We start from the raw sequence: 143,374 nt of genomic DNA on the forward strand, positions 1-143,374 counted from the left end.
CACAGAAAAGAGGAGAATGAGCCTGGCTCAGACAGCCTGCCGTGGATGGTGAGAGAATCCATGCTGATGACGGACTGTAACAGCGACTGTTTCCAATGACTGGCTTCCTCCTTGGCTTTAAAAAACATTTCTCACCCTTTGAGGGAGATATTAATGTCCGTTGTACAGATGAGGAAACTAAGGTTGAGATAAAACAGGTAGTTTGCCCAGAGCCACATGGAGGATCTCACCAGCTGGGGAGGCTGGGACTTCCTGTGCCTGAGGAGACTCCTTTCAATTTGATCTCTGGAGAGAAACCTTAGGGGGTGTTGAGGGCTGGGGACATGGTGGGGAGGAGAGAGGACATGTTCAGTTCCTGCCCGACAGCTCTCATTATCTGTCCCACTTATTGCTCCTTGCTGATTCTGAACAGCATGTACCAGGTCTTAATGCTACAATCACCTGCCTATTTGAGGAGAAAATTGGACTAAAATGGCCTGGAGCTTTCAGCCTACAGTTCAGGAGAAAGGCGGGTGATGAGCAGCACATGGAGCAGGGAGGAAGAGAACAGCTTCCAAATCAAAGGGTGTCAGCAAGGTCCGAGAGCAGCCATCAGTCCCAGGTAGATGCCGGAGGGGAGAAGAAAATGCCAGAGTCAAGGGACCTGGCCTAGACTTCTCCCCTGCAAGATGCAGGCTCCTAAACCCCTCCCCCAACAAGACATGGTACAAAACTCACCCAGAACCACCGGGGCCCCAGAGATATTCCCCTGAGACAAAGCTGTTGATCAGGCCAGGTAAGGGCCAATGGCATGAAGTGGCCTTTCCAGATGTTGGAGGGCGGCTTGCCCTGTACTCCCTACGCCGAGTTCTGGACCCCCTTGGGAGACATCTCTAATTACACAGTCCCCCGTCCCACAGAGATTGTGCTGTGTCCCACCAGTTCAAGTGTTGGCTGAGAGTTACTGGCAAGAAGGACAAGAAGGTCAGGACCCACACCCTGGGGACTACCCTCCTTGAAGGGGAGGGGCGAGGCTTACCCAGGGAGGCAGTGGCAGTGGGTAGGATCAAGGAGGCTGAGGGGCGTGGTCATAGGTGTCCAGTGCTACAGAGACAGAGTAAGGTGAGGCATGAGGCTAGCAGGCCCAGTGACCAGGAGGTCATGGGGACTCTGAGTCCTCCTGGGGGCTGCTGATGGAAAAGCCCAAGTCTCAGAAGCCAAGTCAGGTCTGCTATTGTCAGCACCCCTTGGGTAGGCTGGGGTCTCCAAGCTGTCCTGGAAAGAATGTGGGGCTGCATTACTCCGGGACCCCAAAGTCCCATCTTGTGCTCATGGATGGGGAAGCTGACTCACAGCAGCTCTACCCTCTCCCAGCGCATTTGCCCTGGGTCTTGGCCATCTGCCCTCCTACCTGCTTTTCTCTCTTCCTCCCACCTACAGGGCCAGAGGACTAGACCACCACAGGCCTGAGTGTATCCTCATTCCTGCCCCCTCCCAGGACCTAGAACTTTCTCTTTCCAGGAGTACAGGAGTACTCAGACTGAACTTGAATTTTATGCTGCAGCTCAGACCTTTGATTTCATGGATCGCTTATGACTGGGCTTCGGGGCTTAGACTTTTAATAGGAGGCTGAGGCTGAGACTAGACTTTGAAGTGACAAAGTCCACCAGCAAGTTGGCTATAGGAGCACTGGCTGGGGGAGCATGAATGGCTCTGTGTTGCCCTCCCCATCACAGTGGTCAAAAATCAGTGCTCACAGCTATGGCAAAGGTTGAGGGAGGGAGCCTGCACTCTTGGTAGTGGGGAGCTGATGGCACAGCCTCCTTGAGGCACATGTAGGGGCCACCTGGTGATCTGGGCAGTGACTGGGTCATCCTTGCAGCCACTGGACCTGGAACATCCAGTCCCACTGGTGGACAGGCACTTATCTGGACCATCTGCGTGTTCACCTATGTCTGATGTGATCTCCTTCAGCAGCCTATGCTTGCCTGCAGCACGGAGGCCCTGCAGACGTGGGCTGAGGAGGGGTGAGGGAGGACCCTTGAAATCTATGGCTCCTGTATTCGTCCCTTCTCACACTGCTGTAAAGAAATATGGGGACTAACAATAGTGATGCCATTTTTCTACATTGGTGACTGTGTTTTCTACCTTGGTGATGGTGTTCCCAGAAACAAAGCAAGTGTCAACCTTGCCCATACTTTTAATAGAGCGTAACAACCCTAACCACAGCAGAGCCTGATGGCCCTTACCACCACATCCTTCTCCAGTCCCCTGGAGAAGGTTCCTACCTGCCAGCACTTCCCCAACCCCTCTCCTATAGAAATTTATTATAAAAACCTCAGTTTGTAAGCAATCAGGGTCTCAGCCAGATTCCTGACTGGGACCCCTCACAGGCTTATTCCTGTAAATAAACCTGTTTGGCCATCGAGTTGCCTTCTCTCTCTCTTCCTTCATATTTTCCTAACAAGAACTACCTGAGACTGGGTAATTTATGAAGAAAAGAGGTTTAGTTGACTCACAGTTCCGCAGGTTTAATAGGAAGCATGGCTGGGAGGCCTCAGGAAATTTACAATCATGGCAAAAGGCAGAGGGGAAGCAAGCACCTTCTTCACATGGTGGTAGGAGAGAGAGAGAGCAAAGGGGGAAGTGCCACACACTTTCAAACCATGAGATCTCATGAGAACTCACTCACTATCACAAGAACAGCCATGGGAGAAATGGGAGAAATCCAGCCCCATGGATTTGGGAGAAATCCAACCCCATGATCCAATCACCTCCCACCAAGCCCCTCCTCCAATTCGACATGAGATTTGGGCAGGGACACAAATTCAAACCATATCAGCTCCCTAGACCGATGCCCAAGTCTTGGGTCTTGGGGACAGAGAGTGAGCTCCTACCTGGAGAGGAAAGGATCCTGGCTTCCACTTTAGCAACCTCCACCACGTGTGAACCCCTGAACTATAGCCCCCTCCCCAAGGGATGCCCATATCTCAGCCCTGTGCTCAAACGTCCTTCCAAGATCAGGAATGCCAGGCTATGACCAGAGCTGAGGCTTGCTGTGGGTAGGCAAGCTGGCAACAAGAAGAAAAGCAGAGGGGCTTAAACATGGAAAGGTCTTTAAAGAAAGTCTTGTCCAGTGTGGTTTCTCAAACATTTTTAGCAGCTCAAAGGACTGGGCATCTTAGAAGCTCAAATGACTAAAACAGATGAAAGTAGTCAGTCTGATTGCAGTGTGGGTGGAAGGCCTGGGCCCACTTATTGACCCTGCTCTTCCTGCCCACCGGTATCCGCCACTAAGTGTCCTTGATGAACTCCTAGGGCTCCAGGTAGTAGAGTTTGAAAAACTGTCCCTCGACTTCATTCCCTCTGCATTCTCTATTTGGCCTGCCTGTTTTATGGATAGGCACACTGAGACTTAAGAAAGAAGGAGTTACTTACACAAGGTTGTTTGTGGCACAGCCAGGGACACAAACCCAAGTTCTTACATCCCAGCCTGATTCCTCCCAGCTGCCTGATAGAACTCCATCTTCCTGCCTGCTGATTGTATCCCAACAGCTCTGTTTTAAAGACTAATTTTATTGTCCTAATTATGCATTTCAATATTCTAAACCACCTTACATTTGCTCTGGAAGCAGGAAGAGTAAACATCATAAATGCACATGTAAAATCATTATGCTCCCTTTTCGTTTGACTCTGGTATCTGCTCCCTTGTGGGAGGAAATGAAGGAGGCTGAATTTGGCCCCCGCCCTTGACAAGCTCATGGTCAGGATGGGAGTTTGGAGAGAGAGGGTGGTGGACTCTGGGGCTACCCTCAGGAGCTGCAGGCAGCATGGAGAGGGGATCTCACACCCTGCCACAACGGTGTGGGGGCATTCTGTGTAGCTGCAGAGTAAAGGCAGATAGCCCACATTTTCTGTGTCACACAGCCTGAATGCTATTAAGAAGATAGACTGCCATGTAATAGCTATGAGCTTCAGCAAGTTTGCTAATCTCTCTGTGCCTCAGTTTCCTCTTCTGCAATTTATCATGTGTCAATTTATGCAAAACACTTAGCCCTGTATGCAACATATGGTAAAAGCTCAGAACAGTTAGCTAATAATAATGAGTGTCCACCCTGGAGGGGAGCTGTGGTGTGCGGGATCTCCCAGGAGCAGCCCTCTTTGTCTGAAGCTTGGTCACCGGAACTCTGGTTGAAGGTTGAATGAGGTGGCCTATTGCAGAGGAAAGAGCCCTGGCTCGGAAACAAGCGACTTGGAACACTGATCCTCACTCTGCCACTGAGGACCTTGGGCAGGTCTGTATCTTCTCGGAGCCTCAGTTTTTGCATCTGTAAGGTGGCTAACATTACAGCAAATACACAGCATTGTTGCTCTGAGTGTTAGATTAGATAAGTGTGTAAAATGCTTATCATTTTACCTGGCAGGATGGAGGCATGTTGGAGTTAGGGAATGTTAGTTTCCCTCCCTGAGAGGACAGGCAGGAGGGCCCTGGATAAAGTGTCATGACAAGGGTCCTCCTTAGAAACTGGGGAGAAGATGGAGGTGACAGCCCCAGCAGCTAACACAGGTGGAAGCCGTGAGAGAGGCCAGGCTGGGAGAGAGCAAACTTTCACTTTCACTCACTTAGCATGTTTCCAGGACACTGACCATTTCTGGCCCTAGGCTGGATCCAGGGACTGACAGGTGAGACCACAGCAGCCCAGGCTGCCATCTCCTCAAATGAATACCATGCCAGCTAGAGGTGCAAAGGCTCACTGGAGGCAGGAGGACCCCTTCAGCTAGGGAGGGTTGGGGTTTTGTTTTTGGACTAGGGTCTTAGGGGCAACTAAGATAGAAGAAATGTAGGTATCCCAGGTGGAGGGAACCCGTGGGGAAGCACGGAGACAGGAAATAGTGAAGGGTATGAAGATCCAAGTCATGATTATTTTTTTCCCCAAAGGGAGACAAGCTGGATCTATAGCTGCACTGCATCCCAATGGCCTGCCCAGGCTTCCCCATTCCACCGGAACATTCTTCCTGGAGGAGTCCACAAGTCTTCTAGCCTAGAGCCATCTCCAAAATCCCTACAAAGCAACAAACGGTGTGACCCACAGTCTCATTCTGAAATAGACGGAAGCTCTAGGGCCACACAGGGGAATATTGACTGAAATTTCACAGTGGGCGCTGGGAGGGTCAGGGGACCCTGCAGAGAGCCTGGGCAGGGTCAGCCCAGGCCCAGAAGGCTTCTCAGAGGAGGAGATGCTGGTGGAGGCCTGCCTGTGTCCCTATCAGGAGAAAGCAATGTCAAGAACAGCAAGGTCACTCACTCACTTCCTATTGTAGATCAGAGCTGGGAGTTTTCCTCAGATTACTTCTCACTAAGAAGACAGCCCTCTTCTCAGGCGCCGCTGCTGACATGTTTTGTTTTCCCCAGATGGGGATAATCAGCCTGTTTGGGAGTCAGGCTGACAGCTCAGGCAGCAGGCGGGGGCTGGGGGCGGGAGGCTCTGGGCTGCAGGCAGCTCGGAGCTCTCAGGGAGCAGACGCTGCCCTGCCTGCGTGACAAGCTCCAGCAGGTGGGGGGATTTCCGTTTGCGCCACGGAGGAGCGGGCTGTAGAGTGATTTAGCTCAGTTATGTGAACCTTGAGAGGCTGCCCGACTCCTCTCCCCGTTTAATTTATGTTTGAGTGCCAGAGCTGAAGAGCTTCAAGCCATCCCCTGCTATACCGGAAGGGGCCCATCACGATCCTGGCTAGGAGCTTTGCCGGGTATTTCCAGACATTCCACAAAAGGTGGGGACAGGGCTGGCTGTGCTCTCTCCCTCCCCTTCTCTGGGAAGACTCCCACAGCTTCCCCATCCCTTCCTGATGGCCCCACCCCACCGGCTCCCAGCCCCAGGAGTCTCAGCCTCACCTTCCAACCCTTGCGCAGGCCCAGGTCTGGGCTCTTCACTGACTCATGTTTTGGAGGAAGTGGTTGAGTCACCCACCAGCCTCGGGGCTGTCTGAAGGCAGGTCATAGGTGCTCTGAGGGCCGGACCCCAGGGCCTTCGGCTGCTCAGCATTTCTAGGCACTGGGCTGGAAGGTTCGGATCCCAGACATAGCAGGGCTGAGGAACGGCTATGTTAGAATCACCTTGAGCAGAACAGCTGTGCCCACCTGAGGATCGTGGGTCTTCTTTTGTGGGTGAGTCTCTGGAGGTCTGAAGAGGCCTGACACCTGCAGACAGGTTGCAGTGGGCCCTTCTCTGTTCTCTTTCTCCCCCAGTCCCGCTTCAAGGAAGGAAGACCAGGCCAGAGACAGCCTTCCTGAGAGACTTGCACCTTCCCCTCACCCAGCACACCCTGATTTTCTCCCATGTGGAATGAAGCTGGTGGACTTCCCATCTCCATGGCCCAGCCAGCTCTCGGTTCTCTGGTTATGGGTCCTGCCTCCCAATCTCAGCACTTCTTTTCTGACTTCCCACTGGGCCTAACACAGAGCCCAGCCTCTGCCTCTCAGTGCTTGCCCACTTATATCCTATGCTTCCAGAGCTGGAAGCCTTCCTCAGACTCTGGGCCTACACAAGGCAGCTACTCCCAAGGGCAAGGGTTAATGGAGGTCTTTGATAGAGTCTGAGGCCTTTCCAGAGGGAAATTTAGCTCCCAGAGGGGCCCAGGTGGGGGCCTGAGAGACCTGGCCACAGAGACCTATGTGCCCCTCTGACCATGTTCTTGGCTACAGCCTCGTGAGGCCATCAGCGCCCCGTGCGGGAGGAAGGGCCCGGGCTCTGTCCTCAGCTCCTGGCCACACACCTTCAGTGGCAATGAATCTGCCCCTCACCCCCTGCACCTCAGTTTCTGCATCCACCCCACAGCATCCATGGCACCACAGCAGTGTGTACATGCGGCTGTGGCCCCTGGGAGAGGCACCTCTGGGACCACCGGCCATCTGGCCCTCGGTAGCCGTGTGGCGCAGATTTCCTCCTCCGTGGTCTCCCGGGCAACGCAGAGCTGCCTGCCAAGCCTGCTGCCGGGCCTGGCTCCCGCGCAGATCTTTAGTGCCACACAGAGATGGCTGATGGCAGGAGCCAGGGTGAGGCCCAGCCTCCCCAGCTGTCACAGGGAGCAAATCAGACAAAGGCTGAGTTGGGAGGGGTGGGGCGCCGGAGCCCGGGGGCCTGGGAAAGTAGCTAAGAGGCCCCAGCTGCCCCCTCCCATCTCATCCTCCCAACACTGCCCTCTCAGTGACCCCTGCTTCCTAGAACACTCTCTTTGGAGTTTCTCAGCTGTGGGCCTCAGTTTCCCCATCTATCAAATGGGAGGGGCCAGGTCTCTGACCCTCCAGACAAATGGTCTAAGACAAGAACCCAGCCTGGATGACAGAGGCCTGAGGAATGGACAGGCTTTCATGGCTAATGGCCTTCAGACAGACGCCCACACTGCCACTGAAGGACTTTGAAGGGTGGATGTCTCAAGGGCATTTATTAGCTGATGTCTCCAGGGCCATTTGCTCCAAACCACCCGCTGCTGCTCACTCCATGCCACTGGTGAGGACTCTTCTCCCAGGATGGCTTTGCCCTTGTAGTTTTTTCTGCTGCTCCCAGGACTTGCAGGCTCTGGAGGCTGGGCAGTTCTGTTTTAGATCACAGCCACTCCTGCATTGACGACACCATTCCACCCTTGTCCTGAGTGAGGCAGAAGCTGGAGCTGACCCTGGGACATGGGGTTGAAGGCAGGATGTGCAGAGAGTAAAGAGTCCTACAGACTGCTGCTTCTGTATGTGAGTAGCTGGGCAGGGAGAGCGGCACCCACGGACCAAGGGTAAGGGAAGGAGGTGCTGTCCTACCTACAGCATACCCTCAGGTAAAGAGCAGAGATCCAGGCATTCCCCCATCCAGGTTGGGTCCCACAAATGACCAAGAGGCTTTCAGAACCAGCAGGCACAACTGCTGCAGTGGGGGGCTCCCTTGGGAGGGGGCAACTGGCACCATCAGGCAGCCAGATAGACAAGGATGCTGTCGGCCCTCAGGGCCCCTTTCGTGAATTAGAATAAAAGACGCCCTCTCTAGGCAGTCCTGGCCCTGCAGTGCATGAATTTCAGTCCCTCACACCTCCCTAGGGTGCCATTGAATGGAGCAGAACCTCAATTGCTGTATGTAGCAGTCTGCCAAGCAGAATTGGAGAGGCAGCAACTCTTTGACCAAACACTGGAAAATCAAGGGAGATTCCTGACATGGTTGCATGGGGGAGGGTTTGTTGACCGTGAGCCTAGACCCAGAGGCCAGTACAGAAAGGGCATAGGTTCCTTTAACAAATATTAATTGAGAACACCTATCCAGTGCCTGGCACTCTTTCAGATGCTGGGAAGGGAGTGATATCAAGATAGACAAGGTCCCTGTGGTCCTGGAACTTGTGTCTTAGAGGAAAGAGTCAGACAATAGTAACCTAGAAAAATTATCAGACAGCATGCAAAGACTCAACCACAGGATGGATGGTGGGTGAAAAGTGATGTTAGATTTGGGGTTGGGAGGTAGGTATCTGGTAAGACTCACTGAGCTTTAAGCTGAGACTAGAGTGATATGAAGCAATCAGCAACGTAAGCATCAAGGGGAGAAGTGGGGCAAGTCAAGGGACCAGGTTGGAGAAGATTGTACTGAAGGAAAGAACTTGGCCTTGTCCGGGAACTGAACAAGGAGGCTTGGGAGGAGTAGGGGATGCAGAGGAGAGAAGAGGGGATGCATTCTGGAGGCAGGGGCTGGATCTTGGGACTCAGTCACCCACTGTGAGGGGTCTGGACTTTTTCCTCAGTGCAATGAGAAGCCATTCGAGGAACTGACCCAGAAGAGACTCTAGAACAATGACTCTCAACCGGGTGTTGTCCCCACAACCCCCAGGGATTTTTAGCAATGTCAGCAGAGTGTGAGGATAGGAGTGCTACTGGCAGCTGGTGCGTAGAGGCCAGGGATGCTGCTAAACATCCTGTGATGCACAGGGCAGACAGCTCTCCACTCCCAACAAAGAATTATCTGGCCCTAAATGTCAATAATACTGAGGTTGAGAAACTGCTCAAGATGTTGGAGTCCCCCCGGGTCCTTGCTCTTTCAGAATAACTCAGGGTCAGGGCTGGGCGTGGTGGCTCATGCCTGTAATCCCAGCACTTTGGGAGGCCGAGGCAGGTGGATCACGAGGTCAGGAGATCGAGACCATCCTGGCTAAAAAATAGTAGACCTCGTCTCTACTAAAAAAAAATACAAAAAATTAGCCGGGCGTGGTGGCAGGTGCCTGTAGTCCCAGCTACTCAGGAGGCGGAGCTTGCAGTGAGCAAGTTCACGTTACTGCACTCCAGCCTGGCAACAGAGTGAGACTCTGTCTCAAAAAAAAAAAAAAGAAGAAGAAGAGGAAGAAAAAAAGAATAACCCAGGGTCACTGTACTCTAGCCTGTGGCTCTTTCTATATACATTCTGGGTTCAGATTTTGTCTCCACTGCTTGTCCAAAATGTCAGCGGTGCAGAGGTTGAGAAACTACTGTACAGGAAGAAGGGAAGCATCGCAACTACTTAGACCTGTGCTGAATGCAGTAGCCACTGGCCACATGTGACTTTTGAATACCTGAAATGACCGGGCATGGTGGCTCACACCTGTAATCTCAGCACTTTGGGAGGCTGAGGTGGGTGGATCATTTGAGGTCAGGAGTTTGAGACCAGCCTGGCCAACATGGTGAAACCCCATCTCTATTAAAAATAAAAGTTAGCCGGGAATGGTAGTGTGTGCCTGTAATCCTAGCTACTCGGGAGGTTGAGGCAGGAGAATTGCTTGAACCCCGGAGGTGGAGGTTGCAGTGAGCCGAGATCTTGCCACTGTACTCCAGGCTGGGCAACAGAACAAGACTTCGTCTCAAAAAACAAAACAAAACAAAAACCTGAAATGTGGCTAGTCCAACTGAAGTTCTGTGAGTATAAAATATCAGATTTCAGACTCAGCACAATACAAAGAATACAATATCTCACTTGTATTTTTATATGGATTACATTTTTAAATGATAAAATTGTGTATATGTTGGGTTAAATAAAATATATCATTAAAATTAATTCCACTTATTTTTTTTTAATAATGTGGCTACTGGAACTTTTAACACTCCATATATAATTCCCATTTATGGACCACAAACTATATTTCTGTTGCCCAGCATTGAGTTGACTAGCAATAATACTCATTGTACCGGTTCCTGTGTCCTAGCACTCTTCTGTTTTATGTACCTCACTTAGTTTTCACAACAATCTCATAAGGGAGTTATTGTTACTATTTTTCAGCTTATATATGAGGGGACTATGGCCCTGAGAGGTTAAGTAACATGCCCAAGGCCACACAGGGAGTAAACATAGAGCTGGTTCCAGGGTCTGGATGTCCGGAGGATGGTGGCTTGGCTATGATGAAAATGGTGGTGACAGAGTGATAGAGTTTGGATGTTCGTTTCCTCCAAATCTCATGTTGAAATGTGATCCTCAGTGTTGGAGGTGGGGCCTAGTGGGAGGTGTTTGGGTCATGGGGGCAGATCCCACGTGAACGACTCCATGGCCTCCCCATGGTAATGAGTGGATTCTGGCTGTTAGTTCACTTGGGAGCTGGCTGTTTCAAGGCACCTGGCACTTCCTCTTCTCTTTCTTGCTCCCTCCCGCGCCATGTGACACACCTGCTCCCCCTTCCCCTTCCACCATGATAGGACGCTTCCTGAGGCCTCACCAGAAGCAGGTGCTGATGCCATGCTTCTTGTACAGCCTGCAGAACTATAAGCCAAATAAACCTCTTTTCTTTAGAAATTACCCAGCGTCAGATATTCCTTAGCAATATAAAATGGACTAACACATGGAGAGAGGGGAGATGGTTCAGCGTTCCCAGGGACTCCTCAGGACTCACTCATGGAGTGGGCGTGGTGATGTGTAAGGGAAGGGATGAAAGCAAGAACACTCAGTAGGGCTTTGCTGTGAACAGCGAGGTGGGGGGTGATGCCTTTTGCTGAGATGGGGAAGCTGGGGGTGGTACGGCCTTGGAAGAAGAGCTCCAGAGTTCTGTGTTTGTCCTGCTAAGTTTGAGACGACTATAGACATATAAGAAAGCAGCTGGATTTGCAGAGGGACACCAGGGGTGGAGAAAGACATTTGGGGGTCAGACTTAGTACATTGATAGAATTTAAAGCCATGAGGGGCAATGCGATCACCTAGAGAAATTGTAGATGTTGGAGAGAAGGTTGCTAGGATAGAGCCTGAAGCATACCAGCAGTTAGAGGGTGAGCCATGGAGAAGGATCAATGCAGGAGGCTGGGAGAGAGATTCCAGTGAGGCAAAAGGAAGACTAGGCAGGAGAAGAAGTATCTCAAGTGGGAGGGTGTGGTCAGTTTCCAGGCTCGCTCACATTTTGCCTGTCAGCCTCTGGCTGGCTGGAGCAAGCAAGATAGCAGCAGGGCTCATTGACCCAAGGTAGGGCATCTGGGTAGCTGGGCTCATTTCCAGGCCCAAGCCCTCCAGGGTGGCCAGCTTCATGCTGAGCTCCTGCAGCTAGGCATTTCTGGTTCCTGAAAAGACATGGAGGAGCAGGAGAGTGTCAAGTGGCCCCAGCTGAGGCAGGAGGAAAGCCCTGAGGTGTGGGCAGGGTGGCCCAGGTCACTCGTTTGAAGCAGGTAACCCTACCTGCTTCAAAGTGACTTCTGTACTTAAGATAAATATCCTTTAAAGATAAACATATCCTTCTTTTGGGTGAAGACAAAAGACACAGGGAAGGTCTAGGGAGAATCATGCCCACAATGGGTGGATGTGGGACTCCCTCCCCTGATCTCTCTTAAACATGTCAACCCTATCTTCTCTAGACTACTCTTTCTTTCTTAGGCCATAAGAGAAGTTTCTCCTCCTTGAAAAGCACATTCAGCTCTGGGCTCTGACAGAGTTTGGGGTTCAGGACATGAGGGGAAAGGTGGGTAGAAACTCTGATCTGAGCTTTCTGTGTCATGACCCTGGCACTAGAAGTTTCCATTTGGCCCCCATCCCTCGCTCCAGCTGTCTCTCAGCTGATTCACAAGGTCTCTGTCTCCAGGAATCTGTTCTCTGCAGCACGTGTTTCTGGTTTGACATCTGCTCACTGCCACCTGGATCCTGGCACCACTCGACCTGGCTTTTGTCCTCAGTCTGCCCACTCTTGGCTGCCTTGGGCACCCCCCACCTCTAGCGCAGGCCTGGTTTTGTCTCTTCCACCGCCTCCTTGATCTGCCATTCCAGCTTACCAGCCTCTGCTCGTTCCCTGTCACTAATTTCCCCATCAGCAGCTTCCCTTCAACCGCACTGCCCGCAGAACCAAGTGCTTTGTCAATGAAAAAGCCCTCTGGGGGCAAACACAGGAAATTAAAGACTCTGCACACAGTAAGAAAATCCATTCTCTTTCATGGATTTCTGCAGTCCAATTGCTTCTACTTCTGCTGAGTGGCTGGGATCTTCTGGTCACTCACACCCATGGGGGCTGGCCAGGGAGGGTGATGTTAACAAGGAGGGCCTCTGTCTGAGATTCCATCATCCACAGTTCATGTCTTTGGGGCGTGGAGACTGCCTCCTGCATCACTAGGGTATGTGTGGCAGGAGAGTGTCTTCGGATCACTGTTAGAGGCAAACACCTAGAGTGGATGTGTTGTTGGCTGAGAAAGAGCGTGTCCTGCTGGAGGGGAGGCACACAAGTCCAACCTAGCTTTGTGGTTCTGAGAGGAACGTGCTAAGGGAACGACCTTCTACAGGGTGAAGGCGGAACCACCCATCATGTTCTCTACTCCCAGCAAGTTAGTACTTTTCACCCCCTTGTCTAAAAAATAAACGGGCTTAGATCAGGTGGTGTTTAAGGTCCCTTCCAGGTATAATTTATTCAGCAAATATGGATGAAGCTCTATACATGTGCCAGAACTTTCAGGAGCCTCAACTAATTGTGCCCAGGGCCCCAAATCAAACAGGCAGAAGCTGCCTCTCTCTTACCTCCCAGGGCCAACCCCTGTGAAGAGGCCAGGCTCAGGCTGCAGCCCGGAGAACAAGCTCATTGACCTCGATGTTTGAAAGCCTTTGAACCACAAAGGGGCCTCAGGGACACTCAGATCAGGCTGGCATCTTCTCTGAGAACTCCAAGACCCCATCAAGGAGCACTTCAACACCATGACCAGGCTCTGAACACAGAGGAGGAAGCTTGGTCATCAAGAAGGCAGGTCAGGTGCTGGGAGAGGAAGTCAGGCAACTCCCTTAATGGAGGTTGCAGAGCACAGGGAAACACAACCTCAGATTGAGATGCTTCCCCCTCCCCCTGACCCCGAAGAAGGAAAGAGCAGGGCCTGGGCAGAGGGGACATGGAAGACTCCTTCAAGTTACTTAGGACCTGCCAGCATGTCCCAGTGGAGGGACTGGGAGCTGAGGTTGCAGCCAGCCCTGGGAGAATCCTCCAACTCAGGGATCTGGGTGGTGCCACAGTCCAGACATTGGGAGAGCAATTCCTACAGGGCAGGATAGGCAATCCTGGTCCCAGAGGCACAGCAACAGGGGAAGATGTAGGGACTGGAGAACCAGTAGGCATCAGGGTAGGGGCTCAGCAGCCAATTATCCAAGTCTGCCTGGACACGGGATCCAGGAGCCCACCCATTCATCCATACATGTACCCACCTGCCTTAGTCATTTGTGCTGCTGTAACAAAATACTTGAGGCTGGGTCATTTCCAAATAATGAAAATTTATTCCTCACAGTTCTGGAGGCTGAAAGTCCAAGAGTAAGGCACCGGAAGTTTCCGGGTCTGGTGAAGGCTGGCTCTCTGCTTCTAAGATGATACCTTGCTGCTGCGTCCCCCTGAGGTGGAAGGCAGAGGGCAAAAAGGACTAGGGCACCCCCTTCAGCCTCTTTTATGAGGGAACTAATCCCATTCAAGAGGGCTCCACCCTCATGACTTAATCACCTCCTAAAGATCCCAACTCTTAGTACTATCACATTGGCGATTAAGTTTCAACAAATGAATTCTGGGGGACGCATTCAGACCACAGTACCGCCCATCCAGGAAACGTTTTCTTCTAGGTTTTCCTTTCCTCCCCATTCCCACAGTGCTCCTGCCCAGTGGGTGCCTCCCACACCCACCCACTGTGGGCATGATTCTTTCTAGACCTTCCCTGTGTCAGACAGGTCCTCCTAGCCCTGTGTCTGCCCTTTCACATCCTATCCTAGCAGCCTAGGTGGATAACCATTTTCTCACACTTGTGGATGGTCACCCCAGCTCTGTCTCCCACAGTCCTCTCCCCTACAAGCCACAAAGCTGCTGGACACCTCACTGTTACAGAGCATTGACAGTCTTCTGGGGCTACCCTTGGGCCACACTGAAGGTTTGCTTGATTAAATTTAAATGAAGAAAAGGAACCAATATATAGTGAGCATCTAATCGAGGACAGATATTTTGCAAGTTCACTCACAGCCCTCTGAATTTGGTATAACCCTGTTAACAACAAAAAGAGCTAGTATTTACTATTGACTACTACTATATTCTAGGCATTAAGCTGAGTAATTTGAGATGAAGAAACAGGCTCAGAAAGGATAAGCAATGAGTAACTTTCCCAGTGGCACATAATCAGAGAGTGGCAACGCTGACATTCAAAACCGGGTCTGGCTGACCCTTTGGAAAATCCTTATGGTGGGCCTCCCTGCATCCTCCCTTTCCCACTGACCCTAGCCCTGTAAACCACATTCTCCTCCTGACCTAAATGCTATGGGCTTTTTCCCTTCTGGGCTTTCACTTGCGTCTGGCACATTCTTCTGTAAGCTCCCTAAGAGCACTAGGGACTTTATAGGTTCCCTTCATCTCTCTGTCTCTCTCTTGCTCTTCTGTCCACTCTCATCCAAAAGACAGTAGAGGTAGGCCCAATGAAAGGTACTTCATAAATTCTTATTGTTTCATTAATGACTTTGATGCTCACAACAAAACCTACCTTCTTGGTAGTGTTGAGCATAGCTATTCCCTTTTACAGATGAGCAAGTTGAGGCCTAGAAAAACAAACAAACAAAAAACTGGCTGGTCATATAATAAGTAAGTGGTAGATGTCCCTGAGTGCTCATCTGTGTGTTTGCCGTGCAGCCTGGCCTGGCACTTGAAGACAGGGTCATCAGCTGCAGTGACAGACATTTGTGGTCTTGCCCTGGGCAGGGGCTCCTTCCCAGGAGGGAGAGGGGAGCCCACTCCCTGTCAGCCTGTGGCCAGGTCAGCTGTGAAGACCAGAGCAGCTTCCTAGTGGCCAAGAGGCAGCCCTGGGAGGGAGGGAGGAGACAGACCAGTGATGTCACTGCAAGGCCCTGTCTGAGAGGACTACTGTGCTTCCTATCTGGCTTTCCTTGCCACAGTCCATATGGGTGCTGTGCTGGGGATGGCTGGACAGTTGCTACGTGTCACCCGCTCTTTCTCACATCCCAGCAGGGCCCAGAAGATGTAAGAGGCACTGCAATCGACAGGACCTGAAGATTGATTCATTTCTCACTCTATCCTTCCTCCCTGGGCCATCTCATCCACTCCCATGGTTTCAATTGCCATCCATACCGGTGGTTCTCAGCCCTGGCTGCACACTACAATCACCCGGGGAGCTTTTAAAAACATGCCCATGCCAGGCCTGCTTCCCAGACCTGATAAACTCAGAATCTCTGGGTTGGGACCCAGGTGTCAGGATTTACCAAGTTCTCCTCTGCAGTCAAGGTTGAGAACTGCAGATTAATTCACCCTCTGATTACACTTTCTTCCAACTTCCATCTCTCTTCTGAGTGCCCTGCCTGCTCCTTTGATGTTTCTCCCTGTGTTCCCCTCAAGGTACCTCAAACTTACTTGCCCAAGTCAAGTTCATAATCTTTACCACCACTGCCTCCCTCCATCTCAAAGTCTGTTTCTCCAACCAGGGCTCCCTGTGTCAATGAACATGACCACCATCCATCCAGTGGTATAAGACAGGGACCTTAGGGCCAGCCAGCCTTCCCTCTCTTTTCCATCATCTTCATGTGTAATCCACCACTCTGTGAATATTTGATTCAGCAGCTGTAGCAGAGAGACCCAAAATAGCAGTGCCCAAACAAAATAGAAATTGCTTTCTTCCTCACATAAAAATGTGAGTAGGCAATTCAGGGCTGGTATGCCAGTTCCGTAATCACGGGTTTGGGCAATGGTGGGTTGGGTGGCGGGGAGGGGGGGTGGGGGGGGGCAGGACTCCTGCTAAATCACGTGGCTTTGCTCTCCTTACAAAGCAGCTTCCTCCTCTTTGCCCAAGATTGTTGCCCTAGTTCCCACCATTGCATCACCATTCCAGCCAGTGGGGAGGGAAAAGGGAAAGGGGAGGCCATACCCCTCCCTTCAGGGGCACAAACTGGATGTTGTTCCTATCACTCCTGCTCACACCCCACTGCCCTGAATTTAGTCACACCTCACACCTGGCTGCAAGAGAATCTGGGAACTGTAGTCCTGCTGTCTTTATCTCCTAAGGTGGTCTCCAGATCCTCCATCTCTCTCTACCTCTCCCACCATTCCATTAGTCCAAATCACATCTTTTGCCTCATCTACTGCAACAAGCTTCCTTATTGATTTCCCTGCATCCTTCAACCCGATCTTTCCCCTGCATCCTGGGTGACATTTTTAAAATGCAAATGAGGCTTTGTCATGTGTTCAGCAGCTTCCCACTGGTCTGAGGTAAAACCCCAGGCCTTGATGGGCCCCCAAGGTCTGACCTGGCCCTCCGGCCTCAAATCCAACCTCTCTCCCTTGCTGTCTGTCCTCCAGTCATGCTGGTCTGAGTCCAGTGGGTTGAGTGCTTGGTGCCTCCCTCTCTACTCACAGTTTTGCTCTTGTTTCTTACTCTGCTGCAGTATCCTCACCCCCTCTGTCCCCACCCAGCGCTCAGCTCCCTTCATTTGTTCTTCAGATCTAAGATAAACTGACTATTTCTTTGGGAGGCCTCCCTGACCGCTGGGTGAGCTCAGGCTGTCTTGTTACATAGGTTTATGGCACCCTATTCTTTATTTCAATATCACAGGTTGTTTTACATTATTTGTGCAATTATTGTTCCAGTTCTGTGTACTGCATCTGACTATAAGCTTCAGGAGGGCAGGGACCACTGCCACCTCAGTGGTTGGCACTGTGCCTGGCCCACAGGAAATCTGTGCCAAATGCTCGTTGCTCAGGTGAATCATGAGAGCTGGGGAAGTGTGAAGAATGACTCCCAGATTTCCAATTTATCCAGGAGATGAATGTGGTATCATCTGTGGAGGTGGGACATGGCGGGGAGGGCGCAGATCCTGTGTCCGGTGTTGGAAAGACTGGGCTGGACATGTCTGTGAAGCCACTGGGGTCAATAGGCTGCTGGATGTATGGCTCTGGACCTCTGGAGAGAAGTCCTATTTCAACCAACTGACATTGGATTCTTGATCTGGACCCAGGTTATAAAGGGTCAAGTCGGCTAAGAGGGCAGCCATTCAGAAGGTCTTGGCATGGTCCAACATTAGATGGAAGGATCTGGAAACTGGGAGCTACTCTAATTCTCCTTACCGAATTCTAATCTTGAAAGGTCCGTTCTGAGCCCTTCAGATGGTCACGGAAGCCAAGGTTCTGAGTAGCAAGCACAGCGAGCACAGGAGGGCTGGGTCTGTGCTCCCCTCCTGTGTAACATTGCACACTTCCCACCACAAGTTCAAATCCATGAGCAGTCTAGCTCAGCAAACACTCATGGAATGTCCACTGAATGCCAGGCCAGTGGGATGGGTGATGATGGCTGTGGTAGTGGCAGAGTAGTGGCAGTAGTAATAGCTATTGCTTAGAAGGTAGACTCACACCAAACACTATCCTAGGCATTATAACATTTAAATACACTTAATCTTCACAGCAACCCTATGTGCCATTATTCTTCACATTTTACAGCTGGGAAAACTGAGGCAATAAAAAATTAAAAACAAGATCACAGTTAGTGAGTGGCAAGAAATGAAAAGAAAGACTATAGTCCCTTTGCTTGAAAAAGTTTAGAGGTGGCCAGGCATGGTGGCTCACGCCTGTAATCCCAGCACTTTGGGAGACTGAGGCGGGTGGATCACGAGGTCAGGAGATCAAGACCATCCTGGCTAACATGGTGAAATCCCATCTCTACTAAAAATACAAAAAATTAGCCTGGTGTGATGGCTGGCACCTGTAGTCCCAGCTACTTGGGAGGCTGAGGCAGGAGAATCGCATGAACCCAGGAGGCAGAGCTTACAGTGAGCTGAGATTGTGCCATTGTACTCCAGCCTGGGTGACAGAGCAAGACTCCATCTCAAAAAAAAAAAAGGTTTTTAGAGGAATGGGGGCTATTTCCTTGGATTCTCTATAAATAATGAGGATAAATATTGTCACTCCCATTGGACAGACAGGGAAACTGAGGTCCATAAAGGGTTTCTGGTAAATGTAACATTTAGCTGCATGAATTCTCACTTCTTTTCTTTTGTCCTTCCCATCTTGTACACATTAAGATTAATCAAGCTTTCCCTGAAAGAGACTAAACTAATTTTAAGGAGACAGGTAGCTGATGGCCTGGCTGCAAGTCAGTGAACGGTAATGGAGAACCACTTCCAAGGATGACTTTCAGCATTCTGATGGAATTCACAGAGCTCGGCAGTTTAAAAGGTCCTTTACAGAACTTGACCCCGTGAGATAGACAGCATCATCCCTGAGTCACGAATGGAAAAATGGAGAGTCTAAGAAGTTAAGTGACTTACCGGGATCCTAAGGCTGGCTGGTAGGTTGTGGAAGGGACATATATGTGAACACCAGCCTAGAGCTGTCTGTCTGACACTCCCGCTTATTGCTTCTGTCTGTATCAGCAACTCCATATCTAGGCGTCCAGATTTGTTCCCACCTAGATCTTGCATTTTCCTGCTGGCACATTTTCCTTTTTCCTCACCCCACCTAGTGTCCGTTCTTTAGTGCTCTGACTGTGCTAAATTTTAATTGCTGTATGGATGAATCTGAATTTGTGCTAAAATGTTAATGGCCAGCAATGGCTCAAGGTATTTATTCTCCAGAGGTTTTCGCTATTTTTCTTCTTTTTTAAAAAAGTGATTAAAAACAATAACAAAAATTCTTCTTATGGGTCCTGCCCTTGGAGTTTTCAAAAATGGTTCCCATTCATTTATCTTATTTTCTTCTCAGATCCAGCCCTGTCCTTTTCTGTCAGCCTTTCACCATCTGTCCTCTGTTTCATTAGGTTCCCAACTGATCTCCCTACCTCCAGTACATCCTCCACCCTGCAGCCAAGCGATCCTGCTTAACATTCCTTGCCCTAAGCTCTTCCCTGGCTTTGCATCCTCCAAGAATAAATTCAATCTCTTGGCCTGGCATTCATGGCCATAACCTGGTCTTGCTCACCTTCTAACTGCTTTTCTTACCACGCTTCTTCTGGCACCTTATCCTCCAAACTGTCCATTGTTCTTCCTACACCTCACTCTGGGATGTGTGTCTGTGCAGTCAGCTGCCCATCCCTGAGTCACCCAATTTCAGGGGAAACTTTCCAAGATCTCCAAAGAATCTTTCAAGCTCCTTTTACTTGATTGAGGTGACAGGAAGATTCTCTTCCTACCTGCCTTGCTTGGATGTCCCCAACAAATGTATCTTCAGAGGTTTTCACTTTCTAAAGTCCTCACTTTCTATTACCTGCAGGTAGGGGTGGGGGTGGGGGATAACATTGTTTAAACAGATTTGAGGCCACTCTCTTTGCAAGTCTTTCATAGATAATATCTCAAGATAGTTTTCTAAGGGGTAAAGGGTGGGCAATGCTGAAAATGTGTGAGGGTGTTTTCAATGTCACAGTAACTGGGCAATGACACTACCATTTAGAACCAAAGTCAAGATGAAAGGTCTAGAATGCTAATCATGTAGGATGCTAAATGGTTTTTGTGGCAAAGAGCAGCCTACCAATAAAGAAGAAGTGTACTGATGAACACATCTACAGTGCTGCCCTCCTTGAGAAGTGAACATGGGATCAGGTGGCAGAAGTATCAGAAAGGAGCAGGTGATTGGAGCTCTGAGAGAGACCATCCATCCTTCCCAGACAGAACTCCCTTGAACTTCTGGGAGTGAGCAGTTGTGTCAGACTGAGTGTCTAAGGGGGAAGCCGCCAGCTCTGCTGTGCAGCCATATTGATGGGAAGAAGATAACTCCTTCCACCTTGGAGATGCTAAAAGGAGAAACAGGGAACACACAGACTCAGATTTGTTATTTGGATTGTTACAAAATTCCTCCTAAAAATTTCCCGACTCATGAAGAAAAACAATGAGAGTAAAGAAAAGTTGAAAGACCCACGTGAGTATGTGGCTACTGCTGGGTTTAGGAACATTCATCTATAGCTCCGTCTCCATTTGTTAACATCATCAAAGTTTGCATCTCCACCTCCAACACCACCAGGGCCACCTCCCTCCAGGATCACTCACCCACCACCACAATCAGCATCTCCTCCAACATTGCTGATTCCATCCCCAAGACACTGTTCCCTGTGTCTTGACTCTGGGTCAAATAAACTGCCTGGTCCACCAATCTCCTTCTAGATACTCTTTCCCATATTGGGAAGAGCTCAGGGTTTGGAGTGGAACTGTTCCTGGAGCAGAAGACTCTCCTCCATCAGGAAGGGGATGAGTCAGCTTGCTGTGGGCTTTAACAGGGACTGCAGCTCAAGTCTTTGCAGCTGTAGGTTTCCATAAGCCAGCATGTTTAGCGGGCTCCATTTGACCATTTTAAGGAAGTCCACTGGTCTTTTGAACTTTTTAAGATGAATCCTGTTTTCCGCTATCTGTGGGCTCATCTAAGTGTCATTTTTCAAGGAATCTGTAGTTGGGATCAGGGTTCTGCCCTGAGTTAGGGTTACAGGTCAGTCTGTGGCCAGAGCAGGAGCTTGTTCTGAGGCTGGGATTAGAGGCCAAACTGGGATGGAGTCAGGATTGAGTGTCTGACCTGGGCGGAAGCTCTGGCTGGGGTTGAGTTAGTTCTTTGGGTAGAACTAGTGTCAAGGTCGTTAGTTGAACTTCTGTTGTATATCCAAAATTTCTTACAAAGTATCCCCATTTTATCCTGGGTCAATCTATTTCCTTGAGGGATTCCTCCATCCTCCAGCCCCCCTTGTCCCCACCCTACTTTTAGCCCTAAGTTTGCCAGGGCTCAAGGCACAGTCACACTCCTGCTCTGGGGTAGGGACTTCAGAACAAGGTGGAGAAACTTCTGAATCCAAAGCCCTCTGCTGCCTAAGCCCACAATTGGAGGAGGGGAGGGCATAGCCAAGGCCTGATGCCTGCCAGCCCTGGCAGCTGGATGAGCAGCTGTAATGGGATTAGGCCTGGCTATGCCCGCCTCTCTGCGTGCTGTCCCGAAGCCCTCCCTCTCTTCCTCCCCCAGCATTCTGATCAGGATTCAGCCCTCGGCTCTACCTACCCCAGCCAGGCCAGCCCCATTGTCCTCTCCTTCCCTGGTGCCGGTGCCTAGCAACACTCACAGGGGAGCTCTTTTCCCACCGCTATCCTGGCCCCTCACCCTGCCCCTCGGCTCTGAGCACACACAAGCACCACTTGCCTTTTTATCACCGCAAAAAAAGCCAGTGAAAGGAAGCCAGCTGGTTTCACCAGATTCTCCCAATGATCCAATTCCAAGCCTCTCTTCTGAAATTCTGGGCTTCCTTTCCAAGATTCCTGGGTCCTACTACCAGCAATTCTCAGATTACATTTGAAGATTGTAGAGTTTCATCCTGGAATTCTCAAGTCCTGTCGTCCATTCTAGGACTCCATGAATTCTAGAATTCCAGGACTTTGTGATGTGGGTTTGTGACCTGGGTCTCAGACCATTTACTTGTATTCTGGAATTGAGTTATTGTATTTCAGGGGAGTCTGTCATTCCAGAAATGCAGTCTATGGCCATGAATCATGGTGAGAGGGATTAAGAGATGATGGGGACATGGGAGATGCACTTTTATTCTCTTTAAATTGCAGTTTCTGAGAGTGAAGAGAAGAATGAACCTGCTATCTGGAGAAAGGGAAGGTGGGATTCATTCACCAACTCAACAAACACGAGTAGCTGCTCTAAGCACCTCTAAACACAGGGAACAGAGCACTGAGCAAAGAAAGACCCTGCCCTCAAGCAGCTCACATTCACTTAGGGGAGGCAGATCTGAAACAAATAGACAGACACTATGCAACATGTCAGATCTACGAAGAAAAAGAGCAAACAATGAATAATTGATACTATATTGTACTTATTCTGTGCTAGGCACTGTTCTAAATGCTTTACATGTATTCACTTATTTAAATATTATATTAACATTAAAAGGTAGATGAGATGGTTCAATCCCACTGAATAGATGAAGGAACTGAAGCACAGTAGGTTAAGTAACTTGTCCAAATGGCAAAGCCAGGATTTGAACCCAATAATCTAGCTTCAAAATCTGTGTCCTAAAGCAGGGTTGAGGGGTGGAGAGTGATGGAGGGTGTAGCTTACACAGGGCAGGTAAGGACCTTCAAACAGAGACTTAAAGAAGGTGAGGGGGTGATCTATATGGATATCTGGGGAAGGGAGGCAGGACAGACATGTTCCTCAGGGATTGAGCCAGGTTTCTTCTTCCAATAAGGCGGAGCAGTGTTCTCTGTGCTGGGGGGCTAAGTTTTCCAGGGGGACCTGGTGGGAGGGGCAGGCTCAGAGAGATGCTTATTGCTGTGGGCGTACCAAGACCCCTTTGCCGGCTGCAGTCAGATTCCTGTGTGTCCTCTCCTCCCTGGCCACTGCGGATAGATCCCCTCCTTAACAGATAAGTGTCCTCAGAACACAAAAGAAAGAGCTGGAAGAGACAATCCCTCATGACAGGACTAATCAGGCTGGCTAATTATGAGTAATTAGAAACACCTCTTCCCCTGTGGGTGGCCCTGTCCCAGTGTGAAACAGACTGAGGACTTAATTCCCCTCCGAAGGAAGTGGGGCTGGGCAGAGGCACGGGAGGGAGGATGCATCCAGGCGCCCCCGGCCCTCGCTGTATGCCTGGCCTCCTAACCCTGCACTCAGTCTGTCCTGCTGGCAGACACAGACTATGGCACATAGAAAAGGGATCATCTGAGACATTGGGGTGGAGCCGAGAGAGGGAGAGAGCGAGCAGCATCTTTGGATGAGTTGTTTCACCTCTCCAAGACTTGGTTTCTTTATCTGTAAACCTGGGATAATCATAATTCCTAATCACAGCTTTACAACAATCCAGGGAGACAAGCTAGCAAGATAGCATGGGACCTTAGTAAATTGTAGTGCCTATCACTGTTTTGTTTTGTCATCTGTTGCTTTGGATGACTTAAAACAGTTCTTTCCCTTCTCTGTGCCTCAGTTTCCCCATCAAGGTACTATGGAGGCAGGGGTTGGTTACTCACTTGTTCAATCAATACATATTTCCTGAGCACTGACTTTACGCCCAGCACTGGAGGTGGAATAAGACTGACATGGGCTCTCGCATTCCAGGGAGCTTCTCAGGGAGCTTGGTCAATGGGTTGACCCCAGCTGTCACGTTCCAGGCTAGAAGGTGGGGGGACTGTAGTAGACTGGCTTCTAAGGTCCCCAAGGTTCCTGCCCCCTAAAATACAAGCCCGTACAAGTCCTTCCTCTTGACTGTGGGCCCTATAGATAAGATGGGGTTTTGATCTCCTGATCAGGCCAGTTATGTGGCAGAGGGGAACGGATTCTGCAGATGTTACTAAAAGCTCTAATGAGTTGTCTTCAAGTTTATCCAAAGAGAGATGATCCTGAGAGGACCTGAGCTAATTACATTAGCCCATTAGAAGAGGGCCTAGAGAATGCTTTTACACTGTTGGTGGGAGTGTAACTTAGTTCAACCATTGTGAAAGAGAGTGTGGCGATTCCTCAAGGATCTAGAACTAGAAATACCATTTGACCCAGCAATCCCATTGGTGGGTATATACTCAAATGATTATAAATCATGCTACTGTAAAGACACATGCACATGTATGTTTATTGCGGCACTATTCACAATAGCAAAGACTTGGAACCAACTCAGATGTTCATCAATGATAGACTGGATTAAGAAAATGTAGCACATATACACCATAGAATACTATGCAGCCATACAAAAGGATGAGTTCATGTCCTTTGCAGGGACATGGATGAAGCTGGAAACCATCATTCTAAGCAAACTATCACAAGGACAGAAAACCAAACACCGCCATGTTCTCACTCGTAGGTAAGAGTTGAACAATGAGAACACATGGACACAGGGCAGGGAGATTCACACACTGGGGCTTGTCGGGGGGTGGGGGGCTAGGGGAGGGATAGCGTTAGGAGAAATACCTAATGTAAATGACGAGTTGATGGGTGCAGCAAACCAACGCGGCACATGTAAACCTATGTAACAAACCTGCACATTGTGCACATGTACCCTAGAACTTAAAGTATAATAATAATAATAAAAAAAAAGAAGAAGAGGGCCTAGAAATCCAGGATGGAGAAACAGTGGAGTCTCTCTCCCTTGGCCTTGACAAACCACACTGCTATGAGTGGAGAGAACCACGAGGTGGCAAATGGTGGGAACCCTCTAGAAGCTCAGGGCCTCAGTCCTACAACCACAAGGAAGAGAATTCTGCTAACAACCTTGGGAGGGGACCCCACATCCTCAGATGAGACTCCAGGCCTGGCTCACTTTGACTGTAGCATTATAAGACTTTGAGCAGCGGACCCTGACCCATGGGAATGGTGGGATAAACAACGTGCGCTTGTTTAAGCCACTGTTTCCTGCAACTTGTTATAGGACCCTTGATTGTATGCAAGGCCTTGGGCCAGCCCCATCCTGCCAGCTCACACTAACCTTCCCAGCCCCTGATTGAGGGCTAGAGCCCTGGGTGCCTCAATGAATTTCTCGCAGGCAGTCCTCCCATCACCTGTAGCAAAAGATTGTTTCATCAACTGCCAACCTGTTCCCAAAGTTGCTCATCAAAGATTGTTCTATTTGCCCTACTTTTAATATAATTATCAGCATTAGTTGCATGACACCAAGTCAGGGCTCAGCCTGTCACAGGCCCCATATTATCCTGAGCTGCTTTTCTGGGAAAGGCTGTATCCTTGCCTCATGCAGGCTGCTTTCTCCCACACAAATTATCTGTAATTTCCACACCTCCATGCTTGCCATGGCCCTGCGTTAAAGCCAGGACTTGTGTGGGGCTGGAGCACACTGTTATTTTCAAAGCAGTCAAGCCAGGCTCCAGGAAGCTATAGGAACATCAGGTGGGACCTAGATTGACTGCAGCACCTGCAAAGGGGGACAGGCAGAGTGGGTACAGGTGTTCACTCCAAGAGTAGCCAGACCCAGACCACTGAGGACAGCAAATGTGCAGAGGGCAGGGCATGTGCAATGTGGCTCCTGAACACACATGATATGGCCTATTTGTAAGATACTCATGAAGGTCCCTTCTGCAGTCAAAGAATACTATGCACAAATGCCAGGGTGTGCAGAAGATGGAGGAGAGGATAGGGGTAGAGATAAGAAAAGGAAGTCCTGTGGATAGAGATTTGGAAGTGAGAATGGAAATATTTCATTCTCCTTCAACCAGGGGCCCTGGAGGGTACTCAGCTCCCATGTGTAAACAGCTGTGTCTCCAGGAGGAGACTACAGTAGGTGAATGGAAAGTGTCACTCACTGTCTGACAAGAATTGCCTGACAGTGATGAAGCTATGCCTCTGTAGACAGGCCTGCTGCCTGAGAGTCTGCAGGAGAGGGAATATCTCTATCTTGGTAGAAAAGATGTGCTTTCCTATTCCAGATCTGTGGATGGCGTGTGTGTGTGTGTGCGTGCGCACACGCCTGCGCATCTGAGTGCATGCACATACTTGGACTGTATGTGAATGCACCTCTGGGCATACATATTAAATGGAAATGCACATGTGTATGTGTGCACAGTATACTCAGGTGTAGCAATAAGTATGTATATTTGAGCATATGCTCATCTGGGGGTAAGGGTGCATTTGGATATTTATGTACACAAAGGACAGAGACTCAGGGCACTTGACTCTTCACATATGCCTCTTGCTATTGCCCCAGGCTTCAAGAAATTACTTCTTCCACCCGTCCCACCCCCAACACACCCACACTTTCCAACTCCCTAGAGGCATGTCTTCCCTTCTAAGGTCACGATTCTGGGGATAGAGCACAGGACTAAAAGCCCAGAGACCTGGTGTGTTGGCCGAGCTCTGCCACTAGTTAGCCCCATAACAGAACAAACCATTTCTGTTTCCTGAGCCTCATTTTCTTCATCTGTGAAAGGGGGTGCTAAATGGTCAAGTCGGCACTTAGCATTTAGGGCCCAAGTCTTTTGTCCCTTGGCCCCACCTGCCCCCACTCCCAACAGCACTTTTCCCCTTGCTCGTCCTCACCCATTGCTGTGTCCTGTGGTGGGTGGCGGACGGAGAGGACTCAGGCCTAATCTCTAAGGAGCTCCCAGGCATCTCTGAACATGGGTATCCCCTTGACTCCTCCTTGACTCCAGGCTTTTTGTGAGGCAGCTTCAAGGATTTCTAGAGCTCTTGGAACACAGTTTGAAAATCATGGATCTAAGCAACCTAACCTTCATTCCCTTGGTTTCTCAGAGGATTCCAAGAGTCCTGGGGACCAGGGTCCATGGGGTGACTGAAAAGGCTCTAGATGGCATGGGTTCATCTGATGAGGATGCTACCTCCTGGCTCCTCTATGAGACATCAGGGGAAAGGAGTGCACCTGGCCTTCTGGGCTGCTTCTGGGGTGGGGGGCCTCCCAGGGGAACTCAACCCTGCCACTGGAATGTCTCCGCAGCCTGTGTGTTCAGGGACAAAGGGCCTTAGCGGGGCAATGGGCATGGCTTACCCAGCTTTGGGGGGCTAAGCTTTCCAAAGCCTCTCTGTTGCTTGCTCTGTTCTGTTGCTGATGCTTCCAGGCCTTCTAGGGAGCACTCCCTGAGGCACCTGGGGCTCCTCAGTGTTTCTCTGGCCATCTGACCCCATTGCAGATGTAGCAGACCAGACAGCATTCTCAATGGAGCTTTCCCAGAGACAGAAACACTATTTCACAGTCTGGCATTCAAGGCTCACAGCATTCCCCAAACAGGGATTAAATGGGCCAATGCACAAAAAGCAGTTGCTTCCCAGCCTTTCCATACCCTGGTGCCTGTGGAAAATGAAAACATTTATATGTCTCCTGAGGAAAGTGGAAAAGGCTGCTTATGGCTGCCCAGCAGGCTGAGGGACCAGCATCTCAGCACACTTCTAACCTGTTCTGGACATATGAGCATGCTATCTTGGGATGCTTGCCCGCAAAGCATTAGCAGAGGGCTGACGACAGGGGTTCCTAACTAACCGTGGCTGCACATTAGCATCCCCTGGGGAGTTATAAAAAATTCTTTTGCCCAGGCCTCACCATGGACCAATTGTCTAATTATCTTGGGTGGTGAGGCTTGGGTGTAGGTACTTTTTAAAAGCTCCCCGGGGGAAGTCTGTAGCGCCCGGAAGGTTGACAAGCATTGGCGCAAGACATGGTGAGCATTTGGTCGATGCCAGCTGTCTACAATAAAGCACCTGTGTCCTTGTGTGTGCTGTTCTTGTCTGAGCAGCGTAAAAGCTGGAGTGGGGTGGGGTGGAGTGGGTGGGCTGGGGTGGGGGCCCTGTAGTTAGGGAGGAAACTGCTGCTCAGGAGAGATGAATGCTGGGTAGGGTGGCCTGGCATCCATCTCCCTCAGCCATGTCTCAGAAAATTGAATTAAAACCCATATTTTTCAGCTGCTGCCCGCCTGGCTGGCTGGCTGGCTTGTGGAAGGGAGTGAGGCAGTGAGCACCTCAAGGCAGGGAAAAGCTGGTGAGGGGGCCCCCAGCCTCCCTCCCTAGGAAAGAGAAGGTAGCCCAAGGGGTCCTCTGAGAGAAGACTTCCCAGGGGTGGTCCCTTGGCCTCAGGTCTTCCCAAAGCCAGGCAGGTAGGGGTAGGGTGGGAGTGGTAGGCTGGCTGGCTTACAAGGTCAGGGCTGGATCTTGAGGTGAAGTTGATTTTTTTTGGGTGATTGGGTGGAGAGGCAGAGAAAAGGAGCCTGTCCCTGGGGAGGCCTAATCTCGGGGAACAGAATTGGCATAGCTCCTCTTCCAAGGTTATTTGGAGAGACTACAGTGGATGCCTGAGACAGGTGGAGAGCAGTGCAGGACGTGAAAGCCTGAGTGGCTTCCAGAATTAAGGGGGTGGAAAGAGCTCACAAGGTAGAACAACACTAAGTTGGGCAGCAGGATAAGATTTCTGATAAGAAAGTTGCCTGTGTGTCCTTGGGCTAGTCTTGTTGCCCCTCTGGGCTAAGGCACCCCACGCATAGAGAAGGAGACTAGACAACCCTCCTGGATCCCATCTCTAATGTGTATTCTATGCCTCACCCAGGCTGATGCTACTCGGGGGGCTGGAATTAGAATTGAAGTCTACGAGGGCTGCTAGCCTACATGGCATCTTTAAGAGCTTTAGAGAGGTGCTGCCTCCAGGGGGATCCACTAGAAAACAGTGCCCCTTTTGGGTAGATGGGGGCATGCCTGGTTTGGTGGGCAGTAGGTAGAGTAGGATCTGGATTTCCAGCCCCACTGGCCCCTTCCAGGGGATCTGGAACCCACAGTGGAAACTGAAGAACCGAGAGTATGGAAAGGGAATAAATCTGGAACTGAATGCTGAACTTCAGAGTAGGGGGGCCTCTATCTGGAAGTCTGGGCATCCACATTCCCAGGATGGGCTGGTCTGCCATAGACGACCTTGATCTCCACCCTTCCTCTCACTCCCAGGCCCTCTACGTCCTGCATTCTAAGTCCCTCTTGACTCTGAGACTCCTGGCAGCCTCCTTTCCCTCACACTTAGTTTCACAGTTTACAGAAAGCTTTTACACATAGCATCTCATTTGATCTTCACAACACCAGAGTTGGAGGCAGATGAAGAAATCAGCTCTCAGGGGTTAGGGCAACAAGCTAAAAAGGGGTTAGCCAGGATTAGAGGGAGGTCCTGTCTGTGTCTGATTTTAGCACAGCACCTGGCCCTTTTCTTTCCGTTATTTCTTCTCTCCATTCTCTTCATTCTTTCTTGATACAGATAAGACTGATATTCTCCTCCATCAGGAAGCTTTCCTGGACTGAAAGGAATATGAGACAATCAGACTACCAGTGTGTTGTGTCAATGGGGGTCAGTGGCCAGTGGCCATTGGTCAGTAAAGAGAAACATGGACCTAGGAACCTCCACGTGTCTTTCTGGGACCTCAGATTGCTTCTTTCAAGTTTCCATATGAATTCCTCTCCACCCACAGGTCCTTTCCTCTTTGGTAGACTGGGGACCCCAAAGGAAGGCTCAGGGTTCTCCCTCCTCCTTCCCCCTCCTTGAGGCCTCCTCGACAAGGTGGCCATACCTAGAACTTGGGCCCAAAGGGAAGCTGAATGAGAATTTACTCGAATGGGCAAGAATAGAGCTTGGCTGCAGAACTGAGATGCTCTAAGAGACTGATGCCTGAGGCAGGGACCAAAAACTGAGGGCAGAGGCAGGCAGGAGCAGCTGTGGGATGGGGGCTGGGGTGGGGTGGGCAGAGGGTGAGAACTTGCCTGGGAATGGGTAGCTAACTACTCTCAGCTAAGGTTTGGCTTCACTGCCAACCCTCTAGGCCACTTTTGTCTGTGTAGTTCTCCTTATTAAGCCATTTCTACTAGGAGGAGTTTGGACAGGACTGTAATAACAGTAGCAATAGTAATTTATTCAGCATCGGCGAATCAATGATACCAGGGAGAAACTACTGTGGAGTGAGTGCACCATTTTTATTTACTGCTGCTGTGAAGAGTCCTGGCAGCCAGTCCTACTGTTCCCTTGTGCAGATGAAGAAGCTGAAGCTCAGAGAGGCTGAGCCACTTACCCAAACTCACAGAGCTGTGGTACAGCTGGGACTGGAGCCAGGCAGTCTGATATTTTAAGTTGTCTCTGTCCTGTAAGCACCACCATGCCCTTTCTGGTCGTTCTCCCGCGGGGGTAGGGGGGAGGGTCACATTTGAGTACATCGCGACAGGCACCCCAAAACTAGCCGACCCTCCCAGACCTGGGCGGTAGGGGCAAAGAAGAGCCCAAGGAGGGTCTGAGACTTGCCTGGTAAGGAAGTCTTCTTGGAGGAGGGGGAAGACAGGCTCTGATACACAGGAAATCTTGAGGACCTAGGGAGAAGAAAGAAGGCTTTCTAGTCCTGGCTGTGATGGAGGGAGTGGAAAGAGGGTGGTAAGCCCAGGAGGCCCAGAGATAGAGGAGACGGGGATGACAGGCTGCTGAGGCCTCCACCTCAGCGCCCCCGACTCCCGCCACTGGGATTTCCCGCCGCAGCTCCTGCTCAGGTCTGTGCTGCTGGTGGGGTGAGGTTAAGCAGCACCGCGCCCCCACCGCGCCCCCCACCCGGCCCCTTATCGCGCGCCCCACCGCGCCCCGCACCGCACAACCCTCGGCCTAACCCCGCCCCCGGGCGCTCATTGGCGTGCAGCACCCCCTCCCCAGACTGCGAAGTGTGCAGCGGGAGGCGGTGGTCTGTCGCCTCCCTCCAGCGCCCGGCCTGGCTTCGCGGCGGAGGCGGCGCCTCTCCTGCAGGACTGAGCTGAGCTGGGCTGCCGTGCCGCGCCGCGCGGGGCGGGCGAAGTGGGGCGCTGCGCTCGGCCCCGGGCGGGGACTAACGGCGGCTGCGGCGGCTCCGGGCGAGCGTGGTCCCCGCTTGCGCACACGCACACGCCGCCGCGCAGGGACATACGGACCCCGGCCGCCCGCGGCCACACAGGTGCGGAGACCCGGCTCGGCGCGCTCTCCTCGGCGCACACGCTCCCCATCCCCGCGCCGCGCGGGCCGCGGACTCGCAGGCTGCGCGTCCTTTGCGGAGTCTGCCGCTGCCCCACGGACAGGCCCCGCAGTGAGCAGGTAAGGGTCGCCCTGCCGCGGCTGCCCCTCCATGCCTCAGCTGTCTTCCCCTGGCTCCAGAACCTTCGCCCAGCCGGGACCTCGGATCCCCTCCTCTGGCTTGGCGGTCTCCTCCAGCCGCGACCTCCGCCGACGGAGAGCCGGCGAGGGCAGGCGCCAGGCAAGCCTCCCAGATCCGAAATGAAGCCCCCTCCCGCCTGTGCGCCCTTCCTGCGCGTCAGGATGACACCCCCCAACCCAAGTGTCTGGCGCTGCGCTCGGGGCGGCCGATGGCCGCAGCCTGCCGGGTTAGGGGTCGGCCTAGCTATCTCGCGCCCCTCCTGATGCGGAGAAGGGAGACCAGGGGCAGGGAAGCCATGAGGCCAGAGGGACCCGGAGTGACATGCCGCCCTATCCCTAGGCGGACGGACGCACCTACGCGGATCGGCAAGGCAGGGCTAGAAAGTCCCCCGGGGCTAGGTACCGCAGTCCGCACCGGGCTTGAGGGGTGGGCAAGCAATGTGCTAGGTAGGGGTTGGGGTAGGGGCCAGTGTAGAATGCCCCTCTGTGGTGACACATTCGGGATTGTTCAAAAGAGCGTCGTCTCGGTTTCCCGTGGCGCGGAGGGGCTGGGGTTGGAGATGCTAAGGATTCGGTGGTCCCAGAAGAAACGCCCTGCGGGGTCTGTGGGGAAACGACACTGGCCTTCCCAGGCTGAAGTGGGCCCGCCCAGACCCCTGCCCCTTTAAAGGCAGAGGCTCCTGCGGCAGCTGCGGGGGGCGGAGGCCACATCCTCGGCGGGACCTTGGCAGGTTAGGGGGCTCAAAAGGAACAGGGGAACCAATGGATGCAGCTAGACCCTCAGGAGGGAACCCAGCCGGAAGCCGACTGCATTTCACGTGGAGCTGAGGAGCGGAGCCTCACCTCTGGATGGAGCTCAGCCCCCTTTTGGAAGATGCTGAGGGTGGGGAGTGGACACCTGCTAATTCTTCCGACCATTTCTGTGTTTTTGGGTGCAGGTGCGTCAGACTCCCTTTATCTTCCCTAGCCTTACAATGTCCCACAAAGCCCCCCCTGGCCCTCTCCAAAGACACAGCATTTGGCTTTTCCCATGAGCGGCCCTGGGGAGACGCTGGGGGATGGGAAGGGGCTGGGCGCAGCATGTGGGGGGCAACTTGCCCTGGGACTGAAGCTGGCCTGAGACAGACAAGCATCCTGAAGGTCAGGGTGGAAGCTTTGAGTGGCAGTAGGATTCCCAAGAAGATGGAAAACTATGTTTGAGCCTTTGGGGGCAGGGGCAGCAGGCGGCACCCGGGTTTTATCAGGAGACCCCAATTAAATGAGTTTGGTGCTGGGTACAAGTAGGACTGGTGGAGTCCCCAGTCCTAAGCTGAGTTCTGCTCCTCACTGACCTTGGGGAGGGCAGGCAGAGGCACCAGCTTGGACACAAGCCGAAATCTGAACATACAAATTGGAGATGGAACACGCTGAGCAGGCCCTGGGCCAGATTTTCCAACCAATCCATCAACAAGTGTGTGTGGGGTGACAATGGAGGCGGGCCCGGTCCTTTTCCTCTTTGGCCGTGGGTGATTCATAGGTGGTTGGGTGTCTGGAGCAAGACCCCCAAAAGTCAGTTTGCCACCATGTGTGGTGAGGGGAGGTGTCTGTGGGGAGCCTCTGAAAGGATCCCTCTCCTGCGCTGGGACTGATCTAGGCTAAGCAGTGCATTAAGTCTTGTTTTGTATAAGGTTCAGGCTGGCAGGGGATTGATTGGAGAAACACTTTGGGACCCATGCTTTTTCACATGGCCACCTCTCTCTGTTGTGCATCAGCTTTGGGACACTCCCTCAATTTGTGTCGAATAAATAAATACACACATGGGAGTTTATAGTATATGTGGCTGAGAGGCTAAGAAAGCCAAGGCCACAGGGTGGCTTTTCTCCTGGGGACAGGGCTTAGGCTGGAGCATCCCAGGTTGCCGCCCTCCCAGGGACAAGCATTTCATTGACCTGGGGCTGGCACTGATTAAGTGGAGGACATCTTGTGCTGTCTGCCACAGGGCAGAACCAAGATGTGCCAAGTGCAGAGCCGGAGTTTAGCTCGGTGCCAGGCAGGCCTTGCTTGCCTGAGACCCACCCACCATGGGGCTGACACTGGAGGTGACAATGAGTTTCCTGTCCTGGTCAAGACAGGGGCTGCCAAGTGGTTTTCCACCCTGGAAGGCCTAGAGGCCTCAGAGACCCTCAGCCTTCCCTGAGGAGAGGAATCTAAGATTCCAGGGTCTGAATGAATTGGGCTTAGTGGTCCAGCCGCCTGGCAAGATGGAGACTGGAAACGCCTCAGCTGCAACGTGTTTGCACCGAGCTCTGGATGCCGTCAGAGGCAAACGGTGACAGCCACCCCCACAGTGACACACAGAGAGGGAGTGACACACAGCTAGAAAGGCATATAGGCTTTCTATGACACCTGCCAGAGAGCTGGGGTACAATAGTGACAAGCAACATCAGAAAGACAAATGGATGTTGAGACACACCCTCTCACACAGATCTGGGCACACCCAGGGACTCAGAGATATTTGCCCAAAGAAGATCACAAAGGTCTTCGTTAGTAAAAGTCCAGCTGCATATTGAATTGAAGGGAGGAAAGTGTGTGTGTGTGTGTGTGTGTGTGTGCGCGCGCGTGCACATGTGTGCGTGTGTTGCATGAGCCTAGAACAAGGGTAGGCAACCTTTTTCTGTAAAGTGCCAGATAGCAATTATTTTACGCTTGTGTCCATATACAACTGCTTAATTCTACTGTGTAGCCTACTGCAGCCTTAGATGATATGTAAACAAGTGAGCATGGCTCTGTTCTGATAAACTTTATTTATGGACACTGAAATTTGAATTTCATACATTTTGCCTGTGTCGTGAAATATGATTCTTTTAATTCTTTCCAACCATTTAGAAATGTAAAAAGCATTCCTGGCTCACTGGCCATACAAAAATAGGCTACAGGCTGGATCTGACTGGCTGGAAGGGGTTGCCAGCTCCTGGGTTGTAAGGTTAGGAAAGAGAAATGGTCAGAGAGGTTGACAAAGGGAAGGACTTAGCGCTGATAGCTGGAGATGCCTGATGGTACCTTGGATGCTTCGCTCCATTCTACGTGGAGCTCAGAGTGCCCGTCTGTTTAATGGGTCAGGCCCAGGAGAGGCTCCCTGCCTAGCCTCAGCACCCTCCACCAGATTGGCCTCTGCTTTGCCCCTGTGATCGATTCCCCCACTCTAAAGACACCTGGAGACAGCATTCAGGACTGAAAAACTGACTGCTGTCACTTGAGCTTGCCAAACAGTTCCTGAGCCCCCTTTACCATTCACCCTTTGTGTCCAAGTCTGTGCCCATGCCCACAGGTGGGGAAGCCACACGGAAACCTGGGCATGCCCCTTTTTTCTAGACAAGACTCGAAACTCACAATGAACCCGACAAGACCTGAAACAGCTCAGAGGAGACGGGCTCCTTATCTCAGGGCTGAGGCTTCTCAGTGGAGGAGGGCAAGGTCATAAAGGGCAGGTGGCGGGTGCTGCCTGAGTGGGCTTCCTAGAGGTGGTGTTGGGGGTTTGGGTTGACCTTGGAGGATAGCTGGACCCTTATCCCAGCTCTCCACAGACTCCACGCATTGCCTTAGCTGCCCTCATCTTTTCCTCCTGATCAATGGGCACTGCAGAGGGTTGACTGAGACAAACATATGTGTGTGTGTGTGTGTGTGTGTGTGTGTGTGTGTGTGTGTGTGTATCCTTCCTAGGCACCTCTGAACTTCCCAGCCACTGATCTGACGCTTGTGGGCTTGTGCAGTGAACCAGGTCCTGCCTTGTGTTTCTTCCTTTCTCTACTGCCTCTTCCTGAAATTTCCTTCCTGCCACCTGTGGTGGGGATGGGCCAAGGAGACACTCCTGTCTGATTTTTCCGTGTCTCTGGATTCTGTCCCCCACTTTCCATCCCAACCGCCTTCCTGCTCAGCTTAGTACCCCATCACCTCTACCCTAGATCCAGAAAAGGGCCTCAGGGTACATTTCTGCCTGCACTTTCCCCCCTTGTCTTTGCTCCCCAGCCTTTGAAGGGATATTTTCTAAATGAGAAGCTGATCACTCCACTCCCTTGCTTAGAACTCTTCATTGCCCTACCCCTGTCCGGTGGAACAACCCTCCAGCTTCCACAGACTGGCACCAGCCCTCCACCCTCTCATCCACCTCACCATCTCCTGATATCTTGTTGTGCTGCTTGACACCCTGGAATCACCTTCCCAAATCCATCCAGGGGGCACTCATCCAAGTTTTCTGGGCACTCGTGTGTCTTGCCTGTGCCAGGTGCTGTGGGCACACGCACATCAGAGCTGGGCTCATGCTCGCTTAGGAGAGGCTGAAGCTTAACCAGGGTCTGCACAAAGGGAAAGGCTCTCAGTGCAGAGCTACTCCTCCCCAAGCCATACACCCTGCCTGGTAGGTGCTCAGTGAATACTGTCCACAAGCTTGTGCCTCTCTCTGGCCAGGCTTCCTGTTCCCCTTCCTCCCCTCCCTCCTCCTCTCATTCCCGCAATCCTTTCCCTTCCTACCTCCCTCTTCTCCCCACATTTATCTTCTGCCTTCTTCCTCTCCGTCCTCTTACCTGGCCCAGGGGGTACACTCCCTGACACCTCCAGGTCAGGAAAGGTCCCTGCACTATCCAGTATGGAAGAGGACTCCTCACAGGACCCTGGGAAGGACTCTGCAGCATGACCTTGGGGAAGTTTCCTGGTCTCCTAGGGCCTCAGAGCCTCACCAGTGAGATGGGATGATACTGCCAACGTTCATGGGTGCCCCAGCCTGGCCCTTCCCTGCCTTGGACCTGGTTCCCCACCCAAGCTTGTACAAAATGCAGGGCACGAGTGGGATCATCACTGGGGCCCATCTGGTGGCCTGACTCCTGCCACCTTGTCACGCCTGCCGTTGTCAGGAGGCCCCTGGCCCAGGAGTTTGTCTGTGCCCTTTATCGGCTGTGGTCTTCTTGAGAAGGAAGGAGGTTCTAGAGAGTTTCCCCTCCTTCCCTGCAGCAGCTTCAGTCCCTCCCTTTGAGGGGTGAGTGGGAGGGGCGCAGTGTTTCATCTTTCAGCCTTCTCTCCCTTGTTCCTGGCCCTAGGAGGGAGAGGAGGAAGTAGGGGCAGTCCAGCTCCTGTGTCATGAGTAAAGGGAGCATGGGGAGAGCAGGGGAGGTGAGTGATGTACTTAGCCTGGCCATCTCCTTTCTGGTATCCAGGCCTGTCCTGCCCTGTAATGGGGAGGGATGCTGAGTGGCCAGAGGATTCCATTAGGAGGTGGCACAGAGGGCCCCAGCCCCATGAGGGGCAGATGAGAGTCCCAGGGCTGTGTGGCCCAAAAAAGAGGTGGGGTAGGCTGTCCACACACGCCTGTGTGGGCTCATGTGAGGCAGAGGAACCTGTGCCTCTGTGTGGGCTGGTTGGGAAGGGCACAGGGACATCAGAGCTTCCCACTGTGGGCCTGGGCCAGACGCTGGAGTGGGGCAAGGGCCCATCTCAAGAGCAGAGTTGCCTTCAGCCAGGGGAAGCAGAAGGGCTCTGCCGGGCTTTGGACAGTACAGGGATGGCTGGAGGGTCTCTGAGTCCCCTCTGCACAGAGATGTGGAAAGTCTGCTAGCCCAGTGAGTCACCGCTCGCTCCCGTGTGCTGACTGATGACGCCATCCTCTGTGTGCAGGGGCCACCGCTGCCTGGTGCAGCAACTCAGAGGAGGACGTGGCTGCTGTAGTCAGTTTAACTCCAGGTTTGGTGGCTGGACTTACGAAGCCTGAGGAGGAAGGGGGAATGGTGTGCTATTGGGATCCCCCTGAATTCCCTTACAGACCAGGTGTCTGCCACACATCCCATTCCTGCCAGGCAAGCCTCCAGGCTCTATATTGTGTGACCTTGGAAAGTGTGTCACCTTCTCTGGCCTCAGTTTCCCCATCTGCACCTTGGGAGGTGGGCTTTAAAGTCTATTTCAGGTCTGAAATGTTGTATCTGTCACGAACTCTTCCTAAGGAGGAAACTAGATATAGATATGTAAATGGGTGTAGTGGCGGGCCTGACCAGCCCCTGGAGGTGTGTGTGTGGGTGGGTCCCTAGTAGGGTACCAGTGGACTCTGAACTGATCTTCCTTTGACCAGTAAGAGAGGGCAGTGGAAGCATAGGGATGGAGTGCACCAACTTTGGAGCCAGACTGCTTGGGTTTACTTCCCAGCTCTACCAGGGACTTGCTGTGTGATATTGGGGAAGTTGCTTACGCTCTCTGTGCGTCAGTCACCTCTGCTATAGAATGAGCTAATGCTAGTAACTATTTCAGGCAGGTTAAATGAGTTAACACATGTTTATTGCTTGGAAGAGTGTCTGGCACATACTGAGTATTTAATAAATGTTAGCCACTAGTAAATAAAATCACAGGAGGCCTGCTGTTCCCATTTTGAATGTTACACGGTGCTGTGGGGGTGGAGGTGACAGCAAGAGGGTGCAAAAAGTCTGAACACAAAGTGGTGAGATAATAATAATTAACACATGTATAGCCCTTACTGAGTGCCAGGCTATAGTATATACTCTATAGTTTATTTGTATAAATTTGCTGATGCCTCACTGTAACATCTGTGAGACAGACATTAATATTATTCCCATTTTACAGATGATAAAAAGAAGGCACAGAGAAGTTAAGCTGTTTTCCCAAGCTCCTAGGGCAAAAACTTCTGGCAAAATGGTCCGAAGTCTGTTATACTAAATGCCAGGAGGTAACTTTAATCATCCTTAAAAACTATCTGCCCCAACAGATCCTGGACCCAAGAGAGAGAGCCAGGGAATATGAGGTGACCCGTTTTCCCATCCTGAGTCACTTTTGCGACTCGGTTGAAATCCATCCTCAGGGAGGGGAGAGTTCAACCCTGGGCTGCAGTCGTGGGGCCTGGCCTGTCCCTTCAGGGTGTCACTAGAAGCTTGGGAGAGTCCGGAGGAGGAGGAGCCACTGACAGGGCTGGGGTGGCCAACAAGTGAGGGGACGCATCTCAGAGGGACACTGCAGAGAAGCACTTGATTTGGGGCAGGCGGCCTAAGTCTGTAAACTCTGAGCGTTGTTCAGCGGGGGGCAGTGCAGCATTGCAGTGGGGGCAGAAGTGCCTGAAAGGATTACCACCCAGAGAGGGGAGAGGCTGTGGGAGCTGATCCCTGAGGTCCCCAGCCGAGTCAAGTCCTGGGATCTCCCAGGTTCTCTCTCTTCTCCTCTTTGCTGGCAGGGGCGTCTGTGTCCAGTTGGGCAGTGGGTGGACTGTAATGGGTGTGGGGACCAAGAGAAGGTAACAGTGGGAATCAGGAACTCTGGGTCTAGTTCCAGAGGAGGCGCCCTAGTCACTGACCCAGCGGGGTCACTGGAGGCGCCCTGGGTCACTGGGCTGGAGGCACACCTGTCTCCTGGTAAACAGCCTGGTGATGAAGCAGAGGGCTGGGGGTGGGTCGGGGCTAGGGCCTCTGATGGAGCTTGTCTTCAGTCCACTGCAGCCATAGCTGAGGAGCTGCCTTTCCCACAGCACGGGCGAGGCCCCTGAAAGTCTGGGCATCCCTGCATGTGTGCATGCATGTACACACGTGTGTATGTGTGTGTTGTGCCTATATCTGCACCCATATCTGAATCCGAATATATCTTTTTGCCTCTCTATAGCTGAAGGCCTTTGCTGAGTGAGTGTGTGTCAGCGTGAATTGTTCTGTATATCTACAGTCTGATATGTGACATATCAACATCTGAATTGCTGTGTGCTTGCATCTGCACATATCTTCTGTGTGTGGTCCTCTATGTGTCTGCGAAGGAGTGTGTGTGTGTGTGTGTGTGTGTGTGGTGTGGTTGCCTGTCGGTCCCTGAAAGAATCTCTACCTTGTGTATCCCATCATGGGAGTTTATATTGATATCTTCAAGTGGTGGCCCTGGGGATAAATGTCTCTTTGTCTCTAGGGTTGACATGTCTTTATGATCATCTCTGTGGACCTGTTTCTGTGTGTGCGTGTGTGCGTGTGTGCGTGTGTGTGTGTGTGTGAAAGAGAGAGAAACAGAATCTGAAATCCTCAAAACACAAACTCACTGTCTGCTTGCTGCCACCCGCTCTCCCACCCCACCAGAGCTGTTCAAAATCCTGGTTTCCTCTGTGCCAGCTCCCTGGCTTCTAATAAAGGTTAAAATAGAGGCTTTATAATCCTAACTATACAAGAGCATCACCTGGAGAACTTTAAACACCACTGCTGCCTGAACCACAGCTGAGTGCTTCTGATTCATTTGGGCAGGGGTAGTTTTGGAAAGCTCAGATGACTCTAGTGGGCAGCCCAGGTTTCATACTGGGGTCAGAGGTTAGGGCTTTGCTGGGGAAGCAGTGAGTATCCGCTAGGGGGCAGCCCAGTCTTAACAGGGGTAGTGCTGCTGCCATCTCAAGGTGTTGCTGAGAGCAAGGAGCTCTGTTTTCACCTTTGTGGCCCGAGGTTGTGGAAGATGCAGGGAATCAACCCCTGATCTTGGAGGCTCTCTGCCTTGCAGGATCTCCCCAAAACACTCTGCTGGCCTAGAGAGATGGCCTCCAGCCTCTGCCGAGGGTCACTGGTGCCAGACACTCCTCCCTCGCAGCCAGGCAAGTCAGCAGGGTTGTCTCTTTGCAGGCAGAGCCTTGGGTTTCCCAGGACTGGTAGAAGTGACCAAGCCCTTTGGGGGCCACCAGTGCTAGGTCACGCCAGAGGTAGCCTGTGGCCACCAGGGGCCTGGCAAGCCCTAGGAGCTGGTACAGAGACCAAAGCCTGAGTGCCTGGTAGAGATGGTGCGTCAGGGTGCCCAGGAGTGCTGAGACCAGTGCTTCCCCAGCCTGCCCTGTCCTCCCTGACCCACAGGAAGAGGCTGGGCCAGTGTTGCCATGGTCCCCAGGCTTCTTGGAGCATCTCTTGGGGATATCTGAGGCCTCCCTCCACATCTCTGATTGAGCCCTGGTGCATAATATGGGGAGATGGGGGCTCCCTCTTTTTGAGCCTTCCTGCAGCTGGTTTTATTTCCGCTTTTTGGATGCCTGCTTATCTCCAGCTTGAGCTTGGAGAGGCCCTGTGGGAGGCAAGGAGAGAGGGAGGGGATGTGGTTAGGCAGAGAGTGAGGGACACAAAGGCCCCTGGGGTGCAGCAGCTCTGCCCGCTGAGGGGGGTGTGCAAGGACTAATGGTTGGGATGCACATGAAGGATTTGCTCGGGCCCCCCATGGCCTCCTGGGCCAGGCACCTGTGGGTTAGCAGTGCCCTGATATGGACCTACTCAATCTCTTTTATAATAATTTAATAGTAATAATAATTTTTAAATAACCATAACCATTGCACAGCTCTACTGGAGCCTATTTAGCAGTGCCTGTTGATGGATGCTTTGCTGTCCCATTTTTTATTGTTGATGCTATTTTAAAGGATGCGGTGGCGAATGTGCTTGCATGTGCTTCTTTTCGTCCAAGTGCAAATATTTATCAGATGCAGAATTGCTGTGTTGTAGGGTGTATGTCGTAATGATCAGTTTTAGAAGCAGAGTATACTATTCCCCTGGGAGCATGCTGGGCTCTTGCAGCCTCCTTTCTCGACTCCCTGTAACCTATCTGTTTGGTCCCCACCAGTGGCCCCAGTCCTTGCAGACCTGCCCCCTTGGAGCTCCTGCAGCTCTGAGGTCTGAGCACATGCTTCAGCTGTCACTGTATTTTCTGTGTCATGGTTTAAGGCTTTATCCCGAAGATGAAGTAGAGTGAGGTAGGGCAAAAAGAGGGTGTAATTGTTAGGGAACCAGGCCAGGCAGCTGGAACAAAGAGGCCCTTTAAGGGGGTAATTAGCTAGAAGGTGGTTTCCTGCTGGTGTAACAGTCTGGAGCTAGGTGGGCCTCCAGGCAGGCTGGGTGGCTGGGTTCCACAAGGTCACTTGGCGGTCCTGCCTCCTCTCGCAGCGTTGCTCCCTACCCCCCTCAGATCCTGTTCATGTCCACACTGTCAAAGTCGGGTTTGTCATTTGGGAAGGGTTAAAGAGCAAGAGCAGAGATCATGCCAGGACCTCATGCACAGAGGGTGCAGATGTGGCCACAGGCTGCCACCCACATTCTATAAGTGCTAACAACTTCATCATGTGCCCACACCTCCAGTCTAGAGATACCAGGAAATAGCATCTCTAGGTGAGCATGCATGTGCCAGCGAAAGCTTTGTCACTGTGGAGGAGGGGGAAAATGTAAAGATTTGGGGAGGCAATCCCTCTGTTGCCAAGGAGAAAGTCATTCCAGACCATGCCAGGAGACTGGTGGAGCTGAGCCAGTGTGTACCCATAGTATCCCAGCACCTAGCACAGACTGAGTGCCTAGCACATGTTTGCAAGGCAGAAGAAGAACGAGCAAGACGGATGCAGGCAGGGAGGTAGGGTTATCCTTGGAGGCTGAAAGCCGTGCTGCAGGGAGCTGGGGGAATAAGGAAGGGAGGTGGTCTCGCCCCCTGCCACTGCATTGGGCTCACAGGATTCACATCTTTCCTTCCTCTCTAGCCCAGAGCCACGTTGGGGCTGACCCACAGCTGCTGTCAGTGGGAGGCCAGTGGTGCTGGCCAAGAAGCGTCATGGCTTGTGTCGTGCAGGTTTCCCTGGCTGCTGTCCTCCTGCTGCCTATGGTAAGGGCCCAGGAATGTCTCTCTGGGAGCCCCAGGCTCACCTGAACCCCCACTCCAGAGAACCCATGTTTTATGTGTGCCCTCAGCTCAGCTATTCATCTGGCTGGTATTTCTGCCAACACCACCAGTGGGCCACCCAGTGCCTTTGTGTGAATCAGAAAAGACATGCCTTCCTCAAGACCCTGTACTGATTTGACTAGAAATGATTACAAAATTTACAAATCTTTATGACGGTAATGTGTGGCAACCTTTAGAGTTGCACAGTACACAACCTGCTCAGCTGAATGCAGGAACCCTGGTCAGGGCTGCAGAAGGCTCTTTCGATTTTCTCGTCACCAGCCCACAATGCCCTGCCAGGACAGAACTCAGGAGGCTGCCCCCTGCTCAGGTCTCTCCCTGAGCAAAGGTGGGAATGGGGAGTGGGCAGAGGAGGACTCCCAGGTATTGGTCCCACCACTCTACCTGAGAGTTCAGAATAGCAGTGGGTGAGGCTGTCCTCAGAACCCTGGGTACCAGTCCTGCCTCTGCCCTGACTCACTGTGTGGCCACAGACAAGCCCGTCCCTTTCCCTGAGAACTGCCTGCACATCTGTGAATACTAGGGATTGGACTGTGTCCCCAAACATGGCCCTTGGCAACTCAAATGCCTTGTGACTGCCTCCATACTTGCTGATACACCCCTGGGAACCATCCCTGCCCTGGGGTCTTGTGTTAAAGCGACAGCATTTGGAAGCAGCTGTCATAATAGCAGTGCATAGACTGTGAAGTTACTTGGTCCTGAACTTGAAGCCCATATCTGCTATTAACCAGCGGTGTAACTTTGGGCTGGAGTTTCTTAACCTTTCTGAGCCCAGTTTCTCCTTCTGTAAATAAGGATGGTGAGTAGTCCCCACTAAATGGCACCACCGCTCCTTAGCCTGCAGCTGCTGGGGGCACCTTCTTCCTGAGTCCCTGGAGGAAACAGACAATGAGCTTTCTCAGCCTGACTTCTCCCCTACCACTTGTTTTCTCCTTTAAACTGCAGTCGTAGCCTCGTGGCTGCTGGAGTCAGACCTCCTGGCTTTGAATCCTGGCTTTTCAGTCTACTGAGCCACATGACTTTGAGCAAGTGACTTAACATCTCTGTACTTAAGTTTCCACATCTGTAAAATGGAAAATGATAAAAATAGTACTGCATAGTACTCTCCATATCCATACACATGCACACATATGACACTCAGAATAATGCATGCACAGAGTGAAGTGCTATATGCACTTGCTAATATTGTTATAAGATGTGGAAACTGAGAGCCCAGGAGGGAGTGGGACCTGTCCAAAGCCACACATTGGGTTGGTGACTGAGAAGAGCCCTCATGGTATCTCTCAAGGTGAATGTCAGGGCCCCTGCTGGCCCTGACATCTCTTGTCACTCTCCTCTCTGCTTCTACTCCCCACTCCCTCCAGGACACTGCCCCTGGGGCTTTGGTAGGAGAGCTACTACAGGTGGCCTTCCTACCTGCTCCCACCGTACATCCTGTGTTCTCCTACAGGCCCCCGCCATGCATTCTGACTGCATCTTCAAGAAGGAGCAATCCATGTGCCTGGAGAAGATCCAGAGGGCCAATGAGCTGATGGGCTTCAATGATTCCTCTCCAGGTGAGCGGGGCAGCAGGGAGCCTGTCACATCCCCAGTGCCAGCTTTTAGAACTGTTTCCCTGTTCTCAGGCTCACTTAGCAGAGAGTGGTCAAGGGTATGGGTTTCTGGGGCCTTGAGAAAGCCGTTTGGAATACTGATGTCCTGGATCTGCTCTGGGCAATGATGCTGGGTCTGCTGTCCTCAAGGCTAGTGTGGCCTGGATGCCTCACAGCTGTTCTGGGTGACTGGACATGGCCGCCTTCTCTCCCACAGGGGCTAGGATAGCGTTGGTGCCTGGGCTGGGCAGTGGCTGTCAAGAGCTTGTTAGCAGGCAGAATGGGCTTGGTGGCAGCAGGGACACAGCTGTTGCCTGTGGCTGAGCTGTAGAGCACTTGGTCAACCCAGGGCAGGAAATGTGGGGTCCTTTCCGATCTCCTCTGCTCATTGCATCAGAAGTCAGAGAAGAAAGCAGCAGCAGGAACTGCAGTCTTGAAGACTTGGATACAATGCTTCTCCTGGGACTGCATTTGAGGAGGGTCCTGCTTCCCTGCGCTGGAGAAGCACACGTTGCAGGACATTGAGCGTTCTTAGCCTTTCCCTCTAAATGCCCATAATACCCTGATCCCAATGACAGCCACAAAATGCCTCCCAAGATTTCAAATGTCCCAAGGGAGTGACACGATCCCTGGTGAGAACCAGTGGCCCCACTGAACCCCTCTCCTCCTAACTCCCCATTGTGCAGATGGGAAGCTAAGGCTCACAGAGCAAAGGTGCCTTCGGCTCTTGGCCTCGGGGGAAGTTGGGGATTTGGGGGAGGGGGCATCACAGAGGCCTCTCCAGCCTCACTTTCGCCTCAATCGTTGGAGGACTGGCTCCATGCTGCCTAAGGGTAGGACTCTCTGCTCAGGCGGGAGGGATTCATTTTTCCTTCTGGATCCTCCTGGCTCCTCTGAGCACCATCTGTTTAAGCACTCGATTAATCCGCAGCCCAGTTAAATGGAATGTTCCCACTGGACGGAGCTCCCCGGCCAGTTGCTTCTCAGTGAACATTAACTGGTGAGGGAGCTACTCTGGGCTCTGCTGGCCTTTGCCTCCAGCTGAGCTCTTGCTCAGCCCTAACCAAGGCTGAATGGGGATTTGGAGCCCCACCAGTGAGGGAAACTGAGGCAGGGGGCCCAGAAGGGCACACAGTTGGAGGAGACTCAAAGAATACCCCAAGAATATCTGGTCCAAGTCTCTGTTTGGAGGGTGGGACTGCTGAGCCCTGAGGGCAGGGATGGTGTGGATCACATGGAGGATCAGGCTGAGGTGGGTCTGGAATCCAGGTGTCCTGCTCCCAACCCAGGGCCATTGCTCCTGCATCACATGTCTTGGATACATTTGGGGTTGAGCAATAAAAGCATCCAGGAGGGAAGAATAAGAGGCAGGGGCTGGGGTGGGATAGGGACCTCAGTGTAAGCTGTGTGCAGTTTAATTGCACACCGGCTTGTTGAACTCTGGGCTGAGAGGGCAAGACAGGCCTGTCCACAGGGATGTTGCAGCAGAGACAAGGGAGATGGATGCCAGGCTGGACATACAGCATCCCTGGAGGGGCCCGGCCAGTGCTGGGGAGCAGGTCTCACCTGCAGGTCTGCTCAGGAGAGGAAGAGATAAGTTCTCTGTGGGAAGGATTCATATATTGAAACTGGATCCTCGCTTCTCAAACCTGGCTGCACGTCAGAATCACTGGGGAACTTTCAGAAAAATGTACTCCAGCCACAATCCAAACCAATTAAATCAGAAGCCTGAGTCCGTCATAGTCACCATAGGTTTTAAAAGCTCCCCAGGCGATTCTAATGAGAAGCTGGTGTTGAGAACCCTTGAGCTAGGCCCAAGGGACAGGTAGGCATTTGAAGGCGGTGGACAATTGAGGGATAGACGAATGGGTGAACACGGTAGGCTGAGGAGTCCACAAGAGGCAGGAGCCTGGTGTTTTTGGCAGTAGTGAATAACCTCCTGTATTTGGAACTCAGAATTGGAGCAGATGGGTTGGGCTGTTGAGGGGGCATGGCTGAGGGCCCAGGGAGCAGATATTGTGTATTTCATGTCCGTCTCCACTGGAGTTGAAGGTGGGGGAAAGCAGTGACTGGCTCCCACTGAGCTGGTATCTCTGCCACTGCTCCAGGGGCTCCGCTTGTCCGCCTTCAGGGACCTTGTGAGTCAGGGCTGGTCATAGGAGGTCAGGGTGTGAAGGATTCTCCAAGAGGTGGGTGAATAGCTTTCCTTTAACCCTGTCCAGATGGGAGAGGAGGCTGCACCCTCTCACGGTCTGCCTAAAGGAGAGGGGCCCTCATCTCTCCCTACTCGTCCCCTTCCTTGAATCATGGGGTGGGGCTGAGCTAATTAAGCAGAAGCAAAGGGCAGCCATTAGGTGGGGAAGAGGAAAAGACTGAAGGCCCAGCTGGACCACCAACTCCATGGCCCTTTCCTGCTCTGGGCCTCAGGATCTTCTCTTTTAAAATGAGTGGGGTGGAGTGGATCATGTTAATAGCCAGGCCCTCTATAGACTTCCTGTGTGCCAGGCTCTGTGCCAGCACTTCATTCTACCACCGCAGCGGCTGGGGGATGGGGGTGGTTCTATTATGACCCCTATTTTATAGATAAGGGAACTGAGGCACAAAGAGGTACTTTGCTTAAGGACATAGTCCATTAAGAGGCAGAGGTGGAACTTGCCCTCAGGCAGCCTGTACCCTCAACTTCTGGGATGCACCACCTCTGAAGAGTGACGCACTCTGGGTCCCAGCACCCCCCCCCCCCCCAGCCCCAGCACCAGCCGTGGGATCTTTGAAGGGCCCTTAATACTTTAATTTTCATGTCTGAAAAATGGAGGAAAAATAATACCTACCACTTGGGATTATTGCAATTAAGTGATAAAAGCCTGTGAGAAGTGCTAAGGACAGCATATGGCATTGGCTAAGCGCTTAACTAAGACACTGTAGTTATTAGGAGCTGTCATCTTGGAGTGTTGGGAGTCTCCAGGGCTGCCACCTTCTGCTAGATCCCAGTTCTTCTGGGGAGTAGAGAGACATCTCTAGGAAGCAGGTCAGTGCCACTTGGAACAATCCTGGGAGGCTCTCTGGAAGAGCAGGGGAGAGGTTAGGGACCAGATCTGGGCTTCAGAGGGCAGACGGAGAGTACGGGAAGGTGGAGAGAGGCGTTCAGCTGGAGAAGGGTGGAAGGGGAGCAGTGAGTAAGGCGGGTGAGCACTGTAACAGCCAGCACTTCAAGGCGGGCACTGGGTTCTCTGTCTCTCTCTCTGACATGCACGCATGCGCGCGCGCACACACACACACACACACACACACGTGTGCGTGCGCACGCTCAATAACTCATTTAACCCTCAGCAACCTATGGGCTGCGTAGAGTTTTACCCCCATTTAACACATGAAGATGCTTAGACACAGAGAGGTTAGGTTGCTTGTCTCTTACCTAGTAAACCCCTCAGCTGGGAAGGTGGAGCCAAGGTGTGCATGAGGATGGTTCTGGAGTTCATGCCTTCGCCCCTGGGCTGCATTTGCTGCTCAGAAGAGGAGTGAGGAGACACCCTGGCCCTCAGCTTTCCCCTTGCCAGGGTGAAAGGTCATACAGCAGAGGCAGTTGCAGTGAGGCTGGAAAGAGGCCTTGGGAGAGAGGGGCCCTGAAATGTGCTTGAGGTCTGCCCTTTCCTTAGCTATGAAAAGGCCAACAGGTGTTTGTGTTTCTGAGACCCAGGATAGAATGAGGTCTCGGCCTCTAATGACTTGCTTGGGAAGGAGAGGGGCAGCCCAGGGTGAGGAGAGGCCCCTGGGGAAGCTGTCCTGAGAAGCAGCGTCCATCCCGCTCACTTTGGGGTTGTGGTCTGAAGAGCTTGCCCTGCAGGCTGAGGTTGGAGGACTCCCCTCAAGGGGACCTCAAGTTCAGGGAGAGTGTTGACCTTGCTGTCACTCACCAGGGAAGGCCTTACTTTTACCCCATTGCACCTTAAGAACCTCTGGCCTGCTCTTAGGGGTGCCCTGGCTGGAGCTGGGCTTCTTGGCTCCAAATTAAACACATGTGTGAAAGATGGGCCTCCACTCCTGTCATCACACCTGCAGCACTGTAGAGCCCCCAGGAGCATTTAAAGATGCTGATGTCCAGGCCCCTCTCCAGACCAAAGTCCTCAGCATTTGGGTCAGGAGGACTCCATGCAGATCTGTGTTAAAAGCCTCCAGGTGATTCTAAAGTGTATACAGGTCTGAGAACCACTGACCAGAGCGCAGCATCCACCAGGGTACTCAAGTGATCTCAGGCAGAGAGTAGCCCCTCAGGGCCCAGATAAGCCAGGCTGGGGAGCTCACTACTAGCCGAGTCAAACCTGAGTGTACCAAAGAATCGACATCTATGTGTTGTGTTATTAATCCATGCCAGCCCTCCTGCTGCATCTCTTTCCTGCACCTTCCCTGCCCGGGTGGTCCCCAAGCACACACACCATGCACGGAATGCTGGCCAAAGGTCAGCTGATGTCCTTGAAACACACTTGAAAAAGGAAACCTGACAGCTTGTTCCAATGCCTGTGAGTGTAAACTCACAACAGTGTCTTTTATAGAGTTTTAACATACTTTTATATATTTTGTGTGTCTCCCACAATCTTTTAAATCTAGTAATATGAGTCCATTGGAACAAGAGCCCTGATCTTAGTTGAATTATGTCCGTGGCACTGTGTGTGCATGGCTGGGGGACTCCAGGGGGCTCCAGGAAGGCACTTGTTTCCTTCAAGCCCCTGCTCCTCACTGGTCCTGGGACCTCCACCCCAAGGAGAACCTAGGATGGTGCTGTGCAGAGTGGCCTTCAGAATGGTAGCCAGGAGACAGAGATGCACTGAGAGGAGGCACCCATGGTAGCAGGCCGCTTAATGGGAGTGAAAAATAGAGCCCAGAGAGATGGCCATAGGGAGTGAAAGCAAGCTTGCAGCCTGCCTTGCATTGTTTGCAAAATCCTTGTCATGTTTTAAAGGTGTTTATTGAGGAGAGTAGGAGCTTTGGAGACATAGTTAGTCGTTTTGTCCCCGGTTCCAAACCCCTAAATGCTAATGGGATTTGAGCCAATACCAAGTTGCCTCTGTCATATGATGCCCACGGAGGCTGAGGCCAGAGGTGGTGGTCATTGGCCAACCACACTGGAGGCAGAGCTGGCTCTGAGATGGGACCCAGGTCTGTTATCTCAGACAGGAAGTGCCCTTTCTCCCGCAGTGCTCTCGTGACCAGAAGGGAGGGACAAAGAACACCTGTACCTGGGAATTGGCATCCCCAGGCCACACAGCACCCAGGCTCTGTTCACTCTGCAGTCTGCCTGCCCAGGATGAGACCAGCCAGCATCTCCTCTTTGCAGGGCTGCAGATTTTCATCAGCCCAGAAACCTTCCTTGCATCTAAGCAGTGTTGGTCAGTGTGGTCCTCAATGGGGGTCCCCACACTCTGGTGGAGAAGGAAGAGGAGGCCTGTGGTGGCCATAGCAGGGGCAGCAGAGAGCAGGCTTGGAGGGAGGATGGAAAGGCCTGCTCATTGCTATTCTGACCTGGTCTCAGAGGCCTGTCCAGGGCACCAAGTGCCTTGATCCAGTCCTCTCTGCCTTCACTAGAGGGGAGAGGCCAAGAGGAGGGAAGCACATCAGGGCTGGCCCAAGGCTTCCCCATCCTTAGAGCAGGAGGAGCTTCTTGTCTGGGCCTCTCAGCTGCTCTGAGACTCAACAGTCCTCAAGCCTGAGGAAAGGGTGGTGCTGCAGGGACCCTCATGTTGAGGAACTTATTCCCTGACAGAGGGTTTCACTTCTATCCAAACTTGTGTCTTCCTGAAGTCTGGTCATTCTCAAACTTGAATATCAGATCTTCTGTTAAAACAGATTGCTAGGGCCACCCCAAGAGTTTCTGACTCAGTACATCTGGATGGGGCCTGAGCATCTGCATTTCCAGCAAGTTCCCAGGTGGTGTTGCCGGTCTGCGGTCCATACCTTGAGAACCACTGACTTCCAAAGGGGATGGCAGCATCTTTAGTCCTATGCCACCCCCAGCACTCAGCTCACAGCGGGGTCCTCATTTTATGGAACAGAAACATTGGCTGTAAAGTAAATTTCGGTAAATTGAATTGTTTTTACCCTGGATTGCATGCTAAAATGGGGATCTTGTTCTAACAATACCCGGGCATCCTCAGGTGGCTTCTCAAAGGAAGGACCACGGCTTTGTCTGAGTCTCTTTGGTGCCCTGCTCTATGGAGTTTTGAACACTGTAGAACTGGACAAAATCATCACCATGACAACCCAGGATTAGCTCCTTATTTTGTTCCAGACAAAAGCTAATAGCTCGTGCGTTCTCTCTCAGTCGCCCTGCCTGAGTGGATCCCTTCCCTCCTGCTTTACACTTCACTGCCATTCCTGGGCACTTTATAATGTCTTAGGTGGGAGCAGCTCCAGAAAGTGTATGCAGCACTCCCCCACCCACCCCCGGGCCTGCATTCCTCTCCCCATGTCCCCCAGTGGGGGCCTATACACTGCATGTCCCCCAGTGGGGGCCTATACACAGATGGAGCCATGAGACTTGGAGTGTTGTCAGGAGTGGAGAGGTCTCACAGAGAACAGGATCTGTTCTGATTTTCAACCTCTGGAGGAAGAAGGGGAGGACGGAAACTTGGCCTGGGTTGCACTCGGCCATCTCCTCCCTGAAACATGTTTTCCTGGCTGCTGTGTCCCTCGCCTGTCCTGGTTTTCTTCCTCAGTCTTCTTAGCCAAGGCCTCTTCTAAATGCTGGCATTTCTGTTGGGGCCAGGCCTGTTCTCTCCTCTTTTTTTCCCTGATCTCTGTTCTCTCACTAGACAAACCATCCATGTCCGTGGCCTAAATAGCATCCCTGTGCTGCCCGCTCCCTGCCCTCTTCTCCAGTTGCTACTTCTCTAGACTCCAGACTTTTCTCCAGCTGCCTACTTCGACAGCTGTCTCCTCTTGGCTCTTAGCACCATCTCAAACTGAACATACCCCAGACTAAGCTCTTGCTTTCCAACTTGCCTAATTCCCCCAACATCTGCTTCTCACCTGGCCCTTTCCACTGTGGTAAATGATCCATTCATCCATCCATCCATCCATCCATCCTCCCACCCACCCATCCATCCACCCATCAATCCACTTGTTCATCCAGACACAGAAGCCAGAAACCCGGGTGACATCCTTGGTACCTCTCTCCCTTGTACTGTGTTAGTCAGGATGGCCTCGACTCTGCAGCAGTAACAAATCAATCTTAAAATCTGAGAGACTTAGCACAGTAACATTTCTTGCTTGCATGTATCATAGGCCAGTGTGGTCAGCAGAGGTAGGAGGCGGAGCTCGACTTCACACAGTCATTCAGGGATCCAGGTTTCTTCCATCTTGGAACACTGCTACCCTTAACATGTGGTCTTCAAGGGTGGTTCTGAGAAGGAAGAGAGGCAGGCTGTGGAAGCTTGTGAGGGATATTTTAGAGACGGGTTCCACATTTCCACCCTCTCACCATTGGCGTGCCCTCAGTCATGTGATGTGGGTGAGCACTAATAGTCTTTTGCACACTTGCCAGCTAGGTCCAGTGTGTGGCCAAGCCCTGTCAGCTCTGCTCTTGACTCTGTCCCACACAGGACTCCTCTCTAACTCTGCTGCCATCGCTCCAAATCCAGCTCTTTCATCCCACCCCTAGACTACAGCCATGTCCTAACACGCCTCCCCATATCTGCATCTCTGCTATTGGACTATATGATCTTCCCCACACAATCAAATCCAAGTGTGACTCCTTGTCTTAAAGTCTCTCTGTGGTAGGTTGAATAATGCTCCCCACCCCGCCCTGAGAGGCCCACATCATCCTAATCCCTGAAACCTGTGAATGTGTTACTTTACATAGCAAAAAGAACTTTACAGAGGGAATTAAGGATCTTGAACTGAGAATTTTATCCTGGGTTATTTGGGTGGACCCAGAATAATCACATCGGTCCTTACAAGTGAAAGATGGAGGCAGGAGAATCAGAGAAGGAGAGAGACTTGAGGATGCAAAGCTGCTGGTTTCAAAGAGGGAGGAAGGGACCATGAGCCCAGGAATGTGGGTGGCCTCTTAAATCTGGAAAAGGCAAGGAAATGGATTCTCCCCTAGAACCTCCAGATGAAAGGTAACCCTGCTGACACCTTAATTTTAGCCCAATGAGACCCATTTCAGACTTCTGACCAGGAATATAAGATGATAAGTTGTGCCATTTTAAGACAGTAAGTTTGCTTACAAACTTACAGCAGCAGTGGGGAATGAATACACCATCCAGTGGCATCTCTAAAAATTTAGATAAAAATCTAAAATTATTAATACAACTGGACTAAGAGCTCTGTGAAGGCAGACACTGGGCCCTTTCTATTCACTCTTGTATTGTTCTGCATCGTCTGACTCAGTATGTCTTGAATAAATGAGTAATTAAGAGAGAGAGGGAGAAGAAAGTGGGAAGAAAGAAAAAAGGATAAAAGGAGGAGGGGGAGGAGGGGGAGAAGAAGGAGAAAAGGCATCTTGAAATCTTCCAGTCTCAACAAAATTTAGCTTTGTTGAGACTGGAGTGTGGAACATATGGGTCTGTAGAAGCTGGACGTACTGTGTGTGAGTGGAAGGAAAATCAGTTGCTGTTTTTAGTTAGAAAAACCCAAGGCTGTCTCAGGAACCCAACTCCCATCCTCCCAAGCTCCAGGGAAAGGGGCCTGGGAGGATTCAGCTCCAATCCGCTGAGGCCAGAGCAACTTCCATTCAAAAGAGGAGAGGAGGTGGGAGCCTGCTGGGTCTTCCCATCTGTGCTGGGCTGGGAGGTGGTAACTGCAAGAGAAATGGGCACCAGGGCATTCTAGGGAGCCCCAGGGAGGCAGCTGTGAGTCTCCTGAGACCCCAGCAATGCAGGCTAGAGGGCTGAGTGGAGGCTTTCGAGCTCTCGATAGGGTCAGGGACATTGTCTTCGGGTCCTGGGGTCCTGAGGTCTCATTCTAGGTTTCCCAGCTGCCCTGGTACTATACAAATTGTCTCCAGGACTCTAGAGGGCGCCCAGGCTGGGGACATACGGGGTGCCAGGAGGGCTTTGAGAACTGTGGCAGATATATCTTGAGAGCTCCCAGGCCCCGGGCTGGGGTGGGGCACTTCAGCAGATGACCTTTAGACACCTTTAGCTGCCCCAGCTATCCTCTGGGCACCAATAGGTCCCGGGTGAATCTCTGTTCCAGATTTGAGCTCTGGTCACTCAAAGCTGGGAGTTCACAGAGACACTCAGTTGTCCGTGTGCACATAGGAAATGTGAATCATGGTGGAGGGGGCGGTGACTGGCCTGAGTCACAAGTGAGCCTGTGGCAGGAGATCAGAACTCAAGTTTTAAGGCTTCCGGTGCGCTGACGCTGAGTAGAGACCTGCCCTTTCCCCTCACTCTGCCCTCAAACGTCAATTTCACAGCTTTGTCTTTTTCTCCACTATCTGGCCCTGGTGCATAGATGGTCCCTGGCACAAGGCAGGTACTCAGTAAATAGTAGTTAAGAGAATGCATCCCCTGTTCTGCTGCCAACATGAGAACCCCCTTCTCCCCTCGTGCCACCCGCCCAACCTCTGCAGCCTTCCTTGACCTCAACCCTCATGACCCTGCTCATTCTCTCTGAAGTGGCCCTGTGACCTCGGCAGTGTCAGATGGTAGCAGCAGCTGGCTGTGCCGGGGCCTAATGTTCCCCATTAAAGGAACATCTGTTGGCTGGGGCTCCCAGGGCATGGGCCAGACGCAGCCACGCTCCACGGCCGTTCCACGGTCAACATGGGCTGCTGCAGCCAAAGATGTGCTGTTGGGTCTCTTTCAAGGACATGATGTCACAGCCAAGCACATGCTGGCTAGATGTCCACTGCTAACGGTTACACAGGAATTATCGATGACTGGCCTATTGCTATGAGACCTGATACCTGGCTCCCCTCATCTGGCCTTTAATGTCTTTGCCTTCTTGGGTTATTCTTCTCAGAGCTTTCTATGGTACCTCTGGCTCCCAAACTCTGTCTTTCATGAGCAGGATGCTATGGGCCAATGTGACTGGGTGCGAACTCCAAAATAGCCGGGTGTGAATTCCGAGAGACAGGATATTCTCCATCTAGAAGCTGTGGATACCTTCTGGTCCAAACAGCACTCAAGCGTCACGGACCCTAACAGAGACTGTGAGCTCATGGCCCCTGCTCCAAGCCCCTCCTCTTTCCAGCACCTTCCCAGGGGTCCTCTGGGCCGGTCATCGGCCCTGCCCTGGCCATCTCACCTTGCAGGTCTCTGCTTCACCTCCCTGCCTATGAAGGCCTCTCAGGGGAGTGGTTCCCAGGGACACCTAACTGGGATAATGAAATTAATGATTCTGACAGCAGTGAGGAGGCATTGAGTGAGTCTGGCTCTGTTCTGACAGCTTTGCACATATGAACTCATTAATCCTCACAGCAGCCCTGTGAGGCGGGTGCTGTCGGTCACTCGCTGTCCCTGACGTGGCACAGAAGCCTTCTCCATAGCCTTCCTTTATAATCCCTAACAGCTGCAGGCTGCTTTCCTGCAGCTTCCCTCTGCTGCCTGGCGCTCCACGCTCCTGCCTCCCCGCCATACGTCTGCCACTCTCTCCTGCTTGCATCACTACCTGTGCTTCCTCTGCCCACTCCATAAATATGGGATCTCCAGGGTTCCCTCCTCCATGCTCTTCTCACTTTACGTCCCTTCCCAAAGTGAGCTGTCTCATCCCATGGCCTCAACCACTACCCACAGGCTGGAAGGAAAAGTGAGTGGTAGGGTCGTAAGTACCACGTTAAGGATTGAGGGTGCTAAGAGCCCAGAAAGCGTGGGATTGTTGGTGGGGGGCTTGTGACATGGCCAGATACTCATTTTGAAAAGCTTGTGGTCATAGCTGTATGGGGTTTGTGTACCCGTGGTCTCAGTGAGGGGTCCTGAGCTCCTTCACTGAGTAGGGTGAAGGAATAGAGAGTGGGGCATGGATTGCACAAGGTTTCAAGGTAAAACCAGCAAGGGCTTGATCAGGAGCACTAAAGGGAAGGAGATGAAGTGGGGTGACTCCCAAGTTTCCAGCTGGGGCTGGAACAGGCAATCAGCTTTGAGTAGGAGATGCTGCACTGAGTCTTGGACTGCAGTGTTTGAATCATCTTTGGTTCTTCAAGATGGGGATGTCCAGCAGGCAACCAGCTGTGGGCTCTACCCTCTCAGAGTGGACAGCACAGAGGACTGGGAGTCGTCCACATACAATTCTGTAACATCCATGAGCAGGGTGAGCTCATCCAAGGTGGGCAGGGTGGGCAACCAAAGGCAGGGCAGCTACCAGCACCTGCATTCAGTCAGGGCTGTGGGGGGGACCCAGTAAAGGCTGAAATTGTTCCTTGGATTTGGCAGCGAAGAGGTCTCTGGTGACCTTGGTGAGAGGTGTTTCGGCATTGTGGGAGGACAGAGCCAGAGAAGCAGGGATGGAGCAGGAAAAGGTGGCGTCAGGCAGTGCAGGGAACTCTACAGAGGCTGGCAGAGCTGGAAGGAGAGGCGGGCACCGGGGGAAAGGGGTCAGAGGAGCCGCTGGGACCCCTAGACCTGAAAATCTGGTCATCAAGCTTGACAGTTTCCTCTTCCTCGCAGTTCATGTCCAAGAGGCACCAAATCTTGGGGATTCCTAAACACCTCTCAGTTGTCCTGTCCCTTCCTCTCCATCAGCCTGGAGATGCTGTGGGGGCCTCTGCAGCAGTGCCTGCCTCCACCTCTTCTGGTTCCGAGTCCTTTCACAATTCTGGCTTGGCGCGTGCAGGCTTCTGCCTGGCTGGCTTTCCCCTCTTCTCCAGCTGATGAATTTGTGTCCCCTGCTGGGCCTGCCTTGGGGGTAGGTGGGGGGAGTGGAGCAGCAGCCTTAGACCAGCCTGTTCCTGCCTTTCCCCCTAGGGTGGGTGGGGGGCCCTGCTGAGGGGGTGGGTCTGAAGTGGGACCCCTCATTGGTGGCTGAGGAGGGGCTAGGGTGGGGCGTGTGGGAGAGGCTGCTGCAGAGACCCCTGCATCTCAGCATCTCATTCCTAGGGCTCCAGCCCTGGCCTGGTGTGTCTCCCCTCCCCACAATCCTGTGAGGTTGTGCAGCTGTGAGGCTGTGGGGCTTCGGGGGTGTGGGGCAGTATGAAAACAGGTGCGGGCTCCCTCCTTCCCTACCCAGGTGCTCCTGAAGTGCCTTGTGTCTCCATTCCTGTTTGAGGGATGTTCCCGGTACAGGGCTGAGCCTTCCCTCAGACTGTAGGCCTTGCCTTCCCTCCGCTAAACCACTTCCGGCCCCCTGCAAGGGCCTGGCTTATAAGCCGTGGAGCACACCTCAGTGTATGTATGTATAAGTGTGGGTGTGTGTGTGTGTACATGTGTGATGTGTGTGTGGTGTGTGTGTGTGGTGTGTGTGGGTGTGGTGCATGTGTGCACATTCATGTGTGGTGTGTGTGTGTGTGGTGTGTGTGGGTGTGGTGCATGTGTGCACATTCATGTGTGGTGTGTGTGGTATGTGCATACATGTGTATGGTGTGTGTGATGTGTGGTGTGTGTGTGATGTGTATGTGTATGGCATGTGTGGTGTGTATGTGATGTGTGTTGTGTGATGTGTGTGTGGTGTATATGTGTGATGTGTGTGGTGCATGTGTGTGGTGTGTATAGGATGTGTGTGTGTAGTGTATGTGGTATATGTGGTGTGTATGTGATCTCTGTGGTGTGTGTAATGTGTGTGTGGTGCATGTGTGATGTGTGTGTTGTATGTGTGTGTGATGTGTGTAATGTGTGGGTGTGAATGTGGTGTGTGTGTGTGGTGTGTATGATATATGTGTGTGGTGTGTGTGATGTGTGTGGTGCATGTTCAAGTGGTTGGTGTATGTGGTGTGTGTGATGCATGTGTGATGTGTGTGTGGTCTATGTGGCATGTGTGTGGTATGTGTTGTATATGTGTGATGTGTGTTGCTGTGTGGTGTCTGTGATGTATGTGTAGTGTGTGTGTATGTGTGATGTGCACGGTGTCTGGTGTGGTGTGTGTGTGATGTGTGTTTGTTGGGGTGTGTGTGTTGTGTATGTGGCATGTAGGTTGCTGTGTGTGGTGTCTGTGGTGTGTGTGCTGTGTATGTTGGTGTGTGTGATGTGTGTGTATGGGTGTGTGTGGCTAGCCCCTCTCACCATGACTGTCTTACCCACAGGCTGTCCTGGGATGTGGGACAACATCACGTGTTGGAAGCCGGCCCACGTGGGTGAGATGGTCCTGGTCAGCTGCCCTGAGCTCTTCCGAATCTTCAACCCAGACCGAGGTGGGTTTATCCCAGTCTCTTTAGGCCACGCTGGCTTAGCCTGCTCCCCAAACTCTGCCCCAGGCAAGCACCAAGGACAGGGAGGCCACCCTATAGGCAGACAGTCCCTGCTCCCGAGCTCACATGCGGTGTGGGGGATGAAACCAGAGACACGTGCACACACGGGGACACAGGTACACTTGGGGACCGTGGTTGTGGATGACAGCAAGGCTGTGTCCTCACGTATGGGATCCATGCCGGCTGTCACTCACCCTCCAGCCCGGGCCCCTGTCTGTCAGTTGGGTATGTGGCCCCATGGCCCCCTCCCAGGTGCGTCTGTGAGGGTAACGTGAAGCGATGCTGTGGACGCCACTTAGCATAGGACTTGGCGCGTTTTGAATGTGCAGTAGTAAATGTTAGCTGAGATTATTGTCACCATCCTCCCACAGCCACAGATCCTCAGCACCCAGTGGGAGGCATGGAGAGAGACGTGCATGTAGACACCCCCCTCAGGCAGAATGAGACGCGTGGGGAAGGCAGCTGGACACGAGACACCCACATCCACATTCAGAGCCACTTAGACGCTGGCATAAGGCCCAGTGGGGCCGGCGCACACTCACGTTTGCTCAGCAGAGCATTTTCTGGGCCCTAGCTGCCCTCAGGCAGTTACATGGGCTCAAGTTGGGAGGAGCTGGGTCTTGGGCTGCCTGGGGAAAGGGTGCCACACACAGGGAACAGTGTCACAGTGCTGTCGGTGACTCGTGAACGTGGGCTTGGAGGCACGGGTGTGCGATGGTGCCTCCCTGAGAGGGAAGGCTGGGTGGGTGCAGTGTCCTGCAGACCTGGGTTCGGGGCTTATCTGTGTTTGAGGTCTCTGGGGGGCACTGAAGTGCTGTGGAGATATCCAGGGACCACCAAAATGATAGATGAGCCCACAAGGTGCGCAGAGTGGCCGAGCTCTGTGCACAGGTGGGATGTAGGGAGAGGGCAGGGGAGAGAAGGCGATGCTCTACCTACAGGCAGAAGCCCCGGTAGCCCCATCTCCCTTGCAGGGGGTGTCTGAGGGGAAGGGGTAGCTTCAGATGGCTTCTTTGGATGTGGGTCCCTTGGGCTCTTCCAGAACGGTTCCTGCCTTTCGGCTGGGACCTGTGAACTCCCCCACGGGCCTTCTACCCCATCCCTGTGAGTGTCACAGGAGGCAGGGTGGCCAACTGAAGGCACTGAGTTGGGGCTGGGCAGAGAGAGCTGGCGGGGCTGGCTCCAGCCAGGTGACTTACTGAGCCACCTCCTGGCTGTGAAGCCATGGGCGGGGGCTCCCTAGGGTATCAGAGGGGTCCGAGTTGTGTGTGGCCATGCGACCTGGCCTTAGCGTTCTTCTTTTCCAGCCTAAGGCTTAGGCTGATGTCCTTCTAGAAGAGGCAAGTTTCCAGGCTCCACTCCAGCACTGAGTCCTACCTGCTGCAGTCCCCTGTCCTCTCTGAGAGGCAAAAGGCAAATTTGCCAATTTGCTGTCAAACCTCAAATTCCAATAATTGACTCTGCCCTGCAGGGGGAGGGGCTTGCGGGAGGTGGCAGAGAAAATAGTGGCATATGTTGGGGGTCCCAGGCCCCTGTCTCTGGCTTCCACCCCAAGGTTTGTTTACATGTGCTGCACCCTGCAGCAGCAATACCTCCACCTCCAGACCACCGGGCGGCCCAGGAGGAGGGTGGCATTGAACTCTCCCATCTGAGGGCTTGGGGATTGGGTGTGACCTGAGCAGGCCAGAGTGAATTTTGAAAGAGGATACACGCAGCGGAAGCGCTGCAGTGAGAGATACAGTGGGACTGGAGGGCTGTCAGGCGTGGTGGCAGCCAGTGAGTGATTCAGCCTGATTTCCAATTCATTCCTGTAGAGGCCAACTTAATCACTTCCTCCATTCATGTATTTCTTTCATTCTGTCATTTCTTTAAAGTTTGTTTATTGAACGTCTACTCTGGGTCAGATTCCATGCCAGACTCCTTCTTCTTAACAACAAAAGGCAAAAATGAATCAATAGTAAAATAAGGTTTTCTTAAGATACACTTTACTCCACACTCCCTCCTTCCTCTGGCAGTGACACAATGAAGGTGTTATTTACACCTGATTCTTAATGGTTCATTAAGGCAGGGCCTTTTAGCACCTCTATTCACAAAGCTTGATTGGTGAGACTTGCCTTGAATACTTGGCAGGGAGAGAATGGGATTCCTCTGTTTCTTCTCGGTTCCCAGGTAGCCTGTTGTGATGACTGTGGCTGTGTAGGATATTGGAGAGATTGGACATGTGGGAGCACTAATCTCCCTCCTCTTCTCAAATGCTTCAACTCGTTTCTGTTCTGAAGATCTCCAATGTCCCCAGCTTATAGTCCTCATGCCTTCTGGGTCCCCCAGAGCCCTCTTTAATGTTTGGGGTTGGGAAGGAGGAGGAAGTGATCAGCAAGACCCAAGGAGAGCAGCCCCTGATTTTCCTTACCCCGTTGCTCACCTCTGACTTTTCTCTCTCTCTTTCTCTCTGTTTCAGTCTGGGAGACCGAAACCATTGGTAAGAGGAACCTTGGTGAGGACAGACCGCTGTCTTTCTGTCCATCCAGCAGGAACCCAGCCTCAGGAGATCTCAGGCTCTGGCTGCTGGGATTGGGGTGGGGGTGGAATAAGAGGCTCACTGGGGATCAGGTTCTTTCCTCTTTCCTCCCTTCCCTCTCCCCAACCTTGGCCATTCTGGAAGTGGGAGGAGGAGAGGGGCACAGGAAGATGCACAACACAGGCACGACCTCAGGTCCATCACAGGCTTGTTTGGGAGGATGATACTCACCAATGGAGGGGCTAAGAAACAAGCTCACACATGAGTGCAGGTGCATATATGTGCATATGCACAGACCTGAACATGTGCATCAGTCCATGCAGATACTGACATCCCTGACAGCTAAGAAGCCGGAATGCACAGTGAGCAACAGAACAGAAGAGTGAATGATGCAGCATGCAGGCAGAATAGTGAAGAAGTCAGGGGAGGCTTCCAGGAAGAGGTGGCATGTCAGCTGGACCTTGGGAAAGGAGTTTTGAGAAGGGGGGGTGGGGTAGAAATGGGGTCTCATTTCAAGCAGGGGTTTTGGCATAAGAAAAGGGTGGAAATGGGAATAAAGAGTAGGAAGAGAGGAAAAACTGTCTGAAAATGAAGTCTTCCAGATTCCCTTTGATGAAGAGCAGTTTTGGAGGCTGAGGTGGAGGATTGAGCACCAAAAAGGAAACCCCAAGCCCTGGACCCATTTTGCTGTTTTTTGCCCATTGTTTGAAAAGGCCCAACCATCCCTTTTCATTTTCTCCCATTCCTCTCCATTCTGGAGGCCCTCCCATCCTCCTGGCAGTACCCATTGCCATTACCTGTGGTGGTGGAGAACTGAGTCCTGGAACATCCTGAACATCACAGAAATGCAAAGACAGGGAGAGTGGTGTTAGAAGGTGCAGTGTGTGAGGAAGGTGCGCGGCTGCTGTGTGTGATGTTGCCTCTTGGCGAGGACCCCACCCCCTACTTCCTGTAGACCAGGGGTAGCCTGAGCCTTCCGGGGCGGAGAGTAAACAGTAGCTAACTGTAAGCCAGGCATTTGGATACATGCCTATGTCTGTATTTTTCAGGAGAGTCTGATTTTGGTGACAGTAACTCCTTAGATCTCTCAGGTAAGGGGTTAGGCTGGGTTTGACCGTGGACTGGCTGGAGGGAAGGGCATCTGCTGATGTGTGAGCTTTGAGAACCCCATCCCAGGCTGGGCTCTGCTCCTCTGTGGCTGTGTGATCTTTGGCAGGTGACTTTTTTCTCTGATAAAGGTACAGATTATCTTCATGGAAAAGCACACAGGCAGAACATCATGTGTAGAATTTCAGGGGAGACACGGATGTCTTAGAGTCTCTTTGTGGACTTCAAATAAAGAACTCTGGGATTAGGCCGGGCGCAGTGGCTCAAGCCTGTAATCCCAGCACTTTGGGAGGCCGAGGCGGGCGGATCACAAGGTCAGGAGATCGAGACCACAGTGAAACCCCGTCTCTACTAAAAATACAAAAAATTAGCCGGGCGCGGTGGCGGGCGCCTGTAGTCCCAGCTACTCAGGAGGCTGAGGCAGGAGAATGGCGGGAACCCGGGAGGCGGAGCTTGCAGTGAGCCGAGATCGCGCCACTGCACTCCAGCCTGGGCAACAGCGTGAGACTCCGTCTAAAAAAAAAAAAAAAAAAAGAACTCTGGGATTGACTGTTTCTGAACTCCAACATGTAGAACAGTGGCTCTCAAACTTTAACCGTGCATCACAGTTACCTCGTGCGCTTGTTAAACACAGGTTCCTGGCAGTCTGTAATTCATTCCGCCTGGGGTGGGGCCTGAGAATGTGCTTGTCTCGCCAGTCTTCCAGGTGATGCTGATGGGCTGATCCCGGGACGGGCACCCCTTTGGGAAAGCTGCCTGAAAGTTTTGTGTTCCTGTGCAGTTACTGGGGCAAATCAGCCTAGTGAAGTAGGCACAATCACTGCGGGGTTTTGACAATCTCAAGAGCACTCCATCTTCCGGAGATTTCTATCAGAACAATACAGTGGCAAATTCACAGAACAGTTCTGAACAAAAGGGTTTATGTTTCTCTGAGCCCACACTGTGTTATAAAAAGGAAAAAATTGAAAGAAGGAAAATAAAAGAAAGGAAACCGCTTTTCCTTCTAGAACACTTTTTTTTTTTTTTAATTGTTTTTCAAAGCAGCTTCCCTTTCCTCTTCCCACCATCCTGATGTGAGCAAAGCAGAGAGGAAATGAGGCCCCAGGAGGGGAAGGAACTTGGCCACAGTGGTGATTTCCCTGGGACATTCAGACTTTCTGAAAGAAGTGTTCAGAGGGACTTAAAAGGAGGTTGCCTGAGACAGATTTGCTGGAAGAAGGGACAGTTTGGCATCAGCTGTGGGACAGAAGTGAGCTCCTTTGCTCTCCTTGGGCTTGCCAAACTTCCCCCTTAGCCTGTGCCGTAGAACTCAGAGCTGGAGAAGGGCTGGGCCCAGTCTCCCTGTTGTGGGCAGAACTCTCCTTTCTGGCAGAATTACCCACATCCCAGGAAGTTCATTTCTGACTTTCTTGGCTAAAGAGAACTGGCCTTAGATCTTCTAATGCAGGAAGCGAGGGACACAGATTGGAAAACTGGAAGGATCTGCTCTCTTGGCCTCTGCCTCCCACAGGGGCTGACCTGCTGCCCTCCTTGCCTCCTTCCTGAGCTCCCTGGAGGTGGCGTTGGCTGCAGAGGGGAGGTTTCTGTTCAACAATATGGGTACTGGAGCTCCTTTTCTGCAGGTGTCTCTTGTTTTATACAATGTCCTGGTCTTTGAATGCTGTAAGGGGAAGAGCCAACCACACGTGTCCCGATAGACCAGATACTTCCAGTGTCAGGCTGGGTCACACTCAGGTGCTGGGCTGGAGAAAAAGGGAGCTGCTTGCTCAGCCCCCTGCCCTGGACATGAGTGGCCCACCATTATAAACCATTGGGTGAGGGGAGAATGAAAAAGCAACCTTGAAAGACTGGCACAGCCCCGGGCAGGGCAAAACCCAGCCTGGACTCTACTGTGCAGCCAGCACATGATTCATTTAATGGCCATGACTGATCCCACCCTCTTGAGTGTCCCACTGAATGGCCTTAAAGTCAACCAAAATAGAATTAAAGTACATTAGTGACAGGAAACAGCCCTCCCAAACTCTGAAAGACAACACTTTAAAAGAAACCCAGATATATATCTTCATAAGATCCGGCCGTGTGTTAGTGGAAATCTGGACCTTGTTAATGAAGCAAGCGCTGTGTCCCCTTGATGCGAGATGTTGCAGCTGCTGTGAGGCTCAGAGCACCAAGGGGAAGCATCACATCAAACTGTGTTCCCAAGGTGTGCCAAGGACCCCACCCACACCCTGCAGTCACCAGAGGGGATTCCTGAAAGTGCCCAGATCTCCTGACGGAGAATCCCTAAGGGCAGGCCTGGAATCTGTATTTGTAATCAGTCTCCTAGGTGGTTTTGCACACTGACGTTTGAGAAGTGCTGATCCAGGGCCCAGGGGAGGACTCAGGCCCATCCCTGATGAGCATTTGGAAATGTTCCAGAGGGGAGGGATGCAGGGATGCTGAAGTCGGCTGGTGCAGTCTCCCCATCTTTGGTTGAGATGAGCTTGCTCCTTGTCTCTCCATCTCTCTGATCAGCAATCACTGATTTCTGAAACCTTTCCCCATGCTTCCCAGTTGGTCTTAGGGGTTTCCAGGAATTCCCACTGAACACGTCATTTTTGCATTAGAATTTCAGGGCCCTCTTAATCATTTCTGGGCCTCGCTGAGTTTTCTTTTTGCTGCAGACATGGGAGTGGTGAGCCGGAACTGCACGGAGGATGGCTGGTCGGAGCCCTTCCCTCATTACTTTGATGCCTGTGGGTTTGATGAATATGAATCTGAGACTGGGGACCAGGTGAGTGTCTGCACCCTGCTCCTCAGAGGTGATGAGGGTGGGGCTGAGGAAACTTAGGTCAGTAGGCAGCATTCATGAGCACCTGCCGGGGCTGAGAAGCAGCTGGGATGCTGCCTACTCCTCCCCACCTACACCTGGCTGCTCTTCCAGGATACTGGAATTAATGCCACTGGGTTAATGCCAGGCCCAGCAGGGGGCTTCCTGGACCTTTGTGCAGGCCAAGGCTGCGGTCTCTTCTGATTGGACAGCGCTCTTGCCTTCAACAGCATGTGCTGAGCATCTGCAGAATGCTGACACTGTGCAAAGGGGAGTAAGAGGCTTGGCCAGGGATAGGAGGTGGTGGAGATGACATCAGCAGAAGAGAGGAAGGAGGAGCTAGGCCTGGAGGTGGGCAGGCCCTGGCCTGGGAGACTGCGTGCAGGCCCGAGGCAGGCTGGCTGTGGGCAGGTCTCACATGAAGTCTTGCCTGTCCTGTGATCTCCTTCAGAATTATTACTACCTGTCAGTGAAGGCCCTCTACACGGTTGGCTACAGCACTTCCCTCGTCACCCTCACCACTGCCATGGTCATCCTGTGTCGCTTCCGGTGAGACCCTCAGCAACATTCAAGCAAGCACCAGAACTGGCCAGGGCCTCAGAGGCCTTGGCCCATCTCTCCCCTCCCACTTGATGTCAGCCCTAGAAGACCCCTTGGAAGGCATTTCCCCGACCCCAAGGATAACAGATGGGAAACTTCACCCCAGAGAGGGCAACTGACTTGTACAGGGCTATGCAGCCAGGCAGAGCCCGGGCAGGAAATCTGCATTACTTGCTTTTGTTTTCCTGGTCTAGATAGTCAGAGGCCACAGGAGGGAGAAGTCTGGCCATGTGGGGTGGTGGATCTGGGTTACAGGGGCCTGAAAGTCAGTGAGGATTTAGAGGTTGGCAGAAGGGTGGCCTGGGTGGGAGACCTGCTGAGATAAAGCCACAGAGTTGGCCCACCACAGATGCCCACATAGAGGGTGGGTGTGAAATGCTGTGGGGTCCAAGGCTTCTTTCTCCCCTGGCCCACTCATGTAGGAAGCTACACTGCACACGCAACTTCATCCACATGAACCTGTTTGTGTCGTTCATGCTGAGGGCGATCTCTGTCTTCATCAAAGACTGGATTCTGTATGCGGAGCAGGACAGCAACCACTGCTTCATCTCCACAGTGAGTGAGCCGAGCAGGCCCATTAGGGCTCTGCCTGGAAGGCCCTGCACCATCCCCTTGGTTCCCTAGGATGCACATTACCTGCCTGACATCCTGCAGGTCAAGTGTGTTCCTGCAGGTGAAGGCATTGCCCTACCACCCCTGGTTTATGTGAAAACTCATGAATTAAGTTACTAGTAGGTGATGAGCCAATGTACGACATCACTTGCAGCCAAAATGTTTCCTGTCTCTTACCCTGCGTGTTTCATTTGGCAAGGCAGTGGAGGAAGGTCAGCTGGGAACACCAAATCCCACTTGACTGACGAGGAAACTGATGCTGGTCATTTAACTAGCCTGGGATGGAGCCCAGGTGCTGATTGGCCAGGGGTCTTTAGAGACACCTCCCCAGGTCTCATACCTCTGGAGGAGGTAGCATGCAGAGAAGCTGGTCTTTGAGGAGGTAAGTTAGGAAGAAGAGTGTAAAGTCCAGGGCCTTGACCAGAGGACATGCTTGGGGAGCCTCTATGAGTAGAGAGTTCTGGAAGCCAGGAATATGTATCGCCCCACCAGAAAGGTGTCCAAATCCTCATTATACCAAGGAGCCTCCTGCAGGGTCCTCTGGCTGATTCTCTCCTTCCTCCCCTCCTCTGTGGGAGAGAGGGTAGGAGCAGGAAAGTGAAGGAGGATGAGCTAGTCATGAGGAAGCTCTGTGTCTGCCACCTGTTTTTGTCCTGTGTGTGCAGTTTTGCCTCCATGAACAGCTTTGACTCAGAATCATGGGATGCTGCAATTTTCAACTCTTTGATCCAGGAATATTGACTCTCTTAGATCCTTGGGATGTTTGAGCCTGAGCATGCCAGAGCCAAAGGGCCCTAGGATTCTCCCCTGCTCCTGTTCCTGTTGGGCTCACACCCCTCACCCTGGTGCTTCTCCTTGCAGGTGGAATGTAAGGCCATCATGGTTTTCTTCCACTACTGTGTTGTGTCCAACTACTTCTGGTTGTTCATCGAGGGCCTGTACCTCTTCACTCTGCTGGTGGAGACCTTCTTCCCTGAAAGGAGATACTTCTACTGGTACACCATTATTGGCTGGGGTAGGTTCCTGGCTGTGGCTTGGACAGGCTCAGGTCCTGTGGTCAGGTGTGTCCAGGTGTGTCTTTGGTTCCACCTTCAGGAAGTGTCAGGTGAGGAGGAGGCACTGCCCTGCCCGAGTCTAATGGCCTAGGCTCTTTCTTGGACTCTTTCTCGTTCTTCTTGCCTGTGGACAGCCCACTGTCTCAGGGTGGAGTTATGCCCAGGAGTCCTCTGAGAGACAAGACAGCCCTTGGTCTGAGGGAGATGTAGACGCTTAGGAGGCCTGGGTGTGAGGAACAGTTAGAATTCCCAGGAATTCCAAGTGTCATGGGGGAATGATAGCCTCTGGGAGCCCCAGGTCTGCAGTGGACATTGGCCATATTGGTTTTCCTGTTCTCATGGACCTCTTTTTCTTGTTCTCCCAGGGACCCCAACTGTGTGTGTGACGGTGTGGGCTACGCTGAGACTCTACTTTGATGACACAGGGTTAGTACACGCTCAGGAGTTAGGGCCACAGCACAGAGTAGATTCTTACAGATGGGTTCTCAGTAGCTGCCCTGACTTCACATGAACTGCCCCCAACACACCATTCAATGCCAGGCCCAGACTAAAGCCCAGCACTGGGCACCACCTGAGCCCTGGCCCCATGCAGGTGACCCACCCAGCTGCGTCTCAACCAGCAACCCAGCAAGAGAATGTGCTAGGTCTCTGAGCCCTTGTCTACTTCTGCACTCAGCTGAGTGCCTGTTTTCCTTTTAGGGAGGGGAGGAAGCATGTTGAGGGGGAGGTCACATCCTAAGAGCTGTAGGTCTTATGGGGAAAAATGGTCCTTTCCTAGGAGCTCACTGGTGATCCTGACTTTTGGGCTTCATGCCCTGCCTTGATAGGTGAGCGGAGGGAAAGATAGAGGCTCAGAAGCAGGGGATTTTCAGAGCCAGGACCAGGCTGGAGTCTGCAGCCCGTTGGAGAGCTCTTCTTCTAGCCAGAGCTCTCTTCTCCTCAGAGAGCTGCAGTGGTGAAAGTGTTGGGCGCCCAGCTAGATGGGGCAGTGTCCTGCAGGCTTCTATGCTGCCGACTCACGGACGCAATCTTGCTTCTCTCTGTCCATCTTTCAGCTGCTGGGATATGAATGACAGCACAGCTCTGTGGTGGGTGATCAAAGGCCCTGTGGTTGGCTCTATCATGGTGAGTGTCCTTAGGATGAAGAGGAAGGGAAGAGACAGGGTCTTGGGCAGAAAGGCATGTAAGGAAGAGAAATGAAAGAGTCCCCACACAACCCTGACTTCCTATTCCGTCATGGCTGCATGATAATCTGTAACAGGGATGCACAAACTCTTTAGCTATTCCCCTAGCACTGGAGATTTAGATTATCCCATTTTTTCCTTATTACAAAAGATAGAAATAGTTTTGTGCATAATTTTGAGCATGTAGAAATATTTCTTTAGAATAAATCCTTAGAAGTGGAATTGCTGGGTTGAAAGGGGTACACGTTTAAAATTTCAGATCCCAAATTGCTTTGCAAAAACCCTTTAATAATTTATGCCTCCTGAGGAAGAGTGGCTCACTTCCCCATTTCATTGTCTACACTTATAATATCAATCATTTAATTTTTTGCACAGGTTTATGGAGGATTGCTGGCTTCTAATTTTAATGTACATTTCTCCATCTCGCTAGGGTGACTGAGCATTTGTTTCCAAACATTAATTGGCAATTTGTTGTTATTGTGGATATTCCTGTTTATTTCTCTTGTTCAGTTTTCTATCAGATTTTATTAGTTACAGTTTAAAGGATAGTTAACACTTCCTATGTTGTATATGTTGTAAGTATATTGCGATTTCTGCGTAGCATTTATATAGTCAAATGGTCAAGATTTCTCTTAGTTAATTCCAAGCCTTATTTCTGGTTGATAGAGGCCTTTCCCAACCCAAGATATAAAAGTGTTATTCTTGTTTCGTAACACTTTTGTGGATGTAAAACAAAGTCTACACTTTTTGTGGGCTATTACATGTGCATCTTCAATCCAGCTGAAATTTTATTGTTTTGTCTGGTCTGAAATGATATTCAGTTTTATCTAATTTTATTTTTTCAATGGATGGACATCCTACCCTCTCAATCCTTTTTATTGAATCCTTTTTCCATTATGTTGAAATGTCATTTTATTATAAACACTCAATATACTGGTCTTTGGTTCCAGACTTTCTATTCTAGGTTACTAATCTATTTGTCCATTCCCATGGCAGATGCACCATTATGCTAGTTACTGTAACCTTGTAGCATGTTCTGGTATGCAGATTATCCCTTCATTATTCTTTTGTTTTCTTCAAATTTTCCTTGCACGTTTACTCTTTCTGGTGTACTTTTGAATATCCTTGTCGAGTTGCACCAAACAAGTGTAATTAAGATTTGTGTAGGAATTGCATTGCATTTACAGACTAATTTGGAAGAGAATTTATTTTCTTAAAAGACTGAGTCATCCTCTCCAAGAATGTGGCATGATTCTCCAAGTATTCAGTCTTTCTTACAGAGTCATTTTGGTTAAGCTTTTTAGTTTTCTTCCCTGTTCTTGCTATGTTTACCTCTAAGGTGTTTTCCAGTTTGGGCTTTAAGTGGGTCTGGGAATCATTCTTTCATTGTATTTTCTAATAGACTATTGCTAGTGTACAGGAAAGCTATTGTTTTTTATGTATTGTGTCTTTTCTTAGTTATGCTTCTGAACTCTCTTACTGGTTTTTATACCTTTTCAGGTGGTTCTCCTGGATTTTCTAGGTAGAAAATTATATAATTGTCAAATGAAAATAGATTTTGCTCTTTCTTTCCAGTGTTTACATCTTTTAGCCCTTGTTTTTGTAGGGATGGTGTTCGCTCTAGTTTTGGCAGTTACCCCTCATTGAATTGGGAAGTTTTTCTTGTTGGCTTCAGTGTTTCTTTGTTGTTGTTGTTTTGTTTTTTGTTTTTTTAAAATCAGGAATGGGTGACAAATTGTATCAAATGTGTTTTGGAGGCATTCATTCAAGTAATCATTTATTTAGTGATGGATATTTATAGTATTCCAGTTTTCCTTTGTTATGAACAGTGCCACAATGAACATATTTGTGCCTATCTTGAGCATATGTGAATATGTCTTTAGAATAAATCTCAAGAGTCTAATTTCTGGGATGAAGAGTATGTACATTTAACATTTTCATGCAGATCAGATTGCTCTCAATGAGCAAGGTACAAGAGCGCTCATTTCCCATGTCTTTGCTGAATTACACTTGCTGGTCTTATGGGGGATAATGGAAGCTCGTTGTTTTAGTCTGTTATTGTAACAAATATTAGATTTTTGGGGGTGGGTTTTTGGGGTAAAACCTTTATTAACATGATCTGTTTATTCTTTTACTGTATTGCTAAATTTTGTTTTTTAATACTTTGTTTAAAGTTTTTGGCATTGTTCATAAAATTCTGCGGTCTTAGGTACACATGTGTGTATCTGTGTGTTTTCTCTCCTCATTCTGTTTTCGTAGCAAAATTTTGTTAGCCTCATAGGTAATCCTGAAGGTTTTGTTTTGTTTTGTTTTGTTTTGTTTTTTAATTTGCCTTGAAACAATTAAGCAGTATGTAAATTACATCTTTCTTAATGTTATTCTGGAACTGGTCTATAAAATTATCTAGACCTGGTACCTTTTAATGCATACACCTTTAACTACTTTTTAATTTCTTCTGAGGTTATTGTTCTACTTAGATTTTCTATTTCTTCTTAAGTTGATTCTGTTAATATTTGTTTCCTCATTTTGTTCACTTTTCTCTCATCATTTAAAACATTGTGTGTTTATTGTCTTGCCATCTTTCTCATTCCTAAATTTGTTTAATTATATTTTTTCCTTTTTCATTGACTAACACATACAGTTAGCAGTATTACTAAGTACCAGGTATTGATTTTTTTTCGTTTTTTAAAAAATAATTTCAACTTTTATTTTAGATCCAGGGAATACACGTGCAGGTTTGTTACATAGGTATATCACATGATGTTGAAGTTACAGGTACAGTTGATCCCATCACCGAGGTAGTCAGCATAGTACCCAATAGTTAGTTTTTAGACCCTTGCCCCCCATCCTCCCTTGCTGTCTAGTAGTTCCCAGTGTCCATTGTTGCTGTCTTTATGTCCATGAGTACCCAATGTTTAGCTCCCACTTCTAAGTGAGAACATGTGGTATTTGGTTTTCTGTTTCTGTGTTAATTCACTTAGGATAATGGCCTCCAGCTGCATCTATGTTGCTGTAAAGGATGTGTCTACATTCTTTTTATGGCTATGTAGTAGTCCATGGTATATATGTGCCACATTTTCTTTATCCGGTCCACTGTTGATGGGCACCTAGGTGGATCCCATGTCTTTGCTATCGTGAATAGTGTTGTGATGAACAAACCAATGCATGTGTCTTTTTTGTAGAATGATATATTTTCCTTTGGGCATATAGTCAGTAATGGGATTGCTGGGTCTAATGATGGTTTTAAGTTCTTTGAGAAATCTCCAAACTGCTTTCCATGATGGCTGAATTAATTTACATTCCCACCAACAGTGTTTCCATACTCCCTTTTCTCTGCCTCCTCCCCAGCATCTGTTGTCTTTTGACTTTTTAGTAATAGCCATTCTGACTGATGTGAGATGGAGTCTCACTGTGGTTTTGATTCTCATTTCTCTGATGATTAGTGATGTCGAGCATTTTTTCATATATTTGCTGGCTGCTTGTACATCTTCTTTTAAGAAGTATCTGTTTATATCTTTTTCCACTTTTTAATAAAAGTATTTGTCTTTTGCTTGTTGAATTGAGTTCCTCATAGATGCTGGATATTAGACCTTTGTTGGATGCATAGTTTGCAAATATATTCTCCCATTCTGTAGGTTGTGTGTTTGCTCTGTTGACAATTTCTTTTGCTATGAAGTTCTTTAGTTTAATCAGGTCCCACTTGTCAATTTTTGGTTTTGTTGCAATTGCTTTTGAGGAGAAAGCTATAAATTATTTCCCAAGGCCTATGTCCAGAATGGTGGTTCCTAGGTTTTCTTCTAGGACTTTTATAGTTTGAGGTCTTACCTTTAAGTCTTTAATTCATCTTTAGTTAAATTTTGAATATGGTGTAAGGAAGGGGTCCAGTTTCACTCTTCTGCATATGGTGAACCAGCAATCCCAGCATCACTTACTGAACAGGGAATCCTTTCCCCATTGCTTATTTTTGTAAACTTCAGACACTGATCAAACTGGGCATGTAGCAGAGAACAAGATTGACAGAATCCTGCCCTCATGGAACAGGCTTTGTCATTAAATTTATCTGTAAAAACCAACAAACAAGATAAAAGCAAAAATAAAACTTTATTTTTGTTGATCAGTTCTCTTATTTTTTCTTATTTCTTTCTGATAATTTTTTATAATTATTAATTTCTTTCTTATATAAGTTACATTTGTGGTAATCTTTCTAGCTTTTGATTTGAATGCTTAAGTGTTTTCCAGTATTTATTATTTTTTTAATCAGTTAGTTTTTGGCTCTTCATTTTCTTCTCCAAGGGCTGCTTTGGCTACACCCAAAGGATATTGTGTAGTCCTGTGTAGACCTGTCATTGTGCCTTGTTTCTGTTTCTTTGCTCCCTTTCCTCCTCCTCTGTGACTGTTCACATAGCTTCCTACTTTGTTGAGGAAGCTTTTGTCCCCAGTCTTTATCTGAAGACAATGCTACTATTGCCACTCCCAGGCAGCCCTTTAATTAGCAATGCTTATGGCTGTCCATTCTGGTTCCCCATATTTGATGACTCTGAACTTGGAATTTCTCTAAAGAACAACTCTTACTTCTGCAATAGCCTTACTTTATCTCTTTTGGGCTGTAGTTTTCCCATCACCCTGATCCTGTTTTCTCTTTCTCTTTTAGAAATGGTTTACTTTTCTGACTTACTCATGATGTCCTTTCCTATTTCCCGTACTTCTATGGAATTCTTTTTCTTCTATCTCTTCCTTCATTTCAATGATACTGTGGGAGGCTGGAGAGAGAAATGCGAGTTATCATGCCGCCATCTTGGATTAAAAGTGTAGATGGGATCTTGACTAGGTGGGGGAGGGTCCTGCTGGAGGAATAATAGCCTATGCTGAGGCAGAGGTATAGAAAGTCTTTGCCAAGAATCATGTTCATTTGCTTTTTTTTTTTTTTTTTTTTTTTTTTGCTCCTCAGGTTAACTTTGTGCTTTTTATTGGCATTATCGTCATCCTTGTGCAGAAACTTCAGTCTCCAGACATGGGAGGCAATGAGTCCAGCATCTACTTGTAAGTACCATTGTGTGGATGCCACAGCCATTGCTGACAGCCGCGCGGGCCCTGCATTCAGGTCACAGGCAGAAGAAGGCCTGTGCTTTGCTGATAGGGTGACCTAGCATCGGCATTTGCAGATCTTCTTCTGATTAAACAGCCTTTAATATAGTTGCCCTTCCAGCATTAAGCAAACCCAGGAGCTCCTCAGCTGCATGACCATGATATGGATGGGCAGGAAGAGAGAGAGAGGGAGAGGGAGAGAGAGAGAGAGAGAGAGAGCGAGCGAGCGAGAGAGAGAGAGTGCCTGACAGAGAGACTGACTAGGAGTCAAGATGGAAAACACCAGATTTCTTAAGGGAGGTAGGTTCTTGGTTGGTTAGAAGTTGAATTTCCTTTGGGGTTCCTGGTTCTATGGGAAGGTCATGAATACCTTTGATACACTGTTGCCTGATATTCCCACCCCCAGCCCAGACTGTGGAAGTTGCCCAGTTCCCACTAGGGAGTCAGGTGGACACATTTTCACTGGTCTGGGTGTTGGAATGGGGGTACTTTCTTTCCTCCACTGGCCCTCAGGGCAGCTCTACCTCTGCATGTGGTCTTATTTCTTCAACTCCTTCCTTTCCGATGAACATCTGATTGTTTGGGGATTCTTGGGTTAGAGGGCAGCCTCTTACCATAGAGCGTAGGGCTTTCTCCACTTCATGGCCACTTGATTTGCAAGAAGTATTTCTGCAGTCATGTCCCTAACAGCCTATCTTTGCCTGCCCTCTCCCACTTCTCTATGCCCTGTCTCATTCTGAAATCAGACAGAGCACCTTCTACCTCCCATCTCTGGCCTTGTGAATGGGAGCATGACCAGCTGGGTGTGTGGGGTATGAGGACATTTCTGATGCTGGGGAGGAAGGTTGGTAGTCCCCTGTGGTTGGCTGGCGGGGGGTGGATGGGCACACTCTGGTTCTGAGGGCAGTCCCTGGGGTCCGTCTGCTGGTAAGGCAAAAGCCCTATGTGTGGCTTCCTCTGCTCCTTCAGAAGAAAGCAAGTGAGGAGGAGCTGAGGTATCTTCACTAGGTGCGTCACTGGGTGCATGGTACTGCCTTCATCAGAGACTTGGGTCACAACCTTGATGGCTGCCCTGTGGGACAGATGACAAGTGGGGCAGTGAGAGATCCCAGTACAGGGCTCCCCTAGGGCCCCCTTCCTCAGTCATTCTCCTAGGGGGAAGAAGCAGGAACTGCTCAGGGACCAAATCCCAGATCCTTCCCTAAGGCTCCTTGAGGCTTCCTTAAGGAGGTGGAGCTTGCTCTTGGTCTGTCAATTTGTTCAGCCTGGGGACCTCCCCATGTGAAACCCTTTCTCAGGGGTAGGGGATTAGCACAGGGCCTGAGGTGTCCAGCCAGGTTTTTTCTGCCTATGCAATGATTACGTCACATTGGAAAAAGTGCTTTTTTTTTTTTTTTTTTCCTATCCTTTTACTGTTTTTATTTTCATGGTTTGCTAGTTTTTTACCAATTCTTGCTTATATGTATATATTATGTAGAGGAAAATTATTCATCAATATAAATCATAAAGTCTTAGAGGCCCTGCACTGTGGGGTGGGAGGCCAGCCCTCTGCTACTACAAAACCTGCCCTAGATACATCATTCCTGCCTTCATCTCAAGGATTCGCAAAATAGGGCCCCGCTGCTCGCCTCATCTCCTGTCTAGTGTTGGACACTGCCCTTGTGTCTGGCCTCAGTTTCTCCTGCTTGGGTGTGGATCTGGTCACACACTAACAGTTGTCTCCCATATTTGAAGCTGGCAGGGAGCTAAGTCAACCTCATCTCTCGTTTGAGCTCTAGTGGTCTTGATTTCCTCCCCTTCCTGGTAGGATTTGTTCTTCTACTGAGGGCCCCCAGCCTCTTCTCTGTGGGGTCCTCTCAGCTTTCCATACTAAATAGGATACCCTACTGAACCCTGAACACACTTTGCCAGTTCAGACATTCTGCTTTGGGCAGCAAGAATCCCCAGGGCCTGGTGGGAAAGAAGTGTGAGCCAAGGTTTCAGGTTCTCCACACACAGGAGCCTTGAGTTTTGTTAGGTCTTCCTAATGCATAGATAAGGGCTACTTGTAATTAGCACATGGTTTATACATTTAAGTACTCTATTAATCTGGGACATTTAAAGATCCAGCTAGTTGGTTTGCTTCTGGCATTAAAAACAAATCGCTTTGCAATCTCAGCAAATCCTTTTTTTTTTTTTTTTTTTTTTTTTTTTTTTTTTTTTTTAGAGAAAGCCAAACCTCTGCTAGTCTTGAGTGCCCATGATTAAAAACTCAGATGGATGAAGTCTGTGAGCCAAGTGGGAGTGCCCACAGAGGACAGGGGATCAGCTTGATCCCATTCTGTCCAGCAGCATGTTTGAGTGACAGGGGCAAGGAGACCCTGTCGGCCAATGTGAGTAGTAATCCAATTGACCACACTGCTAAGAGCTGTAGGTCACTTGGAAATACTCACGACCACATCCATGCACATTTAACACCCGCAAACATCCAGCGAATCTGGTGGAATAGGTAAGCCACTGTCAAATAGAATCACCATGTTACAGCTGAGGGAACTAGTTATCAGTGAAGTGACATGAATCTAGGAGGAAGGAGGATGCCATGGCTATGGTTCGGGCAGGCCTTTCACCCCAAGCTTGACAGCACCATCATCCCTGTCCTCAAGGAATGCACAGATGAAAAGATAGCATTAAACAAGTGTACAAAATTAGGCTTCCTGGAAGAAGAGGCCCCTGGTGGGTTCTAGCCTGTGTGAAAGCCCCCTCAGCCCAGAGTGCTTGGCAGAGCTGGCTTGGAGCTGGGAGGTGTCTGCACTGGGAGGAGGGGAGAATGCCAGACTCAGGGGAGGTGAGAGGGCAGGGATTGAGGGGAGAGGGAGATTCCAGGGCTGTGCCGGAGTCCCCTGGGGTACCAGAGTTATGTGTGGGGCCGCAAAGCCCCTTCAGATCTGCCCACAACAGCTCTCCGGTTTTTTCCTCTTGTTTCCAGAACAAATTTAAGCCCGCGAGTCCCCAAGAAAGCCCAAGAGGACCCCCTGCCTGTGTCCTCAGACCAGCATTCACTCCCTTTCCTGTAGGTTGGTTCCAGCTGCTCAGGTGATAAGGGTTTGTCCTCCATAGACCAAGACGGTGTTCCTGACCCAGCCTCAGAAGCACCTGTTGGGGTCTGGGACCTCTGCAGGGGGACGGTGGCACTGAGCCACTCATCCTCTCTGACTGATGCTCCTGGTAGGATGAGTGCCAGGACTTGGGAAGTGGGCATCAGGGGCTGGGTCAGGGCTCAGCATGTGCTCAGGGTCAACTTGGTCTGGGGCAGGGGTGAGGGGGGTTAGGGCTTAGCCCTCAACGGGGGTTGGCACTCAGCCTCAGGTAGGTCAGGGTTAGCTGGAGTTGACCTCTGTGAGCAGGTAACTGGTTCAGAAAGGGGAGAGGTGAGGCTTCCAGGGTAGACATTAACTGTTCGGGGAGAGCCTCCGCCCCCTGCCTTGAAGTGAGCGGCTTAATTCCAGGGGCCTCCTCCCTGGAAGACAAGCATTGGAAGCTGCAGCTTAGGTGGAGGAGGGAAAACCCATCTGTACTCCTATGGGGTCTCTTTGGCCCCACTGGGGAGGATGCACACATCTCTGGAGATGGCTGTGCCGGGGCCAGGCATAAGTGCAGCCAGGCAGCTTTCAGTCTAGGGGCTTCCTCCATAGCCAGAGCCTTCCAGCTCACACAGCCTCCATCTTCCACTTCCATAGCACCTCCTCCCCTGCCGAGGAGCACCCGATCCTCAAAGTTCATGTTAGGGGCCGGCAGCAGGGAATTGTTACCCTCATGTTGCAGACAGAGAAACTGAGGTCCAGAGAAGGAAAATGGCATCACCTAAGATGACCCAGCAGTCAGTGGCTGAGCAAAATCCTGAGCTAGGGTGCCCAGACTTCCCAACCGGGACCCCTCTGGGCTGGCCGGGAGTGTGGAGGGGTGGCTCGTCCTTGTGGTTGGGGAGGAGGTGGTGGTGGGTAGGAAGTTCCCAGGATCTGTGAGCTGTGCTGCTAGTGGGGTGCCAGTGTGGTAGGTAGTACTTCTGGGACTGGGCAGGGCTCTGGGGGTGGCATAGCATCTTAGTATCAGGAGAGACCCTATGGAGTGTGTTCAGCTTAGTCCACCACATTCTGTGGACCGCCAAGTGGCCAGCACCACATTGATCCCTAGGACTGCAGACGTGAAGAAGAAAGGGATGCTGCCTGCAAAGGGCTCCCTGCAGGTGTCTCTGTCTAGCGTTTCTCTGGGTGTTTCCCAGGGCTGTAGCCCAGCCAGCCTTGCACACAACAGCTGCGGAAGCATTTCTGGAGTTTGGCCCTCATAGAAACTGTGTGCTGGATCCCTGGCTGACAGATGTGAGTGCCGAGACATGGAAATGGCTGTGACCTTCCTGCGGACACACAGTGAAGCTGTGGCGGAGCCAGTCCTGGAGGCCAAGGCTCTCTGACTGGCAGACGTGGGGGTGGGTCCTGCACCTGTGATAGGGTCTCCCACTTTCTGAGTCAGGCTGCTCTGTTCTCCAGACAGCCCCACCCAACACCCTTGCCTGAGCTTTTAGTCTCTTTTGGATCCAACTCAGAGTTTATCGCGTCAGCCAGTCTAGGTTCATCTCTTCTTCCTGACTTAATTTATTTTCCCTTTTCCCTACCTGTGACTTTTCAGAGATTCTGACATCTTTCTGTCTCCCGCCCCATCTCTGGCTTTCCTGCACTGTTTGTTCTTTTTCTTTTCCATGAGTCCTTTTGGGCAGAGCCATTGAAGGTTTGGGGAGAGACTTTTCCTTAGACTCGTCTCCTTCAAGAGCCCTCCAGGGTCAGTCCTCCCCCAAGCTGCTCCTTGATCTGCCCTCCCTGACCCCCATCAGTGCCACACAACTTCGCCAGGTGCAGAGTTTCCCAGGAACTTGTCACTAAATGGTCTTTGGAATACTTTCAAAGAAACCTTAACAAAATCGGAGGAGTCTATGTTTACCATAGAAACATCTAGGGTCCAAGAGGGACAGGAACAATCTTGAAGCTAAAGAAAGCAGAACTACAGAGGAGAACTTCAGAATTTGGGGTGAAGGTTTAAGGTTGGCATGTAGGAAGCAACAGCTGAAGTTAGGGGGGTCTCCTGGATCCTGATTTCTGTGGTTTACCCAAGCCAAGGTTGAGGGGTCACTGGCCATAGGAGAGAATAACCAATTATTATTATTTTGAGGCAGAGTCTTGCTCTGTTGCCCAGGCTGAAGTGCAGTGGCGTGTTCTCGGCTTACTGCAACCTCTGCCTCCTGGGTTCAAGTGATTCTCCTGCCTCAGCGTCCCAAGTAGCTGGGACTACAAGCACCTGCCACCACGCCTGGCTAATTTTTTGTATTTAAGTAGAGACGGGGTCTCACCATGTTGCCCAGGCTAGTCTCAAACTCCTGAACTCAGGCAATCCACCTGCCTCAGCCTCCCAAAATGTTGGGATTACAGGTGTGAGACACTGAGCCCAGCCTGAGACTAACCAACTTTTCAGCTAGGGCAAGGTACATAATAAATTTGAAGAATAGAATAGGTACCATTTCTGTATACCCAGTTAAGCTCTTTTAATTGAGAAAAACATACTTATTTGAGTCTGTCTCTTTGTATGTGTGCGAATAGACCTTTGACATTCATTGAGGAATCATGAAGAAGCTTCTCAGGTAGATGAATACCTCCTAACAGTGCTTCTCAAGCTTTGGCATGCATGTGGATCTCCCAGGGATCTAGTTAAAGTGCAGATTCTGACCACAGGTCTGAGGTGGCACCTAGGATTCTGCGTGTCTAAGAAGCTCTCAGGGGGTGTTGGTGTTGATGGTCTGGGGGTGGCAGTCTGAGTAGCAAAGCATCAAACCAAACCTCAGCATTCCTCTTCTGGAAAAGGGGATCTGTAGTTCCCACCTCGCAGTGTAGTGTGAATTGAATGGTGCTGTTTATTGAATGGGAACCCCAAATCCATTATGCACAGATGTCGGGGGAACCTGGGTTTGCCCCATCTTGGAAGTGTGTGACACAAATTCTGGCCTCAGTGAAATGACACGTCACCACCTGTCAGGTACCTTCAGGCTTACTCTTAAAGAACTGGAATCACACAAGGCAGATCCTGAATGCTAAGGGTGTGGTCTCTGTAGCTGTCCTCATTTGCATCAGGTCCAATCTGATTTATTAATTCACTGACCAGCACCAGGAGCCTCAGAGCCGTGTGGTACCTGAGGAGAGTTAACGAAGTAGCAACCCTTCTGCAATCTGAGAAGATGATACAGCTCATCATCTATCTCTGACACATCTGTGAGAGAAGGGGAAAGTGTTCATGGCTTGTGTCAGCCCAAGTCCAAGCAGGACCATACTGGAGACACAGAGAATCAGCCTGAGACCTCCCTGAGGAGACAGAAGTCCTGGGTCCACCCAGGAGAGTGTAGAGCGAGATTGCAGCCTGGGCCCCCCTCCTTGAAGTGGTTTGTTTCTGAAAGCCATGGGGCCATGCCCAAAGGCGCTCCTCTTAGTCTTCAGCCCCTGCCCATTGAACTTTTATCAAGAAGTCCAGCCCAGCACTGTCCCTGAGAACTCCCTGCAGTGATGGGCATGTCCTATGTCTGTGCTGTCCGATATGATAACCGCTAGATCCATGTGGCTGTTGAGCCCTTAAAATGTGACCAGAAAAACTGAGGATGTGGGTTTTTAATTTGATTAATTTAAATTCAAATAGCCACATATGGGTAGTGGCTGTCGTATTGGAATAGTTTAGGTCTGGATGAATTAACAATCCATTCAATCTGACTTACCTCTGTCCCCTGTGTATGTGCTGATTCTGAGTTGCTGGGGGGCTCAGAGGGAGGAAGCTATGGACCAGAGGAGAGGGAGAGGGTAGAGGGGAAAGACCAGTGGACGGACACCCAAGTTGACCTTCACAGCCAAGCCTAGAACTGGCCTGATTAGAAGCTCAGGTTGCCTGTGCTAGGCAGTGCAGAAGGTCCGCAGCGTGAGTTTCCAACTCTTGTCTTGTTGAGTGGGACCTCGACGAGGCTGGGCTCTTAAGCTTGGAGCCAACTCTGGAGGCAGCCCTGACTCCCTGGGTGAGACCTAGCCCAGGCCACCTTCCGGATACACACACCCTCTAAGCCCACCCACCTATCAGTGGTCCCAGTGTGAGTGTGAGTGCGTGCGCGCGTGTGTGTGTGCGGCCATGCACACTCATGTCCACATATAGGCGTGCGTTTCTCTGTCCAGAGCTGCCCATGTCTTGGCCCTTGGCTCCCTCATTCTCCTCCATGTGACTGCCCTGGCCCTGTCTCCATACCCTCTTCTTTTCTGCCTAACCTGTAAACTGAGTTTCTTCGCTGCCTGGTGCCCCCCAGCTGACAGAAGTGCTAATCTTGTCACACCCAGCAGCTGCGTGCAGAAATGCTACTGCAAGCCACAGCGGGCTCAGCAGCACTCTTGCAGGATGTCAGAACTGTCCACCATTACTCTGTAAGTGTGCGTGGCCGACGCTGTGGCCAGGAATCCTGGAGGGGTGGGGGACGCATGCTGCCACTGCCGCTGCTGGAGGAGAGTGGAGAGCCAGCCTGTGCCTCCCAGGCCAAACCCATTCCTGGCTGTTGCATGTTGGTGTCTGTGTGTCTTGTGAGTTCTCTGCAGCCTCATGGTCATGGGGTGGGTGTGCAGGGCATGGGGATGGATCTACGGCCATTGTGAGTGCTTCCTGAGGAGGCAGCACCCCATGTTCTCTGCTGCTGCTGCCTGGTGTGTGGCCTTCCTCAGTCCCCACCTTCTCTGAGCTTCAGTGTTTTCAACTGCAAAATTATTTCCAAGAGTCTCAGAGCCTGAGTTCATATAGACCTTCCCCTGCACAGGGCAGGGAACTCCACTCCAGTGTCCATAGCACTTTGTGTGTGAGTCAGCATTAACTCACTTAATCCCCACAAGAACTCTGTGAGCTGGGTCCTTGTATCATCACCATTTTGCAGATGAGAAAACTGAAGTGCTGAGAGATTAAGTCACTCACTCAAGGACCGCTAATTGGCAGAGGGAGGATTTGAACCCAGGGAATCCTAAGCACTTTGCCCCAGGGAGTCTCTGGCTGGAATATCAGACTCAATTTGGACATTCCTTTTACTCAGGGTACCATTGTCCCCCTGGGCAGCCCACTGTAATTTGGGCATCTCTGATGCCCTTCTTGGTATTTTAGGACTCTTCTGCCCATTGCTGGCTCCTCAGGGCAGGAGGACAGAGGCTTAGTCCCCATGTCATTATGGGTAGTGGCTCACATCATATGTTTCTGTCTCGAGACCTCGGTTAGCTTAGAAGCACAGTCCCAGAACGCTGGGCTCTAGAGACCCCTTGTCTGTGCCTATTGCCCCATTTGCCAAAGTGGCCACTGGGATGCCCTGGCTCCTCAGCAGAAGTCCCTGACTGTTCTGGGGCTGCTGTAGGGCTGACGGGGAGGGAAGGTGTTGCCCTTGGACTGTGCTGTGGAATGCCCTCACTACTATCACTGCACCCACCTTGGGGCTGGGAAAGGCCTGAAGCGTCACTGTTTCTCACACTCTGAATCCGTCCCATGTAATGCCACCACGGAAGCTGGAGAGATTTGACTTCTTGGTTTCCAGGGCCCTTTTCAGACTACAGGGACAGGTACTTGGAAATGGTCCCACCTGTGGGGATGGAGGCCAGGAGGAGGAAGGCAGGGGCCACAGGCATGTTCTGGGGCCAGCTTCCTTTCCTGGACTCCTTCAATAGACATCTTTTTAAAAGTAGGCCCTATAGGTAGGGCCACAGAGGAATCCCCAAGACATCCGTGTCCCGTGTTTCTGGCCATTTTCCTCTGCATTCTTGACTTTCATTCCTTCTACAAGCACCCCCTGTTGCCTTCCGGTGCCAGGCATGGATAACCAGAGATGAACAAGACCCGAGCGCCCAAGAGATAATTGTTTTGAGGATGCTGAGTCTCTCATTCTAGGCCTGTGTGCCACATGGATTTCTTCATGGAACAGGCATTTTCCCAGTGTCAGCTCCCTGCCCCAGATAAATGAGGCACCACTCCCACCTTCAGGGAGTCACAGTCAAAGACAGACAGATAAGAGGAAGGCTGGAAGGATGGACCGGTCAGGATTACATCTGGGCTCAGCAGGAACCTGCTCGGATCCTGTTGGCCCTTGTCTGTGAGCAGGGTGGGAAGGGGTGGGCACCCACACTCACGGTCCTCTTCCTTTCCGGGCTGAGCTTCCTCTGCCTGAAGATCTCCTCAGGCTGCTCCTCCTCCCACTGTGTCTCCTCCTTCCTTCCTTCCTTCTCCTCTCTTAGTGTAAGCTAGGAAGTCAAGGGCCTCACACAGACTCCAAGAGTTCGGCTTCTCTAGAGATCTGGAGCTCCCATGTTCAACAGAACGTTCTCTCCCAGAAAGGCTGGATGAGGGAGAGAGGAACACGTGGTATATTTGCCCCAAATCAAATGACTGCTTCATGCCTGCTGTCCACCCCCCGGGGACTTAGCTCTGCCGGGAGCTGGGGAGGCTGATTCTCTGGAGGAGCCGGGCCGGATGCAGATGCGGGGGAGGCTGCATCTGCAGGGCAGAGCTGGACTCTCTGGGGAGACCCACGGGGAGCCAGTGTGCCCACTCTGGGGGAACCCTTGGGAGCACCCCCCATAGAGCAGGACCCACAAGTGCACATGGTCCCAGTGTCCTAGCTGTGGGCTTCTGTGGCCCTGTGCCTTCAGAACGGAGCCCCACCCTGCTGTCAGCCTAGGGCCAGAGGCAGGCAGGGGAACCCCGGGAGAGCTGCCTCAGGAAGCACTGCAGTCCTCCAGCCCTTCCTCCCCTGCCTGGCCCACTTCAGAGCATTCTCCTCCACCTTTGACTCAGTTTCCCAGCAGCAGGTTCCTCCTGCCCACTTGGAGATTGCCGATGCCCAGGGTCTGTAAGTTCCCCCTAGAATCCCTCCCGAGTTTCTTCCTCTGTGGTTCCCTCACTGAGCCTTCCCTCCCTCCCTGTCATCAGCACCTCCCCATCACTTGGTGAGTGTCCGGGCTAGCCCTAGACTCTGAAAAGCCAACTGTCTCTGTGGCCTGTCGAGAACTGCTTCTTTCAGGCACCAAGAGCTTTCTTCCGGAACGGGAGAGCGGCTGCTCTGCCTGAGGACCCAGCATTTCCCTCAAGCTTCTCAGTCTGATCCCTGTGTTTTGCCCTGACTTTGCTTTTCCCGAGGGTTTTGCACGTCTCCCACGGGCTCCCTGTAAATCGTGTGCACATTTTTAGTGGCTGAACAGGCTACTGACTGGGTGCCCTGCAGACTGGGGATGTCTCCCCACAATGTCCTAGAGAGTCCTGGCAGCCCAGGCCACTTGCACTGGGAGAGAATGCTGAGGGGTCTGTGGACACGGGCCCCGGCTCGGAGGGAGAATAAGGGACTGGGGCTGAGTTCTCTGCCCTCCGTGGCTCTGGCCCTGAGCCCTGGAAGTCCCCAGCGCAGATGTTTTGCTTTCTCCCGACAGGCGGCTGGCCCGGTCCACCCTGCTGCTCATCCCACTATTCGGAATCCACTACACGGTATTCGCCTTCTCCCCAGAGAACGTCAGCAAAAGGGAAAGACTCGTGTTTGAGCTGGGGCTGGGCTCCTTCCAGGTAGGTGTGGCGCGTGGGGAGGGCAGAACTCACTGGGAGCCAGTTGCTCACCGGCAGGTGGTGCTGGAGGCTCTTTAACCTAGACTGTGAAATGAGTACTAGAGTAGAGGTGATGAGGGAGCCCTGTCTGCTGTCTACACTCAGGGCTTCTGTAAGAAGACACACTGGTGTCTGCCCATCACTGCATCTGAGTATCCTGAACCAGTTGCCCCCAATCCTGGCCCCCACCCTGGGTGACCTGAGATGGCACCTCCCAGCAGCCTGGGGTGCAGGGTGGAGTGTCCTCAAGAGCCGAGTGTGTCCACATCCTGACTTCAGCTTTCTAGGCCATGTACCCCTTGAGTTCTGTCTTACCCACCTCTAGGTCCCCAGCACAGGGCCTGGCCGCAGAGAGCCCAGTGAGCTGCACAAGTGCACGAGCAAACAGACATGAGTGAGTGAGGGGATGAGAGGGCGAACAGAATGCTGCCTCTGTGCCTGGAGGAAGGACTGGATGGACTGGAAATGAGTAAGGGGCTAGGCGAATCACGGTGAGGAAATAAGCAGGCAGGAGCAGCAGTGGGCGGACGTAGGCAGGGGCAGCTCTGGAGTGTCTGGGGATAGAGTGCCTCTCCCTAAGCCAGCTGTTTGAATTAGGATTTGATCTTGATGGTCAGAAAGTTACTCTCCAGATCTGACTTGATCTCCTCCACCATTTTACTTCAAGGCCGTTTAACCTGGCCCAGGTTCTTAGTCTAGTGAGACTGACCATGGGTCTCATCTGAGACTGGCCTCATAGGCTCATAGACAAAGCCCTGGCCCAGGAGTCAGAGCCCAGGGCTCCTGTCTCTGTGCTCGCTGACCAGTTCTGGGGTCCTTGAGCTATCATTCTTCCAATACCTCCAAGCGACAGCACAGGGCACAGGGATTGCAAGGAACTAATTTGCAGCATTCAAGAAAATGCTCCTGCTTTTTCAGTGTAGGTTTAAAGAATATATAGAGAATAACTAAGTGCATATGCTGTGCCAAGTACTTACTCTGCGTGGTGTTCCGCATTGCTGTGTATGACAGTATCTGGCCCAGGGAGGGCAGATTGGGAAGATGGCCCAGGGAGGGCAGATGGTGGACAAGGATGGCACAGGTCTATTCTGTCCTGGAGGGGTCCTACCCTCAGAAGCCTGCAGGCTGGTTAGGAGCCAAGAGAAATTCTAGGGCATTTAGGGAAGGCTTCTTATAGGAAGTGGGGTAAAGCTGGCCTTTGGGAATGGGAAGGATTTGAACAAGGGAATGTGAGATCCAAAGCTAGAATCTGTGGGATAGGACTTGCCCACCAGCCACGTGGCCTCATGGGTGTGCCCATCTTGGTAGAGTAGAACTGTCCCATCTTACCCCAGATCCCTGGGCAGGTGCCCCCATCCAGATTATGGTGTATTTCTGCTTCCTAGAGTCACCCCCTCCATGCCCCACACAGCATTTCAGAAAGTCCTTTGCTAGCATCCTCAGGCTTACTTTCTCTATTCGCAGGGCTTTGTGGTGGCTGTTCTCTACTGTTTTCTGAATGGCGAGGTAAGACCTTGGTCCTCTGGCTTCTTGGCAGTGGAAGTGGGGCTTTCTGGGAAGCAGACAGGGGAGCCACCTGTCGGCCACATGGGACTGACTCCCCAGAGGGGACTCTGCCAGGTTCCCAGCACTGAGAGGAGGGGCTGGTCACACAGCTCCTGGCATTGTGTGGTGCCAGGACCTCCTGATACCCACACCCTGTGCTGGAATCTGTCCCACTTTGCTAGCCATGCAGCTAAGGCCCCACCTGAAGAGCAAAGCTCCTGGTAAAAGTGTCAGCTCTGCTGTGCGCAGATCTCCCTGGGAGGGTCCTCTCCATAAGACACTCCATGGTGAGGAGGAATTGACAATAAGGAAGGCTGGGGCACAGGGCATAGGACCTATAGGCCATGAGGCTGTGCTTGGCACAGCTGCTGAGCCAGGAGCTGCCCAGCACTCAAGGCTGCCCCTAATTGGCCAGCCAGCCTGGCCCAAACTGTCCCCTGATAAAAGGGAGACTGAGAATTTGGAAGAGACCCCAGGGAGAGACCTGGAACCTTCTAGTAATATTCCATTGCCAGAGATGTGGTTCGGGGGCTCCCTCTGTACCCTGTTGGGGTGAAACTCTTGAGCACAACCCGAAACAGAGGTGCCGGGGCAGCAGTGGGGACTGAATGGCTAGGATGGATTTGAGAGTAGGCGGGAGTCTTTGCACCAGTGCTTGGGTCTTAGCTGCATCACCTTGGCAGGCTCCTCCTTCCTTTGCATCTGAGCAACAAAGAGATTGGGCTCTGTGATCACCCAGACAACCTACAGAAGGATCAGATTAGGACAGACAAGGAGAGGTAGAAAGGGCCCTGCAGGTAGTGGCCAGGAGAGCTTAGAAGTGGGCATGTGTGTAGCTTGTTCAGAGCTTGCAGTGGAAGTAGGAGCTGGAACTGGAGAGGGTAGCTGTAGGTGCTGCTTCCAGTTGTGCAGTCTGTGCACTGCACAAAGGTGCTTGACTGAAAAGGCATATGGAGCTTGAGACCCAGCCTGGCCCCCACTCACCATGCTAAGAGCTACATGGGTGTGTGTTTTCCCAGAGGGGTGCATTATTTAATGGCTTTCAACCCTGACTGCCCACTGGAGTCACCTGGGAAGCTTTAAAAAATATCATGTCGGCCGGGCGCGGTGGCTCAAGCCTGTAATCCCAGCACTTTGGGAGGCCGAGACGGGCGGATCACGAGGTCAGGAGATCGAGACCATCCTGGCTAACACGGTGAAACCCCGTCTCTACTAAAAAATACAAAAAACTAGCCGGGCGCGGTGGCGGGCGCCTGTAGTCCCAACTACTCGGGAGGCTGAGGCAGGAGAATGGCGTGAACCCGGGAGGCGGAGCTTGCAGTGAGCTGAGATCCGGCCACTGCACTCCAGCCTGGGCGGCAGAGCGAGACTCCGTCTCAAAAAAAATAAAAAATAAAAAATAAAAAAAAAATAAAAAATATGATGTCTGGGTCTTGTGCAGAGCTTTTGATGTAATTGTTCTGGGGTATGACCTGGGCACCTGGAATTTTTAAAGCCCGCCAGGTGATTCTAATGTGTAGCCCTCTTACTGGTCAGCCAAGAGAGGGGATCCTTTCCCGATCCACCTGCCCTGTGCGGCTGCTTGTTAAAGATTTCTTGAAGGACCCGATGGACTAGTCTCTGCCTGGCCTGAAAACAACAGGAAGCTGTTAGGAGGCCTTGCTCAGAAAGTGGCAGGGGAAGGGGTTGTTCAGGTCAGCTCCTCAGAGGCGCCCCTGCCTACAGCTGCTAAAAGCCCCCACTGGAGACCTTGAAGGCCGCAGGCTGCAACTGGGGAGGGGGGAGGGTGGCAGTGCCAGTCTGGGAAGGGCCCCAGGCCAGAGGGCCTGGAGGCTGGAGAGGATGTCCACCTGGAAGTCATGTCCACCTTGCTCCCTGCAGGTACAAGCGGAGATCAAGCGAAAATGGCGAAGCTGGAAGGTGAACCGTTACTTTGCTGTGGACTTCAAGCACCGACACCCGTCTCTGGCCAGCAGTGGGGTGAACGGGGGCACCCAGCTCTCCATCCTGAGCAAGAGCAGCTCCCAAATCCGCATGTCTGGCCTCCCTGCTGACAACCTGGCCACCTGAGCCGTGCTCCCCTCCTCCTCCTCTCCTCCATCCACAGGCTGGGACTGCAGGCAGGCGCCAGCCCACGCATGTTCGCGCCTCTTCCCTCCCCTTGGGCAGGCCCTGGGCCGGAAGCTTGGCTCCTGAGGGGGGAGAAGGAGGCAGGGCACAGACTGGGATTGTCCCCTCCTTGTTTTGGTACTGGTCCCACTCACTGTGGTCCCCTGACCCCAGACATGTAAATACTCCTCAAATTTGGAAAAGTTGTCCCATCCCTTCCCCCTTTGCCCCAGTGTCCCCGCTCACTTCCAGTCGGGTCTCAGCTCCACCCCACTGTGTCTTGGTCAGCCTCAGTGATGGCCTGACCCCAGCTGTGAGGCCTTGTGAGCTAAGGCTGAAGAGACCTTGCCTGTGGGAGCTGGGGTGGTACCTGCCCCAACAGCCCCCCATCATCTGATTTTGGGTGTGACCCCTCAAGTGTGCATGCCACCGTGGGGCTCTTCTCAGTCCTGGACCCAAGTCCCTGGCCTAGCAGAGGGCCAGCTCGGGTGGCCAGCACACTGCTTGGTGCAGGCCTCCTGGCACTCGCCTGGCATCTTGGTGTCTGGGTGCTCAGCTCCTGGGTCCCAGGGCAGTGGGACAGCTCCAAGGCTTTTCTCATCAGAGACTTCAGTTTGGGTGGAGAGTGTGCAGGTCAGGGAAGGTTCTGGTGCTTTTCATTTGATCCAAAAGGAGCTGAGAGCCAGAAATGTGGCTGTGATTGGGAAAGAGATGGAGTTTGGGAGGCCCATGGAAGAAAACCTTCGCCATCTCCATTGTTTTACCCCCAGCTTAAGATGGACAGGATTCTTCTGGTCACCTCCCTTCCACCTCTTCCACCCTCATGGATGCCTTCCAGAAGCTGTCTCCAACCATGCCCACCACAGACAGCCCTTAAGCCGTCCCCTCCCCATCTCCCCTAAGTCAAAGCCATGACTAGGATGTACCAGCCGCCTGCCTGTGATGTCGGCGAATCCTGAAGCACCTGCACCCGAGTCTGGGGCCCAGGGCTCCTCAACCTCCACCCCCATGGATGATGTGGAGCCCCAGACACCAGCTCCTCGGGCCTGGACTCAATTATTGAAATCTCTGAGACCTTTGCAAAGATGTCCCTTATATGCCCTTGACCTTGACTCACCATGGGCTGCTGGGGTGTCGGGAGGAGAAGCCACACCCACCATGCCCAGGAGCAGAAGCGGCTGCTGATGGGGCGGCTGCTCCCCACCACCCGCCCTGGCTCCCCAGCTGCAGGTTGCACACCCTCAGCCTGAGAATGTACAATAGGGCAGTGCCCAGCTGAGGAGTCAGAGGAAAGTGCTAGAGTACGTGGTCCCTGTGTGGCCTAGCTCATTCCGTGTCAGCATTTGGTATTACTCCTGTCCGAGTTCTGTTTGTGGACTTGTTTCATGATGATGTTCTGGAATGCTTGGGGACTTTGGGTGGAGGAGGATGTTGCTTCATTTTATAAAGAGGAAGGGGCCTGGGGGACTTGGGAAAATGTTTCTGGAGAGGCTTTCAGAGTGGCTGGAAAAGGCTCTTGCTGCTGTAATTTAGAGAGGAGCTCTGTGTCCCTGGCCAGTCAAGTAAGTCCCTGGGTCTTTGGCAAAACCAGAGGAAGAAAGGAGCTACCTGCCCTTTCCTGGGCATGCTTGGCGACTCAGATTGATCATGGAGTGTGCAGTGGTCCTTCTGCCCTGCACCTGACCTCATGATCCCCTCCACCTGCACTGACGCAAGGGTCCTGTGGCCATCTTGCACTTTGGGTACGGCTAGGGGGTCTGGGCTGCTTGGAAGAAGCCCGGGGTTCAGGAAACTAGACTGTATCCCAGTTGGGTTCAGACTGCTGTGACTGTGGACATGATGCTCCCTGTTCTGGGCTCCAGTTTTCCCATTTGTGAGATGAGGCAACTTCTGCTGCTTCTCTAGGCCCTGTACTTAAGTGATTTTTCCAGTTCAAAGCCAAGGCAGGCAAAAGGGCATGCATCATTGTGCCTCCTATCAGGTTTTGATGAGTGTGTGTGTGTGTGTGTCTGTGTGTGTGTGTGTGTGTGTGTAGAAGGATGGAGACAGGATGCTGTTTATTTTCCATTTCTTGGAAATGGACCCTCTGTCCCTTCCATTTGGACACCACAGTGGAAGCTGATGGCCTGGAAGGAAGGAATAGGTCATGGACATTTGAACAGGTGCCTTGGGCATGATATATAGATGCAGCCATATATACCTTGCTGGGGTGGGGTGCCACCTCCAGTGGCCACCTCCAGATCCAAGGAGCAGCTCCCTGGGGATGGACCCCATTCATTCATCATCACTCCCAACAGCAGATCTGTTTCATTGTGGAAGAAGAAACTTTGGCATTACACAGACATCATCACAAAACAGTAAAAAGAAAATCAATCCTGAACCCCATGCAGTCTGCTGCTTCCTGAGCCTGGCCCTGTGTCCTCATAGAGGTTCCGGGTTCCTATTGGTTGGTTGGTTGGTTGGTTTTTCTGTCTGAATGAATTTTTGCCAGTCTTGTGAGCAGATATACCTGATGGATTCTCAATGTTCCAGGAGGTTCTGGCCTTCAGGGTCACAGGCAGTAGGGGGACGGCATAAGGTCTGTGTAAAACCCTTCCCTCTCTGACCCTCTGTTTTCAAATCGGTAAAATGGGCAGCAAGACTAGATGATTTGTACGTAGCCCAACGCATCTCTGGAACTCTGTCTAAACACCAGCCATCTACTTGGAATGGGTCCCAGGACTGTGGTATTTGCCTGGGCCAGGAAAGGATAAGAAATACTGTCAAGTGAAGACAGCTTGAGAGGCTTGGGAAAAGTGGGGCTGGGGAGGAGCAGGCTTGTCAGACTCCACCCCTGTTGATGATCATTCCTGGAAAGGGGGTTCTCGTTCTATGCAATCCTAAAGGACAAAACTCACCCATGGGAGGCTGAATTATCCTTGGGATGAAGAAATCGCTCTTTCCCTGTCACAACTGTCCAGCCAGGGAGCAGGGAGGCAGTGTCAGGGAGGGACACTCATCCTGGGGGAAATGGGATTCCAAGTCAAGGATGCTGAGGCTGTCAGGGAGCCAGAGAGGGGGGTCCTAGTGCAGGATGTGGGTGGCTCTGTGGTGGTCCCCAGCACTGCAGACTTCATGACTCCCCACTTAAGTCCAAGCCACATTCTCTGTCCCAGTGTGTAGCTCTGTCACCCTGCTTGACACATCCAGTGGCCTACAGTGACTCCTCTCTAACCCCACCCCCTCCAAACTGGGTTCTTTGTGGAACAGGGCCAGGGAGCTAGAGCCAAGCCCGAGGTTTGAGAAACACTTGCATCTATAATCCCCGCCAAGGATGCCCACTCACCTCTCTCATCTGACCCTCACTCTTCGTGGAAGGGAAAGCCCAAAGGGACTCTTTTATTTTGAGTAGTCCCTTGCCCTCTTCATGGCCACTTCAAAGTGAAGCCAGCAAGTATTGATACTTTATCATTTAGTATTATCATAAAGTATTAATAGTTTATCACAAAGTCCTCCTTGAGCCCAGGGACCATGGAAGTCAGCTAGAAGAGCCCTGAGCAAGGAGCAGGGACTTGGGCTTCTCCAAGCTTTGCTCCTGGCTTATTTGACCTTGACTCATTCCCCATATGTCTCTGAGGAGGCTCACGAAATACTAAAGCTGGGAGGAAACTTGGAGATCTATAGGTCAAACCTCCCCATTGGGCTGATGAGAAGATACACGTGGGCCTAGCATGGTGCCTGCCACCATGGTGGGATCTAGTATATTTTAAAAATCTGAATGAGTAAATGGCTCACCAGTTTGTGCACAGCCCTGCACATGAACAGAATGTGACACTCAAGGCTTCCACGCAGTACGCATGTAACCTTGCACAGGAGAGGGGCTCTGGTGACCGATGGTTTTCCAGGACTCTATTGCAGGAGAAGCAATGGAGTCAGTGTGGTGTGGGGAGACCTGCTTTTTAACCTGGACTTAGCCACCTGCTCTGTGATCCAGGGCTTACCTTCTTTGGGCCTCGGCCTCCTAATCTGAGTGATGGGGAGGACTTCATTGGCATTGTTAGTCCCACAGGCCAAGGATAAGGTTGAAATGAGATGGCTTGTGTGGGAAAAGGTTTTGGAAACCACACAGATGTGGGCTTGTTCTTGGGATGAAAACTGCTGGAAGGGACTCCTTGCTGTTTATCTACTGCTTTGAGCCCTCTTGAGTTAACCTTTGCCCCATTTGTAAAACCACCAGCATCAGGAGTAAGGGGGACGCCAGAAGGCTCAGATGGACACAGAATTCTAGCTTTATCTGCATCAGCTGATTCAGTTTTCTGTTGGGATCAGAGAGAGGATACTTCCATATGGGTGACAGCAGCCATGCCCTTGGGAGTCATCTTCAAGGATCTGGGACATTTTGGTGTGCCCATTCCTTATTTTCCTGAACTCACAGTCTTGGGATGTTTCTGCACTTGGCCATGTGTGTCTTGTCTTATGTCTGTCTTCTGTAGCTTTGCCTCTGTCAGGGCTGGAGTGGTGCAGCCCCTGGCATCTCAGACATGGTTCCTGCCTCACTCGTGGGAGCTGGACCAGCCTGGGTTTCATCTCCCACAATAAAGATAAGCCCCACAGACCTTACTGCTACCGCTGCTGCCATTAATGCTGTGCTCATAATCTTGTCCAGGATGTTAAGAATGTCAGACTGCTGTAGATGACTCAATAAATGTTTTGCCATTTTTCCTGGTGGCTGTAACTTGGCATAAGTGGAGGGAAGGGAGGAGAGGAGGGGGAAGGGGAAGGGGAGAGGACTACCCCCAAAATTTGATCATCCCAGAGTAATCCAGTGTATACAAGGCCCAGTGGCCTTTAAGATTCCAAAGGAGAAATATGAGAGTGGGCCTGAGTGAGCCTAGGATGAAACCCGAAAAGTAAATTAGAAGTCTTGGCCTTAAAGGATCTCCAGGGGTCATGGAAACTGAGTGAAATCATGACCTTCCTATTGTACCTTGGGAGTACCTACCAGATATCCCAAAACCTTGACTGCAGAGAGCATTTCATCCCAGGGAACTACAGGTATATCCTTGGCTTCCAGGATCCCATCCCCTAATATTTCTGGATATCCCAAACCATCAGTCCCAGCCAGACCAGATAATCAATTCAAGGTAACCCTCATTTCCTTGAGGTTCTGTTGATTGTCACAATCCCAGTGTCCATTTTCATATTGGTCATAATGTTCAGTTGCTAGTAAAAGAAGATAATTTTGGCTAGGTCAGAAAAGGGATTTACGAAAAAGATGTTGAGCTGGTCATAGATTTCTCTTAAGGCTGGAGAAACTAGAAAAGGTATCTGAAGCCATATCATGCTGCATGACTGATGACGAACCTGCTGCCACTGTTGCTGCTGCCACCCCCGTGATGTCTCTTCCATGCCAGGGACATGGCTTTGCAATTATTGCCACCTCTGAAAGCAGAGAGCTTTGCTGCTATTCTCACCATCAAATCAGATTTTACTTTCAGCCCTCTTCCTCAAGTTGCCCACTTCCGAATCAGAGTTTCATGTAACACCATTGGATTGGCTGTGTCCTTGCTACAAGGAAGACTGGAAATTGGACTTCTCTGGATTCTACCTGGAGGTCAGGGTCACAAGCCTGAAGATTTTCTAAGCATAACAATAAAATCCTGGGAATAATAAATGCCCACTACCACAACAGGCCTGAGGTCTACAGCAAATGCAGGGCCAGCTTCCTCCGGCAATCAGGTGGGCCACTGTGAAGAAGTCAAATCAATCAAAAGATGGATTTTAGCCCAATAGTGTGCTAGCCCTGCAATCAGCTAGGGCTGTATAGATCACTCACCAGATGCCTCCCAGGTGTTCATGGGGGTGTTCCTAAGCTGGGACACTGGTTGGTTCTGCTTCCAGAGGCTGTACCTGCTCCTCTTTCTCCAGACTCATCTCTTCTTTTAGTTCTAAAGGAGATGACCAGGATATGTTATATGACCCACTTAGCAGATATTTTGAGTTGCTTCCAAAAAGGAACCTATGCTCAAAGGCTGAACATTAGTCTCCTTGTGTGTCAGCCTCTGCTGGCTGCTTTCCTAAGGAAGACTTCCCTAGTGTTCAGAAAAATATTACTTTCACTGATGTGACCATAATGAATTGAGCTTCCATATGTTTTGTTCTTTGAAAGAGGTCATGTCCAAAAAGCAAAGGTAAGAGCCAAAATTTAGTTGAAAGGCTTGAATTTCACATTAAGCTTGAATTTCTTGGCAACAGTGAAGATCATCAAACTCCTTAGTCCATGTGAGCATTTATAAAATTCTGTTTCCTCTGTCCACTTCCCAACATTGATAGACTAAGCCCTCATTTCTCACAAGCCCCTCAGAAAATGCCTTGAATCTTGGCTGTTCCTCATGATGCTCTCTGTTTTACTGGTACTGTGTATAATTCCTCTTGGGAACCCAGTGATTCTTAGACATTATCCTGCATCAGAGTCACCTGAGGGACTGTTAAAACACAGACTGTGGGACCCACCCCCAGAATTTCTGATGCAGCAGGTCTGAGGTAGGGCTGGACCATTTGCATTTGTAAAAGGTTCTCAGCTGTGCCTGTTCTCCTGGTCTTGAGACAGTACTTTGAGATCCACTGTTCTACAGGTTCTAACTGAGGACACTGGAAGGGCAATATAGTCCCTGTTTGTGAACCATGGACCTGGACAATGATTACCTTTCCAGGAGGCAGAGCACAAGCATAGACATTTGCAACAAGAGCTTTAATTTCCTTTTCCTCTCAGGCAAGTGTCTTAGAACAGAAAGCAACAAGTTCCAAGAGGAAATGAGCCTGCACATATCCATTCAGTCTCAATCAGTGTAAGTATTAGACCATCTCTGAATCAACTAGTATCAAGTTCAGTGGGATATGACAGCAAAAACTCCAATAAAAAGTGGCTTAAAGCAGACAGAAGTTTGCTTCTCTCATATGAAGTCCAGAGGTAGACAGTCCAGAACCGGTGCTGTGGCTTTGTGGTCTTTCTGAGGACTCAAGCTTCTATCTTTTTGCTCCTCCATCTTTAGCAGGTGAGTTCTAGTCTTGAGGGCACCCTAAGCTCCAGGGCCCCTGGAGCTCTGGATGTCACTGGACTTAGAAGCAAATGGGAGAAGGCAAAAGAACTCTTCCCCTTCTTCAGTCATCTTCTTTTAAGAGGCCTATATCTGCTTACATCTCATTAACCAATGTGTAGTCACATGGCCACACCTCACTGCAAGACAGGTAATGCAGTGCAACCTTAATAACATTGGAAGGAAAGAAGGGATATTGACCAGCAAAAAGTAGTTTGTGTCATAATCTCAAATCTCCAAATCTTTGGGCAGTCCTTAGTGGTGAGTTGGGTTCATCCAACACCTGTGGAAAACCAGAGTCATATGGCTGTATGTTTGTCCTATTTTACTATATTGGGAACAAACTCAGAAATACAGTCTCCAGCCTGGACCACAAAGCCCCCCTTATCAGAAGTGAGCAGCTGTGTCTTCCCACACATTGCAACCTAGTCTAGTTTCAAGGGGTGAGAGCATGCCTGCACAATTTCTGGTAGTCTCTCTCTTATGGCTGCAGTTCTTGAGTGGATTCTGTGCCTTGGTGGTTTCTACATCAAGTAGTCTCTTTTTAATTTGGGGGATCCTCAGAGTAGTGATGGGGGTGTTGGGAGGGATAAAGGTCTTGTAATTTCTGACTGTCAGTTGCCTTCAAATGAACTCATGTAGATGCTCTGAGCCTCCCAGTGTTGTTACACTGTGCCCTTGTGGATAGCCCATTGCAGTAGTTATTCTGGTGTGAACATGGAAATTCCCTCTGCCACTGTCCTGGATGCAAGGTTGTAAATTCTGTGGGTGAAACCCAGTCACCAAGAGCTCTTCCATATGCTCTTTCTAGGCCAGAGAGGCAGTCCTTAGCAGATGGCAGAACTGTACAAAGACATCATGTGTATCCATTCCAATTCATACAGGCTCTCAGCTGAATGGGGACTTTGCCGTGATATCTCAGCTTTAGTCAGCAAATCTTCCATCAATGCAATGGGGAGGGCCCTTGTTCTGACCCTCAGGGCCCTCTCAGGACCACCCCTTTCAGTCACCCTCTTTCTCTCTTCCCTTTCAGAAGGCCCCCACTTGCACTGTATTGTATTCTAGGTTCTTCTCCCTCACCCCAGGTCCCTCCTCCCCTCTGCCCCTGATGTAAACTCAGGCATGGCTTGGGGCAAGTTCTCCTTGAGCTTATACTCTTGGTGCCCTTATCTTTTGGGTGTCCCCAATACTTGAGAGTCATCTGTAGTGTTCTCCTTAACCCTCTTGAGACACTTTTTCCATGGACAAAGGCATCCGTTCCTATGACACTAAGCCTAACTTCCATTAATAAACCCAACTATTCACCACCAGGAGCAGCTTTGGCTTGGGCAGTAAGTACCATGGAGAGAGCCAAGTGAACCTTGGGTCCAGCACCACAGAGAGTTCCAAGACTGTACCTACTTGGCAGTCTGTCTGGTCTATTTTTATCTGATATGAAAAAGGCAGATTTAGGTTTTATGAAGCTGGAAACTCATATAATTTGGGGAGTCCTCTTTAATACAAAATGAAAACTTTTTAATTAAAATTAGGTATAAAAATAAGGGATTTTTTGAATGAGAAAAGTTGACAACTATCATAAACATTATGAAATCCAGAAAAACAACATCATCTTTGTATTAATTACTCTCTGATGGTTTTTGCCTACTTGTTTTGGCTGCATACTCTTTGATCATCTCTTTATTAGATGACAACATTTATATCATTTTCTATTCATAAAATTTAAGTGTAATTTAGTCACATAGTTAATAAAAATGTGTATTTTATTATTGAACATTTGGACTCAGCACCAATGAAAACAGAATCCTCCAATTACGGTTTTACAGATATGATGACTGGAAGATTGTTTTCACAGACTAGCACCTGGCTCCATACACATCCAACTTTGTTTCTCCAGCACTGTGCACATTGCCAGGCACTGTAGGACATTTTAATATGATGATATGATATGATCTCTGGCCCTCTCTCTGCCTTTGTACATAATGCTGAGTGAACAACAGGAGTATTCCTGGAAGGACATTGTAATATCACTGTATAATGAAGCAATGGCACACACTCATGTGAAACCCACTGAACCAAACTGAGTGTCTGTCTAACTTAACCTCCCCTCCGTTGGATCCCCAAAGTGTTCCTGGCAGTTGAGTGCTACCAAGCATGTAAGAAGGTGTGGTAGAGGAGATGTTAGGGTGGAGAGATGCTGCAGGCTTATCCAATTTGGGGCAAATAATTTACTTTTCCAACTTTTCCAAAAACATAAGATCTTGTGAACACATTTCTGAGATCCAAGTGAGAGAGAGGGGCTTGGAAAGTGCTGGATATGACCCACATTTATCTATTTATCATCATAGGAAGATATTTTTCAGTTTTACAAGACTGAAGCCTGTAATGCAGAGAACCAGAGATTTCTGAGGTCCCTGTTTTCAAACGATTTCATGTGCTCTCTGGAGCATTCAGGTCACTCTTTAGATGGGTGGCTGTTACCCCTCCATTCAAGAATCTCTTACTGGGACCTGACTATGTGGTAGAGGCACTGAGGGCACAGTTTGGCATCAATAACGAACCAGAAACATTTTGTCCTCACAGTCAGGTGGAGAAGACTAAAATAAATCAACCAGGCATGGTGTGTGATAAGGTATAATTAAGGTATTAAGGGATCTGTGGGTTAATAAATATTTGTAATTGCTGCTTCAGCTCCGTTGCCCTGAGCTCCCTCCAATAATTCCCTGATTTTGTTTTATGGAAAGTGCCCACTTCATGATCAAACACAAGGTTTGGGTGCCTACACTCCTAGCCTGGGGTGGGCCCAGATAAACAAGCCAGGCCACATGGCCCTTATCACTCATTCCTCTGGCTATAGTGACTCTCTCTGGGACAGGCACACAGGTCATGTGAGGAGTCTATTTCTAGGGTTTCTGGGAAAGAGGGATTCCTCTTTTGTGAGGAAGCTTATTGGAGAGACACCCTCTTGTCCCCTGGAAAGCATGACATGAGAATGTGAGGCTGGCAGGTGCCACAGTCATTTGTAATTATGAGAGAAACAACTGGAGCTGTTCAGAGAACATGGTAGGGATCTTCAAGATGAATCAGACGACAGGGGAGGCAGAGGAGAAGGAAATGGGGTCCTTGGCATTATCATTGGAACCACTTGATCAGGCCTCACCTGAAGGCTGATTTACTCATGGACTTTCCTAGGGACTGATGAGTAGGAGGCTTATTTGAATGGACAAGATATAGAAAAGGCATCCTTTTATCATGAATTTTTAAAATAAATGCACTAAAGTGCAGAGACCAACATAACAAATTCTGTGTCCACCCCAGAACTAACAATATGCTATTATGCTTGATTCAAATATTTTAATTTTTTTATGAAAGAACACATGACAGATGGAATTTGGTCTCTATTGTGGCATTTCTCACTTTGATTTCCCTCCCTCTCCCCTTCCAGAGGCAGCCACTAATGAGAACTTAGTATGTATCCATGCCATTTATGTTTTTGTACTTATACTAAATATCCATCAACATTATTTAGTATGTGTGACTGTGTGCTTTTAAGTTCCATCAATGGCATCACACTAGATCTATCATTCTGCCTTTGTTTCCTAAGTAATTCTATGTGCTACTTATTTATTCATACTTGTACATTTACATCTAGATGATTCCCTTTTAATTGTATAATATTACATCATAGAAACATGCCAGGCATAGTCATTGTCCTCCTTGTGGAAACGTATGTAGTTTCCATTTTGAACTTATTTCAAACAATGTCTTATGAAGATCTGGTTATTACACGTGCAGGAGTTTCTCTAGACTTAGAATTGAAAGAGTTGGATCCAAGGGTGTGAAATTTTCAACAATTCTCAGAGAAGAAGGAAGGAGAGGTGGATAGCATTTCGTTTTTACTACTAAGGGATGCCTCACTGTGTTTCTATTAATGCTTATCATTTTTTGCCTTAAATTCCATTTTGTTTGATAGTAATATAGTTGCAACAATTTTCTGGTTAATGTACACATGGTGTTATCTATTTCTACCCATTCACTTGCAATTTTTTGCCTCTTTATTTTTTTAACTGTGCAATGACATACAGAAGTTTATTCAGTTTATACAAGTAATTTCTCAAATTTATAAAGTAAAAAGCTAGACTTCCAGAGGAAAAATTCCTTACATTGGTATCAAAATATCTTCTAGCCCCCATAAATAATCTGCAATCACTTGATAGAAAACATTTCCACAACCACATAGGTCATGCAGACTTTTAAAATGCTATTGTATTCAGTTTGTTTCAAACTGAGCAAAACAATGCAACTTTTACTTCTTTACACATTTCACAATTGTACTTATATTAATGTTCCTTCTCATTTCAACTCATCCCATTACCAAAAAAACAGGAGTGAGATAAGAGGGGAGAAGATCCTTGAGTGCTTCTAATTTTCCTTGAAATAAACTAATAATTCATTAAAATTTTAAATAAGTCATTATAAGGATAATAAAAGCCTCAAAGACTTTTTTTAATAAAATTATACAGTAAATAAGTAAATAAGCATTCAAATGTTAGTAACCTAACAGGCCCTAATACAGCTTTCAGATAGTTTCATATTAGCAGGGAAATATTAGCACAGAAAAGAAGTTTCCCAAGAGGGACTCATTTTAAACATAAATCATAGCTTAAATTACGACTATATAGATTATACTGAGCAAAGACAGAAAGAATGAATGTTTTCCTCCGTTCATGAACTGTGTAAGGCTACGTTACAAAGTCAGATAATGGACTGTAAATCACCTACCATATTGATCAATCATGTTTATTTAAAGTTTTCTTAACATTAGACATTTTTAATGGGGGTAGGAAAAAAGTAAACAACAATTTCACTTCTTCTGTTCTTCTACTCTAGCCACATAAGCCAGTTGTAATGGATGATACAGGTTTCAGCTGCAATTTGTAAATATTCCAAGAGTTGCCATAGTCCCAGGAACCAGAGAAAACTGCCACCCACAAATAACATACCAAAGTAAACATAAATACAGTATGATTCTAATTTTTTTTGTACAATCCCAGACAGCCTCAAATAATTTTATAAATACCTTATCAAAAAGGAATTTAAAAAGTTATCAAAACTATTTAAAACATTTAAATGCGGAGTGCTCAAATTTCCTTCCATCAGGCCAGAAATCATCACAAAAATTATGATCACAGTTACAAACAGAATGAGTGGAATGTTTAAGTTTAGGACAACCAACCCCATGAAACTTCTAAAAATGCAATCATTTACTCAAATATGCTGTAATTAGAAATGGCGATAATAAAGGAAGCAAAACTAAGCTTGCAAGTGAAATTTCTAGAGGCTGGTGGAAACCATCTCATCCCATATTGCAAACGCAAAAAGAAAAACAGTCCTTATAGAGTTAAGAGTACTCTGGTCATTGTTGTTCATTTGGTCCTGCAAGGTGTTAACCACCTTCACTTCCCGTATCACAAAATTAGCCACAGGAGGAGCCGATGGATCTTGTTCATTATGAGGACTGGTTGGCTTTTCAGGTACATCGGATCCTCTTCAATTAGGAGGACTCAGTAGGAACAAGATCACTGCAGTCACCAGTCAGGCCATCAAGATCATAGTATCACTGATGCCATTATCATCACAGGGTCCTGGTCATTCTTGCAGGCATCTGTGTCTGTGCAGCAGAACTGGGGCTGCCACAACAGACTGGTCGGCCTTCTCATCACATATTTATGAGAACAAACATATTCATAGGGATCAAGCCCACTTTCTGCCATGATTACCCAGCTTGATTTTACTTGACTGTTTAAATACTTCTGGAGGCTGGGAAGTCCAAGATCAGGGAATTGGCAGATCTGGTGTCTGAAGAGGACTTGCTGTCTGGTTCATAGATGGAGCCTTCTCACTGTGTCCACTTATCTCTTTATATTTTAGATATATCTTTTCTACATATTGCTGAAAAAATTCTTTTAATCCAAACTGATAGCCTATGTTTAGATGGGCATAATTAGTCTATGGTTATTCACTGCGACTGAGGACATTTTGAACTTATTTCATTATCTTACAGTCTACATGCCATGCCTTTGTTTCAACTCTCTCTCTTTTTTTTTTTTTTTTTTTTTTGCCTTCCATTGCATTATTTCCCTTCCCTTTCTTTTACTGATATGGCAAACGTACATTCTATTCTAATTGTGTTGTTTACCTCTGCAATTTTAACAAAATACCTAATTTTATGTTTTTCCATAAAACTTTAAAGTTGATCATCCTTCTTTCCTTCTCCAAAACAAGATACATACTTAAGCATGTGTAACTTTCTCCAATATTCACATTTCCAGAATCTGTTATTGTTGTCTACTCTTTTAGACACACCTTATTTAAAATTCTAAATATAGTTATAATTGTTTGTAGTTTGAGCTTATTGAGCTCTATCAATATACTTCTTTGCTTAAAATATTTGATTTCTAATCTTCCCTTCTTGTCGAAATGAATATTTTAAAGTAGATCTGTGTAGGGAAGAACACTCCGTCTTTATAGGATTACGTTCAGAAAGTGGTTATGTATTTCAGTTAGGCAGCTATTTTCTTTCAGTACTTTTACACTATGATTGCTACTGACATTGTTTTTGAAGATAAAAATAGTCTGACACTTGTTTTCCTTCTTTGGTTGCCTTTAAGCTTGGTCTTTATTATTGATGTACAGTTTCATTCTTACCCTGCTTGGCACATGTTACGCTTTTGCCAATCTGTTCATTCAAGTCTTTAATTCTGGAAAATTCTTTACCCGGATATATTTGAATGATGCCAGTTGACAACAGAAATCTAGGGTGTGGATGTAGGAGGAAATCAGTGGAGTATAGTGACAGGGAAGCCAAGAAAGAGTTTCTAGAAGGAGAGGACAGTCATTTGGATTAAATGCTGCTAATGGTCTATGAAGAGTGGAACGGAAACCAACAGCTGGTTGAGAGAAAGGTGGCTGGGTCATCTCTTGCCCCAGGCTTGAGAGAAGAAGGCTTGAGGGTCTCCATCCTTGGCTTTGACTGGGCATCCCCAGGACTGACTGGAGCCCTATCCCTGTTTGGAACCTCACACTCAGTTTGGAGGAGACGTCTGCATGCCCTGTAGCCTGTGTGAGACCCACGCTGCACTGAGCCTCTTGGCAACACCAGGCCTGAGTTTGGGCCTGGTGTGCAGGGCAGTGTTATATAAACCAGAGTAGCTTTCCCCAGGAGGGTCCAGGATTCTTTCTGGCTCCCCAGGGGTTGTAGACCTAGAAATCATCTGACAGTGGTGAGACAGGGAACTGGTTGGTCCTTTTGCAGTCCACACTTACCTTCGCAGTTAGGGGCAGGCTCCACACCTTTAGGAACCAGGGGGCCACTCTCACCAAAGCCCAGGCCTCATCCCAGGCTGCCCCATGGCTCCAGAGCTGACAACCAGGCAGCAGAAATGACTGGGTGAGGAAGAGCTGGCAGCTGGCTTGGAGCAGCATGGCTCAGTTGGGGGTCTTCTGTTGCCCCTAGGATCCACTGGGAGTGGCCCCAGGGTTGGTAGAGGCCATGGAGAGTTCTCCCATGAAAGTCCAGTCCTGATCCTCATTCTCACTTCCTGGCAAAGGAGTAAGCAGGTTCCAGGCCTCACACTCAAGCCCTGGAAATGATGGAGTGGCAGTAGAAAGGCCCCTCCCTGGGAAAGGGACCTGGCAGTTTTCAGTCCTTATTTGCTCCCAATGTGTCCGCAACTGGTGGGTTCTTGGTCTCGCTAACTTCAAGAATGAAGCTGTGGACCCTCGCGGTGAGTGTTACAGTTCTTAAAGATAGTGTATGCGCCGTTTGTTCCTTCAGATGCTCAGATGTGTCTGGAGCTTCTTCCTTCTGGTGGGTTCATGTTCTCGCTGACAGGAGGTAAGCTGCAAACCTTCGCAGTGAGCGCTACAGCTCTTAAAGGCAGCGTGGACCCAAAGAGTTTGCAACAGCAAAACTTGTTGCAAAAAGCGAAAGAACAAAGTCTCCACCACTGTGGAAGGGGACCCCAGCAAGTTGCACCCGGTGGCTTGGGCAGCCTACTTTTATTCCCTTATCTGGCCCCACCCACATCTTGCTGATTGGTCCACTTTACAGAGAGCCGATTGGACCATTTTGACAGGGTGCTGATTGGTGCATTTACAAACCCTGAGCTAGACACAGAGTGCTGATTGGTGCATTTACGATCCCTTAGCTAAACATAAAAGTTCTCCAAGTCCCCACCAGACTCAGGAGCCCAGCTGGCTTCACCTAGTGGGTCTTGTATTGGCGCCGCCCCAGGGAGTTGCCTGCCAGTCCCATGCCCTGCACCAGCACTCCTCAGCCCTTGGGTGGTTGATGGGACCTGGCGCCATGGAGCAGGGGGTGGCGCCCATAGGGGAGGCTCGGGCCTCGGGGCAGCCCACCCGGGGCCGGGAGGGGGAGGCTCGGACATGGTGAGCTGCAGGTCCCGAGCCCTGCCCCGGGGCTAGGCAGCTGAGGCCCTGCGAGAATTCGAGGGCAGTGCAGGCCAGCACCCTCTGCAGCTGTTGGCCCGGGTGCTAAGCCCCTCCCTGTCCTGGGCCGGCAGCGCCAGCTGTCCACTCCCTATGCAGGGGCCCGCGGAGCCCTCGCCGGCCAGAACTCGCGCTGACCCACGAGAGCTGCGCGCAGCCCGGGTTCTCGCCTGTGCCTCTCCCTTCACACCTCCCCGCAAGCAGAGGGAGGCGGCTCTGGTCTCTGCTAGCCCAGAGAGGGCCTCCCACAGTGCTGTGGCGGGCTGAAGGGCTCCTCAAGCACGGCCAGAGTGGGTGCCGAGGCTGAGGAGGCGCCGAGAGCGAGGGCTGCTAGCACATTGCCACCTCTCTCCAAGACACAATTTTGCTGGAAAGGAGTCCTCCCACCAGAGTGAAAGGGATACAGAAGAAAGGATTAGGTTGGGAACGGAATGATTTCTATCTTTGGGGGGAATTTAAGGAAACACCACTCTATGTCGCCCACTCAAGCAATCAAAATATCAGACCCAGCCCTGGTCCTCAGAATGTCCCCATCTTCAGCTTTGACTGGCCCCCCAGTGACTGGCTGGAGCCCCATCCGAACCACATACTCAGGTCTGAGGAGAGGTTTGCATGCCCTGTGGCCTATGGGAGGCCCAGGCTGCACTGAGCTTCTCAGCAACACCAGGCCTGAGATTGGGCCCGGCCCACAGGGCAGTGTGAAAGGAAAAAAAAAATGCTCGGGACCTCCAAATCACTGGCTGAAGAGAAAAGTGAAGCTGGGAACTGGGGGCAAACTTGTCTCATTTTATTGCTAAATGAGATAGCTACAAAGATTTAAGGAAAAAAAATAAATAAATAAACTCCCTCTCTCCCTCACAATTTGATTTGCCCACTGGGAAATTCCTTGTGGGGCCCCAGTGTCTCAACCCTAAAACAATTCTGTTGAATTTCACCCCGACAAAGTACACTGATAGCTTCTCTTCATAGGAACGGGACAAAGAACAGGACTCAAAGTCATCCCTCTGCTCCCCCGAGACAAATGCATATCTGATTGCTTCCTCTGCCCTATGTTTATTTTATCTTCTGTAAAAGCGCAGATCTACTGAGCTAGATGAAAGCATAAGTGACTGTTCCTCTTCCCCCTCTCGCATAGAGAAAAGCTGATCAGATTCATAAGAATGCGACCGTTTGCCTCTTACGTACCCACACCTTTTAAAAATGTCTTCCTCTTTCCCCATTAGCTGCCCTTTCCCCTCTAAATATTGAAGTCCTCAAAATCATCTTTGGAGAAAGGCACAGACCTGTCTCTCGGGCATGAGTCCTTAACCTTGACAAAATAAATGTCTAAATTGAGACCTATCGCAGGCACTTTTTGGTTTACAGCAGCAAACCTGGAAGCACAGAAAGGCAGATCCCAAGCAGAGGAACACTTACAGCGGGCCGTGACCCAACCACAGTCACTTAGCGTGAGTGGCGGGTGAGGCAACAGACAATAGAACATGTCTGAAACTCAGAGCCACTTCCTCCCCCAACCAAGCTGCCCCTCAAGAAGTTCCCCATCTTGGCTTCTTAGGGCAAAATTCAGCGTCTGGGTCTGCACTGCCCTCTTCTGGTCATTCGGTTGTTAACACGAGCAGCCAAGAGCTCCCCTTTGGAAATAGCAGTTCTTCGCAGTTTCGATTTTTCTGCCAACCAGGCTTGTTTCCACACAATGACTCATAAGTGAGATAATGAGGGGCAAGAACAAGTTAAAATATTTACTATAATTTACATTTGGAGGAAAAACTTTAGTCTTACATTGCCTGTAGAAAGAATGTGACCTACAGAGGATTTTGCAGTGGTTTAACCCTTTGTATTTCTTTTTGATAAAGCACACATTTACTTTTTTTTCTGATCATACAGAAAATTTATTCCTTGAGACCACATAAATGTAAGAAGCATGGCTTTGGTGTCATTTAGAAAGTGAACATGTGTCTAAGAATTTTCACACTAACATAACTGATCCATCCATCTTCGGCTTTTCATTGAGATATTTACTAAGTCCATCATCCGATGCTTTTGAGGACATGAAAATTAAAGAGATAAGAATCTTGATCCCAAGACGCTTTATTGTTTTTAAGAAAGTTAGTAAAGACTCTAAAAGCAGGCAAACAGGGAAATGCATCCTCGCAGAAGCTGATAGTGCCAGGACCAGGTGCCTTCCCCAGTCCAGCAGCTGCAGGTTGGGTTGCTAAGAGCTTACCCTGCCCTCTTCTGCAGACAATTGTTGGCAGAATCCTGAGGGGTAACATTACCTCCTTCACCCTTCTCATCCAGGGTGGCCAGTAGCCAGTGACTGAGGGGTGTAGGGGTAACACTGCCCAGCCACCTTGCTTCTGGGTGGGACAACCTCTGTGGTTCACATCAGTGCCTCCTGCTGAATCAGCATAAGGCTGATTCTTCTGAGGCCTGGCTCCTTCCTCCACCTGTCCCTGCTTCCTCACTGCCCTTCGGTGTCTCCCAGTGCACTCCTTCTGTAAGTTCCCTGCTCAAGGATCTCTACTTCAGGCTCTACTGCTACAGAATCTAGACAAAAACATGTGCCATCAACAAGGCCCAGAAAAGATAAGATCCAGTTTCAGGATTAGGGAAAACTTGCCTTGAAGGTCAGGTTAGATCTGGGCATGGAAGAACTGTTCATCTAGCCCACTGACACATATTGACTGAGTGCCTTCAATGAGCTGGGCACTCTTCTAGGCCTTGGGGCATAGCAGCAGATATGACAATCTTGTTATCACTGGCACAATAATTCTAGCAGAGAGGGAAAAAAACAGGAAATAAACAATGGAGAATAAGATGAATTCAGTTAAGTTCCTTTCTTTTTTTTGGAGACAGGGTCTCACTCTGTCCCCCAGGCTGAAGTGCAGTGACTGGATCACAGCTCACTGCAACCTCAACCTCCTGGGCTTAATTGATCCTCCCACCGCCTCCTGGGTAGCTGGGATACAGGTGTGTACCACCACACCCGGCTAATTTTTATTTTTATTTTTTGTAGAAATGGGGTTTCTCCATATTTCCTAGCCTGGTCTGGAACTCCTGGACTCAAGTGATCCACCCACCTCAGCCTACCAAAGTGCTGGGATACAGGTGTGCACCACCACACCCGGCTAATTTTTATTTTTATTTTGTGTAGAAATGGGGTTTCTCCATATTTCCTAGCCTGGTCTCAAACTCCTGGACTCAAGTGGTCCACCCACCTCAGCCTACCAAAGTGCTGGGATCACAGGTGTGGCTACTGTACCCGGATAAGTTATGTTCAGTAGTGAAAATAAAATATGGCAACCAGCTACTGTCACCAGATCCATTTTCCTACAATTCTCCAAAAACTTACCCTTGAGAAATTAGGTGATTCATATATCTAGTTATAACCATTGGAACCTTTCTCCTGTCATAATTCTTCATCTCCAATGGTGCTGGCTCAGTCAATGTCAGCTTCCATTGAGTTCCTGCTGAGGATACTCACTTTAAACCATGGCGTTGACCACCAAACATTTTTCAAATACTTACTCTACAGTCTGTATTTGGGGCCTGGCATAGTGGCTCACACCTGTAATCCCAGCACTTTGGGAGGCCCCAGCAGGAGGAGCCCTTGAGCTCAGGAGTTTGAGACCAGCTTGGGCAACGTAGTGAGACTTCATCTTTATCACACACACACACAAAAAAAGTAGTCGGGCGTGGTGGTGCATGCCTGTGGTCCCAGTTACTTGGGAGGCTGAGGTGGGAGGATCACTTGAGCCTGGGAGATGGAGGTTGTAGTGAGCTGAGATTGCAGCACTGCACTCCAGCCTAAGTGACAGAGTAAGAGTCTGTCTCAAAAACAAAACAAAATAAAACAAGGCAAAACAAAACAAAAAACAAAACCTAAAATAAACCAAAGTCTGTAGTTGGGATCTTGAAGCATTCTCTGGGCTTTCCATATAACATTACATCCATTGAAGCATTTTGTTTGGGTTCTGGACTCACTGCAGAGAGGCAGCCTTCTAAAGCAGTGGTTCTCAATCTTTTTGGCATCAGGGACTGGTTTCATGGAAGACAATTTTTCCATGGACTGGGTGGCAGGAGGATGGTTTTGGGATGAAACCATTCAACCTCAGATCATCAGGCATAAGATGCTTGTAAGGAGAATGCACCTAGATCCCTCACCTGCACAGTTCACAATAGGCTGGAGCTCCTGTGAGAATCAAATGCAGCTGCTGATCTGACAAGAGGCAGAGCTCAGGCGGTAATGGTTGCTTACCTGCCACTCTCTTCTGCTGTCTGGCCCAGGTCCTCTGGTCTAAAGGACCAGGGATGCTGTAGTCCCTGTCCTTGCTGGCAACCAATACCTGTGGCTGCCCAAGAGATGCTCCTGGGACAAAGGAACTGTGCCTTTGAGAGAGCCCAGGGTCGATGCATCCTGTATAGCTGCTCTCTTGATTCCATTCTCCGTGCCAATGTCCTACAACCATACTGTCCTTTGATCCCATAAGCCTTCCTAAGGCCTGTAGCCTCAGAAGAGAAAATGTCCTTTTTTTTGGCCTATAAGCCCGGTGGCAGGCATGTGTTTTATTCATCTTCCTATGCCTCATGGGCACAGCAAAATCCCATTACACAGGCGTTAACCAGTGAAGCTGGTGGAAATAAGTGAACTCCAGGGTCCTCCACAATGCCCACTTGCCCTTTCCTTCTTAGGATCCCAATAGCCAGGCCAGAATCCTCTCTCTATTCAACAGGCCTCTAGCTTTCCAGCCATTGTGCCTCAGTTCAGCCTGTTCTCCCACTCAGAGGCTGCCTGGTAGAACAGAAAGGCACCCCAAAGTGTGTAACTTAGGGCAAATGGCTTCTCCACAGAAATCTTGCATACAGCGTCCAGCTCCTGTCAGTATACAGTAGGTGCTCAAGATACTTCATTCTCTAGCTCTCCACATTACAATAGACAAAATGTTTGTGGCCCCCTCTCCACCCAAATTCGTATGTTGAAACTTAACTGCTGCTGAATGGTATTAGGAGGTGGGGCTTTTGGGAGGCAATTAGGTCATGAGGGTGAAGCTCTCATGAATAGCGTTAGTGTCCTTATCAGAGAGACCCCACAGAGCTCCCTTCCTCCTTCTTGCCTTGTGAGGACACAGAGAGAAGACGGCCATGGATGAGTCAGGAAGTGGACCCTCACCAGACCCCTTGATCTGGGACCTCTGCAGGCACCTTGATCTTGGATTTCTCAGTTTCCAGAACTATGAGAAGTGAATTTCTGTTGCTTATAAGCCACCTGTTCTCTAGTATTCTTTAAAGCACCCTGAATGATATCCGTCTTCCACCCAGTCCACTTTTGAAAAGTCTTCCTCTGTTCCCATAACCTAACAGCCCACCTTGCAAATCTCACCTCCTCCAAAGAGGCTCCTGTGGTTACTCTGATGCAGACTGACCTTAGAGTTGAAGTTATTTTTCTCTAATTTGTGTGGGATAGGATCTTCCTAACGTAAGACTTAACAACTCTACAAAATTGCACATTCCTTTTTTTAACACTTGGGTTGTCATTAAGGCTTTTCCAAATATTCTGATCCTTTTCTTTCAGGGAACAGTGTTGGATGACTTTGGCCTGAGGTCCCTGAAGTTGGGTGTGATCATGTGGCATGCTGTGGTCAATGAATAGCAGAAAGCTGAGCCACTTCGTTGCTGAAACACTAAAAATCTGTGTATTTGGCACGCTCTTGTTCCCTCTGCTGGAGCAAAGAACAATGTGCACATGTAATTTGAGCCAGAAATAACCTTTTTCAGCACAATGTAGCTTGACTGTTGTACCTAGTTTACTCTCCTGAGATGAAATTGATAGTATCTATGTGTCTGTATATGTGTCTGTATGTGTATGCATATATATTACTTAATTTTTCAAAGGCATTATAATGATCTAACTGCAATATAAAGGAGAAAGAGGGAGCATTAAATTGTAATGACCTATATTCAATAAGTAAATGCTCTCATCTGAAAACACAAGGAGGCATAAGGAAGTAGATGCTTGTACCTACAAATCTCTTTTTTTTTTTTGAGATGGAGTCTCACTCTGTCTCCCAGGCTGGAGTGCAGTGGCGCCATCTCGGCTCACGGCAAGCTCTGTCTCCCAGGTTCACACCATTCTCCTGCCTCAGTCTCCCGAGTAGCTGAGACTACAGACACCCGCCACCACACCCGGTTTGTATTTTTAGTAGAGACGGGGTTTCACCATGTTAGGCAGGATGGTCTCAATCTCCTGACCTCGTGATCTGCCTGCCTCGGCCTCCCAAAGTGCTGGGATTACAGGTGTGAGCCACTGTGCAGCCTTGTACTTACATATCTCATCACCTTAATGCAGCAGTTGCAAGTGCAGACTCTTACCCATGTGCCAGTGACCCAAAGGCCACTGTTGTCGCTGACATGATTACCCGAAAATATGAACATGTGAGGAAAGTTTTTGACAAGAGAGAGTTTAATCCTCCCTTAATTGGCAAAGCAGTTACATTCCTGGGAAAATGCAGTGGATTTGAAACTATGCCCCAAATACTTTGCATTTAAGTATAAACAGGAGTTGTATTCTTTTTTTTTTTTTTTTTCGTTTTGAGACGGAGTCTTGCTCTGTTGCCCAGGCTAGAGTGCAGTAGTGCAATCTCAGCTCACTGCAACCTCTGCCTCAAGGGTTCAAGCGATTCTCCTACTTCAGCCTCCCATAACCCCTGTAGCTGGGATTACAGGCGTGTGCCACCACGCCTGGCTAATTTTTGTATTTTTAGTAGAGACAGGGTTTCACCACGTTGGCCAGGCTGGTCCTGAACTCCTGACCTCAGGTGATTCACCTCCCTCCGCCTCCCATAGTGCTGGCATTATAGGCTTGAGCCACCGTGCCCTGCCCAGGAGTTGTATTCTTGATCTAGGTTTAAATGTAAACCTACACTTGGCCTAGGTTTTAAGTAAAACCCTACATGTTTTTGCCTATGTAAAGGTCTGTTAGGACCCTGGAAAGTTGTGCAGGATATGGGACAGTTCTTTCTAGTGTGACTTGCCCCGAATACTGCAAGACATCCACCATCCCTGACCCTGCCGGATAATGCAAGTCACATCCCAGCTCCAACTATGTTGATGATGAAAAATGTCCCCAGTATTGCCAAAGTGGCCCTTACAAGCTGGTTTTCCCCTTCTTGAAGAGCACCGACGCCTTTTTGAAGGATGCCACCTATGTGTCGTCTGAATACCTAATAGCACCCGGCACAGAGCTGGGTTGAAGGTAGCTTCCTGACTCTGTTGAACCAGCTCTTTAAAGTCGATTCTGTTAAGCCGGGTTTGTCTTGCCAGCACATGACGAAGGGTTGTTCCTATGGACTGAGCCTCCAGGATTCTATCTGTGATGGCAGGACTGGGGCCCATGACATAGGACAGCACAGTGGCACTCCAAGGGCTGGATAACATAGAGATGCCCTCCAGGCCAGCACCCCCAAGTGCCATGGATATTTCCAGATCATCCCTAAGTTTCCCTCATTTGGCTGTGAGAGCTCATCCACAAAGCCTTCCCCTACCTCCTATGATGATCTCTGGGGTCGCCACCTCGTCAGCGCCTTCACAGAATTCCCTGGAGCTGGCGGTGCATGGCTGGGCTGGTTCAGCTGAGAACAGCTGTCCAAGCGGAACAGGAGAACAATGGAAGCAGTACGTATTCTTGGCTGCTCTGGAGGGAATGGTGTTTCCAGCTTCTGGCGGCCCTCGCTCTCCAACACAGCATACCTGGCTGACCTCCAGCTTGGCCCTGGAAGGGTTTCCCTCTTCCCTTGTTCTCCACAGCTTCATTTGAGAGCAGGATTCAGGAGGATTCTCCTCCACCAGCAGCTCACTTCCTGTTTGCATCATTCAGAAAGCCAGGCAAGATCTGGGGATAAGTAATCCCTGCCCCCTCATTTAACGGCTCTGAGGATTTTCTAAAAGGCTGATCAACAATCTGATTCCTGGGGACTCTGCTCTACTCTCTAATTTCAGAAAGCATGTTGCATTGTGACCCTTGAGTGGGCATCCTGCCCTTAGAGTTCCTGTCTCTTACCATATCCTAGGTCTCAGCTAGGTGGCGGCTTTCCTCTGCTTCTGAAGGTAAACAATAGTAGCAGAGGGTAGAAACCAGCTGTTCCTTGCCCTCAGGCCTCATTTCTAGGGCTGGCACTCCATGATGGCAAGAGGCATTATCTCTGGCAGACAGCAGAGGGTGGCAGGGGACTGCAGATCTCATTTTGCCCATTTATGCGATTCCTCTCCGGCCCCAATCTTATTTCCTGTCATGTTGCCACCTTCTGCCTCTGTTCATATATAGGCGTTAGCACACGGCAGACATTTAGCACACGACAGACATTTGACATTCTGCAACTCTGCAAGATGTTCAGTTTTCTGATTATTGAATACCTAGGCCTTCTTAATGAGCCTGAGCCTCATTTCCATTCTCATTTCAGGTAGGCCAGCTTGAACCAAACCATATTGCTTTCATAAAGAAGCTTACTAGAAAAACAAAGAAATGGGAGAGGCTATAGTGTGTAGAGATTTACACTGCATAACAACACTTTAAAGAAATTGAGGAAGTGATTACTGTAAAAGTCAGAATCATTGTTAATTTGGGCGGCAGAGAATGTACTGTGGGTGGCCTGGAAAAATTCCATTTCTTGATTTGTGTGCTGGGCTCCAAGGGTATTTAGCTTATAATAATTCATTAAGCTATGCATTTTTTGCATACTGTGTATATATGTATTTATTTTCCAGTAAAAAGTTAAACAATCCAATCAAAAGGCAGAGATTGTCAGGCTGGATCAAAAATCATGACCCAACTTTAGATTCTAAGAAACAAGCAGGTTGAATGTAAAATACTGGATAAAAAGACGTAGCAGGTAAACAACAACCACAAGAAAGTGGAAGTGGCTATAGATATGCACCTAATACTGAAACATCAAAACACACCAAGCAAAACGGACAGAAATGTGAGAGAAAGATAATTCAACAATCGTTGGATACTTCAGTACCCTACTCTCAATAATAGATGGAACAACCGGACAGAAGATTGCTGAGGAAATAGAAGACTTGAATAACACTACAAACCAACTAGACCTAACAACATCTATAGAACATGTCACTTAACAACAAAATATATACTCTTCTCAAGTGCACATAAAACATTTTCCAGGAAAGACATATGCTAGGGAATAAAATAAACATCAATACATTAAATAGGGTAGAATAATAAAAAGTGTGCTCTTCAGTCACAATGAATAAAATTAGAAATCAATAGCAGAAAAAAACAGGAAATATTACAAATATGTAATAATACTCCCCAATAACCAATGAGTCAAGGAGGAAATATAAAAAGGATTCAGAAAGTGGTTGGGCACAGTGGCTCACACCTGTAATCCCTGCACTTTGGGAGGCCGAGGTGGGTGGATCACCTGAGGTCAGAAGTTCAAGACCAGACTGACCAATATGGTGAAACCCTGTCTCTAGTAAACATACAAAAATTAGCTGGGCATGGTGGCGCATGCCTGTAGTCCCAGCTACTTGGGAGGCTGACACAGGGAGAATTGCTTGAACCCAGGAGGTGGAGGTTGCAGTGAGCTGAGATCACACCACTGCACTCCAGCCTGAGTGACAGGGTGAGATTCTGTCAAAAAAAAAAAAAAAAAAAAAAAAGAATTCAGAAACTACTTCGAGGTAAATGAAAATAAAGATCAATATACCAAAAATTTATAGGATGCAGCTAAAGCAACATTTATAGGAGAATTTATCATCGTAAATGTCTATATTGAGAAAGAAGAAAAACAAAAAAAACTTGTATGTAAATGTTTCAAGCAGCATTCTTCATAGTAGCCCAAAGTGGAAACAACCCAAATGCCATCAACTGACAGATGAACAAATGTGCTACATGATACAATAGATTGTTATTTGGCCAGAAAAGGGAATGAAGTACTGATACCTGCAAAAGCATGGATGGATCTTGGAAATGCTATGCTAAGTGAAAGATGCCAGTCACAAAGAATATACATTATATGATTCCATTCATGTGAAATTCCAGAACAGAGAAGTCTACAGAGACAGAGGTGGAATAGTAATTACTTAGGGCTGAGAGAGGATGGGGGTGGTGGATACAGGGATGATTGCAAAAGGTGTGAGGTTGCATTTTGAGTTGATGAAATGCTCTTAAATTGACTGGGGTGATGAGTGCAAATATCTATGAATATACTAAAACCATTGAAGTGTATACTTTAAGTGGGTGACTTGGTTGGTATCTGAATTACATATCAATAAAGTTTTTAAAAAGCTAAAAGTGTTTAGAAACATTGTTGTAAGTACCTCTGAATACCCGGGTAAGACATATTTGGGAGGATCTGTAAATTCAGATTTAACCAATATAATGATATTAAACATTAGAAGTTTAGTTTTACTCATCTTTATCCAATGTAAACTGTATTTTATACTAATATTATATTATAATAAACTCCACTTTTTATATTTAATGTCTTCATCATTTTCTAATATTTCAACTCAATTTTTGTAATTAGCTATTTTAAAAGTCTGTATACAATTTCAAGGAGTGAATGTGCTAAAGTTTATGTAATAATTCTCCCTATCTCCTGTAAGAAACTGTCAAACCATTTTCCAAAGTGGTTGTACCATTTTGCATATCCACCTGAAATATATCAGAGTTCCAGTTGCTCTACATCCTCACCGGTGCTCTGTGTTGTTAGCTTTTAAAAAGCTATTCTGGCCAGGCACAGTGGCTCATGCCTGTAATCCCAGCACTTTGGGAGGCTGAGGCAGGTTCAAGACCAGCCTAGCCGACATGGTGAAACCCCATCTCTACTAAAAATACAAAAAATTAGCTGGATGTGGCGGCAGGTACCTGTAATCCCAGCTACTCTGGAGGCTTAGGCAAAAGAATCCCTTGAACTGCAGAGGCAGAGGATATAGAGGCAAAAGAATCGCTTGAACCCCAGAGGCAGAGGTTGCAGTGAGCCAAGGTCAGTCATTGCATTTCAGCCTGGGCAACAAGAGTGGAACTTCATCTCAAAAAAAAAAAAAAAAAAAAAAAAAAAGCTATTCTAATATGTGTGCAGCAAGATCTAATTATAGTTTTGATCTGCACTTCTCTATGCTGATGAATATCTTTTCATGTGTTTATTTGCTACTCATATCTTTTTGGCTGTTTACATGGTTTTCCAGTTTTTCTAAAAGTTGGCTTATTTGATTTCTTATTGAATTGTGAGAGTTTTTAAAATCCATATTATTTATACAAGGCCTTCATCAGATATGTGATTTACAAATATCTTCCCCCAGTTTGTGGCTTGTCTTCAATGTCTTAACCGTATTTTTAGAAGAAAAGACATTTAAAATTTTTATTGTCTAATTTGTTAACTTCTAATTAATTAATTTTGCTAACTTTGTTTGCAGAGACTATTTTTGTGTGGTAGGAAATAGGGAGATGTTGAAGAATTTTCAGCAGGGGAGCAGCATATTGAAAGAGACATTAGGACAAAAATTGGTTTTAGTGTAGACAACAATATAAATTGAAGTAGAAATAAATCTAGGGTAAGAGAAATTAGCTGTTACAATAAATTAGGCATGAAATAAATGAGGAAGTTAGGTAAGTATAGTAACAACCAGAATTATACCTTATTAAAATTTAATCTATCTGCTTAACTAGAATCTGCTAATGATTGAATAGGTTTTCTTACAGCCAGGGTTACTTTGGATGACTCCAAAGGGAAATCCAGAGACTTCCCTGATCAGCAACGTGAGAAGGCCCAACCTCCTTAATCCTATTTGGCCTGTCCCTCAAATGCCCCCTTTAAGAAAATGTGTATCACGGTTTTCCATTCAGTCAGGAAACATAAACTTTTTAGGATGCAATTTAGTCATAATGCTTATGTCTATTAGTTATTGCTATATCACAAACCACTTCAAAAGTTAGGGTCTTAAAACAACCATCAGCCGGGTGCTGTAATCCTGGGCCGAGGCGGGCAGATCACTTGAGGTCAGGAGTTCGAGACCAGCTTGGCCAACATAGTGAAACCACATCTCTACTAAAAATATAAGAATTAGCCAGGCATGGTGGTGGGTGCCTGTAATCCTAGCTGCTCGAGAGGCTGAGGCAGGAGAATCACTTGAACCCAGGAGGCGGAGGTTGCATTGAGCTGAGATCGTGCCACTGCACTCCAGCCTGGACAACAGAGCAAGGCTCTGTCTCAAAACAACAACAAGAATAACAACAAAAAACAAAAACAAAAACAAAAAAACAGAACAACCAAAAAAAAAAAAACCCCCAAAATCCAAAACATCATTTACTTAGCTCATGATTCTGAAGATTGACCATTTGGGGTGGGAACAGCTAGGTTCTTCTGGTTCCTTCTGGGTCCCCTACTTGGCTACAGATGGCTTTGTTGATCTTGGCTGAGCTCTCTCAAATGTCCTGGTGCCTTGGCTAGCTTATTGAAGCCCAGGCTCAGCATTAACAAGTGCCTTCCACGGTATTTAATTGGACAAAATAAGTCAAAGGGAGCCCAGATTCAAGGAATGCATACAAGGAGGGGAATAATTGTAGGCATTTTTGCAAACAGTATACTTTGGTGCTTGCCTTCAGACCTGAGATATGGTCATGTCTGTGACATTCTTGGAAAGAAAAGCATCCTAGAGACCTTTCTAGGAGTTATTGGCGCAGGAAGTATTTATAAGATAAACTTTCATTAAATTCATTGTAGCAGGATCTGGGAATTAGGATCTCAAGGGGAAAGCCCAACTGTTGTTGTTTGCTTCCCATAAGAATAAGAAACAGCAGCATTATCAAGTGCTGTACTTTACTACAAATATTAATCGGCAACAATTGACCCTCTCTGGGACTTTCCATTTAGTTATTTACTGGAAGCTGTTCCTGTAATTTTCAACAGTGCTGTTATCTATGAGATTATTTTTCTTTTAGCTGTGCTGGGTTTTCAGGTGCATTAATATAGCTTAATATGTCTTCCTGTTGCTTCTCTAATTAAAAGCTTGTTGGATTTCCAAATAAGAAATAACATACACAAGCACTGGTAATACAGGCTGCTAATAATTGGGAGAAAAACTTCAGCAAGGAACAGCATCAACCAGGCGTGAGGGATCTTATGATCGGGCAAACAAAGAGGCCTAGAAGTCTGAGGGGGATTGGTGGGCAGTGATCTGGCTCTGAGCAGCTGGCCTCCCTGAGAGGGGCTGCTGCAGATGGAGGGCCGCCAACGGGCAGCCTGAATATAGTGCATGTGCCCTGTCCCGAGCTGGATGTTTGAATTCTGGGTCCCAGAGAACAGCTAATGTCTGTCTTTCCAATTACTGCCTGTATCCTTTCCTGCTTCCCCAAGTCCCTCATTCCTCTCCTCTTGGCGGCTTTTGCCCTCTTTGGTTCAGGCCGCAGGAAACCTTTCCTCTAGTTCTAAGGATCGGCCACTAGATGGCACTAGCTGTTCGGATTAAAGTGCCTTCCTGCACTCCACAGGCCCAGGGCGAGGGCAGGCAGGGTCTGAAGACAGCTTCTCTCGGCCACCGTCATTCTCTCTCCCACTTCGCTCTTCACTTATCGCTTCCTCGTTCCATTTAAACATTAGATTCCTTCCAGCAGGGGTGTTTGCGTGATTTCGAAGGTAGGGAAACTGTGTGTTTGGTGTGGTGGGGTGCCCGTGGAAGAAAGGGAGTTTGTAGGTTCCACAAGAACCTTAGCTGCCCCCTAAGGACACAGATCGAACTCCAGGCAAGAGAAACAGCGACTGCCTCCCTCCCTCATGCCATGAGCACTGGCCTCAAGAATCCCTGCTGAGCTGTTCTATAGCCTCTCACACTGTTACTTAAAAAACTGAGTTCTTGGTTGTGCGGTGGCTCACGCCACCCAGCACTTTGGGAGGCCGAAACGGGTGGATCACTTGAGGTCAAGAGTTGGAGACCAGCCTGGCCAACATGGCGAAACCCAGTGTCTACTAAAAATACAAAACAATTAGCTTGGCGTGGTAGCGGGCACCTGTAATCCCAGCCACTCGGGAGGCTGAGGCAGGAGAATCGGTTGAACCTTGGAGGCAGAGATTGCAGTTAGCCAAGATCAGGCCACTGCACTCCAGCCTGGGAGGCAGAATGAGACTCGGTCTCAAACATAAATAAAGTAGGCCGGGCGCCCTGGCTCATGCCTGTAATCCCAGCACTTTGGGAGCCCGAGGCGGGCGGATCACGAGGTCAGGAGATCGAGACCCATCTGGCTAAGACGGTGAAACCCCGTCTGTACTAAAAATACAAAAAATTACTTGGGCGTGGTGGCGGGTGCCTGTAGTCTCAGCTGCTCGGGAGGGTGAGGCAGGAGAATGGCGTGGACACGGAAGGCGGAGCTTGCAGTGAGCCAAGATCGCGCCACTGCACTCCAGCCTGGGCCACAGAGTGAGATTCTGTCTCAAAATAAAATAAAAAATAAATAAAATAAATAAAACAAAATAAAACACAAAAATTGAACTCTTCCTTTTCTCCATCCTCTCACCCTAATCCATTCTTTTTATAGTTTCATCCTCACTGATGTGAATTTTTTGTTGTTGTTGTTTTGTTTTATTGTTTTTTGAGACAAAGTCTTGCTCCATCACCCAAGCTGGAGTGCAGTGGTGTGATCTCGGCTCACTGCAACCTCCACTTCCCGGGTTCAAGCAATTCTCCTGCCTCAGCCTCCCGGGTAGCTGGGATTACAGGGGCCCACTACCACACCCAGCTAATTTTTGTATTTTTAGTAGAGACGGGGTTTCATCATGTTGGTCAGGCTGGTCTCGAACTTCTGACCACAGGCAATCCACCCACCTCGGCCTCCCAAATTGCTGGGATTTCAGCCGTGAGCCACCAGGCGGCCTGATGTCACCTTTTCACCCAATCATTTCTGGAAGCTAAAAGCCATCCTATTTTCTTACATAAGTCTAGTGCCTTTTCCAATCTACTACCTTAATGCTCCCTAACTTCATGACTGCCCCCACCCCTCCCTTTCCTCTCCGTTTGTACTGAATAATGGCACCGGTGTTTGGATCACCTATTTGTTTAATTACACAAGCCCTGGTTTTGACAGTGGGGATACAGCAGTGACTTCCAAGCTGAAACTTTAAGAATAAGTTGAAGTTAGCCAGGCAAATAGGGGTAACAGCATTCTTGATAGAGCAGATTTCAGCTAGGAGTGACTTTGCCTGGAAGGAGCCATTTGACAATGTCCATGACTAGACATTTTTGGTTGTTACAATTGGGGAAGGGAGTGGGGTTTGCTCCTGACATCTAGTGGGGAGAGGCCAAAGATGCTCTAAACATCCAGCAATGTCCATGACAGTCCCCAGCAACAAATATTTAGCTCCCAAGTATTAGTAGTGCTAAGCTTGAGAAACCGGTGATAGAGAAAGCTGCAGAGAGAATATGGTTTTTTTGAGAAACAGAGTTTTATTAGAATGGGAATGAAGGTTGGGAGATGTTAGTAGGGACCAGGGTGGGCAGAGCTGCACCAGGGAGTTTGTACTCTCTCCCAAGGCCAATGGAAGTAACTGGAGATATTGGCTCCACTGGAAACTCTGTTCCAAGGGCCATTGAAAGCCCTTGCGGGGAAGCTATGGACCCTCACAAATACGTGGTGAATGAATATGCTCCATTCCAGGCCTTTTTGTCCAGACCTCTGTAAGCAAATACTGATATGCTATCAGCCTATACTAAACCAGAAGTATAGTATTCACTTATTTCATAAACAAGCAGAGTAATTGAACTTGCGTGACAAAGCACTATTCTGTACTTTTCATAAAGATTTTTACTTTTCATCGTCCTGATGTGTCCAGAATCGGTTCCTTCCAGGTGGGTTCTCTGTCTGGCTGACTTCAAGAATGAAGCCACAGACGCCTGCTGTGAGCGTTAAAGTTCTTAAAGATGGTGTGTGCAGTGTTTGTTCCTTCAGATGTTCAGATGTCCAGAGTTTTTTCTTTCTGGTGGGTTCGTGGTCTCTCTGGCTTCAGGAGTGAAGCTTCGGACCTTCCCGGTGTTAGTGGTGGCGCAGAGACAGAGTGAGCAGCAATAACAGTTATTGCACACAGCCTGCAATGAAACAAGAGGTGGTGGTTGATGCAAGAGTGGGTGGCCTGCTTTTATACCCTTATTTGACCCCACCCACATCCTGCTGATTGGTCCATTTATAGAGTGCTGATTGGTCCATTTTACAGAGTGCTGATTGGTGCATTTACAAACCTTTAGCTAGACACAGAGCACTGATTGGTGCATTTACAATCCTTTAGCTGGACAGAAAAGTTCTCTAAGTCCCCACCCGACGCAGAAGCCCAGCCAGCTTCGCCTCTTGCTGACAGCCCTATGTAATAAAATATCTTTTTGTTTTTTAAATCCTTATTTTTTCAGATAAGAACACAGAAGCCCAGGGAAGATAAGTAACCTCCCAAACATGGCACAGCAGGTAAGTAATAAGGTCGAGAGTTTAGTCCAGAGCTGCAAGATGGCAGAGTCCAAGTTCACAGCCATAAGCTATACTGCTGTTATGCTATTTTGCCATATTTTCAAAGAGTAACAAAAGTAAATGATCACCCATCTTTTATATGTTTCAAGGCTACTATTCACGTCTTTTATATATGTCAAGGTTACTATTCCAGTAGCCTTGAAAATAGAACATAGATTTAATGTACTTTCTTAGAAAACTTTGTTCTATGTGTATTCATTTTTTAAATAGTATAATCCAATAATAGTTGGAAAGAACTTGAAAAAAATACACTCCACATACTTACGGTCATAACAAATAAGCATTGAATTAAAAAGTTAGGAATAAAATAATCAAATGAACCCAAGAAAAGCAGAAAAAATAAAAACAGAAATGTATATGTTAGAAAACAGAAACATTTATAGAAACTAAATAAATGCATGAGTTTGTTGTTTGAAAAATCAGAGAAATATATAAACTATTAGGTCATCTAATCGTTTTTTAAAAGGAAGACATAAAGCCATGTATTAGAAATGACAATGTAGAACTAACTGCAAAACCAGAGGAAAGTAAATGAACCAGCACAACATGATTTTTGCTCGGTATTTACAAATACACCTATATGAAATTGTAGGAAAATATGAAGTAACAAAATGTATCTTTTTTTTTTTTTTTGAGATGGAGTCTCACTCTGTAGCCCAGGCTGGAGTACAGTGGTGCCGTCTCGGCTCACTGCAAGCTCCACCTCCCTGGTTCACGCCATTCTCCTGCATCAGCCTCCCGAGTAGCTGGGACTACAGGCGCCTGCCACCACGCCCAGCTAATTTTTCATATTTTTAGTAGAGACGGGGTTTCACTGTGTTAGTCAGGATGGACTCGATCTCCTGACCTCGTGATCTACCGGCCTTGGCCTCCCAAAGTGCTGAGATTACAGGCATGAGCCACCACACCTGGCCAATTATACTCTTAGCTATCTTAAAAAATCCAATTATACTCTTAGCTATCTTAAAATGTATCATTAAATTATTATTGACTATAGTCGCTGTATTGTGCTATCAAATACTAGGTCTTATTCTTTCTTTCTACTTTTTTGTACCCACTAACCATCCCCACATTCCCCTCCCCCTCCTGCACACCCTCCACCCCAGTTAGCCTTCCCAGCCTCTGGTAACCTTCCTTCTACTCTCTAGCTCCATGAGTTTCATTGTTTTATTTTTTAGCTCTCACAAGTAATTGAGAACATGTGAAATTTGTCTTCCTGAGCCTGGCTTATTTCACTTAACATAATGATCTCCACTTCCATCCGTATTGTTGCAATTGACAGGATCTTATTCTTTTTTTATGGCTGAATAGTCCACAATTGTGTATATGTACCACATTTTCTTTATCTGTTTGTCTGCTGATGGAACTTGGGTTGCTTCCAAATCTTGGCTATTGTGAATAGTGCTGCTGTAAACATAGGAGTGCAGATATCTCTTTGATATACTGATTTCCTTTTTTGGGGGTATATACCAAGCAGTGGGATTGCTGGATCATATGGTAGCTCTATTTTTAGTTTTTTGAGGAACCTCCAAACTGCTCTCCGTGGTGGTGGTCTTAATTTACATTCCCACCAACAGTGTACGAGGTTTTCTCCACATCCTCGCAAGCATTTGTATAGCCTGTCTTTGGATAAAAGCCATTTTAACTGGAGTGAGATGATACGTCATTGTAGTTTTGATTTGCATTTCTCTGATGATCAATGATGTTGAACACCTTTTTATATGCCTGTTTCCCATTTGTATGTCTTCTCTGAGAAATGTCTACTCAAATATTTTGCCCATATTTTAATTGGCTTATTAGATTTTTTTTCCCTATAGAGTTGTTTGACCTCCTTTTATTTTTTGGTTATTAATCTCTTGTCAGATGGGTAGTCTGCAAATATTTTAGTCCATTCTGTGGGCTGTCTGTTCTCTTTATTGATTGTTTTCTTTGCTGTGCAGAAGGTTTTCTTTCTTTCTTTCTTTTTAACTTGATGAGTTCCCATTTGTCCATTTTTTTCTTTGGTAACCTATGCTTGTCTGGTATTACTCAAGAAATCTTTGTCCACTTCAATGTCCTGGAAATTTTCCCCAATGTTTTCTTGTAGTAGTTTCATAGTTTCAGGTTTTAGATTTAAGTCTTTAGTCAACTTTGATTTTATTTTTGTATGTGGTGAGAGATAGGGGTCTAGTCTGATTCTTTTGCATATGGATAGCCAGTTTTCCCAGCACCATTTATTGAAGAGACTGTCTTTCCCCCATGTATATGCTTTTTAAAAATGAGTTTGCTGTAGGTGTGTGGATTTGCTTGTGGGTTCTTTATTCTGTTCCATTGGTCTATGTGTCTGTTTTTATGCCAGTACCATGCTGTTTTGGTTACTAAAGCTCTGTAGTATAACTTGAAGTCAGGTCCCGTGATTCCTTCAGTTTTGTTCTTTTTTCTCCAGATAGCTTTGGCTATTCTGGGTCTTTTGCAGTTCCATATAAAATTTTAAGTTTTTTTTTTTCTATTTCTGTGAAGAATGTCATTGGTATTTTGATAGGGATTGCACTAAATTTGTAAATTGCTTTGGGTAGTATGGACATTATAGCAATATTCATTCTTCCAATCCATGAACATAGAATATCTTTCCATGATTTTCGTGTCCTCTTCAATTTCTTTCATCAGTGTTTTTTAGTTTTCATTATAGAGATCTTTCACTTCTTTTGTTAATTTTTAGGTATTTAACTTTATGTGTCGCTTTTGTAAACGAGATTACTTTCTTCATCTCATTTTCAGATTGTTTGCTGTTGGCATATAGAAATGCTACTGATTTTTTGTATGTTGATACTGTATCCTGCAAGTTTGCTGAGCTTGTTTATCAGTTCTAACAGATTTTTTGTGGAGTCTTTATGGTTTTCCAAATATAAGATTATATCATCTGCAAACAGGGATAATTTGATTTCTTTCTTTTCAGTTTGGATGTCCTTTATTTCCTTCTCTTGTGTGATTGCTCTAGCTAGGACTTTCAGTGCTGTGTTGAGTAACAGTGGTGAAAGTGGGCATCTTTGTCATGTTCTACACCTTAGAGGAAAGGCTTTCAGTTTTTCCCCATTCAGTATGATACTAGCTGTGGGTCTGTTGTGTATAGCTTATATTACGTTGAAGTATGTTCTCTCTATACCCAGTTTTTTGAGAATTTTTATTATGAAGGGATGTTGAATTTTATCAAATGCTTTTTCAGCTTCAATGGGGATGATCATATACTTTTTGTTCTCCATTTTGTTGATACGATGTATCACATTGATTGACTTGTGTATGTGGAATTATCCTTGCATCCCTGGGGTAAATCTCACTTGGTTATGATGCATGATTTTTTTAGTATATTGTTGAATTTTGTTTGCAAGTATTTTGTTGAGATTTTTTTCATCAATATTCATCAGGGATATTAGCCTGTAGTTTTGTGAGTTTTTTTTTTTTTTTTTTAAATGTGTAGTTGTCTGATTTTGGTATCAGGGTAATACTGACTTTGTAGAATGAAGTTGGAACTATTCATTCCTCTATCTTTTGAAACAGTTTGAATAGGATTGGTATGAGTTTTTCTTTAAATGGTAGAATTAAACAGTGAAGCTGTCGGGTCCCAGGCATTTATTTGCTGGGACACTTTTTATTATGGCTTCAGTCTCATTACTTGCTATTAGTCTGTTCAGGTTTTGGATTTCTTCATGGTTTAATTTTGGTAGGTTGTACGTATCTAGGAATTTCATCCACTTCTTCTAGATTTTCCAATCTATTGGCATATAGTTGCTCATAGTAGCCAATAAAGATTCTTTGAGTTTCTGCAGTATTGATTGTAATGCCTCCTTTTCATCTCTGATTTTATTTATTTGGATCTTTTTGCTTTCTTAGTCTACCTAAGGGTTTGTCAATTTTGTTTATCTTTTCAAAAAACCAACTTTTTGTTTCATTGATGTTTTGTAATTCAATTTCATTTACTTCTGCTCTGATCTTGATTATCTCTTTTCTTCTAGTAATTTTGGGTTTGGTTTGCTCTTGCTCTTCTAGTTCTTTAAGATGAATCATTATTTATTTGAAGTTTTTCTTCCTTTTTGATGTAGGCACTCAAAGCTATAAACTTCCCTTTTAGTACTGCTTTCATTTTGTCCCATAGGTTTTCATATGTTGTGTTTCCATTATCATTTGTTTCAAGACAGTTTTCAATCTCCTTAATTTCTTCATTGACCCACTGGTCATTCAGGAGCATGTTGTTTAATTTCCATGTATTTGTATAGTTTCCAAAATTTCTCTTGTTATTGATCCCAGTTTTATTCTATTGTGGTCAGAGAAGATGCTAGCTATTTTTTCAGTTATTTTGAATGTTTTAAGACTTGTTTTGTGACCTAACATGGTCTATCCTTAAGAACGATCCATATGCTGCGGAGAAAAATGTGTATTCTGCAGCCGTTGGATGAAATGCTCTGTAAATATCTATTAAGTCCATTTGGTCTATAGCGCAGATTAAGTCTGATGTCTCTTTATTAGATCCATCCAATGAGGAAAGTGGATGCTTAAGTCTCCAGCTATTATTGTATTGGGGTCTATCTCTGTCTTTAGCTCTAATAGTATTTGTTCTCTATATCTGGGTGCCCCAGTATTGGGTGCATATATATTTAGAGTTATTGTATCCTCTTGATGAATTGACTTCTTTATCATTATACAATGACCTTCTTTGTCTCTTCTTACAGTTTTTTCTTGAAATCTGTTTTGTCTGATGTAAGTATGGCTACTCCTGCCCTTTTTTGGTTTCCATTGGCATGGAATATCTATTTCCGTATCTTTATTTTCAGTCTATGTTTGTCTTTATAGGTGAAGGGTATTTCTTATAGACAACAGGTAATTGGGTCTTATTTATTTTTTATTTTTCACTCAGCCACTCTGTGTCTTTTGATAGGAGAGTTTAGTCTATTTACATTCAGTGTTATTATTGATAAATAAAGACTTACTGCTGTCATTTTGTTAGTTGTTTTCCGGTTGTTGTATGGTCTTCTCTTCCTTCTTTTCTTCCTCCCCATCTTACTTTTAGTGAAGGTGATTATTTCTGGTGGTATGATTTAATTTTTTGCTGTTTATTTTTTGTGTATCTGCTGTATGTTTTTTGATTTGAGGTTACGATGAGGCTTGCAAATACTATATTATAATCCATTAATTTAAACTGATGACAACACATTGCAGAAACAAACAAATTTAAACTGATGACAACACATTGCAGAAACAAACAAATGAGCAAAAAGGAAACTAATAAAAACTTACAAAACTCTTCCACTTTTAATCTTTTTATTGTTTCTATTTATATCTTATTGTACTGTCTATATCTTTAAAGGTTGTTGTAGTTATTATTTTTGACTGGTTCATGTTTTAGTCTTTCTATCTAAATGTAGTTTACAAAGATTAATTACAGTGTCATAATATTCAGTGTTTTTCTGTGTCGTCAACTACTGCCAGAGAGTTTTGTACCTTGAGATGATTTCTTATTGCTCATTAATGCCGCTTCCTTCCTTCCTTCCTTCCTTCTTTCCTTCCTTCCTCACTTCCTCCCTCCCTCCCTCCCTCCCTCCCTGCCCCTCCCTTCCCCTTCCTTCCTTCCTTCCTTCCTTCCTTCCTTCCTTCCTTCCTTCCTTCCTTCCTTCCTTCCTTCCTTCCTTCCTTCCTTCCTTCCTCCTTTTCACTTTCTTTCTCCCTTTAGCATTTCTTTTAGGACACGTCTGGTGTTGATAAAATTCTTCAGCTGTTTTTTTTTTTTTTTTTTGGCTGGGAAAGTCTTTATTTCTTCTTCATGTTTGAAGGATATTTTCACTGGATATAGTATGCTAGAATAAAAGTGTTTTCTTTCAGCACTTTAAATGTGGCATGCCACGCTCTCCTGGCCTGTAAGATTTCACTGAAAAGTCTGCTGCCAGATGCAATAGAGCTCCATTGTATGGTATTTGTTTCTTTTCTCTTGATGCTTTTAGGATACTTTCTTTATCCTTGATCTTTGGGATTTTGATTATTAAATGCCTTGAGGTAGTTTTCTTTGGGTTACATCTGCTTGGTGTTCTATAACCTTTTTGTGCTTGAACACTGATCTTTTCCTAGGTTTGAGAAGTTTTCTATTATTATCCCTTTGAATAAACTTTCCATCCCTATCTCTTTCTCAACCTCTTCTTTAAGGCCAGTAACTCTTGGATTTGCCCTTTTGAGGCTATTTTCTAGATCTTGTAGCTATGCTTCATTCTTTTTTATTCTTTTCTCTTTTGTCTCCTCTGACTGTGTATTTTCAAATGGCCTGTCTTCAAGATCACAGATTGTTTCTTCTCAATCAATTCTGCAATTAAGAGACTCTGATGCATTCTTCAGTATGTCCGTTGCATTTTTCAACTCCCAAATTTCTGTTCAATTCTTTCTAATTATTTTAATCTCTTTGTTAAATTTATTGATAGAATTCTGAGTTCCCTCTCTGTGTTATCTTGAATTTTATTGAGTTTCCTCAAAACAGCTATTTTGAATTCTCTGTCTGAAAGGTTACATATCTCTGTTTCTCCAGGACTGGTCCTTGGTCCCCTATTTAGTTCATTTGGTGACATCATGGTCTTGATGCTTGTGGATGTTTGTTGCTATTTTGGCATTGAAGAAATAGGTATCTATTATAGTCTTCACAGTCTGGGCTTGTTTGTACCCATCCTTCTTGAGAAGCTTTTCCATGTATTTGAAGGGACTTGGGAGTTGTAGCTAAGTTGTATGTGTATTAGGGGGCACTCCAAGCCAAGTAATACTGTGGTTCTTGCAGACGCATAGAGGTACTCATAGAAGCCTTGGTGGTCTTGGATACAACCTGGAAGAATTATCTGGATTACCAGGCAGAGGTTCTTGTTCTCTTCCCTTACTTTCTCCCAAACGAACAGTCTCTCTTTCTGAGAGAACTGAGCTAAGAGTGGGGTGACACAAGCATCTCTTTGGACACAAGTCCCAGGCATCACCACTGGGACTGCACTAGGTCAGATCTGAAGCCAGCACAGTGCTGCGTCTCACCCAAGGCCTACTGTAACCACTAATTGACTACCACCTATGCTCACTCAAGGTCCTAGGGCTCTACATTCAGCAGGTGGCAAAGCCAACCAGGCTTGTGTCCTTCCCTTCAGGGTGGTAAGTTCCTTCAGTTTCTGGGCAGGTCCAGAGATGCCATTTGGGAGCCAGGGACTATAGTCAAAAACCTTAGAAATCTACCTGATGCTCTAGTCTATTGTGGCTAAGCTGGCACTCAAGTCATGTGACAAAAATCCTTCTTACCCTTCCTTCCCTTTCCACGGCAGAGGAACCTCTCCCCATGGTCACCACCACCATAGACCAATGGCAGTGGTGTACTGTACTGTCAGGCTACTGCTGATGTTCACATAGGGCCCAAGTGCTCTTCAGTCAGCTTGTAGTGAATGCTGCCAGGCCTGGGACTCACCCTTCAGGGTGGTGGGCTCTCCTCCAGACCAGGACAGGTCCAGAAATGCCATCCAAGAGCCAAGGCCTGGAATCAGGGACGACAAGAGCCTGCTTGGTGCTCTACCCCACTGTGGCCAAGCTGGTACCTAAGGTACAAGACTAAGTCCTTTTTTACTTTTCCCTCTGCTTTATTCAAGCAGAAGGAGTCTCTTACCGTAGTCACCGTAGCTGGGAATGTGCTGGGTCTCACCTGAAGCCAGCATATATCAGAGTCTCACATAAGGCCCTTGACATAGTACCTGGGTATTGCTGCTGGTTCTTCAACGCCCAAGGGCTTTTTAGTCAGCAGATGATGCATCATCCAGGACTGAGCCCTTCCCTTCAAGGCAATGGATTTCCTTCTGGCCTAGGGTATATGTAGAAATGTTGTCTGGGTGCTAGGGCCTAGAATGGGGGCCTCATGATTTCCTAGTGCCTTATGCTACTGTGGCTGAGCTGATATCCAAGATGCAAGATGAAGTTCCCTTCACTGTCCTGTCTCCTGTCCTCAAGCAGAAGGGAGTCACTTTTGTTGCTGTGAACTGTGCTGCCTGGGGTTGGGGGAGGGGTGGTGCAAGCACTCCATTAGCCACCCCAGCTGGTGTCTCAGTAGGTCATGTGCCCCCCATATTCACTAGCTCTGAGCTCAGCACAGCACTAGGATTTGACTAGGAATTGCAGTCCTTATGGCCTAAATTGCCTTTCAAGTTTATTTGACACCCCAGAGCACTTTAGTTCACAGTGGAGAGGCTTGCCAAAACTCAGGTTCTGACCCCTGGGAGTGGCGATTCCCCTCTGGGAAAGGCTGGTCTACATGCTCCCTTCATGGGCAGGCATCAGCTGAGTTTAGCCCAGTTTTGCTTTCTGCTGTGGCAGGGCAGCACTGAGTTCAATGCAGGCTCCCACAATCACTGTCCTCTCCCTTCACCTACTGCACAGATTATCCACACTACACAGCCGCTGATGGGGGATGTGGGAAGGGTGACACTGGGGAGTCAAGACTGTCTTTCCTACCCTCCATAGTGCCTCTTTCAGTGATAGGAAGTTAAAACCACATGGTGTGATTGCTCACCTGATTTTTGGTTCTAATGAAGGTGCCTTTTTTTGTATAGATTATTGTTAAATTGGTGTTCATGTGGGGTGGCGGGGGGAATGACTGGTGAAGGCTTCTATTCAGCCATCTTGCTCTACCCTCTCTCTGAGATTAATATTTAAATTGGTGGACTTTGAGGAAAGCAGATTACTTTCTACAATGTGGGTGAGTCTCATCCAATCAGATGAAGGCCTGAATAGAACACAAACACCAACCCTTGCCCAAGTAAGACAAAGAGGAGCTGGTGCCATTCCTTCTGAAACTATTCTGAACTATTGAAAAGGAGGTACTCCTCCCTAACTCATTTTATGAGGCCAGCATCATCCTGATACCAAAACCTGGCAGAGACATACAAAAGAAGAGCACTTCAGGCCTATATTCTTGATGAACATCTATGCAAAAATCCTCAGTAAAATACGGGCAAACCGAATCCAGCAGTACATCAAAAAGCTTATGAACCATGATCAAGTCAGCTTCATCTCTGGGATGCAAGGCTGGTTCAACATACACAAATCAATAAACATAATCCATCACATAAACAGAACCAGTGACAAAAACTACATGATTATCTCAATAGATGCAGAAAAAGCCTTTGATAAAATTCAACATCCCTTCATATTAAAAACTCTCAATAAACTAGGTATTCATGGAACGTATCTCAAAATGAGAGCTATTTGTGACAGACCCACAGCCAATATCATACTGAATGGGCAAAAGCTGGAAGTGTTCCCTTTGAAAACTGGTACAAGACAAGGATGCCCTCTGTCACCATATTCCCTTTGAAGCATTCCCTTTGAAAACCAGCACAAAACAAGGATTCCCTCTCTCATCCTATTCAACATAGTATTGGAAGTTCTGGCCAGGGCAGTCAGGCAAGAGAAATAAAGGGTATTCAAATAGGAAGAAAAGAAGTCAAATTCTCTCTATTTGCAGATGACATGATTGTATATGTAGAAAACCCCATCATCTCAGTCTAAAATCTCCTTAAGCTGATAAGCAACTTCAGTGAAGTCTCAGGACACAAAATCAATGTGCAAAAATCACAAGCATTCCTATACACCAATAATAGACGAGCAGAGAGCCAAATTGTGATTGAACTCACATTCATAATGCCTACAAAGAGAATAAAGTACCTAGGAACACAGCTAACAAGGGACATAAACGACCTCTTCAAGGAGAGCTATAAAATAATACAAATAAGAGAGAACACAAACAAATGGAAAAACATTCCATGATAAGGGATAGGAAAAATCAATATCGTGAAAATGACCATACTTCCCAAAGTAATTTATAGATTAAATGGTATTCCCATCAAGCTACCATTGACATTCTTCACAGAATTAGGAAAAACTACTTTAAAATTCATATGGAACCATAAAAGAGCCCGTATAGCCAAGTCAATCTTAAGCCAAAAGAACAAAGCTGGAGGCATCATGCTACCTGACTTCAAACTATACTACAAGATTATAGTAACCGAAACAGCATGGTACTGTTACCAAAACATACAGACCAATGGAAAAGAATAGAGACCTCAGAAATAAGACCACATGTCTACAATTATCTGATCTTGGACAAATCTGGCCAAAAAAAGCAATGGGAAAAGGATTCCTTATTTAATAAATGGTGTTGGAAAACTGGCTAACCATATGCAGAAAACTGAAAGTGGACCCCTTCCTTACACCTTATACAAAAATTAACTCAAGATGGATTAAAGACTTAAATGTAAAACTCCAAGCCACAAAAATCCTAGAAGAAAATCTAGGCCATACCATTCAGGACATAGGCATAGGCAAAGATTTTATTACAAAATCACCAAAAACAATTGCAACAAAAGCAAAAATTGACAAATGGGATATAATTAAACTAAAGAGATTTGCACATAAAAATAAACTATCATCAGAGTGAACAGGCAACCTACAGAATGGGAGAAAACTTTTGCAATCTACCCAACTAACAAAGTTCTAATATCCAGAATTTACAAGGAACTTAAACAAATTTACAAGAAAAAAACAACCCCATCAAAAAGTGGGCAAAGGACATGAACAGACATTTCTCAAAAGGAGACATTTATGCAGCCAACAAACGTATGCAAAAAAGCTCAACATTACTGATCATTAGAGAAATGCAAATCAAAAACACAATGAGATACCATCTTATACCAGTCAGAATGATGATTATTAAAAAGTCAAGAAATGACAGATGCTGGCAATGCTGTGGAGAAATAGGTGGGAGTGTAAATTAGTTCAACCATTGTGGAAGACAGTGTGGTGATTCCTCAAAAATCTAGAACCAGAAATACCATTTGACTCAGCAATCCCATTACTGGATATATACCCAAAGGAATATAAATCACTCTATTATAAAGATACATGTACACCTATGTTTATTGCACACTATTCACAATAGCAAAGATGTGGAACCAACCCAAATGCCCATCAATGATAGACTGGATAAAGAAAATGTGGTACATGTATGCCATGGAATACTATGCAGCCATAAAAAGGAATGAGATCATGTCCTTTGCAGGGACATGGATGAAGCTGGAAGCCATTATCCTCAGCAAAGTAACACAGGAACAGAAAATCAAACACCACATGTTCTCACTCATAAGTGGGAACTGAACAATGAGAATGCATGGCCACAAGGAGGGGAACAACACACACTGAAGCCTGTTGGTGGGGAGCGAGGGGAGGGAGAGCATCAGGACAAATAGCCAGTGCATGAGGGGCTTAATGTCTAGGTGATAGGTTGATAGGTGCAGCAAAACCATCATGGCACACATTTACTCATGCAACAAACCTGCACGTTCTGCACATGGTATTCTGGAACTTAAAGTGAAATTTAAAAAAAGAAATTATTTGCCATATGAAATCATTGCCAAGCTCACCTCTTTATAAATTATTTTTTCTCAAGGATCTTGGTTTAAGTTTTCACTACCTTTTTAGCTCTCGAATATTTTTAAATACCTATTTTAAAAATGGATTCCTAAACATTTCTAGTTGTTGTTAGTGGGAGAGTTAGTCTGAAACCAGCTATTCTGTAATTACCAGAAGCATAAATCTCAGATTACTAATCTTTGAAGTATGTACAAATTTCTGACACCAACTGCTTATAAGAGGCTTGTGTAGAACAATCAGGGCTCTGTATCAAACTAGGTAAAGCTATGACCCAGGGTTTGGTGTATAAGTTCATCTAACTTTATTTATTTTCTATAAACTGGATAAACATTTGTGGATTTTTTTTTTTTTGCCCACTGCTACAAAAAAAAGTGTTTATGATTCCTGTGTCTATTTTTCTAGTTCTTTTTTTAACCTTACAAAGACTTCTGGGAAGATGAATGGAGAAATTCTAACTTTATAGTGCTATATGTAAATCAGAAGTCTGACCTCATTTTTATTTTAAATGGATCTCTCTGGCTACTGTGTGATATATTAATTCAAATAGCAAATGACTGGAATGAACCTAAGTGTACATGAATATGGGATGGTTAAATAAATTATGACAAATTCATTTAATAATACGTCATAGCAATTAAAAATAATTAGGTAGCTTTCTATGTAATGACATGGAACTATTCCAAGTATTACTGAGGGAAAAAAGCAAGGTGTAGAATAATGTGTGTGGTATTCGTGCTACCATTTGTTTGAAAAAAGATTTTGTATACATATTTTTATAAGTGGATAGACTGTCTCTGGAATAAAATGCAAATCTAGTAAAGGCTGCCAGTTTTTAGAAAAGCTGTTTCTAGGGAATGAAACAAGGTTACCGGGGACAGGTCCAAGATGAACATTAACTTTTTAATGCATATTCTTTTGTGTTTTTTGGGTGTTGTATTGTGGGCATGTTTTACCTATTCAAAATGTAAATAACATTTTTATTTAAATAAAACATATATTTTACTGCCCTCCAGTGATATAATTTTCATTTGGGGGTATGGTTAACCTACCTATTTTTTCATTTGTTTATTAAAATAAATATTGGATATAATTATAATTAGAGAATTTTATGTGCTTTTTGATATATTTCATTTTGTTTTATTGTTTTCAAAATTATAATTTAAAACTTTTGCATGAAGTTTAGTTCAAGTATAACAATTTATTTACTCTTTCCCCAGTATTGATCATTTACATATTTACTTATAATATATAATATGGTAATGAGCATCTTTTTGAAAGTATATACATTTGGCTCCTATAAATTGCTCTAATGCTTAATGGTTATTTCATAAGGTTGGATGTAAATAAAGCAAGCACTATGAGGAGTTGATAAAAGGTCAGAAATGATTATAGATGATCCCTTGAGATACTCATAATAAGCATGGCAATTTTCATTCATTCTAACATTTGTCAATATGGGTAAACCAAACAGAGTTGTTGCTCTTTAAATATAGGTACAGTAAAAATTGAACTCACAGGAAATAGTGCACTTAAAGAATCATTAATTATTACCTAATTGCTTGCACCACTGTGGCAGGGACAGAAAAGTACTCTGCGATGATGAAGTTGTCAATTACAGTTGATAATTAAGGGGCCAGGTGCATATTTAACTTAACAAGATAAATATCTGCCCAGATGTTGTTTGTCTGCTGCTTCATTACCAGGTAGGTTAGAAGACTTTCATAAACTAGAAAGACTATTAAATACACAACCTTGCTACATCAAGAAACCTTTAAGAAATCTGTTACTATAGCCAATATTCATTTAAGAAGGCTGTTTATCAGACTTGAGAGTTGAAGTAAGCATATCTATGTAATACCATCTTTGCAGATTCTCAGTGAAATGGATTTTTCAAATATAAAACAGATAGAAAATACAATAGTATTGGGAACCAGAGAGGTTGCCTCCTCATGTTAGGAAGATAAGAGAATTTTATGCAAGATTTAAAATGCCAGATTAAATGAAGACAACAAAGAATCAATCTACATCTGGACCATTCCAAGGAACCCAGGATCCTTGGATGTAAGATATTAATATTCTGGCAAAATTATAGTGAGGTATCCTAAACTGAAGGGCAGAGGCTAGGAGAAAAGAATTGGCTGCAACAAAAAGGAAGCCAGATCATGTCACTGCTTGTATTAGTTTGCTAAGGCTGCCATAACAAAATGTCACAGACTAGGTGGCTTAAAAACGATGGACATTTATTTTCACACCATTCTAGAGGCTGTAAGCCCAAGATCAAGGTGCCAGCAGGGTTGGTTTCTCCTGTGGCCTCTCTCTTTGGTTTGCATGTGATTGACTCTTCTAACAACCCTGTGTGGCCTTATTTCTGTGTGTGCAAATCTCATGTCTCTTCCTCTTCTTGTAAGGACACCAGCCATATTGGATTAGAGTCCTACCCTTATGACCTCACTTACCCTTTACTAAGCCCCTATCTCCAAATGCAGTCATATTTAGTTCTTAACACATGAATTCGGGAAGAGGTGACACAGTTTACTCTGCACCTTAAAACTCTCCAAAGTCCTTAAAATGGCCTGTAAGTTTCAGTGCATTCAATGCTGCCTCTCTAACATTTTCTCCAGAACATTTCACCTTTGTATATTTCACTGCATTCACACTGACTTTCTTCCTGTGTTTCTGACAGAGAGGTTGACATAGGGAGAGTCAACCATTTGCAAACCAAAGAGAGATACCACAGGATAAATCGACCCTGCTGGCCCCTTGATCTTTGGCTTCCAGCCTCCAGAATTGTGAAAAAATAAATGTCTGTGGTTTAAGCCACCCAGTCTGTAATAGTGTGTTTTGGCAGCCCTAGCAAACTAATATAAGCTGTGACACTCCCCCCACATCAGGGCCTTTGCAATGGCTATTCTCTGTCCTTGGGACATTTTCCCTTTAGTTAGTCACAGAGCTAGCTCCCTCACTGCTGTAAGGTCCCTGTGCAATGAGATATTTGCCAGTGAATTTTTTTCTGACTATCGCATGCAAAAATAGAATTTGCTGTCACTTTCTTTGCCTTCTCATGCAGCTTTCTTATCTTTTTCAGAGCACTTAATTATATACATATAAAGCATATAAAGCATATATATATATATATATATATATGCTGGCTGCTTTCATGGGCTTGCGTTAAGTGTCTGGGTTTTGCAGGCTCACGGTGCAAGCAGCAAGTGGATCTACCGTTCTGGGGTCTGGAGGACGGTGACCCTCTTCATGTGTGTGTGTGTGTGTGTGTATGTGTATATGTATATATAGACATATATACATATATACATATGTTTGCTTATCAACTATGTGTTCCTAGCAGATTAGAGAGTACCTTGTATGAAGTCAGGGGCTTGGGCTTTATCTGTTTCTGTTACTGTTACAGCAGCTAGAAATAGAACACATACCTTACAAAAGAAGGACAATTTGATTGACCTCAGATGTTAGCAGCAACAATAGAGGACAGTAGACAATGGAATAGTTCCAATTTGTTGATAGAAAATAATTGCCAACCTAGAAAATTGTGTTGCAAGACATTTTCAGGTATACCAAGATAGAGTTCATTTGCCTTCAAGAGGTATTCACTAAAGAAATTTTGGTTCAGGCAGAAGGAAAATGATCTGAATTGTCTTTGGTCTAAGATATAAGAAGAAAGATTAAAAAATTAATAAAAATAAGTGTCTAAATCTAAACATATTATTTAAATGAATAATAATGTCTAATTTATGGAGTTAAAAAAGACAGAATCAAAATATATATAAGGATATAAACTTCTAAGCCAGTAGAATAGCAAAAATGGATTAAGAAAATAATGAACAAAGGCTTACCGACTATAAAAAGTAAAAAAAAGAGAGAAAACAAGCATTAAAAAGTATTACAAATATAGATTTGATAATTAAGATTGTTAAAACCAGTCAAAGTATACCAAAAGTCATAATAAGAGTAGACTCAATTCACCAGTTTTAAGATGAACTTTGTCAGGTTGGGTAAAAATTTTTAAAAATCTGTTTATTTTATTCATAAGTAAAAGAAGAACATTGAAAAGGTGATGGTGGAAGAATAGAAAAATATATACCCTGCAACACTAACCAAAAGAAAACTACAGTAGCACCATTACATTCAGACAAATACAAAGTATAATTTAAGTGAAATAAAATAATTCAGGACAAGGAGGGTGTGTCAGTCCATTTTCATGCTGCTGATAAAGACATACCCAAGACTGGGAAGAAAAAGGTTTAACTGGACTTACAGTTCCACATGGCTCGGGAAGCCTCAGAATCATGGCAGAAGGTGAAAGGCACTTCTTACATGGTGGTGGCAAGAGAAAAATGAGGAAGAAGTAAAAGCAGAAACCCCTGATAAGGCCGTCAGATCTTGTGAGACTTTCTATCATGATAATAGCACAGGAAAGACTTGGCTGCCATGATTCAATTACTTCCCCCTGGGTCCCTCCCACAACCTGTGGAAATTCTAGGAGATATAATTCAGGTTAAGTTTTGAGTGGGGACACAGCCAAACCGTATCAGAGGGTCACTACATAATATAAAAATTTTAATTCACCAGGAAGACATAATCATTATAAACTCTATATGTCTATAAAATACTGTAGAGAAATAAAAATATATAAATGTCAATACATATGCCAGATTGATAAGACTGTAAGGATAAGTTGACAAAGTCATCATCATAATAGGAGATTTCAACACAGCACATTCAATTACAAATAAGCCAACAAAAATTACTAAAGCTGGAGAATATTTGAACAATACAGTCTAACAATTTTGAACTAGAGAAGCTTTTAAAAATTCTGCACCTGACAAGTAGAGTATACTTTCTTCTCAAAGAATAAAACCTGTATACAAATCTACAATAATTTCAACAACATTTTGTTCTCTGACCTCAGATGGACTAGAAATAAAAATTAAATCCCACACATTTGAAATTAAAAAGCACACTTTAAAAAAATTAATATGTCAAAGAAGAAAACTTAATAGAAATAAAGAATACTTAGAACTATGTACAATGAAATTATTATACATTAAAATTTGTATAATACATTAAACTTTGTGGGATGTAGCACATGGTACTTAAAAAGAGATTTACTTATTTATGTTTTTTTTCAACTTTTAAGTTCCGGGGTGCATGTGCAGGATGTACAGGTTTGTTACACAGATAAACATTGTGCCATGGTGGTTTGCTGCACAGATCATCCCATCACCTAGGTATTAAGCTCAACATCCATTAACTGTTCTTCCTGACGCTCTCCCTCCTCCTGCACCCACCCTCCGACAGCCTCCAGTGTGTGTTGTTCCCTCCATGTGTCCATGTGTTCTCATCATTCATCTCCTATTTGTAAGTGAGAATATGCAGTATTTGGTTTTCTGTTCCTGCATTAGTTTGCTGAGGATAATGGCTTTCCAGCTCCATTCATGTTCCTGCAAAGGACATGATCTCATTCCTTTTTATGACTGCATAGTAATCCATGGTGTATATGTACCACATTTTCTTTATCTAGTCTGTCATTAATGGGCATTTAGGTTGATACCATGTCTTTACTTTTGTGCATAGTACTGCAGTGAACATATGTGTGCATGTATCTTTATAAGAGAGTGATTTATATTCCTTTGGGTACATACACAGTAATGGGATTGCTGGATCAAATGCTATTTCTGCCTCTTAAGTTTTTGAGGAATCACCACACTGTCTTCCACAATGGTTGAACTAATTTATACTCCCACCAACAGTGTAAAAGTGTTCCTTTTTCTCTACAACCTCACCAGCATCTGTTGTTTTTTGACTTTTTAATAATTGCCATTCTGACTGGTGGGAGATGGTATCTCATTGTGGTTTTGATTTGCATTTCTCTGATAATCAGTGAAGCTGAACTTTTTTTCACATTTGTTGGCCACATGTATGTCTTCTTTTAAGAGGTGTCAATTCATGTCCATTGCCTGCTGTTTTATGGGGTTGTTTGTTTTTTTCTCATACATTTGTTTAAGTTCCTTGTAGATGCTGGATATTACATCTTTGTCAAATGGATAGATTGCAAAAATTTTCTCCCATTCTGTAGGTTGCCTGTTCATTCTGATGATAGTTTATTTGCTCTGTAGAATCTCTTTAGTTTAATTAGATCCCATTTGTCAAGTTTTGCTTTTGTTGCAATTGCTTTTGGTGTCTTTGTCATGAGATCTTTGCATGTGCCTATGTCCTGAATGGTATTGCCTCGATTTTCTTCTAGGTTTTTATAGATTTGGGTTTTACATTTAAGTCTTTAATCCATCTCAAGTAGATTTTTATATATGGTGCAAGGAAGGGGTCAAGGTTCAATTTTTTTGCATATGGCTAGCCAGTTCTCCCAGCACCATTTATTAAATAGGGAATCCTTTTCCCGTTGCTTGTTTTTGTCAGGTTTGTCAAAGATCAGGTGGTTGTACGTGTGCAGTCTTATTTCTGGGTTCTGTATTCTGTTCCACTGGTCTATGCATGTGTTCTTGTACCAGTACCATGCTGGTTTGATTACTGTAGCATTTTAATATAGTTTGAAGTCAGGTAGTGTGATGACTCCAGCTTTGTTCTTTTTGCTTACGCTCGTCTTGAGTATTCAAGCTCTTTTTTTGTTTCATTTGAATTTTAAAATAGTTTTTGCTAGTTCTCTGAAGAATGTCAATGGTAATTTAATGTGAATATCACTGAATCTATAAATTGCTTTGGGCAGTATGGCCGTTTTCATGATATTGATTCTTCCTATCCATGAGCATGGAATGTCTTTTCATTTGTTTTTATCACCTCTGATTTCTTTGAGCAGTGGTTTTTAGTTCTCCTTAAAGAGCTCTTCACTTCCTTTGTTAGCTGTACTCCTAGGTATTTTAAATCCTTTTTGTGGCAATTGCAAATGGGAGTTCATTCATGATTTGGCTCTCTGCTTGCCTGTTGTTGGTGTATAGGAATGCTAGCAATTTTTGCACATTGATTTTGTATTCTGAGACTTTGCTGAAGTTGCTTATCAGGTTAAGAAGTTTTTGGGCCAGGCGCGGTGGCTTATGCCTGTAATCCCAGCACTTTGAGAGGCTGAGGTGGGCGGATCATCTGAGGTTGGGAGTTTGAGACCAGCCTGACCAACATGGAGAAACCCCATCTCTACTAAAAATACAAAATTAGTCGGACATGGTGGCGCATGCCTGTAATCCCAGCTACTTGGGAGACTGAGGCAGGAGAATCGCTTGAACCCGGGAGGTGGAGGTTGCGGTGAGCTGAGATGGTGCCATTGCACTCCAGCCTGGGCAACAAGAGTGAAAACCCGTCTCAAAAAAGAAAACAAAAAAGCTTTTGGGCTTAGACAGTGGGTTTTCTAGATATAGGATGATGTCATCTGCAAAGACAGTTTGACTTCCTCTCTTCCTCTTTGAATATCCTTTAATTTTTAAAGAGAGATATATAACCTTCAATGCTTATTATTTCAGAAGCTTTAAAAAGTTAGTAGCATAAAATATCAAAATCAAAAAAAGTAACAGAAATAAAAGAAAATTTCAAAACAATACTCAGTCAAATAACCAGAATATTAACTATTAACATAAGCAAGTTTATCTCTTAACAATTACTTTCAGATTGGCTTTTAGAAAATGAGCAAGAAACCCACTTATATGCTATATACAAAGGAAACATTTAAACCCACGTAAACTTAAAGAAATGGATCAAAATACATCAGGCAACCCCAATCCAAAATAAAAACAATACACTGATAAAAACCCAATCACAATTAAAGTATATAATCATGATCATAAATATTTGTGTACAGAATAACATAGTATTGTATATAATAAACATAATGTTAAAAATATGAAGACAAATTGGCAGATACGCAATTGTCTCTGGACAGTTTAACAAGCCTTTTTTTTGTTGTTGTTGGGAGTCTTGCTCTGACACCCAGGCTGGAGTGCAGTGGCATGATCTTGGCTCACTGCAACCTCTGCCTCCCAGATTCAAGCAATTCTCCTGCCTCAGCCTCCCGAGTAGCTGGGATTACAGGTGCCCTCCACTGCACCCAGCTAATTTTTGTATTTTAGTGGAGACAGGGTTTCACCATGTTGGCCAGGCTGATCTCAAACTCCTGACCTCAGGTGATCCACCCACCTCGGCCTCCCAAAGTGTTGGAATTTATAGGCATAAGCCACTGTTTCCAGCCTTAACAAGCCCCTTTAAGCCTCTGATAGACCTATAAGCCCAGAATAAGAATATAGGATATCTATTCATTCAAGATTAATGTGATTGACTTAATAGGTACATAAAATTTTCATACACAACCAGAAACTCATTTTCTACCAAAATCTTATTTGGCATATAAGAAAGGGGATTCAAAAATTTCCTGATTAAATTAGATTTTTTTATGTACAAAGAAAAAAGAATGACTGTCAATGAATTCAGTGTTTTATTAATACTAGGGAAAGACCTATAACAATCTCAACCACTTTATTCAGGATTCTTTGGTTGCAAAAGACAGAAATGCAGAGTGAATTAGCTCAAGTCAAGAAGAAGGATTTATGGACACTTTCCCAGATTGTGGAAAGACAAGGTGGAGCTGGCCGTAGGGATAAGAGGGTTCAGAGACCTCTTATCTAAAGCTATGACTTCCCCTCATTATTTTTCATTTCCACTCTCCTCTCATTCCTTCCACATAGAGTTTCTCTATGGTGGGGGACTTGTCTGTTTTGGGAGCTCCTAGCTAAATTGAGATTTCAGTACCAAGTAGCCAGCAAACTTGCTCTCACAGGAAGTGAAAGGGAGCTGGACGTGGGTGTTTAGAGTGTGCCTTTCCCAGGATGCTTCTTTTACCTGGTGCATGGCCTTATACCTAGTTGTCCCACCTGTGAGCAGAGGGTTCCTCACATGGGAAACTTGTTTATACTGGCAAATGCCCTTGTGGTTCTTGTGTGACCCTTGTCCAGTGTGTGCTTGCTTGAACATTGCTCTAGGCTAGGAGCCTACCTTGTGTCCCATTCTCCGCCTCCCACCCCTGCCGCATCACAGAAAATCCAGACCTGGGGCGCCCCTGGTTCTTCAATTCAATACACCATCATAATAGGAAACAAATTCAACGATTTCTACTTACAGATCCCGGGCAGAGAGGCTGCAATGAATTGGGAGGGCAGCCCACCATCCCTGGGTCATGGAAAGCAGGAATAAAGAGTCAGTTGGGCAGGGAGAGAGAGAGAGAGAGAGAGAGAGAGAGAGAGCGAGCATGCACATGCAGTTGGTAACTTGCGGGATATATAAGGGGATAGATTATGGCATACTTTAAGTTCATGAGCAAATGCCTGAATGGTCAGTCCAAAAGAAACAGTGGGAAAAATGGAATGCCCAGTCTGCTGGACAGGAGAGGTGCCTCTAAGTTCTTACCTCTGGTCACTAGCTTGAAGCATTTGGGTGTGGTATAGAACTAAAATACTGTGTCAAGTGTGACTGAGTCCTGCTTCTGGTATGAGAAATTTAAATCTGTATTCCAAATGGATGCTGAGGTAACATAAAATTATAAGGTTCACTACAGCAGCCTGTGACCCGTCCAGATGCATGCACTATCTCTCTCAATGGTTGTGGTGGAGACAGTCACTATGTGTTCATTACTCTGTAGCCGCTTCCTGACACAAGGAATATGGCGTTTTCCAGCCTCTTTTGCAGTTAGTTTGGGGTCCTGTTGTCAATGAGCTCCGTGGACGAGAAATGAGTCACTTCTGGTTGGAGGGACTTCAGAGCAAGCGTGAGTTGTCTATGTTCTCCCCTCCCTTACATGGTGACCCTGCAAGTCCTGTGTCGAGAAGCAAAGCTACAGACACAGGTAGAGTCATGACTTGTGAAGGGGTTGGTCTGGAGTGCTGATGGACTTGCTGAGGACTTCATGTAGTGAGGAATGAATTTGGGACATTGTTTAGCGTAACCGATACTTGTCTAAATAAACTGATACTACAGTGACAAAGATATGTTCCCCAACAGCTTGAGAAAATCTTGAAGATGGAATCTGTTGGAACCATGTTGGCTTATCTGTCCATCTCTGGACTAATCAATGGGGACAGCAGGATAAGGTAGTATGGATGGCTCAATCTGGATTATGTGTGCACTCCTATGGCTAGAGGATAGGTCTGTTATGGGAAGAGGGGAGGGGATTGCACAGACATGGCTACTGCTGGAAGTCGTGAAGTTGTCCCAATTTGTCACTACTTTATTAAACCAAACAGGACAATGCTAATAATCATAAAAACAGAAGTTATTGAAAATAAATAAAACCCATAAATAAGCTCAAACATTCTTTTGCTGAAAGAGAAAATAAAATAGATAAGCCTCCGGCTTCGTCAAGAAAAGACAAACACAAACACAGATTTAGAAATGAGAAATTAGGAAAAGGATATTGGCCATATCAAATTTGAGTGGCAGATTTATGCTAATTGTGTTGAAAAACTTTGTAAAATATATGTGCCTTTTTCAGAATGTGGCGACATAATTTTGAAAGTCATTTATAATAATAAACGGAAGAAAATTACTGAGAATCTTTTGAAAGAGAGAGGGGATGACTTTTTCTACTTGTTAAAACATAAAATTATAAGTAAATTATACTCATATAGGAATTACTAGGTTTGTTCTTACTGTAGAATATGTTAGATCTAATGTATGATTTTTTAAAAATATTTATCTTCTGTTTTAAGCATATCATTTGAATTTGGATTCCAATTTTCCACCATACATATAATTTATAATTCACTAAACATATTTTTAATTTTAACTGATTTCAGGACTCACTGCTAATCTATTTTTTGATGTTTACAATCATTTTCAAAAGTTATGTTTTGATTTAATCTCAGTTTTCCACAACAGTTATCACCAGTTGATACATTATGTATTTATTTGTTTTTTCGTTTAATGCTTTGTTTTCAAGATTCATCTACATTGTTGTGCAGAGTAATAGTTTATTCATTTTCATTATTGTATACTATTCCATTAAGTAAAGATATTACAATTTATGCATTCTACATAAATGGATGTTTGAGTTATTTCCACTTTTTTGGTGGTTATTACAAATAATGCTTCTATGAACATCACTCTATATGTATATGGGCACACATAAGCATGCATTTCTATAAGATGTACACCTGGAAGTAGAATTGGCAGGTAATAGTTTACAGGTATGTTGAACTGTACTGAAGAATTCAGCTTGGCTTCCAGTGTGGTTGTAATTCATTTTAAAGCAATCTAGCAGGTGTGTAGTGATATCTCCTTGTGGTTTTAATTTGCCCTGCTCTGATTCCTAATGAGGTTGAGCTCCTTTTCGTTTGTTTATTGGCCATTCGAATTTTCTCCTTTGTGAGGTGCCTATTCAGGTGTTTAGTTTTGGTCATTTGACTTTCTTACTGACTTAGGAGTCCTTTGCTTTTTCTGGATATAATGTATAATACAAAAAAAGCTACTCTGGATATAATGTGTAATGCAAAAATCTACAACTCCATAGCTCAATGATCTCTTTTGATGAATGTGGGGTTTTTTTTTTCTTATTTTCATGCTAAGTGTTTAAATCTTTTTTTTAAGGGTTAGTGATATTTATGTCTCTTTAAGAAGTCTTTTTTCTAGGACCCACGAGCCAATCAGAAGGTGCTCCAAATATCCAAAACTAAAACAACTTGAGCAACAAAATAAATAATGATAGTATTGGTAGAATAATATATATATACATATGAACCAATACAAGTAAATAATTGAATAAATAAATAAAAGGGAGGAAAGGACAGCTCTTCCTTATAGAAGAATATTAATTTTAAAATGAAGAAGAAATTAGGAAATAAAAAATCACTATTAGGCAAACACTGCAATAATATTTGTTGTAAGCAGGGTCCCCTAATGGATGCTAAAATCAGTAGAGGAAAAACAGGATATTTTCGAAGTATTTTCCCCAAATATTTATTAATTGTGAAGGGAAAAATAGTTAACTTTATAGTGGAGGAAGCTGGTAGACACCATCTTAACGAGATGGCCAGAGTTAAGATCACAGGTTTTAAGACATACCATTCACCTCCTGGTACAATGAACTGAAAACAGACTGACATCACTTCTATGTACCTTGTCCAAAATGCATTGCCTCAATATAATCTTGAGAAATCAATCAGGCAAACCTAAATTGAAAGACTGTGTATGAAACAGCTGACTAGTATCTCCAAAAATGCCAAAGTCATGAAAGACAAGGAAAGACTGAGAAGTGCTCATAAATTGGACGACACTAAGGGGACTTAACTAACTGCCATGTTGGAACCTAGACTGGATCTCAGAATAGAGAAAACACGTGTGGAAAAACTGGTGAAATTTGAATAAGGTCTACAGTGTGGTTCACGGTATTGTACCAATATTAATTTCCATTTTGGTAATTGCACTGTGGCTGTGGATAATGTGAAGATGAACGAGACCTGGGGAGTGGGTTTAAGAAACTCTCTGCATTATTTTTCTTTCAGCTGTTCTGTAACTGTAAAATTGTTTAAAAACAAAACATTAAAATTTCTGTGTTCTTTATTTCTGAGGTAGGTTTGGTTGGATGAAAAAACTTTGGCTTTTATTTATTTTCTTAAGTATCATAAATTGTTACTCTGTTGTCTTCTCTTATATCACATTACTGTCAAAAATAAAATGACAATATGATTTTCTTTTTCCTGTCAGTGACTTGGTCTTTTTGTCTGGATATGCAAAATATACTTTAAAAAATTGTTCAAAGTTTGATAAAATTACTAGACTATGTCTTGATATTGGCCATTCCGGATACATTTTCCCAGCACTTAGTATATCCTTTAAACATGGAATTTCGAATTTTGAAATTTATTTTTTCAGCGAAGTTTTCTCCAACTTTGTATTAAAAAAATCCTGGCGTTCAGAAAAATTGAAAGAATGTTAAAGTAGACATCTATATATGCTTCACTTATATTTGCTAATTGTTAACATTATACGACATTTGTTCTATGTCTATACGTGTATGTGTATTATTTACTCATTTACATTTGGCAAGAATTTTGAGAGTAAGTTGCTGATGTGAGGATACCTCATCCTTAAATATTTTACCATAGGTCTTCTAAAATGAGGACATTCTCCTATTATTAGCACAACATAATTTTTACACTAGCATTGATAAAATACTGTTATTTAATAGTTACATTTAAGTTTTCTGAATTCTTTCAACAATGTTCTTAATAGCTTTTTCTTCAATCTAGGTTCCAATAAAAGATCACACGTTGCATTTGGTTGTCACATTTCTTACATCTTATTTTTACTTTATTTTAAAAAATTATATAGTTTTAGGGGCACAGGGGTTTTTTGGGTATGTGGATAAATTGTATAGTGCTGAAGCCTGGGCTTTTAGAGTACCCATCACCTAACTTGTGTACATTGTACTCAATCTTAAATCTTTAATTTAGAACAGTTCCTACAGCAATTATACAAGGTTGAACCATTGAAAAGACTCACAAAACCTCGTAGAGCATACGCTTATAGGGCTTTAGGAAAGTAGAGGATACAGTACCGCAGGAGAAAGAAGACGCAAACATCAAAGAGGTTCAAGGCTCCCAGGCACAACTCATAGGGTTCTTGGTCACACTGTGTGTGCTTCTTCAGATCATAAATTACCAAGACCCACGCAAGGAACTTGGTCTCATGTGCCACAGTTTATCCCATGGAAGTCTTTTACAACCCTCAGATCACACAGCCAAAACCAGTCTCAGGAGTCATCCGATGTCAGTTTGCCATTATTACAGATGTTCATTGTGATCACTCATCTGCCATATTTCCTCATTGTAAAGTACTTTTTCCCCATTTGTAATAAATTACAACTGAGCAATAATGCCTAGAGTCTACGTGAATATCTTGTTTCCCAACACATTTTCACCCACGAGATTT

At 47.4% G+C, this 143,374-nt stretch overlaps 1 protein-coding gene and 1 pseudogene across 11 annotated transcripts; one reads left to right on the forward strand and one right to left on the reverse strand.

Moving 5' to 3' along the window:
* The first annotated feature begins 7,701 nt into the window (after positions 1-7,701).
* LOC105475819 (ADCYAP receptor type I) lies at positions 7,702-90,574 on the forward strand. 11 transcript variants are annotated; one of them, XM_071094996.1, is made up of 17 exons: positions 7,702-7,720; positions 41,457-41,578; positions 43,107-43,212; positions 56,423-56,530; positions 59,046-59,066; positions 60,155-60,196; positions 62,876-62,985; positions 63,473-63,570; positions 64,044-64,176; positions 65,095-65,248; positions 65,654-65,714; positions 66,344-66,413; positions 71,421-71,512; positions 78,946-79,029; positions 82,051-82,180; positions 83,684-83,725; positions 85,646-90,574. In XM_071094996.1, the coding sequence occupies exons 2-17, from the start codon at positions 41,528-41,530 to the stop codon at positions 85,832-85,834; spliced, it is 1,491 nt and encodes a 496-aa protein (XP_070951097.1). In that variant the 5' UTR covers positions 7,702-7,720; positions 41,457-41,527; the 3' UTR covers positions 85,835-90,574. The 11 variants fall into 11 exon arrangements, with proteins under 11 accessions (XP_070951097.1, XP_011729654.1, XP_011729655.1 ...); XM_011731352.3 differs by lacking the exon at positions 7,702-7,720 and adding an exon at positions 30,543-30,919; XM_011731353.3 differs by lacking the exon at positions 7,702-7,720 and adding an exon at positions 30,543-30,919 and having other exon boundaries at positions 78,949-79,029.
* Positions 90,575-98,280: 7,706 nt separating this feature from the next.
* Positions 98,281-99,004, reverse strand: LOC112425522 (small integral membrane protein 14 pseudogene; annotated as a pseudogene).
* Between the last annotated feature and the right edge of the window lie 44,370 nt (positions 99,005-143,374).

The sequence above is a fragment of the Macaca nemestrina genome, chromosome 4 (genome assembly GCF_043159975.1).
Source record: "Macaca nemestrina isolate mMacNem1 chromosome 4, mMacNem.hap1, whole genome shotgun sequence".
Lineage (NCBI taxonomy): Eukaryota > Metazoa > Chordata > Mammalia > Primates > Cercopithecidae > Macaca > Macaca nemestrina.

Coding starts and splice junctions, on each gene's coding strand:
- LOC105475819 (XM_011731346.3), top strand. CDS start 31,854: ATGCTGAGGGTGGGGAGTGGACACCTGCTAATTCTTCCGACCATTTCT. Junction 60,197..62,875: donor TAACTCCTTAGATCTCTCAG/GTAAGGGGTTAG, acceptor TTTTTGCTGCAG/ACATGGGAGTGGTGAGCCGG. Junction 64,177..65,094: donor ACCACTGCTTCATCTCCACA/GTGAGTGAGCCG, acceptor TTCTCCTTGCAG/GTGGAATGTAAGGCCATCAT.